This window comes from Opisthocomus hoazin, chromosome 11, assembly GCF_030867145.1.
Source record: "Opisthocomus hoazin isolate bOpiHoa1 chromosome 11, bOpiHoa1.hap1, whole genome shotgun sequence".
NCBI classification, from domain to species: Eukaryota; Metazoa; Chordata; class Aves; order Opisthocomiformes; family Opisthocomidae; genus Opisthocomus; species Opisthocomus hoazin.
The window spans coordinates 22972890-23094785 of NC_134424.1; the positions used below are offsets into that span (position 1 = coordinate 22972890).

At 48.5% G+C, this 121896-nt stretch overlaps 1 protein-coding gene across 5 annotated transcripts; it reads right to left on the reverse strand.

The window, feature by feature from the left end:
• Positions 1 to 3757: 3757 nt before the first annotated feature.
• Positions 3758 to 118842, reverse strand: FBLN2 (fibulin 2). 5 transcript variants are annotated; one of them, XM_075432779.1, is made up of 18 exons: positions 118382 to 118444; positions 87959 to 89206; positions 87739 to 87847; positions 45027 to 45138; positions 40749 to 40878; positions 34331 to 34517; positions 32700 to 32906; positions 30111 to 30227; positions 29567 to 29668; positions 22469 to 22603; positions 20180 to 20317; positions 19714 to 19857; positions 15325 to 15453; positions 14673 to 14798; positions 13911 to 14027; positions 12379 to 12507; positions 7900 to 8023; positions 3758 to 5749 (listed from the first exon to the last, which is right to left on the reverse strand). In XM_075432779.1, the coding sequence occupies exons 2-18, from the start codon at positions 89117 to 89119 to the stop codon at positions 5392 to 5394; spliced, it is 3525 nt and encodes a 1174-aa protein (XP_075288894.1). In that variant the 5' UTR covers positions 89120 to 89206; positions 118382 to 118444; the 3' UTR covers positions 3758 to 5391. The 5 variants fall into 5 exon arrangements, with proteins under 5 accessions (XP_075288894.1, XP_075288891.1, XP_075288890.1 ...); XM_075432776.1 differs by lacking the exon at positions 118382 to 118444 and adding an exon at positions 118758 to 118842 and having other exon boundaries at positions 87739 to 89206; XM_075432775.1 differs by having other exon boundaries at positions 87739 to 89206.
• Between the last annotated feature and the right edge of the window lie 3054 nt (positions 118843 to 121896).

Genomic DNA, 121896 nt, shown 5'->3' on the forward strand with positions numbered 1-121896 from the left:
CTTGCTGTTTATCAGCCCTGTATCAGCAGTTTACGCAGCGTATTCGAACTCCAGAAATGGCAGTACTCCACTTCAGACGTACCTCATCGCAGGTGATCAGTCTTTTTGCCATATTGAAAGTATTCCACGTACATTTTTCTCTCCTGGCCTTCAGTGCTGAGGAGGATCTATCCTCTTCCGCGCTGCATCTGGCTGCAACCAGTAATTCTGTAATCACAGCGAGGTAAAAAACCCTCTCTGGAGCGGAGCCCCTGTTGCCATAAGGCACCCTCCTCAACACAGAGAAACGCATCTCCACCCTCTCGTTCTCTGAAGGCATTTATGTCTCCATTTTGGAGGTATTTTCCTTAAATTGGGTCAGTTATTGTTACTGACATGTTTTGTGATTACTTTCTAGAAATGACGGCACAGTGGAGAGTTTAGCACTCTGCCCGTTTTGCTATTATTCCAAAATAAAATTACATTTTAGATCCTTCCCCCCCCCCCTTCCTTCCCTTCCCCACCCCCTGCCAAGGACAGCATTCACCACTTGTTCTGTTGGGAACAATTTGTTAAACTCCAACTCGTTCAGCTGGCCCTTTCTATACTCAGTGTTTCTCCTCAGAAACTTGATATTTCTCTGTGAGATTTGATTTAATACTTCAGTTATAGACCATCACCATCGAAACACATGTCCAGGAACCCTGGACAGAACCACTTTCCATCTGCCTTTTCACACGCTGTATGCTGACTCCCCCAGCCCTGGATCACTTGTAAGCACAAGGTATCTCCCCTGCGACCCCCGAACTCGGCGCTGCCTTCCCACTGGGCTGGTCTCGCTGCCCTTTTTGCTGCAGCCGCTCCCCCAAGCCCCGCCATCACCAGTTCAGTTCTTCCAGCCCACCATTACCATTACACCACCCCAAGCTCCAGGCAATTAAAACACCCTGCTGTGAATTTAGGCAGTTAGCACAATCCTTGGCTACCGCCCAGAAGACTCGCTAATGCACAAAGGATCTCCCGCAATCCCTCCCCTCACAGTATGTCGGGCACCACAACGGCATCCTCTTCCTCTCCAACCCCAGCTAAAAAAAGAAAATCCACAGCAGATGTTACAATTTTTAACCCCACCACAACGGGACCACAGTGCATGGCACGGGACACCAGGCAGGAACCCTGGGAAGGTGAAGCCTATCCAAAGGGCTCCAGAGCTCTGGAACAGTCCTACATGTTGACTCCTATTCGTAGAGAACATGCCAGAGAAAGAACTGTGTTTTAGAAGACAAAAGGCTCAAGTTTGTGAGTTTTATTGCACATCACTGAAGCTGGGTATAATTAAATCCTGGTTTTCAATAGCCACTTCAGAATGAATGTCTCTGTGATGCAGAGAACACTGAAAATGGGAAGATACTTTTTATTTAACCTCAAAATCTATTTTTACTCGAGAATCCTAATTCTCCCCGGCTGGAACATTGTCCTCTTCCTGGCATGGGTGGGGGCAATGGAAAGATGAAGGAAAAAAAAAAAAGAAAGAAAAAAGAATGGGGAAGAACAGCCAGGGCCTCTCACACGAGCTATGCAGAATAAGGAGGGAGACAAAGAAGATGCAGCAGATTCCCTGTATCCTGCAAACCAGATGGAAGCAACTCCTTCCCCTGTAAAGGTAGGAGGTCAAACATGCCCACCCACAAAGGACACCAATTCTAATCATATACTCGGGAGTTTACCCTAGGACCACACAAAAAAATACTTCTTCCGTGGTGCAGAAAGGAAACAATTCAAAATATTAGATAAACACATCTTTCTTGCCCACCTACTGCTATTTCAACTATATACTATGTAAAATCCAGCCAAAAGAAAACCTGATGTTTCATTCCGCAATAGAGCCATCAAATTTCCAGCAAACACTCAGATTTTCTTTTCTTCTTCCCTCCAATGACACATTTGACCTTCCTCAGTCTCTGGGATCACCGGATCTCCCGAGGCACACGACAGCCGAGTACCGAGAGGTCAGATTTCAGCGCGGCAGGAGTAAGCGACCTGCGAAGCTAAGCAGAACACACATTGTTCGGACAGGTCACAGAAAGGACATTTCCAGTTTTGGGAACCTACTAATAACCTGAATTTTTACACATACATAAAGATATGCCCCAAGCCTGCTATAATTATTTATTAGGTTTGCAGCTGTTGTCTTCCTCATGAATTTTTCAGCTTGCGTAGTGCTTGAGTAGCTGTTCTTGATTCACCTCAAACAGGCAAGGGCTAGGTGGGGGCCAAGAAGAAGCTAAGGGAATAAATAAAAGCTACTTAAGTCACTTGTTAGAAATGGAGCAAGAAAAAAAGAAAGGAAAATATGGAAAAATATGGAAAGAAAGGTATTGCTGTTTCAGGAAAGCATAAGAGGCCATAAAGGTACAGTCCAGGCCTGAACTCTTCTTGCCGAGACCTCTTTCGTGTAAGCGGGTGCACACACACTCTTCCTCCATCCAGGCTACCCAGCCAAATAAAGTGGGAGGAGCATTACTGGCCACGGGCACTGGGCCTTCCAGGAGCTAGACCAGCTGAAGGAGGCTACAATTCCAGTCCAAAGCCATTGCGACCTAGAGGAGGCACGTCCTCGTCTCAGCCAGTCTTTGGTGGACATGCCTGTTGAAGTTCAGCCGTTAGCACTGTCCTAAGAAACCTGCGCTGCAGCTCCTGCTAGCACTGACACCCCGACACTTTGGGTTGGTAAGACATGAAAGCTTCTTCTGGTTATTTTGGGAAGAGAAGAATGTCAAAGTATCATAGAATCACAGACTGGTTTGGGTCAGCAGGCACCTTATAGCTCACCCAGTTCCACCCCCCTGCCATGGGCAGGGACCCCTTCCACCAGCCCAGGGTGCTCAGAGCCCCGTCCAGCCTGGCCTTGAGCCCTGCCAGGGAGGGGGCAGTCACAGCTTCTCTGAGCAGCCTGGGCCAGGGCCTCACCACCCTCATGGGGAAGAATTTCTTCCTAATATCTAATCTCAATCTACCCTCTCTCAGTTTTCTGAAAATTTTCTGAACTCCTTTCCAGTTTAAAGCCACTACCCCTTGTCCTCTCTACTATTATTAATAATTACCTACCACAAGCCTTGCCTTTGCTTTGACCAGCTGCACCGAGCAACTATTTCTAACCTTTCTGAAAGCCTGCTGGACACCGTGCTGATGAAGACATGGTTCTTTACAACACAGCATTTTTCTTCTAATGGTATGCAAAGCCTTTCCTAAAACTTTCTTCATCAATTACCTGTCTAGAAAACAAAGCGTCGGTGCTACAAACTGCCAGGTCCTTAAGATGATTGACTACGGCTGGCTTTAGTCAGCAAAAGGTCTCCAGGTAACAAATGGCTTGTCCATTTGTTCTCTGACAAGAAAGACCGCCGAGGCCGGAACATCATTTACGCTCCATCAAACACCAACGCTGATGGAAAGCTCTAGGTTTCGGTGACGCTCGACGTGCCCCGCTGGGGCACGCAGCAACGTATGGCCACCGGACGCGCGCGCTGCGTACGGGTCTGGAGGGCCGTCCTGCTCGTCGCTGCGGCTCCTCGGCGTCTGGCCAGGCCCGCGGCTGCGAGAGACGCGTTACCCGGACTGACAGACTGCATCGACAGGCGTTCCGCAGCCGGCACCTCCCTGCGAAACGCTTCCGAAGCGGTGAACTACGGAAGACAAAAGATGGATGGAAGAAGATCACTTTTATAAAAGGATTTTTATAGAAAAAACAAAGAAAATCTTGATGTATGCAAACTCACAGATATCCCATATTTTACAGCTGGGGAACAGCATAATTTTTCCCCGGTAATGGGTCTTCATAATGGCAGACACAGAAAGATTTGCACCTTATTATCAACAAGAGAGTCCAAATTAAGTGGTAGAAATTGGCCTTGGAATATAGTGAATACAGTACATCCCCCCTCTCACCATATAGGCTGTGTTTACAAGATTTTAAGATGCAGTTCAACCAAGTATTTTACAATATAATAAAAATGTTGATTATGGCATAAAAAGCCATAAGATTTGATTTCTCCCTATTTTTTGTGTACACACTGGCCAAAATAAGATCAGCTGTAGAAAAAAACCCAGATTATTAAACTGCAGTGTAGTAAACATCAATATATTGTAGCTATGTTTTTCCTTTAAAACATTTTGCAGAATAATTATAGCTGGAACAAAGGAAGCTCAGAAAATTTCAACACTGGAGCTTTGTTGCTTTTTTGGGGGAAGGAAAAAAAAAGAAAGCAGCCATAAAGAAGTTCTGATCTTCATTTCTAAATTCTAACAAATACTTCGATTATACTATGCTTTGCCGCATGTGGCCTTCAGCTTTGGACCTCCTCCAGTTTCCTGTAGAACCAAGGGAAATCCAGCTCCAAACTTAGGTTGTGCTATTGTTTAAATGGCATAATACGAAACGTCAGTTTAACCAGCATTTTCCTCTGCGTCACCCAGTAACACGGCTGAAGGGATCTTCCTGAAGAAGAGGAGCAACTCCCCTCTTCGCTTATTTAAAATTGCAAGTGGTTCCTCAGTGGCACGCCCAAGCTTTAAAAGCAGCAGCAGTTGATTATTTCGTTACTTCCACCTCTCCTCTTTGACATTCCTTTCAGAACTACACTGTCTCATCTGCACTTAGCGTTACCTGACTAGAACGGGTCGGTACAGGGAGGAATCCCAGCACCAGTAAAGACAACGACTACGAACGGCAACGTCAGCTTTTACCCTAAAGCATCACATTCTCTTAAGGCCTTGGTCTTGCAAGTATTTAGCATACGAGTAGTCCTACTAAAGCCAGACTCATTCATAGGCTTTTTCACTGGTGGAGTTTTATTTATACATATTTTTAGGCAACATATTATGAAAGTTGGAAGGAGGAAAATAAACCAGTAACATGAGGTGAGCTAACGGTCAGCGTACACGTACGGCCTTCGACACAGCATCTCAGCACAGAGAAACCTCAGTGAAGTCAGTGGCTAAGCCAAACCGTAAGTTTGTGTAATAAAGAAAAATTGCTCAAGGTTTTTTCCCTTCGTGGCAAAAGCCAATACTCCCAAGTGAACATCCTTCCTCTCTAGTGCAACACCCTGCAGATGTGACTACACCTAAAAATAATTTCTAAGAAAAGGTTCCAGCATTTAACATAATGTATGTACTGCCTTTCTAACCCTTCCTTTGCTCATTGTCAAATGATGATGTAAAGAATTACATAAGGAAAAAAAAAAAAAAGTAAAAATTAACTTAATTTACACAACCAATAAAAAAGTTTAAAGCAATGATAGAAAAAATAATACAAAGGCTAGATACAGTAAATGCCAGTTCAACAGTATTAAGCTTTGGTAAAGCAGTTAAAGAGCATAGCACCAATAAAATCCAATGTCACTGCATGCTTCAGTACGCATGAGCTGTGATGAAAATGTAAATCTTGGCAAGAAAAGTAGTGTATGTTCCCTGACGCCACAGTTTCATCTCAACATCTAGCAAAAAGTCTTTAGGCTCTTTCACTTGCCGCTGAAGATAGACAATGCCCGTGTACGAGTTCAGCCTTCGCGTGCTGAAGTAGTTTTCTTCGTTTCCCTTGTTGATAGTAAGGATTATGTTGTCTCCAGCATAGGCAGGAGATGGTCCGATACGGAAAATATGAGCTGGGACCACGATGTTGGTTTGGAAGTTCAGCTGGTAATAGGTGATGCGCACCGGGGTATTTTGGCAGTCCAGGTAATTAAAACAACTGATTCGCTCACACCTCCTAAGAGATGAGAAATGAAGCACGTTCAGTGTCCACGTCACAGCAGGTAAAAATACATGGATTTGGGAGTATTGCAAAGGTATGAAGACAAACGGGAGTCCCAAACTTCAGCTGTGTAACTACCAGCTGCTTGTTCTGCTGTCTCAGTGCCCATAAAGCATTTGTAAATGATACAGTTGTCAGACTACGACGGTGTAAGAAAAAGATCACAGACAGAGAGCTGTGTTGGGAAGCTCCACAACGAAGCAAGCGCCAGAGCCATGCTGCAAGCAGCACAGAGCTTGAAAGCGGAGTCTGTGATTATCATAGAATCACAGAATGATAGAATGTTTGAGGTTGGAAGGGACCTCTGTGGGTCACCCAGCCCAACCCCCTGCCCAAGCAGGGTCACCCACAGCAGGCTGCACAGCACCGCGGCCAGGCGGGGCTGGAATATCTCCAGAGAAGGAGACTCCACAGCCTCCCTGGGCAGCCTGGGCCAGGGCTCCGTCACCCTCAGAGGGAAGAAGTTCTTCCTCATGTTCAGCTGGAGCTTCCTCTGCTTCAGTTTGTGCCCGTTGCCCCTTGTCCTGTCGCTGGGCACCACTGGAAAGAGTCTGGCCCCGTCCTCCTGACACCCACCCTACAGATATTTAGAGGCATTTCTAAGGTCCCCTCGCAGCCTTCTCTTCTCCAGGCTGAACAAGCCCAGCTCCCTCAGCCTCTCCTCGTAGGAGAGATGCTCCAGTCCTCGTAGCCCTCCGCTGGACTCTCTCCAGTAGCTCCTCATCTTTCTTGAAGTGGGGAGCCCAGAACTGGACACAGCACTGCAGATGGGGCCTCACCAGGGCAGAGTAGAGGGGAAGGAGAACCTCCCTCGACCTGCTGCCCACACTTTTCTTAAAGCACCCCAGGATCCCATTGGCCTTCTTGGCAGCCAGGGCACACTGCTGGCTCATGGTCACCCTGTCGTCCCCCAGCACACCCAGGTCCCTCTCCGCAGAGCTGCTCTCCAGCAGGTCAGCCCCAGCCTGTACTGGTGCCTGGGGTTGTTCCTCCCCAGGTGCAGGACCCTGCCCTTGCCCTTGCTGAACCTCATCAGGTTCCTCTCTGCCCAACTCTCCAGCCTATCCGGGTCAACTGCTGTCAGGTTCATCGCTGACAGCACAAGCCCGGGACAACGCTCCAAGAAAATCAGAACGATCACACTTAAAAAGGTAGCTATGACATGGGAATGGGAAACAACCTCCTCGGCTCGTAACAGGCTGCTCAATTCTACAAGGGAGGAAAAGCATGTTTTAAGTCATAAGCAACTAAAAACGGCTTCCCAAAGCACGGGCAGCCACTGAGGCAGGACACGGGCCGGGAGATGAGGGGGCTCCTGAGCCTCAGCTGCCGAGGAGTGGGGACCTGCCAGGACGTGCCGTTCCTAGAGCCCTGCACCCCGCCAAGCTCATTTTCCTGCTCCCCCTCAACATTTCAAGCATCTCTGAGGAACTGCAATCTGAATATTCAACAGGGAGCCCCAAAACCACTGTAAAAGCGGTGCAGCGAGCAGCCTGGCAGCCACAGCACAGATCTGAGTTTTTTAAAACTTAATCATAAACAGAACCCTTTAGAGCTGCAGGCTCTGACGACTGCTGTTACGGCAGCAGCTGGAGAGCAAACGGGGGCTTGGAAGAAGGAAGAGGCAAAAACGGCCAGAAACTCTAGATGAGGAGAGTCTGCGTGCTCCAGGTACTGCAGTATCTTAGAATCATAGAAAGTTTTGGGTCGGAAGGGACCCCCAGAGGTCATCTAGTCCAACCCCCCCGCAGCGAGCAGGGACACCGCTAACTAGATCAGGGTGCTCAGAGCCCTGTCCAACCTGGTCTTGAATGTTTCCAGGGATGGGGCCTCCACTACCTCTCTGGGCAACCCGTTCCAGTGTTTCACAACCCTCATTGTAAAGAATTTCTTCCTTATATCCAGCCTAAACCTACCCTGTTTTAGTTTAAAACCATTACCCCTCGTCCTGTCACTGCTGTCTCTGCTAAAAAGATTGTCCCCACCTTTCCTATAGGCTCTTCTTGGAGCTCTGAGCACTTACACCCGCCCTCAAACTCAAGCACCTCGTACCACCCACAGGCACCGGACGGGGCTGCGGGCCGTGCCGCGACGGCCGTACTTACATGTCAGATACTTTTCTGTAGTTGGATGGGCACTCGAAGGACAGGCAGCGGAAGCTGCCCTGGATGTTATAGCAAGTCTCCGCAGCTGAACAGTTATGGGTTCCGATGGCACATTCATCGATATCTAAGAAGAAACACAAGGAAAAAGACATGCTAAGTTCAAAAATAATAAGTAATGATCATTTATGGGCTGTAATACGCTTCTGAGACTCTGTGTGCACGAGAAGCAAGCGGAGTCTGTGTGTTCTGCTCTGCGGGCCGAGGGCTCTTGTTCTCACCCCTCGGTTGCTGAGTGGTCCCTCTTCAGTACCTGCGCCTGCCGCCCGCAGACCAGGGCTGCCAGAACCCCGCAGGGAACACACGGGGTGTGAAACGGGCGTCTGGGTGAGGTGCGTCGGGGTCATCTCTGCGCACTTGGAGCCACCGGGTAAATAACATTGATTCCAGTTCTGCTAAAATTCACAGCATCATGGAATGTTTGGGGTTGGCAGGGACCTCTATGGGTCACCCAGTCCAACCCCCTGCCCAAGCAGGGTCACCCAGAGCAGGCTGCACAGCACCGTGTCCAGGCAGGTCTGGAATATCTCCAGAGAAGGAGACTCCACAGCCTCCCTGGGCAGCCTGGGCCAGGGCTCCATCACCCTCAGAGGGAAGAAGTTCTTCCTCGTGTTCAGCTGGAGCTTCCTCTGCTTCAGTTTGTGCCCGTTGCCCCTTGTCCTGTCGCTGGGCACCGCTGAAAAGAGTCTGGCCCCGTCCTCCTGACACCCACCCTGCAGATATTTATAAGGATTTATAAAGTTCCTATGTCTTGTGTGGAAAAAAATTTCCTTCGCTGACATCATCAGCTGGTAAGAGATGACCGTCCCACCGGGCAGCGCGCGCCGTAAACAAGGCAGAACGCTCCTCCCTGCGAGCAGCTTCCGAACCCGCTCACGCTGTCTGATGGCCCTTCCCCTGCTCGGCCGGCTGCACCCCGGGCTGGCCTTCTACCACGGGGCAAGCTCCGTTCTCTACCTGTACTTTGCAAACATCGGCACGCTCCTGTGGACCTAGCCATTCTCACTCCAAGCACATCTGACGCAACACGGAGTTTAACTTCCAGTGGAGAACAAACATGAGAAAGTACAAAAGTTGTCAAAACCCAAGATCCTCCCGTTTTGCCACTTCCCACTGCAGTAAAGCCAAACCTGAACGTGTCTGGCTCAGAGCAAACATCAACATCTAGACAGAATCGCCTGTGTTGGCATATTCTTCCTTGCTCCTGACATGTCAGAGATGTGAGTAATATTATAAATTAGGCTGAAAGGAAACAGAATAAAATAACCAGATAGCGGGAGTCTGAGGCAGTGGAACCCTAAGCTTCTCAGACCAGCCAAGCTGTCCATCCCCGCAGCTGCTGTGTAAGCTTTCCGCAGCTGTTCCGACGGAAGATGACAGTTTTTAACTAGTTTACTGGAAGTGATGGGCCAATTTTTACAGCTCCACAGGTCAGTGGTACCCCCTGAACCACAGTTCCTTGCTAAGAGCCAGCCGGTGTCATGCGAGGTGTTCCTAAACGAGCATGGTGCTCCTACGCCGCTCAGCAGAGGAGCACAGTGCACGTCTGACAAGCTGAGCAGCTGGGGGAAGCATCTAACGGGGTTCACACAGCAGAGCATGTGGGTCTGACAAGCTGAGCAGCTGGGGGAGGCATCTAACGGGGTTCACACAGCAGAGCACGTGCACGGACCTGTGTGTGGTGTAGACATTGCGTGCAAGCGCTGGGGTGCGAGGGACAGTCCCTGATGAAAGGTGGCCACTGCTGTACATTGCCCATGCGCTGCTTAACATCTGTGTGACCTCGGTGGCTCCTTCTTCATGGGCAAGGCTCTAAAATGTCCGCGTATCCCGAGCAAACAAACATTCCTCCATCACCCTGTCTACAGAGGGGCCTTCCCTGCCCCAGAGCAAAGGCACGTAATGGATGGAGGGACACCCTGTGGCTGCCTACACATCAGCCATTCACCGCCTACTGTGACCAAAGCTATGCCTCAGGAATACACAAACCCCATCAGAACGTAACCAACCCTTGTCAAAAGCCAACAGGACCTTCTCACTTACTCTTTGAGAACTGAGAAAGCTGGGCTATGTCAGGAGGAGAATTTATCCCTGCATGAAGATTGCTCCGGATTAAAGCAGTGGGCAAATACAAGGCAAAGTACCCACTGCTGTACAGCTGCACCATCCAGGAGATGCGAGCTGCGCCAGACGTCGTGAGAAATACGGGAACTTCAGAACAACACTTTCGAACAAGGAACACATTTTTGAAAATTTAAGTTAAATATAAACATCTCCCCATAACGAGAAGCAATGTTGCAGAAGACAAAAAGGAACATTTAAAGCTCAAAGACACTTTATGGCCTGGAGCATACACGTGGTTACCTAAATAATCCATACGCACAAGCCCAAGCCACGGACCTAAAAATGCCAAAAGCCAGATGCCATACCAAGGATCCAGCTCGAAGCAGAAAATATTGGCAAAGATCTCGCAGTCACATCGTGTACTCCCAAACGTCTAGACAACGCACAGAGGCTTTAAAATGAAATCAATGCTAACAGATAAACCATGCAGACTGTGTGGGGCTCTGCAGCTCTGCCAGTTGTCATCGAGGAAGGAGACTCAGAGCAAAACTACAACCTCCCACTCCCCTGGGATGAGAACTGGTATCATGCACTGAACCAACTGGTTTAAAAGTCTTGCGAAGAAAAGTATACAATAGGAAGCAGGAGAGAATCAAAGTAAATTAAATCCCTTGCTGATTCTCAGAAGTGCCCCTAGGTGAAAAGAAAATGTCTTCCATATTGCAATCACTGTCATGAAAGCGCTCACTGCACCAGTTTGGCTGGGCTGCAAAATACCGTAGGCGGTTTCTCCAAAAAGATCTGTATGTGGAGACGCTACTACACGAGGTACAACTCCTCTGTGTGAAAAAACGGGTACACAGAACGTACCACCACAACCGGTCAGATGATGAGCAACTGGGGCCAGATCTTCAGCTGGTGGAAACCAACATAATCTTGAATTTAGTCCAGCTGACATCAGTTCAGATGTTTTCAGAGACGCCTCAATATATGACCCTGCCCAAACTTGTGAACTACAAACCTGCAGAGCTCAAAAAACGGGCACGCCCTCGCAGGAGGGGGCATGCACCAGGTGGCACAGGTACTTCAAACACCTTCTCCACGCACTCCCGTGCAGCTCACTCAGCAGGGCCAGCCTACACCACAGGAACCCTCTCCACACCAGGTGGATTTCACCCCACACCAATAACCCAAGTGCAATCCATGGGTCCCCGCGGCAAACCTTCTTCCTCCACCTCCAGCACCCGGAGCGCACTGGGTGCCTCTGGCTCAGGAGAGCTGTGCTGGTTGATTCACGCAGTGACTCGCACTGGTACCTCTGGAAGGTGTCCTCCACTCAAATCTCACTGCTGACAGAGGTGGCAACTAACGTGCCAGCACTCCAAGTCAGCAGGGAAAAAAAAAACTTCAAACAAAACCTGAGGAGAGTTACAGCTGCAGTTTTCTGAAGGTGACTTTTACATAAGAATTTAAATGCACATGTATTCATAATTTAAAAAACCAGCTTATAAAATCTTTTAAAAATACTTTAATTGTTGTTTAGTCTTGTTTCTCTGCTCCAAAGTCAGGATCAAGTATGCTCGTGCCGTTCATGCTTTACCCAGTGTAAATTCACGGCTGTTACCGCTGAGCAGAGAGTTTAAGCATAGGAGATACATAACCAAAAGTTATGTGGAGGGTTCCTGAAAATCTAAGCGCAGGAAATGCCTGGTAGTTAGTGTCACTGACTGCAGGAGTGCATGTGGAGTACGTCAAGGTAATCAGATCTTCCATCATCATTACACAGTCAGTGCATCCTTTGGAAATGGGGGATTTTTACTTCAAAAACAGACAGCTGTGCACCAGATGAAAAACACCAGACACCCAGAAGACATTTCTACGATTCTGAAGAAAAGGGGCGGGGGGCTGTAAGATATTTACACTAACATTTACTAATGCCAATGTAATTAAGCTTAGGTGGCAGACTTCTCTCCCAGTTTTCTGCAACGCGTTAACGAAGCCATGGATCTCTACATCTGGCACCTCTAAACAAACAGACCGCTCACCGCTGGGCCAAGGTGCGCCTACAGCTCACGCCAGAAATCAAATGCCCCAGTTTGAGTGATGAAGTGGGCTCCCTTACAAATTCATTTAAACACTTAGCTAGCATTGACAGCTGAGTTGCCACAGTACATTTTCTAACCCAGGATAAAGCTGACATTGCCAATATCAATATTTGCCAACTTTGTCAAACACTGGCTTTTTAACAGTGACTAATATAAAACATGGAGACTTGACTGAATAACCATAATGGCTTAGATCATCGCAAGGATAAAAGCTTCATGATATAATCCTCTCCATTCCTAAACCCCTCATTACCTCGGCAGGTTCTTCCATTTGCTGCCATGGTATATCCTTGCTCAGGACAAGCACACTGATAGCTACCAGGAACATTCACGCAGCGGAAAGTACAAAGAATGCCCGCACTCTGTGTGCACTCATCGATATCTGGGGAAAAAAAAACCAAAACACAATTACAAACACATGCAAAAAAGAAAAACAGAAATCTGAAAAGAGAGGCTGTAGAACAGAAAGAAACTCTTATCTGACGCATTTATAATATATTCTTAAACAAGAATGCAACCATGAAAGTTTGACGTTGCTCTAGGACTGTTGATGGTGCCTTCTGAAACGCTGAACACAAGACTGCTCCCCAAAATACTGGCTGCAAGTAGTATGGACTCATGGAAAAGAACAATAAGCCTAGGGCACATCTGAGTTTGAACAACTTTCTCTGGTACCTCTGTAATTCTTCTAGGACCACTCTGGGGGCTTCCTTGTGCTCGGAAGACCATGGGTTTCTTCACCATTTCCCATATAGAGACTCTCCAGTGTGTCAGTACTGGTAACATCAAGATAACAGGTAAAACTCTTCCTTTCTCCATTCTGACCAGTCTGCTCCTCATTCACCCACCATAAGCAGAAGCCTTCACTCAACCACGGTGGAGTGGAGGCTTTAATAGATGCAATATAGGTAAACATAACTTCCCTTCTAATTTTTTCAATCATAAGCTCTAGCCCCATGAAACAATAACCTCATCAGTTCTACAGTCATAGAATCACAGAACAGTTTGGGTTGGAAGGGACCTTGGAGATCATCTGGGTCCAACCCCCCTGCCATGAGCAGGGACCCCTCCCACCAGCCCAGGGTGCTCAGAGCCCCGTCCAACCTGGCCTTGAGCCCTGCCAGGGAGGGGGCAGCCACAGCTTCTCTGGGCAGCCGGGGCCAGGGCCTCACCACCCTCATGGGGAAGAATTTCTGCCTTACATCTAATCTAAATCTGCCCTCTCAGTCTGAAGCCATTATTTCTCATCCCATTGCTACAGGCCCTTTTCAAAAGCCCCTCTCCAGCTCTCTTGCAGGCCCCTTCAGGAACTGAAGGGCCTCAGTAAGGTCTCCCTGGAGCCTTCTCTTCTCCAGGCTGAAAGCTCCAGCTCTCTCAGCCTTTCCTCATAGCAGAGGGGTTCCAGCCCTTGGATTATTGGCCTCCTCTGGCCCTGCTCTAACAGGTCCAGGTCTTTCCTGTGCTGAGGGCTCCAGGTCACACAAGTGTATTCCAGCCCCAAGCAGGAGGCATGAAAATAAACTGCATTTTCCCATGGCTGGATTACTTTTTGCAGATTTTGCAGCAGGGTATAACTCCGAATCATCCTCAGGCATCACCTGCAGTGCTAGGTGTTGCTCAGCATTCGACAGCACTTACTGAGTTAGACAGGACTGACTGTTGAAGCAGGCATGGTCGTGTTGGGGTCACGGTTGGACTTGATGATCTTAGAGGTCTTTTCCAACCTTAATGATTCTATGATTCTATATACGTATCTAACTTGACTTGACAAAGCAGCATCCTTACCTTTACAAGAGTGGCCATCTTCTGCTAGCTGGAAACCTTGCCTGCAGTAACACTGATAGGAACCATAAACGTTGGCACATTCCTGGCTGCAGGGACTAGTATCGCATTCATTCACGTCTGTATCCAAAAACAAACCCACAGACATTGCCACAATGGTTCAGAACAGTATCTTCCACCATTTCTTGCCTCTGAGAACAGCTATGAGATCCTTCTGGTCAGAGTGAATAAGCACGGACTAATGTGTGCCAAGATGTTTCTGCTCCCCTCCCCAGGCAGAATGCCAAGAAGCATGAGGATGTCTGTCGCACCTGAATTTCATTTCTACAGATGCCAATGAAAACACATTCACAGGCAAACATGTGCTTCAGACCTTATCCGTTACGGCCAATTGAAAATATGTAACCATTGCCTTAAAGAAATCATGGAGAACTTAAAAAAATTCCGTTCAATTAGAAATCAGTTTTTTTAAGTTTAGTCACTATCAGTCTCATCTATCTTAAAATTTGAAAGAAAAATGTCCTAACTTTGTTATGTTCTCCTTTTTTCTCATCTGGAAGGACAGGAAAAAGTATGCTAGCAAAAGGAAGAAAGAGGAGAAACTTGTTGACTCTCATCTGACAGTCTGAGCATTTGATTGACTATCTGCAAACCTGAGCACACATAAATCACGGGTTTACTGTATTTATATTTCACCTCAACTCCTTCTCTAAAGTCCCTTAATTCACACTGCAATTTCTTCTTCACGGAAAAAAGGTCTGGTACCTTCACAATGCTTCCCATCGTAGGACAAGCGGAAACCAGAAGAACAAGTGCAGTGGTAGGACCCAGGGGTGTTCTCGCACGTGTGCTGACACAGGCGTCCAGGGTAATTCCAGCACTCATTTATATCTGCCAGCATAACAAGCAAATATACGATCCACTTAGAAACAAAAGCATTAAATGAGATGCGGGAGGATATTTTAAAAAACTGTCAGAGATCGATTTGCAGAGCATGAAATGCTGCAACCTCAGGTTTTACGCTGTCTGACTTTGTGCTCTAATTGGCGCACAGTAGCGATAAAATACAAAATGCTGTATCATAGTCTCTTATGAAGAAAGTTGTGAAATCTTCAGAAAGATAAATTTCCACAGCAGCAGAAGCATAACCCTCAGGAAAGTACTTTGCAGATGACTTTAATTGATAACCTGCAGCCAAACCCAATCAAGAGCACCCGGTCTGAAATCACAGCACGGAGCGGCAGAGCTCTAAATGGCCGGTCGCGGCGGACGACGGCCGCTTTGGAGGTGATTCCATTCTCTTTTGAGGCACCGCATTGCAGAACTAATAACTGCACACTACAGTGGTGCTAAATGCTGCCTTGAGGTCCAAGGCTCCATCAATCAGTCGTTTCGTCTCATCTCACGCCTTACATACCAATGCAGCTCCTGCTGAAGGCGTCGTACTGATAGCCCATCTTGCAGTCACAGCGATAAGCCCCCGGGAGGTTGTGACAAATCTGCCCTTCGCCACAACGGTGTACGCCAGTCTGGCATTCGTCCACGTCTGCAGAACCCAAGAAAGCAATTCGTTTAAATATAGTTTGCTGAAAACCAATGTTTACAAAGAGAAACAAAATAATTAAATAACAGGAATAGAAACTGTTAGGGTCGTCCCCTGGACAGAACAAAGAATATCAGCTTTTCCCACTGCGCTCCTCTCAGAGTCAGCTTTATGTACCTCTAAGTCAAACTTCTGAAAAGCAACACATTATCTTAAAAGTGGAAACGGTAACTGTAAGTGCGACGGAGCTTTCCCAGCATATTCTGCATTTCACTGTAAACACATTTTGATTCTGATCAAACCATGACATTTAAACACCCTGTTCTGCTGTTCTGCCACTGCGTGAGTCACGGCAAGCCATTTACAGGAAAACAAGAACTAGCCAGAAATTCTGCTCATCCTTCCAATTAATGCAATTGCTATTTTCATCTCCAGTTGCCCTTTCAATCTTGCTTCTGCTGTCTACCTTTTGCTCTTTCCCAATGTTGATCTTTTTTCTTTTCTCAATCAACTTACATTTTGATCTTCCTCACGGCCTCTCATCCAAAATCCAACACCAACAAATTAGTTGCTTCTCCACTCACATGCATCACTTCCAATCTCATTTTTCAAACCCTCAGATGAAGACGAGAGTTTTCAATACATGCTGATTTACAAGACTTGCAACATGACTAAATAGCTCATCAGTATCTAACAAATCCCTGTTACCATCTGTGATAAGCAGCATCGAAAAGTCTGATTAACCCTCAGAAATTTGTATTTCTTCAAGTATTCTGAGTTCTGCTGTTTCCTAAGCCATCAGATCCTGCTTCCTTCCTATTATTCACATCTTCAACTACTTTTACAGCTCAAATCCCTGGTCATGTAATATTAATTAGGATGGTAGTCTAAGGCTGGGGTTTCTCTACACTGCCCTATTTGAAGTCACAAATTCAAGCACCATTTCATTTCAGAGGGTTCCTGGGCAGTTCTCCATCAAAGAGCTGCGTCGGAGAGTGCTCTGGAAAGCAGTCACTTGCTGAGAAAATGATAGGGAAGCAAGAGCAAGTTACTTCTCACAGAAACTTGGGTTTGGAAAAGTGGAGATTAAATCAACCCTGATGAGAGGCGCTAACAAACACTTTCTTCCATATTTCGGCACAGATTCCCACCGACACAGTCCCTGCTGGCACCAGGGTTACAGATGGCAGGGAACACCACTCACCAAGTGCCGTGGCTTAACCCCGCAGCCAGCAACTCAGCACCAGACAGCCGCTCGCTCACCCCTCCCCTTCCCGCAGCGGGATGGGAAGGAGAAACGGACAAAAGGGGAAACTCGTGGGCTGACATAAAGACAGTTTAATAAAACAACAAAGGAAATACTACTACTACTACTATTAATAATGATAAGAACAAGTACACAAAACAATCCATACACTACACAGTGTTCTCACCGCCCAACGACTGATTCACAATCAGTCCCCGAGCAGGGATCGCAGAACCTGGAACTCGCAGATCTCGTGAATTTAGCGAAATTCCCCAAACAGACCAAACGCCCAGAAAAGTTCAGACTCCCTGCCAAGAGAGGATTCGAACTCATGGAAATGAGAAGGAAGAAAAATGTATTCCTGCCCCCCAGCTAAGGCCCATTCATAAGCTGAGCATGGCATCTACGGTATGGAATATGTCCGCTGGCCAGCCTGGGCTGGCTGTCTGGCCGTGCTCCCTCCCAGCTCCTGCACCCTGCTCATCAGTGAACATGGGAGACTGGGAAAAGTCCTTGATTTCTTAGCAACAACCAAAAACATCAGTGTTACCAACATTCTTCTGGTACCGAATCCTAAAGACAGCAGCTGCTGGGAGGGAAATTTGCTCTCTCCCAGCCAAAACCAGGATGCCAAGCAAGGAATTCCTGACAGGCGCACAGATTTCTGCTGAAACACTGTCTCCTCATTTTCTTTTAAGATCAGAGGTAGCATCAAAACTAGGAAGTCTCTAATGGAGATGCAAATTCGTAACGTAGCAGTTTTCTTTGCAATGAATTCTTGTGTGCCACCATTTCATTAGATTGTCCAAAATTATACACCCCATTGCATTCAGACTCTAATTAGTTCTGGGGCATTATGCCAACAGAAGTGTGCTATATTTCACGATAGTTACAGTAGTTTTCAGTTAAATGTAAGAGGCAGTTTTTAATAACATTTACTAAATCAGAAAATACAAACATTTTAGAGAGATGAATCCTCTAAACAGAGGAGATGACCATACAAGTGTAGTTCCGCTGGAGAAACACGTGCAGAGGATGTATTTACTACCGTGAACAAGTGTGAATCAGGAGTCTAATTAGCTATTGTCATGCCTTAAAAAAACTAGTCTTTATCACAGAGAGGGAAAATTAGGACCACATGCTTTTGTTTTTTCTCCTCCGTGCTCTCTGCCTACTTAAGCCATACCAAAAAAATACCAAAAGATATAGACTGCAGAGTGAACACATCAGTGACAGAGAAATCACCAATTAACATTAAACATTTGTTTTCCCAAAATCAAACTAGAGAAGCTTCCTTATACCTGCTTCTTAAAAGCATTGTCAGTCATGTAAAGCAGAGACAAAGTAGCATCAGTAATTACAATACATTGTGTTATCTCCTCACGCTTTGAAGACATAAATGCTGTACAAATAATGGCAATTTCCTCCTCCATCAGATATTTACACACAGTCGCTCTCTTTTAGCAACAATTGGGGAAGAAAAGTTGGATTCATTCTCTAAGTCATCAGTTTGAAATTAGGAACGTAATTTGCCCTAGCCATTAGCAGGGCTTGAAAACGAAGGCCGTTAGCACTACAGCCAGGACTTCCGAGCTGCTCTGTGATGACTGCTGACCTGCGGAAAAAAAACGTGGTGGTAACCCTAAAAACAATTCCAGGGTCACCACACTTCAGGTGACGCAAACGCACCTCGCCCAGTTGGCTTTGCTGAAACAGGACTGAGCGAAACCAGCTGAAGAACTGCGTCTTCGCAGCAACGGAGAGAGACAGGGCTTTTGGACCTTCCCTTTGCATCAGCCAAAATATTTCAGGCTGCTATATAGTAAGACAGCAAATGAGACTGCACTACTTCACCCCGAATCCACGAAACACAACCCTCTAGAGCTGTATTAGGAAGCTTTCTCAATTTCCTCAGTTACACACATAAACTGTCCCCATCTTCTCCTACTTCCAACTCTTCCCCACTGGCCAAGCACAGTCTGGATAGTCCTGGGGGTAAAATGACGAAGGCAGATACAGGGTAATGAAGAGCAAAAAGGAGAATGCGGAAATTTATGCGGAAACGGGTTCTTGTAGCTATACCGCTACTTTTCGCTGTAACTCGGTAGTCGTGACCAACACAGCTTCACACCCACCTGTTTGATCACAACAGCATATTTTGCTTAATTTTTTCATCCTTCCTTTTATTCAAAGGGAACATAAGTAGGAATTATTAGGATACCATCAGTAACCAAAATACTGATTTGTCATTTCTTTTTTATTTCCTGCCGCTGTTTGACAATTTTCTGCTTTGTGTGCCATCGAACACAGGGAATTCACAAATAGACAGCCAGCCTTGCCTTGGGCACCAGGGACCAAGCTTTCAGCTGCTTCGTGCCTAGTGTGCTCATTTACAGAGCAAGTGCTAATAAGCGATGAAACCTGCTGTTCTGAGTCAGGAATGCCATAAACAGATCGGAACAAACACAAACCAGCACCGAGCTACACGCCAGCCTATCTGAATAATCCAACATCCTTTTCACAAAGAAAGCAAGAATTTATCTTAAACGTACACACCACTGGATGTAACTGGGGAACGCCATTCGCAGCGCTACAAAGAACATCCACCCAGTACCACCCCCATGAGCCCACCAACTGAGTGGGTCCCATTTGCTGCGTCCCATGGCTTCGGATCACACCGCTTACGGCGAGATGCTGTAAAGAGCAGCAAAGGAACATGGTTTTGACCGACAGCATGAGGTTAAAAAGTAACCAAATCACATTCACTCCAGAATGGAAGCCAGTAAATCCTGTACGCAGTCAAAACCAATGTCACCCAGCACACCCAGACGAGCTCCGTGCAGCACCCTGCAGCGCAAACAAATCACTGAGCTGCTTGGACAGCAAACGCATACAGCAAACTCCCATTCCTCAGATAAATTTAGGAATCTAGAGGTAACTCCCAATCTCTTCCTAGAACTGTAATGTGCTTTTTCCTCGGAGAGGGCACCTGCCCAGACGCCGGAGTCTGACCTTACCAACGCATCGGGTTCCCTCCTCATTGGAGTGGTAGCCTCTGCTGCACGTCAGCGTGTTCCTTTGGCAGGTGTAAGACCCGACAGTGTTGATGCAGTTGAATCCCGGTTTACATGGCTCAGGGAGAGATGTGCACTCATTAATATCTGGTGAAGAAAATAAGTTTGAATAGTGAGAGAAGCTATTTAACCTTTCTAGTCTGTTTTCTTCCAGCTGTCATTTTTTTTCCTTCATGTCAGTTTATTGTGCTACAAAGATTAGGCTGATGAAGGTCTGCTGTGGTAACACTTTCAAATTCAATATGCAAGTCTGCATATCTTTGAAAGGAGAGCAATGTTTAAGTTAAATTCACCGCAGGATTTAAGGAATACAGTATGTAGTCAATAACCAGCCCTTGGACAGGCTAAGAGGAACAGGAGTTGCCAGCACTGCTGCACATATTACAGACATCTTGCTGGGCACGCTTACCAACACAGTTCCCCTCGGGGTCTTGTAAAAATCCATCCATGCAGCGCTGCTTTGACTCACAGTAGAACGATCCTTCTGTATTCTGACAAACGAAGTTAACTTTGCAACTATGGGTTCCTCTCTCACATTCATCGATATCTGTTAATCAGATCAAAACACCAAGCTGTGACTAATTAAGCTGTGATTTTTCAGTAGTCTTCACAGCTGCTTAACTTCTCAGAAAGGAAGTTAGAAAGCATTATTTAAACCTGACACCAAACATTGTCTGTGGGAAATCTGAGGTTTAGGCGTGTTTGCTCTTGGACACCCACTTCAGCACAGGCTTCAGAATTTCTCAGGTCATGCAGCAAATTTGGTTCGCGTCCCTACTGCCTCGTTCACAGCCTCTCCTGTAAACCACAAATACTGAAACTGCTGCAGTTTTAAAATCCTAAAGAACTAAATTAAAACAAGGAATAAGTTATATTCCTCACTTTCAAAAGCAAAATGGTCTCTCTTCTTCCTCTTACACCTCAGGAATTCTAGGTAGAAACCTACCTCCAGTGAATTTGGTACTTACAGGGCACCTCATCTGAACAGCACTGGGATTTCACTGTGTAGAGAGGCACACGTGTGTGTGTACATACATATATATATGTGCTTATGTACACAGAACAAACACTCACCCAACTCTGAAAACTATTCTGGAAAAAACCTGAATGAGAGGTAGTAATATTAGTAACAAATTTAGCTTATTTTTTTCTTACTCTGCAGACAGAGCTCAAGGCAGCTTTCTCATTTTTTATTATGTATACGAAATAGGTCTCAAACTACACTCACCAACTTCATGCTTGCTTTCTAGGTACGCTGCAAACACTTCCTGCAAGTTTCAAACTTATAAATTTACACTCAGCTGATCTGTGCTGAGTAACTGCCCGGATCAGAAGGTACAGTGGCATCGCTTCCGTTTTCCAGTTGAAGCAAGCCCATACAGGAACAGACCTCAGCTATAAATACGTTCAAAATTCAGTTCCTGTATATATTTTCAAATATATATATATTTTCAAATGCTGCTTTAACACATACTGTGATGAACGTCCTTACTAGGAGACAAAGACAAATGGCGGAAACTCCACACCCCCAGAGTCCCCACTCCGTCAGGAAGACAAGAGGAGAACTGCTGGGACTCCTCTCCCCGGCCAAACTCCTCAGTTAAATGTTAAGGTCACAAGGGAATATCGCCAGTCTCCCAGAAGGTACTGTATGGTCTTTGCACATATTTATTGACTGAGACCAGCAAAAACTGTGGATTTCCATGTTTCATAAACCTCTGCAAATTCAATAGTTACCTGTAGGCAATTTTACACAGAGTGGTTCTGGAATTCTAGTCTTTCTTCTAAGTCATTAACCTAAAGGCTACTTTGAAACCATTTGTAAATTTTATAATCTGTTATAATCTAACTTTAAGACTGGAAAGCACTTTAGCAACAAATGTTAGAAATGTTAGAGTCAGACAACACAACATGATGTTTACAAACAGCTTCTTCAAGTAAAGCAAGGTTTATTTCTGACAGCTGTATAGAAAGTGAGATTTCTGATCATTGCTATATTATAACCTGATGTTATATGTCAAGAGCTAAGATCTTTCCTCAGGCATCTCTTACTCCAGCTGTCAGGAAACTCTTTGTGTAAAAAATTTAGGAGTAAGTACTACTGACTCCTGCCCTGGAAGGCAGGGCACGTGCCTCGCGCACTCCTGGGCTGCAGAGCAACTTCTGCTGTGCTCCGACTGCTGATGTTGGCTTCTCCATCCGACCTCTCTATACACTAAGACAGGGAGATGAAGAATGACTTCTTAACCCCATGTCCGTTCAAAATGTAAGCAAATGCAGACAAACCTCCTAACGACAGGAAGGACGGGACTGAGCCAGCCCCATGACCCATTCCGGCTGTGACGCAGTGTTCAACAGCAAGCAGTGTCAGCCCCTTCAGAGAAAAGCAGAGCTACCCAGAGGAGCATAACAGGAATTCCTCCACCAGTGGCATCTCTCTCCAACCCCTTAAAACCAGGGTAAACCCCAATTCATAAAGTTTCATGCATTTTCCAAATTATTTATAGTAATCATTGGAAAGTATTTCAAATAAATGAATGTACAGAAGGGGCTTGCAAAGCCAAACATTTCCATGACGATCAGCCTTCTTTAGTTACAATCCTGATATCACAGACCAGCAACAATGAAATGCTTTGCATTCCCTTTCCCTTCCTTCCTGGTAACAGCAATTGCATCAGCTGAAAAACCCTTCTCTTACCAACGCATTCTCCATCCTTCAGTTCATAACCTGGCTGGCAGCTCAGCTCCTGGAGACACTTGAACGATCCCATCGTGTTGACGCAGTGCTCTCTCCGCTGGCAGGTGTGCGTATCCGTCACGCATTCGTTAATGTCTAGAAGAAATAGTTAAAAAAATCAGTGCCCCACCTTTATCAAGCTACCTGCCTCTTCCCGCTCCTTTGGAAGGAGTCAAAAGCTCCGGTGAAACCATTTCTTCCAAAAGACAGTCAGCATAGACTTTGCTACAGTGTTCTGAGGAAAGATGTTTTATTCTAGGATCTTTTGTTAACACAGAGTCACTCGAGACACAAACCATGGGGAGATTTCCTTCTCCTTCTCTCTTCCCAAACGTGCAGCAGATGTTGTGGGCATCGGGGACGAGGGATGGACAGAACTGATTAAATGCGGAGTGGGCAGCGGACGGACAATCAGCTTCTGTTTTATCGGATGGAAACTTCCCGGACAACCAAAGAAGAACATGATTAATGCCTACTACTCATTATCAGGTTTTCACAGCTCAGGCTCTGTATCAGCCCCACCGCTTCACGTCACATAGCCCGGAGCTGCTGGCGTGGAACTGCTGCAGGAGACTGGTACCGAAGCTGCCTGCCCCGCTGCGGGCGCAGCCAGGTAATGGGCTGCTTCCCTGGGGAATGTGTCACTACAACGGGACACACAAGAAAATGTGGAGAGGAATCCTGACACCTCAGTCAAGTTTGTAAATTTGTATTTAAATCTTTAAAGAGATCTGCTTTCCCCTGGTGGAAGTAGGTAGAAAAGTTATTTCAAAAAAAATAATCACTTAAATGGACGCAATTTGAAAAGCAATATGCCACACCTTCTGAAGCGACACATTTTGACAGGCTAGGATGAAATAATCTCAAATTCAGGTTTGGCTTATTGTAATAACGCAAGCTAGGAACGCCATGATGAGCAAATACTTACAAGCAACAAAAAGGGGCAGTTCCGTATGATGTCAAAAAAGCCAGTGGGAGGAAAGCATGTTTGTCTGAAATACCACCCAAATAACACAGGAAGTATTCCACCTGATTCACAGGTGTAAACAGGTAAAAAGAAGGTTAGGATTTCACAAAGAAAAAAAGACCTAATATAATTCCACGTTTTGTCTATATTTTTCGATTCAATTTTCGAATTTCTGAATACTTGAGAAAATAGAGCCCGCCAGAACGCATCTGAGGAAACCAAGATTACGGAATCTGGAAGATTACATGCAGAGTTTTTGCTTTCAACGAGACGCTTTGTGCACCAGTGATACACGGGCGATCTCCACAGTCTGGTGACTGTGCCCTGGGCTGAGAGGCAGGGCTCCAACTTTGAGCCACGCAGCGTGCCAGGCCCTGCTCTGTCCTACCCGACGTCAGGGCACGCACCTCCATCTCTGCTGCCAGGCCAGTCGCCAGCCCAGCAAATTTTCCTTTGCATTTGATTAAACAGACCTGCCCTTTTTTGTTCATTTTTCTAAACAAATTCCCCACCAGATGTGACCTCAGCAGACTTGCAGCACCCTTCTCAGGAGAGGGGAGTGAGAACTGCATACATTTCTATACAACAGGACAATCCCTTTCTCCTTCTTCCCTCCCCGTCGATCATCCACCAGACCAAGAGGGCCCATAACCTGTCTCTCCTCAGCACTGGAAATGAACTCCACAAGTCAGGAAGATGCTCGACTGAGCACTAGGAAAAATATGAGTTATGTTTTCAGTTGGAAACGAAGTTCATTCCCAACATGGTACCAGTGGCAGTCTTCATCCAACACAATTAAGACTGTGAGGTAGAGCAAGATTCTATTTAAAAAAAACCCAGGAATACGAGGGAAAATAATTCAGTAATACATAAAAAACAAGTCATACACTTAATTTTTGAGAACTCTACTAGCTCTATGTGTGTGGCAACAGCATTCCTCACTTTATGTCTGTAAAAACCAGAATGAAATGTTATTGTGTAATCTCTCTTTTTTTTTCTCCCCCTGGAATTGTTGCTGAGAACAGCAACATATGCACGGTCCCTCAGCGTACTGTTGCATCTGAGAAGCTGACATTTTTGCAAAGGAACATCAACATTTACCTGCTGCTATTTTTTTCAATACGTATTTCAACATAAAAAATTATTTTTTTTCACACGTCTTATAAAAATGTGAAATGCAGACGTGTTTGTCCTGCATATGTGCTTTCTCATGGGCTTCTCTTCTCTTCAGATTACTTCAGCTCAATTTGTTTTATGGAATACATCTGTTAGATTTTGAACCATGGTTATTTTGCAGCCACCCATCCCATGCTCACGCACAGTCCCTGTGGTCCAGCAACAAAACCACCACTCACTGCTCACTCTGGCAGAAGGGACAATTTGGATGGGAGTAGCAAAGTAGCAAAGCAGTCTCCCCTCAGTGTGCATGTGGGTGGTGGTAATGACTTTGCCTGAAAATCACCAGGAAAAGAAATCCACATGAAAAACACCCAACCTGGCTCTTCTCTCTGGAGAACACGGAGCTTTCAAGCCTAAAGACATTTCAATATCTCTTCAGAAAGTTACACAAAGCTGGTCCAGTTCTGGGCTCCCCAGTTCAAGAAAGATGAGGAGCTACTGGAGAGAGTCCAGCGGAGGGCTACGAGGATGAGGAGGGGACTGGAGCATCTCTCCTACGAGGAGAGGCTGAGGGAGCTGGGCTTGTTCAGCCTGGAGAAGAGAAGGCTGAGAGGGGACCTTAGAAATGCCTCTAAATATCTGCAGGGTGGGGGTCAGGAGGACGGGGCCAGACTCTTTCCAGTGGTGCCCAGCGACAGGACAAGGGGCAACGGGCACAAACTGAAGCAGAGGAAGCTCCAGCTGAACACGAGGAAGAACTTCTTCCCTCTGAGGGTGACGGAGCCCTGGCCCAGGCTGCCCAGGGAGGCTGTGGAGTCTCCTTCTCTGGAGATATTCCAGCCCCGCCTGGCCGCGGTGCTGTGCAGCCTGCTCTGGGTGACCCTGCTTGGGCAGGGGGTTGGGCTGGGTGATCCACAGGGGTCCCTGCCAACCCCCACCATTCTGTGACTCTGTGATTCTGGTGTGTACAAGCTATTTAAACAGCTGGTGACTCTTCACTGTGTGCGGCTGGCTTTCAGGAATTCCAGACAGCTGCTCTTGAATGCACCTGAATTATAATCTTCCACAGCCTGGCTAAAGGAAATTCAACAGATTAAAGGTTATCAGCTGTTTTGTTGCTGGGCAAAGACTGTTCCTCCCATCCCTAAAATATGCAAAGAGTAACATGATTAAAACAATAATTTGCGGACAAATTACCACAGCTTTCCTGTTGGTGTTCGAGCTAGCTGAAGATGGAGCCCAAAAGCAGCTAAGCTGGAAAAGTCGAACATGGCTGCGACGAGGCAGCTCAACAGAACAGCAACCACAGTGTGCTTGTGGCTTTCCCCTTTCGACTAGACAAGTAGGAAAAATGTTAAATAGAGTAAATGTTCTCCAGGCACCACACACAGAGCAGAGCTGCACACAAGTAGGGAGCACACAGGGTGTATCTACCCAAAAGGAAAGAGAAACATCAATGTTTTCGAGAGTATTTACAAGGACACCCGTAAAAACCTGACTTGCATTGGAGAAACACAAAGGTTTGTTATCACAGAATCACAGACTGGCAGGGGTTGGCAGGGCCCTCTGTGGGTCACCCAGCCCAACCCCCTGCCCAAGCAGGGTCACCCAGAGCAGGCTGCACAGCACCGCGGCCAGGCGGGGCTGGAATATCTCCAGAGAAGGAGACTCCACAGCCTCCCTGGGCAGCCTGGGCCAGGGCTCCGTCACCCTCAGAGGGAAGAAGTTCTTCCTCGTGTTCAGCTGGAGCTTCCTCTGCTTCAGTTTGTGCCCGTTGCCCCTTGTCCTGTCGCTGGGCACCACTGGAAAGAGCTTGGCCCCATCCTCCTGACACCCATTTATTATTTAGTGAGGGAGAAGAGGATCCTTTAGCTTTACAAATGCGAGATGCATCTTTCATTGTATTAGTGACACCTGAGGTTTGTCTTATAAATAGACAATAAATAAATCCACAATAAAAGTCTGTTATAATGTCATGGTAGAGGACAGGAGAGGAAGAAAGCGAATAAAAGGAAGCACTTGGCATCTTCTATAGCACCTTCTGCCTAAGTTGCTGACAAACATGCATTAATTTAATTTCAAAACGCTCCTGGGAGATGTAGAAAAATATACCCCTGCTGCATGGTCCAGGAAAAACATCAGGGGATTAAACGGCAAAATTTTCAGAACTAGAAAGCAAGGTGAGGCAGTTCCCTCAGCTGCTCGCGTACCAGACTCTACAGCCAGAAGCGTGGTACACGCAGTCTCTCTGAAAGCCATGAAAGAAACTACGCAGACTGTGGCCAACAACAAATTCCATCTTCCATCTCACAGTCTGGTATTTTCTCTGTAAGGGCATCCTTCCTTTCAGGGCTGTTCTCTCAGCCACTTCATTTAAACTAAACAATTTCATTACTTTTTCATGCTTGCCAGTATCTCTGATTTCAAAATAAATAATAACAATTTTTTAAAAAATTCCAATTTTAACAATTTAAGAGAAACCCTAGAAGACAGGAAATCACATTTCTGCTCGAAACTACGACACTCTATAAACTTTCCTGCTCATGCTCTCATGCCATATGATGTTCATTAATAAGATGAGATCACAGAGCTTTAAAAGATAGGAAGAAACCCAAAGCTGTGATGGTCAGAAAACCAACGTTATAAATGCGGGGAGCAGGACAGGGCTGGCAGAAGGCGGATGTATTCACCCACGTCCTTATGGCACAGACGCTGCCGCTGTCATGAACGACTAGAGGTCTCCCGGCGCTCCGTTCTTCCAGGTGTTACCACACAACGCTGCTGTAGCTCAGCTGCCCCCGAAACCAGCCCCAGAAAAGTACCCCAGGTAGAAGCTACTGCATAAGCTCAGGCCTTGGCTTCCTGAAGCAAGTTAAATCCTCATGAATACACTTGTGAAAATAGATTGGGTTCTTATACCAACTTAAATAGCAGGGATGATACAGCAGAATGATGATGCATCTTTGACTTTTCCACAAAGAAATTTGTGCCAGAATCAACAAAGGACTAATCTGAATTTTAAAATTCCATTGCTTTGGAATGGATCTTTTCCAGGGCTCGGACTTAGGCAGGTTTCTTCAGCTGTACTCACAAAGTTCTGTTGTTTCGTGATGTCTGGGGATCTGGCAGTATCGACACTGTCCAGAGAGATCAACTGCTATGTTTTCTCCGTCCAATTTAACAGTCATCAGTACTGCTGTGGTCATCACACCTATGAACTTTTACGACTTCTGCACAAAGTTATATGTATCCTGAGAATGCACTGCTAGGGAAAAAGCCAAACAGCGTGCAACTCATGATGTAAGTGGCTGAGCAAATGGTGCACATGTGTTTTTACTGACACATATTGAAATGTCATACGCAAAGATGGCCAGAGAGCCTTTTAGCACAAATGGTTTAAATGCGTTGCAGAGCATGAAGAATTATGATGCTGTGGTGAACGGCTTACACCTATCATCTTACCAACACATTTTCTATCCCTGTTGAGTATAAAGCCCTCTGCACAGATCACTCTGTGGTTGACACAGTAGAATGATCCCAATGTGTTCACACATAATTGTCCTCTGGAACAAGCGTGAGCACCTGGGAGGCACTCGTCCAAATCTGCATCAACACGTTGCAACCAAAAGGGAAAAACAGAATTCTATTAGAACAATTTCTGAAATGAAACAACACTCCTTTCACGCTGCAGATGCCTCAGTGAAGCGTGTTGGAACTACCACATCAGCAGCACGCTACAATACACACAGTGTTACACTGAAAATAGGGCTGGAATAAACCCTCAGAGACCTTCCAGCCCTTGCTCGCACCCCTACGCTTTTGTCATTCCGGAACGAGCTGTTCTTAAAAACAGGCAATCACACAGGGCAACGCACACTCTTCGCAGGAAACCTGGCCCAGTGCACCACCACCCTTACTATCAAACACTTGCTTTAATATAGATTACAAATGTCCCTTGCTACAATTAAAACTCCCCAATTCCACTGACATTTCTGCATTTTTTCACCTCCTGTAGGAAAACGACTGCCTTGAAATGCCCCTTTCGATTCTGACATTAATTAACCAGATTAGCTTCCACCACACTTGAGTAGGCAATGAACAGTGAATATTTTATCTGGTGATATTCAGTTCCCATTTTCTTCACAGACTGACTGGAATTTCATGAAAATGATTTGTTATTCAACAAGATCTGAGATTAAGAGGGACGTGGATCACTTGTGGGTAGTTCTGAGCATCAGAAGCTTCTACTTTCATTTCACTGCTAGCTGTTACTGCTGCCACACGCACAGATTCATAATTAAGGTATGTCACAGGGCATTGCTTCTGACCTCAAGTCTTTCTTGGGCAAATGTATCCTTTGTCACTAGCCAAACATTTACGATTTACATGATGTGAACAATCATGATGCAGCTTTGGAATTCACTGTTCTTCACTGTGCAGGCCAGAGCTTCAGTGTCAAGTGACCAGCTCACAGCAGCACATTCTTCGTAGCAGTGAAGCCTCACTGAATTCAGGTTTTCAAGGCAAGCAGCAATAAAACCAAATAACACAGGTGACGGGGCAGAGCTGTAGCTCTGAGGGGGTTCCTCAGGACAGCCAACATGCCCCCGTTCTGGTAGCTGCTCCCATTCTCAGGAAGAAAAGCTGTGCGTCCTTCGCTGTGTAGACAGACACTGGGGAGAATCAGTAGTGGGAAGAGAAGCCAAGAGGGCTGGAAAAAAGCCTGGAATGTCAGAGGAAAGAGCAAAAATCCAGGCTTGCCTTCGACTGCACTCCCCAGGAAACAAGCACACTGGATAGATGTGCTTCAGGAGTTACCTGGGAAGGAGATTTGATATTCCTTCTGCCAAATGGTCTCGGTACCGCCACTTGCAATTCACAGTACGAAAATAAGGAACCCTCAGAGAAACCCCTGGGGTAGGAGATATAAAAGTGTTTTAACCATGTCTCTGTGGTGAACCCGAACCACTTACCTTCACAAGAAACCCCATCAGCCATGATCGTATATCCCGACAAACAAGAGCACACAACATTTCCTTCCACAATATTGCAGAGGTGCTTGCAGGGGCCATTATCTATACAAAGCAAAATTGCAAAATACATTAGCATTCACAACATAGGTCAGCTGAAGTTACAAACCTCCAGGTCATCCAAATACAATCCCAGTTTAGGCAATGGGGAATGCAGTTTGTAAACACCAGGCAGCCTTAATCACTGCTTACAACCCTCTTACACAGAAACGCACCTGTGCCACTCCCACCTGTACTGTTCACATTACGCTGCACAGCTGCACTGCTTACCTTAAACTACAGAGCAGGTGTGTAATAACCCTGAAATCAGAGTACAGCCTCAAATTACTTCCTCAGGTTTCCCCCAACAATTCCTCAGCCTTATGCCAGAGGTAACAGATTAAGGATGTGCGCTGAAATCAGAAGGTGAAGGGATGTGTGGAATTCTGTTCCAGCTCTCTAAACATTCCTCACTCGTCTGCATCTGCTGTTTACATCTCCAACATACCTTTACACTTATCCTGCTCTTCTTGTAAAGACACGATGAGCAGAGGCTGAGAATGAGAGGCTGCTGGAGGGATGGTGGGCTCCGCTTCCAGCTTTGTCACCTGTCCTCTGTCAGGGTCTGCAAGGCAAGGGAGGCAGAGATGGCTCAGGGGCAGCATCGTCCCCATCAGACACCGCACGGCAAGGGTCCCGGTCCTGTTCATCCCACATTTTGGTTACGTGGACAACTGGAAGTGAGCAGCCACTCTGGGAAGGTGCCATCTGTTTGATACGAACAACTGCCCGACAGCACGCACACGCAGAGGGCTGCACGCCAGCGGAGACGCTCACAGGCGTCACCGATACAGGTCAGGGAGCTTGGCTGGAAATAACTTCTGTAGAGCAAAATATTGCAACTCCTAATGCATAAAACAGAAAGTGTTAATTTCATTTTCGAAGATGCTGCTATATTGTAAAGACAGTGGCTGTCTTTCCTCTGGTGTATTACAAAAAAAAAAAGTCAAACCCAAAACAAGTCTTTAAACTTATTCTGCACATCCTATTTCAACACAGATGAAAAGCAGACACTCACCTTTACAAGCACCAGATACTCTGGAATGAGTTTAACACAGCCAAGTGGAGAACATGACAGCTGCTATCTGTCATTCAGATTTTCAGCAGACAGTAATGTTAAAGGTATCAGAATAGTTAAAAGAAAAAAAAAAAAAAGCTCTGTTACATCAATACGACTAATCCAGTTTATCAACATCAAAACAGAAGCCTAAATCCATAAGGCTAATTCCTTCCTTAAGAGGGGTGTGTCCTGTTCCCACTGATCTGAGTTTAAATGTCACCTGGAGCAGAGCGTGAGCCACCAAACAACGCCAACATCAAATGGCTGAGTGTGACTGCTGTATAGGTTTGGGGTATGGGAAGAGCGATTTCATATAAAAAAAAAAATCAATCAATCACAGACATGCAATGGGCTATGGCACAGAGGCAGATCAAAGGCACCTGTCTGTGGCATCGCCTGAATGGATTTCCCCGGAGAGCAGAGAAGCGAGAAGCAGCTCTTGAAGCTTCACCAGTGTTCGCCTTCTCCTTGCCTCGCAGAGCCATCGCAAGAACATCACTTCTGCCAAGCCTCACGAAAAAGTGTAAAACGTTTTAAGAAACCAAAAGTTAAAGACAAAAACATCCACAATCCAGCAAAGAGCAGGAAACGCTCAGGGACAGGTACAAATACAAAAGCACTATATCTAACCACAGGAGGAAAAACTACCAACAGTATGAGATTTCAAACCATCTGGTGTGGGTCTCCCTGCACAGACAACACGACAGAGATGTCCTCATCCACAGAGAAAAAAATGAGAAATAAACAGCCACTGTGCCACCCTGCCAGGCAGAGCACACAAGGTTTAGGCAAGCGCAGCCCGTGAGGTGCCCTGCCCTGCCATCTCCCTCACCCAGCCTTTCACGGGACCCAGGACTCCAGAACGACAGCAGCAACCCCTCCTCGCCTCGCTCCTCCCTGGGCTCTCGGATGTCTCGTTTGCGTTGCCTACCCTCGTCGCAATCCTCTACCTCAGCTGGGCTCTGCGAACCCCTCCAGACTTCCTGGCACAGCCACAAGCGCCGCAGCCTCGCAGACCTGCCAAGAACGCTGACTACCCAGATACAAGATGTATTAACCCAAGTCTGCACTTCAACGGCGTTCGTAGTGGGAGAGGCAAAGCAAAGCAAAACCAAACCACGCATATGCTCCAGGTGAACGGTCAAGCCAAATCTCAGTGTGCTAAAATAAGAACCATTTTGTTTGCCTCTTTTGGATGAGGTTCCTTGCCTAGAATTTTAACATAAACACCCGAGCAGACAGCTGCCGCAGAAACGCCGTCAAACGCGTTATTGATGTAAGCGCTGTACCATCGTGTCGAGGAGAATGACTTAATGAACGCTCATTGTTTGGCTTGGGCAGAAAGTATCCGAAGTCTAGGGAATTCTGTCATTGGATGGCAACACTTCTTTTGCTCATTAAATAACTGAACGCGCTTGTAACTGATCTAAGGTTTCAGCTTTTCGGGTTATCTGATTTGAACTCTTGCCATTGGAGAACTCCAGACATCAAAACAATTACAACACAATAGACTTTCTTTCCGAGACTTCCACCACACTAAATATATTTAGATTTTGTATCACTGAAAGATGTTAGTGATTTTAGATAAAAATCAAAGTTCAGGAAGCAATGCTGTCTGTCTGAACTCAGTAAAGTTTATCTAAAAGAAACCTAACTGTGAAATACAAAATGATTCTAAGAAGAAAATGTATTTCATTAACAACTTTTACAAAACCTCTTCTGAAAAGTGAAAACAGCCTTGATTTAAACATTAAATACCACACTGATCTCATGCCACCGATACCCAAAAACATAGCATAATTAAGTTTCTTAAATGGCTGGTTTTGTTTACATTATTAACCTGACGGAAGAAGTCCACGCACCAACACCCATAAAAGCCTCACAGAAACTACAGAGAAACTAAAGCGAAGCTTGGTAGATCAATGCAGGTGGCACAAAGACACCGTCATCCATGGGGTTTCCTGCCCGTTTTCTCACCTGGAGAGCAGCTGGTCCCATCATCTTGCAAAGTGAATTCTGGAAAACACGAACACTTGTAGGACCCCACGGTGTTTATACACAAATGCTGGCAGAGTTCCCCACCATAGATAAGGCATTCATCCAGGTCATCTCCAGGCAGGTTGTTTGACAGTTCAGCTTCATTACTGATGGACAAAGCTTCATTGTGATCTTCTGTCTCTGAAACTACAACAGAACAACACTCACTGCTTCTCTAACGGGTGTTTTAGCGTTAGGACTGTACAGTGTGGAGCATTTGGTCACACAAACTCCAGATGCAGTCGAATCCACCCAAAACAGTCACTCCAACGACAAGAGCAAATGAACCCACCCTGAAGACAAGATCATCGTGCTGCAGGTCCATCACCTCCTTCCGTGAGGCTGGAGGGACAGACATTTTGCAGGAGCCACTGAGAAGCAGGGTGAGCGGGGAGGTCACAAGCTCACCCACCTTTCACACCAAGCACTAACACCATTGCTGTAGTTATTTGAACCAAGGCATTGCACTGAAGCCTCATCCGAAACCGGCCCCGCTGCAGACCATGCTGAATTTCTAACATCAGGAGAAAAACTTACCCAGTCGGTTTGGAAACTCTTTTCAACGCCACTATTAATTTCTTGGCTACTTCTGTAGCTAGCACTACGAACGTTCTGGGACAGTGACAGTTCACAGTGACAGGTCCATCCTGCCTACTGCTTTAAACACTCGCAGAAGCACCAGCCTTTGCATTTCCTGACCAAGTTTGACAAGACTTTCTGCGATAGTTAATTGTTCAGTGAGTTTCTTGGTCAGCTCTTCCTAAACAGCTACACGTAAACTTCCTCGCTCAGTGAAGTCTCAGCCAGGTTGAAATAAACCCTTTCATTTGCTGGTGAGAGAAAACGCACACTTAGTTCACGAGAATGGACAAAAACTGAACCCTAGGATATGCAGGAGGTCACCGTGCAGCTCACGCGGGACAGGTGGCTGCAGAGCGATGCTGGAAGGAGCGTGACCCAAGGGAGGAAGCGTCGCTGGCCAAGCTCCAGGTGTCACACTCCCGTTGTCCTGCCTCTCTGGCTGCATGGACTCGACTTGGCTCTTCAGCATCACTAGGTTCCTACGCTGAAAGAGCGAAAACCAACTTGCAGTGTTCTGGGGCTGCTCCAGAGCGTGCTGTGAGAAAGCTGCTGTGATGTTCAGCAGTACAATAGGAAATCTACTCCCAGGATGTTTCATTGGTATCACAATCCATGGGACTACTTTGTCTGGAAAAAAACCCTGATTTGCTTTATGCAGAATCTTTCGGGATTGCTTCTGCTAAAAGCCAATGACCAGCTCCAGCTCTGCTTCTTACCAAGGGCCAACGGCAGGTCTCTGTACTATGCGACTCAGGGTGACAAAGCAGCCAACCAACCAAGCTACCACAGAAGGTGTGTTCTAAGGATCTCAAACACCTACGTCTTTTTTTCTTTTTTCAAACTGTTTCAAGAACAAGGAAGTCTATACTTGATCTGAGGGGGAAGGCAACCGTGCTCCTGTAGCACCACTCCTTCCAGCACCTCCCCAGACGACCGTGTGAGACAGAGGCCTTAGCTGCAACGTCTTCAGATCACACATGGACACTTACCCTTCTCAGGTGTTACTGTCGGCAAAGGTTCAGGGTGCCTTTTTATTTCTGGATGGATGAAGTGATCTCCCCCTTCACAGCAGGACAGCATCACATGACTGCAGGGGTAGCCCAGGTTTATGTTGGACTCACAGGTTTTCCCCTCGCTCCGTAACCGCAGGCCCAGACTGCAGCAGTCGCAGCATTGCTGCAAAAGAAGGAGACTGTCAGTAACCAGGATTTCACACAGTCCGCTTCAGGGATGAGCCCCATACACACACCTGGAACCAATGTGCACCTTCTTTAACAGTGGAGCATCTGGAAAAGCACTTAGCATTTACACAGCTGCAAACATAGAATCCCAGAATCCCAGCATGGCAGGGGTTGGCAGGGACCTCTGTGGGTCACCCAGCCCAACCCCCTGCCCAAGCAGGGTCACCCACAGCAGGCTGCACAGCACCGCGGCCAGGCGGGGCTGGAATATCTCCAGAGAAGGAGACTCCACAGCCTCCCTGGGCAGCTTGGGCCAGGGCTCCGTCACCCTCAGAGGGAAGAAGTTCTTCCTCATCTTCAGCTGGAGCTTCCTCTGCTTCAGTTTGTGCCCATTGCCCCTTGTCCTGTCGCTGGGCACCACTGGAAAGAGTCTGGCCCCGTCCTCCTGACACCCACCCTGCAGATATTTAGAAGCATTTATAAGGTCCCCTCTCAGCCTTCTCTTCTCCAGGCTGAACAAGCCCAGCTCCCTCAGCCTCTCCTCATAGGAGAGATGCTCCAGTCCCCTCACCATCCTCATAGCCCTCCACTGGACTCTCTCCAGTAGCTCTTCACCTTTCTTGAACTGGGGAGCCCAGAACTGGACACAGCACTGCAGATGGGGCCTCACCAGGGCAGAGCAGAGAAGCAGAAGAACCTCCCTCGACCTGCTGCCCACACTTTGCCTAATGCACCCCAGGATCCCATTGGCCTTCTTGGCAGCCAGGGCACACTGCTGGCTCATGGTCAGCCTGTCGTCCACCAGCACACCCAGGTCCCTCTCTGCAGAGCTGCTCTCCAGCAGGTCCGCCCCAGGCTGTACTGATGCCTGGGGTTGTTCCTCCCCAGGTGCAGGACCCTGCACTTGCCCTTGTGGAATCTCATCAGGTTCCTCTCTGCCCAACTCTCCAGCCTGTCCAGGTCACGCTGAATGGCAGCACAGTCTGCCGGTGTATCCACCACTCCTCCCAGTTTGGTGTCATCAGCAAACTTGCTGAGGGTACATTCTAACTCTTCACCCAGGTCATTCATGAAGAAGTTAAACAAGACTGGGCCCAGTACTGACCCCTGATGGACACCACTAGTTACAGGCCTCCTACTAGACTCAGCACTGCTGACGACAACCCTCTGAGTTCTGCCATTCAGCCAGTTCTCAATCCACCTCACTGACCACTCATCCAGCCCACACTTCCTGAGCTTCCCTAGGAGGATGTTATGGGAGGCAGTGTCAAAAGCCTTGCTGAAATCAAGGTAGACAACATCCACTGCCCTCCCCTCATCTACCCAGCCGGTCATACCAACAGCAAAGCTTTACTTGTGCTTGTTTTTGCCATCCTGCACAAACAGGTAAGCTGTGAGCAGGCTAAACACAAAGTCTGGTGGCGACAATAATTTTGGCAACCTCGCATGCAGAGAAGTAGTGGTGCCACGGATCACCTCTTTCTAGCTCTTGCACGCAGCCATTGCTTTGTATAGAGTATTTTATACACAAAATGATACACATCTCTACCTCTTCACATTAGATCTCAAAAAACGGCAACTTGTTTGAAGCAACATGAAAGGAATTGTAAATATCGTGCATGAACACGAGGATCATCAGCACCATCTGAGCTCTGTCCGTGCATCAGTAAAGACTCTTTCCTCTACACACCACTGCCCTGCAAACCTACCACGACCTTTAATTACCTGACTGCTCGGACAGCATCCTGCTGAGACAGTGGCTAGAGAAAGGCCAGGATATATTTTATGAGCTATTTGCCTTCCTTTTCTTTCCTGAGTGCAGCTAAGCAGCAGGTTCACTGGCAGGCTGATGCCATGGGGCATCCCTGAAATGTAGCTTCTCTTGCAGATTCCTCTGCTGCAGGTGGCAAACAAAAACTGTGCAATGATTTTCTCGGTCACAGACACAAATCTATTGCACAGTCAGGCCACAAAAATACATCAGATCAATTACAGCAAATTCAAGAAGTCCACATCACGTATGTATAGTGGATACCTACCCAAGCAAAGAACCTGAGGAATTGTCAGGCTCTGCTACAGAGACACACAGGGGCCATATGTGAATTGCAGATGCCTGTCTGGATTTGAATGTAAGTGTCCTGACACCCCTGCAATATGTGTATTTAGATGCTCTCGCTGACAGAACAGTTACAAAACGCAGCCTCCTTCCCTCTGCACCTCCTTTGACAGTCAAGGCGTCCAGCCCAGCAGCACTCATTTCTGGGCTGCAGCCACACTGAACCAAGAGAAGCAGTTTCAGCCTATTCAAACACTCAGTCTATGAAAAGGCGTCGGACACATCAAATGAAGGTCGTAATTCAAACTGGCACCAGTTAGCTATGTCAACAGAACGTCCAAGGATGGAACAGAAGAAAATTGAGCTAAGCTCCCCCTTCCCAGGAGAGAGATCCCTGACCTGAGGAGAGCAAAGAAGAGAAGCAGTGTTGTAAGGGCTGGATGCAGCTTGGAAACGGAAAGGCATCGCGTTTCATGATTAGCAACGCTAGACGGGCATTCACGCCGAGCCAGAGCCTGTCTCCACTAGCGAGACAGGGCAACCCGTCCACTAACAGCTCCATCTGCAGAAACTCTGTCGCTGAGCCACCTCTTCCATGACTCAAACCCCGCAGCTTCAGGGTTTCTTGGGCATTTCACATAGCGTATGCACCCCTTGCACGTCCAGCCCAGCACCTGTGACTACAGCTCGTGTTTTGTGCCCCTACTTTCCAATCTGAAAAGTCCCCAACCATCATAAATAGTGGACGTTATTCACATTTGCAAACACGCACACAGCCATAACAAGTTGCCTTTACGTGCCCCAATAACTGTTGGTATAAAGTTTACAGTACAGGTCTTGAAGATGCTGAATTAATTTTGATACTAACGGGGCTAAACCATCTTTTCAAAAGAAGTATTAAAAAAAAAAATAATCTAACTGTAATGGATTGTGGTCACGCTAGAAAAGAGAAGAATCCTGTTTTTATCCTCCCAAATTCAAAATTTTATGGACCGAAAATTCTACTTTCTGTAAATATTTTTAGTTTTGGTACAATTTTTTTCAGCTTCAATATGCCAAATAAAAGAAGTTAAGAATAATACATGTTTTTACTGAAGTATCATAAAATATTGGAGTATTTGCCTTGAAGAATATGGTTTTCTTCAGTCATAGTTTTGATTCACTGTTTATCCCATGTGCAGCCATCACAGAGCATTCAATCAGTCGTACACTTTTGCGTTTGCATGTTTTCCAGACAAATACAAATGTCTCATTTTTCAACGGAAAGACTTGTTCATCAAAAAGTTCCTTCTAAAATGCAAAAACTTGAACGTCTTTATCTTCTGTTAACTGCCTTTTGAATTTCACCCGAATTCTACAACTGATTCAATAACAAGAACAACTATTTTTATAATTGCAATCAAGAAATATGCCTTGAAAATCAGTGTTTGATTCACAACTTTCTATGTTCCTCTCAAAAATATCTTTGGTGGTATCCAGCATCATTGGATTTTCCATGGTGGTGTTCCCATCCAACAGGAGAAAGTCCCTAAGCATGTGCTTTTTGAATTCAAGCCAATAAGAATTACAAGCAGCCTAAGATTAAGCTGTATTGAATGAATTTGTAAGAATGCCTGGATCTAAAGAACTGGCACTGCTGCACTCACCACGAAGCAAAAGTAAGGACTCGGCTTCTAAAATGCCTGAAGATGACCGAGACAGGTTTGATACCTGGAAGTAAAAACCCTGGTTTTTGGCAAGACAGCGCAAACATCTCGCAAAGTCTTCGGGTCAACAAATTTATGTTTCCACATTCCAGACCAGCTTCTTTGATTTATGACTCCCAGACACAGCAGTCACCGACAGCGGATCAGGGGAAACACCATCAGCATTTTCTGCGAGGTCACCTCTGAAAGAGTATTTAACTATAATAAAATTAGAAAGCCTTTTTTAAAGTCTCAATATTTAGTCATTTTTATTATTTTTTCAAGCAGTAGATACAATGACTAACGAGCCAAAGGAGCTTGTCCAAGTTTCAGCTGGGATAATTTCCCTCCCAGTAGCTGATACGTTTTGGATTTAGTTGATAGAAGAACATTGATAACACTGATGGCTTTGGTTGTTGCTATGAAATCCAGGACTTCTTCCAGTTTCTCATATTCCATAATGAGCAGATGTGAGGAGCTGGCAGGGAGCACGGTCAGACAGCCAAGCTGGCCGATGGACATATTCCATACCACAGATGCCATGCTCAGTTTATGAACGGGAGCTGGCCGGCGGGCAGGAATTCTCTTCTTTTCTTTCTCGTTCCCATGAGTTCAAATCTTCTCTTGTCCAAGAGTTTGGACTTTTTCAGGAATTTTGTGAAATTCGCAGTTTCTGGCGTTCTGCGATCGCTGCTCGGGGACTGGCTGCGAATTGATCATTGGGTGGTGAGAAAAATTGTATTGTATATAGTTTGTTTTGCACACTCAGTAGTAGTAGTAGTAGTAGTGTTTCCTTTGTTGCCTTCTTCACCTGTCCTTACCTCAACCCTCAAGTTCCCTTTTTTGTCCACTTCTCCTCCCCATCCCACACGGGGGGACGGGGAAGGGCAAGGGGCTGTCGGGTCCCAGCTGTCGGCTGCCGGGTTAAACCGCAACGGAGCTCAACGGGAGGGAACCCAATAAATGCCTCTAAATATCTGCAGGGTGGGGGTCAGGAGGACGGGGCCAGACTCTTTCCAGTGGTGCCCAGCGACAGGACAAGGGGCAACGGGCACAAACTGAAGCAGAGGAAGCTCCAGCTGAACCCGAGGAAGAACTTCTTCCCTCTGAGGGTGACGGAGCCCTGGCCCAGGCTGCCCAGGGAGGCTGTGGAGTCTCCTTCTCTGGAGATATTCCAGCCCCGCCTGGCCGCGGTGCTGTGCAGCCTGCTCTGGGTGACCCTGCTTGGGCAGGGGGTTGGGCTGGGTGACCCACAGAGGTCCCTGCCAACCCCGACCATTCTGTGACTCTGTGAGGGAAAAGCTGTTCCTTTGATAATTTTACCATTTCTCTTGAAGGAAAACATTACATTGTAACTGGCACGAGGAGCTATTCCACAGGAGTATTTGGTAACCTGTTTCAGTTCGGACAAGAATGATGAAGTTCTCGCTCTCCACTTCTTTCTGAGCAATGGGATGTGTGATAAGACTTACTCTGCAGCTTGTGCTCTGTCTGGCATGCGAAAGACCCACAGTGAAATGCTAAGCATAATAATTCTGTCACACTTCAGAAATATTAATGTCCTCTCCTAAATGCACAAAATCTCTTTTTATTCTAGACTCCAGACCCAAGTAAATAATAATTATGAAAATCATAAATTGGCAAGCTAATTAAACTTTAAACTCTGCAGTAGATGTCCACGTATTTTGCTTTTCCAGGGAACAATTATCCACAAGAATCACCACGATGTATAAGAACAGACAGAACTAATCACTTCCCTGCTGAGACAACAGAAGCTGCACTTAAACTGAGATATAGCCATGTAAATTGTTATCAGAGAGACACGAATTCTGAAATGCACCCTTCTGGTAAAAACAAGGCAAGCGAGCAAGCAAGACGCTGAATCTTCAAACTGGTTTAAATTGGTTTGGCTCCACTGATTCTCATAAAGCAGATCTCATTTCTATAGGCTGAGGCTCTGGCTCACGATTTGCGATTTGAACCATTCATTAATGGTCTGCCTTTATTTATGAACAAAAGCTTCCATCATCATCTAAAATGCTTGTTCCTCTAGTCCAGTGTTTTGTCTAACTGAGAAACGCGGTGGCAATTCAACACTGCAGCCAAGCAAACTGTTCAGTAATGGGTTTCACATTTTATCTTCAATTAAGTTTCGCCCTATCATTTTCTAAATTCTTCTACACCACAAATATAAAAATTAAAATGGTCTTTTCAGTTATTTCCAAAGCGAGGAAGCAAAAGTAATACACCAAGTTATTCTTCAAAATGGAGATGGAAATGACTCAAAACAACACTACCGTGAAGTTTTAAAGGAGGCTGCATCACCGAGACCTAAACGCAAACAGCGTCATTTCCCTGCCACACTCAGGCAACTTCATAATTTTCTGTGCTCCACAACAATGTTTGAAGAAATTACTGCTAAAGGCAGGAAAGGAGGACACCTCCTGTTCGGAACAAACCCTATAGAAGCATCAGAGCACCTTACCTTATACGACGACCCTCCACAGGGATCGCTTTCCTCCGGTCCGCACGCGTCCCCTTCCTTGGCAGCGATCATGCCAGCCAGGCAGCTGTTCTCCTTCACGGTGGAGACGCAACACTGCTTCTGAGCAATTCTGCAAAGGATCGCGCAGGTCAGGCACGCACCGACATCGAGAAGACACCAGGATGGGATGCAAAAAACCCCAGACCCACAGGCTTCACAACACATTCCACAGACCTGACCTGTGTGTCAATACTAGCACAATGCAGATGGCACCACTGACCTTGGCAGGATATTTTTTTTTTCTCATTTCTAATAAAAAATGTATGATAAATGCTCAAGTCATCTTGTGTTTCGGTCACTGTCTCTCAAAGTCTGGTCACCAACACTCCTTACAGCTCATCTGTATTTGTGCAACAGTCCCTCTTCCTAACGTTCTTCTCAGAAGCCTTCAGCAAGTTTCAGAAACAGAAACCACCCAGAAACCTTCTTCCCTTCAACGTGGGGAAGGGAAACGCACCTGCACACACTTCTTCACTGGAGCCCTTCTGGCTGAAGCTCTGGACAGGACTTAAGGAAAGTGTCACATTGCAAACCCCCTGTAAACTCTCCTTTCTAGCCCTGCAGATTGTAAACCAGAATGTGGGCTTTCCTCTAACGCTGGTTGTCAAACAGAAGGTTATGGGTGCCTCGATCACTGCATACGAAGTACTTCAGGAACGTACATTTCCTACATATGGCTCTTCAACTCAAACCTTTTCACAAGATTCACTGAAGATTGAAATGAAACAGATGAAAAATCTAAATGGCAAATTCCTAAATGCAATTAAATAGACGTTCATTGAAATAATAAAATACTCTTCCCTACAATTTTAAAGTCCATAGCAGATTTCCCCTCCACCCTCCAAAGAGGTACGGGCATCTTTCTTTCATATAGAGAAGGGCAGCCAAAAACCAGTCCCTTCGGCTTTCCTCCATGACCCTCTCCCAGTGGACGCAGCACGGAGCCGAGCAGCACCCAGGATGGGCACACGTCTGGTCCCGGGGTAGGGAATGGCCCCTGTGATGGGGCAGGGTGAGGGCAGGGAGCTGCAGGTCACAGGAATGCTCCTGAGGGGGTCACGTTGGGTACCTGACCTGCAGACTGGGCACATGCGACACAGATGAACATGTCACAACTCAGATGAAATAAAATATTCTGAGTAAGGGTAAATTTTTGTTCTGGACAGACTGGGTGGCATGAAGGAATTAAGCAAAGTTTTTCTTTTTCCAAGAATCACCTTGACACCTAACTATGTTTTGCTGATGCATTGTCACAGAGCACGCTCCTTATGAGGTACCCTGGTAACGATGAATGCCAGGCTGATGCACTGTAACAGCCAGTGCCTCACAGCAAAGCAATTCTCCTGAAGAAATATTTGCAAGCAAACAACTTTTGTCAGTCAGATACCATTATCACTGCAATAACATACAGTTGTCCTAGGAAACAAAACCTTTTCTTTTCTGGGAAGAATGCATTTCCCATTCACAGCTTTCATCCTAATGCGTCACTTAAAAAAAGGGGGGAAAAAAAAGGAAAATGAAAAAGGGAAAAAAAAGAAAAAAAAAATTTAAAAAATAGGAAAAACAAGGGGGGGAAAAAAAAAAAAGTGATGTCTCTTATTCCAGTAGAAATCAGCCAGTGACAGCCACGTGGCCACCTTCCCGATACCAACGGCCTGTTGTGTCAGCTGTGTGTTAATATTTTCATGCTGGACAGCATGACAGAGGCGTACCCAGGAAGCAGAGGTTTGACTTGGACGACAGGAAGGGGACTACCACCTCCATGTGCTTCGCTTTCAAGGAAGGTAGTTTTCTCATCCAGTACTAATTGCCAACTGGAGAAATACAATTTTTTGAGCAGTGAATGGTTATTACCCAAATCTATTCAAGTACCATTTGCTTACATAAGGCATCCAAACTTTCAGTAAAAAAATTACAAAACAAAAAACTCACTGAAAGTTGTTATCGTTTGTAGAAATGACAAAATGCTACTTGAAGCATTTTCATATGTGTAAAGTGTTTGCTGTATCAAAACACCAAAATCTCTACAGACTCCTCTTCTTCTGAAATGTGACATTTAGCCATGAGAAATTCCTTTCATGTATGAAACAGCAGAAACAGTATTGCCTGGAGCCTTGGAGTATCGCTGGCCATTTTTTATTTTAGTATTTCTTTATCTATCAGCACAGCTCAGTTTCACTTCTCTGTTACCAGAAAATGAACTGGGGCCCAACAGTGATAACCACATTCTCTTGCTTCTTCACAAACCTGCTCTTCACAGACCAGATAAATGAGTTGTTGGTTCAGATTCAGAACAAAGCTGCATTAGGGAAAGAGTTAATGAGTTAAGATCAGTGAAACGACGTCAATGTATTAAACTGATGTGAGTCTCTGACTGGGACACAGTGTCAGCAAAAAGCAGGATTCATACTTGCACAGCTGATGTAAAGGCCACCCAGATAAACATTGCTCTGTTATCATAAAACACAGATCAATTATGAGATAAAAACCACTATACTGGGTCAGATGAGATTTCACCCAGCCTAACATCCTATTTCTGATACAGCCAGTGGTGCAAGCTCTGGGAATATTCTTACATCTGGCTATCGACTGACTATCCAAGGATTTCCTGCAACTTGCTTAAGTTCGTTCATCTAGTTACTGCAGGTGACCTCTTTTAGGCAGCCCCAGTCCCCATCCTGCAGTCAGTGGTGTTGGCCACTACACAGAGACAGGCCAAGCTGCTACGTGAATGTCCAGAGACAAGAAGATATATCCACAAGTAGCTTTAACATGTACATTTTCACCACTTGAAAACCCCAGAATGGCATTTGGGGGCAACAGACACCTCAGCCTGCAACCTCTGCGCAAACGATCTTCAGCCTCCGCAGCCACCGGGCAGGCTTCGCTCATCTGCCTCGGCTGAAAAAAATCCATCCTGGAGTGCACTGACGGCCACTCGTAAAACCCAAGTGATTAGAGAAAATTATCGTGGCAGAACAGTAACTATTAAATCTTTAATAGTGAGTCGAGTTCGCGGCAGACTGCCGGGCGCTGGCCCGCTGGCACGCAGAACGGTGCGGGTCTGGGTACCCGCACACTGGCACATCTCCCAGCCGGAGCAGCAAGGTTCTGTCCATGCTTTCCAGGTTCTGAGGCCACGGATTTGAATACTTGTTTTTACATGAAGCGTTTTCTTTACATGGAATATTTACAGGTGATTTTAAATCTTTAAAACACGGTCACAACTGGAATTTTGAGAGTAGAACAACTGAACTCCTGATCTCTTTTTAAATCCCAACAGATTCACAGGGACTCAAATGTTTAGGATCTGGCTTTTTCATCTAAACCCAGCCTCAGATGTGCAGGTGCAACTCATCAATGTATTGGATTTGCACCTACTCAGGCCAAGGCTGGAATTTTTTACTCTGTCTTTACTTCACAGACGGTTGGTACGTGTCAGTTAGGGCATGCCAGATCCCAGCGGGGGGGATTTTAATCTCCCAGTAACTTCAGAAAAGTGCAATGATACCCACTTTGATAACATCTACTACGCCAAACTTTTTTAATGCCGCAAATGTTGGGATCACTCTTCGAGAAATCCATCTGGCTTACGTTGCCCTCCTCCCTCCCCAAGGCCTGTTTCAGACTGGAGGGGAGGACAGAGCGGGCTGGGATGACCTGCAGCAGCGTAACATGCTGTCCGTGTTGCTCTGCACTCACCCTTCCCCTCTTGCTGCGCAGTCTGAACCTGGCACCCTCGCTCAGACCAGACGCTCCCGCTACCAGCGGCGTTATCCAGGCGTACGGCCCCCCCTCCAGCTGAACACGGACACCAGAACCAGCAGCCATTCACACCGGACAATAAACACGCCATTTAATAATACGGATAAGCGTCGCGTTTAGCACTTGCCAAATGGAAGACAAATCCATCCCTTCTATTCATCTGCAACTCCACAGATGCGCATAAAACTGGGAAACAAAAATTTTGTGCTCTGCTCATGTGAGAGAGGAAAAGAAACCTTAAAAAGCTTTTGTTCAGACTAGATTTGGGGGGAAAGGAGGAGGAAAGCCTTCTTTCTAATTTGGCACAGCATATTGCCAGCCTACCAATAATTTATACAATGAATGAAACAGCTCCTAGTCCCCTGGACATCCCACGAATTGCACAATCATTTGATTTCTTCTAAAGAGCTGCTGTCTATGTTGATCTGAACGGCTCGGTTTCGCCTGACGTACCTGCAGATATCGCCGTCCGTTCCGCTTACGGGGATTTCTGTGCACTCCCCGTTGTCTATCGCCCACTGTTGCCCAGCTCCGCAGCAGCTCTCGATCAGTTCCTTTGTGGAACCTGTATAAAACACACACCCATAACTGTTTGTATGGAACAGATTGGGTTTAACTCCATTTTCTTAGTTGAGAAGATCTTTAAAATAACAACAGTTCAACTTTTTCTTCTTTTTTTTTTTTTTTTTTCTTTCCACAATTCATCTGGTTACATGCAAAAAAAAAGAGAGAGGCAACGGATACTTGCAGTATCTTGACATAATCAATCAGCTGGTAACGTCTTTCAGGGAGGAACAGCAGACGCAAATTACTTTTAAACACAATAAAAGACATGACTGGTATAAAGACAACTCCACCTTTGACATCTCTGAACAAATAAACCTCTGAAAAATCATGCTTGGCCACTTCACCCAAGTTGATTTAATAAGAAGTCACTATGCCGCTGCACCAGTGCCTTCACCACCACCAGCTGGGACAGCAGGCAGGTGTCCGAGGGAAGCTCACGACAGAAGAACGCAGCACACAGAGCGTACACAAGCTTGGCACGTGGCACACGCAAGCCTCTGTAGTTCTCTTACACCAGATTGTAAATATGAAGTTTCAGTGAGGAGTAACAACAAACTGAAACGCACTCCTTGTCACGGTTCCCTAAATTTCTTTGTGTTCAGTGAGGGTGCTTTTAGTCAGTTTGACACACGTAGCACTAAGAAATTGTTTCCATAAAACAGATTAAGAAACTCCACTCCTCAGAATTACCGAGGGGACCTAATAAATGCTTATAAATATCTGCAGGGTGGGGGTCAGGAGGATGGGGCCAAGCTCTTTCCAGTGGTGCCCAGCGACAGGACAAGGGGCAACGGGCACAAACTGAAGCAGAGGAAGCTCCAGCTGAACCCGAGGAAGAACTTCTTCCGTCTGAGGGTGACGGAGCCCTGGCCCAGGCTGCCCAGGGAGGCTGTGGAGTCTCCTTCTCTGGAGATATTCCAGCCCCACCTGGACAAGGTCCTGTGCAGCCTGCTGTGGGTGACCCTGCTTCAGCAGGAGGGTTGGACTGGGTGACCCACAGAGGTCCCTTCCAACCCCTACTATTCTGTGATTCTGTGATCTGCCTAGAGTGCCCTACAGCTGAACGCAAGGGTTCCACTGGTTTAAACCCGCCATGAAAAGGGTTTGAGAGACAGAGCTCTGACCCTGCTAATGAGCTCAGCTAAAACACCGGCACTGAGATGCTGTAAAAGAGATGGACGTGTAGAGTTTTTGCATTTTTCCTCCTGGATTTCCACTGAAGATGTAAATTTTCAAGGTACAGTGAAATATGACTTCAACTAGTGGATTTGCAACATATTACGTACGGTGTAGAAGGGACTCGGGTCACAACAGACTGAGCAGAAACAGTATTTTTTGGAGTCTGTACAGAAGGTTACTTCATGATGGGACATTTTCCACGCTGCTGGGGTGCCAAGACCAACCAGACACCAACACAAGCCACCTAACCTGCTGCTGGAGTGTGAGGAGCCTGCTGGGTGGCAGCAGCTCCAAGCCCTGTGCCGGGTCACGAGGAAGATCTCTCCTGCGCCTGCTCCAGCAGCGAAAGGGCTCCACCGCACAGAGCACGCGGTCTCCCCCTTACCCGCTCACGGGTGCGCAGCAGGAGGGCTCTGCGTGGGAACAGTGACACAGGCAGCAGGTAAGGAAACGATTCAGAGACGCTTTTTAGAGAGGCACGAGGTGCATGACAAATGCTTGGGGGCTCTGGTTTCACAGTATGGACACACATGTCAATACAGGTAATAAAGATGGTCTATCAGACCACAGCGCTCTGCTTTCTCCAGAAACCATCAATGGCCCTGCGCTGATGAGCTGGCTCATCAGAAGTGCTCCAGTTCCTTTTAAAGCCATTTACATGGATACAAGGAACATTTTGTGCATTTTATTCATCCCTCCAGGCCAGCCTCTGGCATGGTTTGGTGCTACCATTAAGAGCAAACAAGACAAAACGACGTCAAAGTTGAGTTGTAGGAGATGTTGGGTGCACTGGACCTTAGGTAGCTCCCCACCTGAGCACTCCCTGACCAACACCCAGCAATCCACACTAGAGAACAACGTACTCTGCCCTAGTGAGGCCCCATCTGCAGTGCTGTGTCCAGTTCTGGGCTCCCCAGTTCAAGAAAGATGAGGAGCTACTGGAGAGAGTCCAGCGGAGGGCTACGAGGATGGTGAGGGGACTGGAGCATCTCTCCTACGAGGAGAGGCTGAGGGAGCTGGGCTTGTTCAGCCTGGAGAAGAGAAGGCTGAGAGGGGACCTTAGAAATGCCTCTAAATATCTGCAGGGTGGGGGTCAGGAGGACGGGGCCAGACTCTTTCCAGTGGTGCCCAGCGACAGGACAAGGGGCAACGGGCACAAACTGCAGCAGAGGAAGCTCCAGCTGAACACGAGGAAGAACTTCTTCCCTCTGAGGGTGACGGAGCCCTGACCCAGGCTGCCCAGGGAGGCTGTGGAGTCTCCTTCTCTGGAGATATTCCAGCCCCGCCTGGCCGCGGTGCTGTGCAGCCTGCTCTGGGTGACCCTGCTTGGGCAGGGGGTTGGGCTGGGTGACCCACAGAGGGCCCTGCCAACCCCCACCATGCTGGGATTCTGTGTATTTTCAAGATCCCTCAGCCCTTTTTTAGATAAATCCCTCCTGAATCAGTTCTGCTCACAGCAGGAGTGGGGAACCTCTTTCTCTACGAGGGCTCCAGGCAAACCAGCACCGCTGCAGCACGCGCAGCGCTCTCCTGTCCAGACCGGGCAGCAAAGGCAACCATCTGGAAGCCAGGCTGTGCCAGGCCGGCCGTGCACCGCTCGGACCTGGCAGGCAGGGGCATTCCGGCTGACAGGGGGGACGCTGCAGTCGTCCCACTCGAACTGAGAACCCTCTCCTCCTGCATGAAAAAGTTCACAGAAACCTTTCTTTTTTCCTGCATTTGCTACATGGTATCACGCCAAATAATTTTTCTTTGCAGAACTGTAACGCTTCACTCTATGTGAGACATTTTTAGAAATGGCAACAATTCAAAACATGTGGGCATCCGTGCAGCAGAATGCAAAGAAACAGTGACTGCCTATCCTACCAGCGCTTCTCTGCTGTCATGCAGTCACAGCAGCTATTCTGTTTCATACAGCAGTAGAAGATCTTTATCCAGTGTCTTGTAGAGCTAAGTAGTCGTTAGATACCAAGGGTAATAAGTTTCAGTGAAGTGTAGTGCTATCTTCAGTGTTAAAAAATAGTGGCACTTCCACAAAGGATACAAACCTGCTCAGCAGCAGACTGTTCCTGTGTACTTATTACAGTTAATTCACGAGATAACGGTACATTTTGGAAAGTTCTCATCACCAGCATGGCTCGCTTTGTAAGAAGCAACTAGAAAAATTAAACACAAAGTACAGTGCTTGTGATCACGAGATGCTTGCTCATGAGAAAACAACATGAAGAAACTGTATCTAACAGGACGGAAACAGAGAGGGAGAAGGAAGGAATACACGTCCCACGACTGACCCACATCTCACGGGAGAAAAATCACCAAATTCTGCTTCCTTCTGTGTTCTCTGCGCCCGGGGAGGGTTCACTGCCCACGCCCTGCGGCAGCACCTTAGCAGCCCTGGGTCTGCTCCAGCCAGCAGCCAGGTGGAACCCAGCCTGGGGACAGTCCTGCAGCGGGATCGAGCCACGGTGCCAGGGAGCAGCACGGCTGCCTCCAGCACGGAGCCCCCCTCGCGGCCCACGGGAACGCCCAGCATCGCCAAACCACGCTTCTCGCAAAAATCTTTCGACTTTTTCATTACGTATCTCACTGAAAAGAGAAAGCGGTCTGTGGAACGAACCCTTCGTCCTCCGTAACTCGGTGGAGGGGTGAGGGGAGGGGGTCGCAGCCCCTCACGGCAGCAGCCACGTCTGCCCAAACCAGGGGCAAACCGGTGGCCCGGAGCATCCGACGCCGCACCGCCTGTCCCACTGCCCCAGCCCGGCACCGCTTTTGGTAGAACATCGGTCAACAGTAAATCCAGACTACGAGCAACAGCTTTGCCTAAATACTAAGCGGGAGAGGTGGGTTTCCAGAACAAACCCCATCCTTTCTGTGCCCCGAAACTCCAGCTGTGCAACTCCACCAGGTTACACAGAGAAGGGGAGACGCGTTAGGGCAAGCGAACGTCGCAGGAAAACTGCTGCACTGTAAGGACCGCGGACGAGATCATGGCCCAGAGAGCTTCAGCTCTACCCTACGTCCTTATTTATACGTTGAAGAAAAAAAAACAACAACAAACAAACAAAGGAGCAAGGGAGAAAACACAGTGCACTTCACACTTTTGTAAATTTAACTTTGTTATCTTGCAGGCTTCAGGGAGCCGTGACCCAGAACAGAGGTGAAGCCATGGCACCCGCACTCAGCACGGCCCAGCTGCAGGGGGTTCTGATACCGACGCCACTTCTCGCCTCCCACCACCACTTTCACAGAGTCACAGAATGGTCAGGGTTGGCAGGGACCTCTGTGGGTCACCCAGTCCAATCCCCTTGGCCTGTCGCTGGGCACCACTGCAAAGAGTCTGGCCCCGTCCTCCTGACACCCACCCTGCAGATATTTAGAGGCATTTCTAAGGTCCCCTCTCAGCCTTCTCTTCTCCAGGCTGAACAAGCCCAGATCCCTCAGCCTCTCCTCGTAGGAGAGATGCTCCAGTCCCCTCATCATCCTCGTAGCCCTGCGCCGGACTCTCTCCAGTAGCTCCTCATCTTTCTTGAACTGGGGAGCCCAGAACTGGACACAGCACTGCAGATGGGGTCTCACCAGGGCAGAGCAGAGGTGGAGGAGAACCTCCCTCGACCTGCTGGCCACACTCCTCCTAATGCACCCCAGGATCCCATTGGCCTTCTTGGCAGCCAGGGCACACTGCTGGCTCATGGTCAACCTGTCGTCCACCAGCACTCCCAGGTCCCTCTCCGCAGAGCTGCTCTCCAGCAGGTCAGCCCCAGCCTGTACTGGTGCATGGGGTTGTTCCTCCCCAGCTGCAGGACACTGCACTTGCCCTTGTTGAACCTCATCAGGTTCCTCTCTGCCCAACTCTCCAGCCTGTCCAGGTCACGCTGAATGGCAGCACAGCCTGCTGGTGTATCCACCACTCCTCCCAGTTTTGTGTCATCAGCAGACTTGCTGAGGATACACTCTAACTCTTCATCCAGGTCGTTGATGAAGAAGTTAAACAAGGCTGGGCCCAGTACTGACCCCTGAGGGACACCACATTCACGCCCCAGGGCACGCAGTGCCATGACAAACTGCAGCTGGACTCCAGTCGATGCAGTGCTTGCATTTCATGCAGCGTATTAACAATGCGAAAAATGTACTTGATTCTTGAAAGCTGGATTACATCTAAGAGTTGCTATATGACATGAGAGGGATGATACACACGGCTAAACTAGGCAGGAAACACACCTGACACCAGATAATCATGAAACATTGCTATGAAACAGTTTTTCAACATAGCTTTAACTCAGTCTCTTGGTGGAATCTCCACTCATTTTATCACATGCTAAAACGCATTTGTTGCCACAGCATTGCCAGGTTTGAAACACAAGAATACAGCGGAATTTACTAATGTATATTGGATTATAAATCGTGTAGATTGCTCCAAATACAAATTAATTACTCATTCCTCACTAAAGATTCAATATCAGAGCGCTGTAGTGAAGTGCCATACTATTACGCAGTCCTATTTACAAAATGTATTGCCTTTTGTTATGATCTTATGAATAATTAAACCTAGAATGCAGTTATAATAAAATGAACAAACTACTGCATTTTATCTCAATCAGGAATTAGAAAAGCTGATTATTTCATAATAGGACTCAGCCATTAGCACAGATTTATGATATTTTGATTATACATTAGCAAGAACAAATATATACAATCAGACATATGCACAAGACCGAAGGTCACATAGATTCTACGCTGGATGAAGACTTTAAGCTATATGCATAACAGACTTTGAAATACTTCAACATTCTAACAGCTTTGTTTATTTGGGGCTTTCATGATATTAGCAGCTTTAGAAGCAGATTTGCATCTGCTGATGGAAAACAAAGTCATTTTATTTGAGAATACCACAATCCTGAATATTTATTATACTCTGCATCTTTGATACTTCATAGTGACATTCAACAAGACACCTGTTAAGAGATAATTTGCTATTTATTAATTTCTTCACAAGGAAAAACCAAGTAATTTATTTCAGGCTGTACTATAAAACAGCATCATGTTTCCTCACTTGTTTTCAATTGAATAACTTATCTCCTGCAATTATCACTCTACACTCTGAAGATATGAACTAAAATACAGCTTGGCCTAATCTCAAAAGTTTGTGTATTGTCTGTCAGAGACATTTAGAATTTAATTCAAATATTTAGAGAAGCATTTTCCCCTCCTGAGAATTTTAACTCTTCCTTGACTGTGCTTTAGAACGTCACGTTGCCTCAGCGCCTGGTCCAAGCCTGACTAGCACTGGGATGGCCTCCCAGGAACTCGGGGCCACACCAAGCTTTTCCACCACCACATGGCCTCCACCCAGCTTCTACATCCTGCTGTCCAGGAATTTCATCTTTCAGCTCGAAAAATCTGGTACGGGGGTGGTGGGGGTGGTGTTTGTTTTAGAAAGTTTAGCTGAAGCTCAAACACCACACTGAGGAAAACACACAGTTACAGGCTGCTAAATCACTGCCCCCCACCATAACCTTGTCAGAACAACGAAGGAGACAAGACGGGTTTTCAAAAACCCTCATCCCCTTTTTCCCCATGGTGTTCACAAATGTTTCGAGAGTGACAAAACATCAGCCAGCTCTAGGACTGGTCAAGACGGGACAGAACATTTCAGTGCCTTGCCAGAGCACTTTTTGACACTCCAGTTTCACAGGTTTCAGCTTCACCTGAATTTCCCCTCGGAACATGGCGGCGGTCGAACGCCTCTGACGTCACCACTTACTTCCGTTCTCACTTTCGTTTTGCAGCTCCGCAGAACATTTGCATCGCTTGACTGACTCCTACTGCGCAAACATCCATCCTTTGGGCAAATGCGCTGCCTCGCTGGCTGAGCTATCAGGCACCCCTTACCCACCACTCTGCCATTCTGAACGTTTCTTTAGTCTCAGCAGAACACAGGCAGACAACCCTTCAGAGGTCAGCACTTCCTCGGGCGATGCGAGCAGTGACCCACCACACCAACCCACCCAGCCAAGCCTTCCACCCACCAACAGCAAGTGATGGGTTCAATCCTGGCTATCAGCTTTAACAGTATGAAAATAAACAATCATTTTCCTTTCTACTAAAATGATTATAGAAGCCATGATGCATTGAAGGGTCTTCAGCAGCAATTTTTTCCTACAGAAAGATCCACGTAGGCAGTCATAGTGCAAAGGCTTTAGAAACAAGCATTTGATCCAAGATAGAGGCAAAGTTTAAAACCGCAGTTATTCCCCACTAAGCTTACCTGCTGGCCAGGGTGCCGTGTTCTGGATGACGCACGAATCCCCAGGAAGACTGGCATTTCAGGGGCAGCGTGATGTCGTCAGCCCTGGGCAGCCACATCTCGTTACTGCTGGCTCTAATTGAAGCTGTTCATTGCTGGATGAGCACTCACATGTGAAAGAGGCAATGCTCACACCTCCATAACCGAGCTGAGCTCTTGTTCTTATGACGAAGCACGCTATTCAGTTCCTATGCCTCAGGAAAATCATTTATTTTCCCCCAAACTCTAGTATTTAGTTTTGGGGGTGGGGGAACTACAAACCAACAAACACCACAGCATCCTGCAAGGAAATGAGTTAGTGCACTAGGATTAATTTTGATGTGGAACCTGCTAGACACGAGCCACTCCATCAAGACGTTCTGAGGATTGCTCACCCACACAGAAGCTGACAGCCGTGACTCTCAAGCTATAACATAATTTCAAAAAAAGCAACGGCACAAACCAAGTCGTGAGCCAGCACAAACCAGCCACTCCCCGGAGCTCGGTGGGGCGGTCTCGCAGCCCAGTATCACCTCCACGCAGGCAGCAGCAGCCCGCAACACGTCAGGTTAACGAACCGGCCTGGGAGAGCAGCTAATGAGTCCCCCCAGCAACAGCCACAGTAGATGACGAGTTCCCAGGTAAAGAAGCAAGAAGGCTGACTCCTGAGGTTCTGGAGTACACTAGCATCTGTCCACATCTTAAAAGAAAGCTATTATTTGATATAAAAGCTGATCCAGTGAGATAGGTTGTTTTCGCCTGCTGCAACCTGCCTTCTACAACTGCTTAACCTGCTCTCTACAACTGCCTGACAGGAGGGTGTAGTGAGGGGGGGGTTGGTCTCTGCTCCCAAATAACCACCGACAGGATGAGAGGCAATGGCCTCAAGTTGTGTCAGGGGAGGTTTAGACTGGATATTAGGAAAAATGTCTTTACTGCAAGAGTGGTCAGGCATTGGAGCAGGCTGCCCAGGGCAGTGGTGGAGTCCCCATTCCTGGAGGGGTTCAAAAACCGTGTGGATGTGGCACTTGGGGACATGGTTTAGCAGGCACGGTGGGGTGGGGGTGACGGTTGGGCTTGATCTTAGAGGTCTTTTCCACCCTTAATGTTTCTGTGATTCTAACCATCCTCACCCACCAGAAATAAGTGGAGAAAGAGCAGAAGTGGTACAGAGCAGCACAAGAGCAGTTTCCACCACCTCTCCATGAGCACACATCGTCAAGGAAGGGATCAAAGCAGGGTGCTGCTTTTCCTGTCTAGTCAGTGCTCATGCCTTGTTTCCCACATTGGAATTCTTTTTATAGTTGTATATATGTCTACCTTTCCTTTCAAAGGAAGGGGTATCTACCCCTGCAGTGCACCCGGCACAATTCTGTTTCACAAGAATTGTTTGCTCTCTGGAGAAAAAGGCATTGTATTTCCTTATTAATGCCTGCCTGAGAATATAAAACCATATATTACAGTAAACAGTGAAGAAAAACTTCACAGAACACTGAATAAGTTGATGGAGTACTTCAAATACTGAAAAATACCTCTTTCCTGTGGGTCTTTTTTCTGCTCCAATCTCTTCATCATTTCAAGCTTTAATAAATTAAAAAAATGTACTGCAGCTTTACCCCTTCATAGGTTGTCCTTCCTTATCTTCTCAATAGTCTGAGAGGTTTTATTAAATTCCCCCATCGAATTCCAGCAGTTGGTTGTGCAGCGTTAACATGCTCTTAACTTGATTTATCCGAGATGGCCAGGGAGACATTTTAATGAGAAAAGGTAAAGAGGAGAAGAACATTTATCTTGGCAAAGACAGGGGAGGGGAGAGTGACAACACAGCCCCAAAGCCAGCTGCTTTCACTTGAAACTGAGCTATCACTTACGTCATCAGGACTGGGTAAGCTTCCTTCAGGACCTGTTCCCAGATAAATTAGCGAATGGTTTATTCTGCGCAGGTTACGGCAGGCTCCTCAAAGTGCCTCAGTGTTCGGGAGCATATTTGACTAAATCTTGCTGAAACGAGAGCAGCGCTCGAGCGTTTCCATGATCCAATCCTCAGTTAGCTCATTGCTGGGGAAGGGGCTTTAGCCCACGTGCACTCATTAGACGCTTGGGCTCCTCTCATTGGAAATAACGGAAAAGCAGATTGCAGGAGAAACACAGGCTGAGCTGAGAGCTGAACACACATCTCATGGCTTCGAGCCAGTACCTAATCCTTCTCTCCTCTTTTCCATCACCCTCTTCCATTCCTACTGGACTCCAGTTGCCATGCCATCACCACAGTAATATAAGCGAGGTCCATCACAGTTGCAGCAATGTGCCTTCATTTTAAACTTCATGCAGCAAAGCGTTTCTCTGCGCTCTCCTACGTCCTCTGAAGTCACCCGCGTCTCTTTAGAAATCCATCCCACCATTCATCTAAGACAAGTTCCTCTTACATTGCCTTCACTCCCTGGGAGGCATCTGCTTTCCATTTCAACCTCAAAACGCTCTGTTTCCTACATCATTCTTTTTTCATAAATTCCTTATGCTGGCTTGCTTGGCAAAATACAGAGAGTTGTGTCTGCCCAAAGGCACAATGAAAAACTGGATAAAACAAACTGAATGTTCTCATTTTACTACACTCTGTACAATAGAGACATACATCAACACAACCTCAGCCAGGATTGTTTGGCAGATATTGTTCAAAGTGTGAATGAACAGCAACCTTATATTCCCTCTGGCTTTAGTTCTGGATAATCCCCGTAAGTCAAAACTTGTATTACCTGTGCCAGAGGTCAGATAATTTAGACTATGTTTGGTCTTTAACGTTTCCATGAGAACACCCTTTATTAGCTCCAGGTTGCAAGTGGGGGACGCAGCCCAAACAAATAAATTCTTTAACCTTTTTCACCAACTAAAAACCTAAACAAATTCTCTTCCTGCCTTTTAAAAATCTGGCCCATTCGGATCTATCCTTCCGCCACCGGGTTTAAAGCGAAAGAGTTCGTACACAATCGCCCTTCTATCAGCTACAACAACTCGAAGTAGGCGGAACGTTTCTTGCCCTTCAGCGTAGTCTTGGCTGTATTTTCCTCCTCAAGTTTCCTTCCCCAGATATCACACAGAGCATATTTCTGCTGTCTATTGACTTTCAAAAGGCTTTGGAAAGCCTGGTTCCGATTACCCTTGTAATCCCTGCTTAAAGAATTTTATCCTGGGGGTGAGCACGCTCTTTGCATGCTCCTTCTTGGGGCTAGGTCGGCTCCCTTCTTCAGCACCGGCATTTCCACCAGCCCTCTTTAATCTTAAAGTTAAAATCACGAGGCATAGTGTTTGTCAGGGGATGTAGTCAGGGACCGTCTGTCAGAGCACTCGGGAAATTTAGGCAGGATCACTGAATCTGCGGCAAGTCAAGCTCTTAGCAACACAAGCACTTTCAGCATGCACTGAGCTGAGGTTGTAATGGTAATTACACTACAGAAATAATACTCCTTTTTTTTAAGAAAAGGCAAATAATAGTAAAGAGGCAAATGGATGCGTGTGCAAGGCCTTAATTTAGCTTATGTGCTCCGGCTACTTGCGTGTGTGTATCTACAGAAAAAAACTCATTAGTTTCACCACGTAACTATGCAAACCCCCACGCTGCAGTACCAGGGACGGCCATCCGTCCAGACACGTCGCCGCTTTAGGTTTTGAGAATGTAGCAGTGGCAAGGTCCTTGTTTCAGACCATGAACACTGATCAAGGACAAGCCAAGCTATGGTGCCCTTTCGGAGTTTCACTGCTTAACAACACTAGAGGCATCTCAATCATGCAACCCATGTAAATACCTCATTTGATCTGACACCAATCACAGTAGAAACTGGACTTCTGTTTCAAGTCACAAAGGAGGATTGTACCTTTGTATCGGACTCATATCTTCTTCACCGGGCACAGATTACCGGTTTAGACACCGTGCACACACTGGCAAGGCTCACCGGTGAGAGGGAGCTGGTTATGAACAGGCAGACGGAGCCCACCCCAAAGCTCACCCATCTTTCAAGCGGCAGCCGTGAACTTTTAGGTGTTTGAGTTTTGCAACTTTGGTAACTGAAACCCCCCCCCAAGCAGATGACCAGTGCTTGATCTGCTTCGACCAGTACGACCGCACGCAGCACAGACTGAAAACACGCACCCTCAGCGGCACTCTAGGAGAGCCCACCCAGGAAGCGCTCACGGAAAAACTCCGGAATGATGCTGGGGAAAAAAAGGCCAAGATCTTCTTTCTCTTCGTGACCAATTCATGCAAAGTAGAAAAACAGTAAAATTCATCAGCAAAGTTATTCACTGTGAACTGGATGCTCATCCCTATTCCGCACACTACTGAAACCAGCGGGGAAAACGTACTCGCTGACTCACCCCCAGCTGCTGGTGTCAGCTCGGTTTCTCCGCCGCATTTCTCAACGCGCCTTTCAAAGCAGCTTAACACGGGATGCTAACGACAGAAGCAGCAGCCCTGGCCAAACAGCCTCGCGCACCTTGCTAAGGTAAGAAAAGGTAAGATCACACGAGAGCAGCAGCCAGCGACCCGCAGCCCGCCCCAGGAGCCAGACCTGCTCCTGGCAGAACACAGGCCCTCCAGAATGCTTGGAGAGGGCTGAGGACTGCTGAGCACACAGCTCTGACCATCAGAGCAAGGAAACCTCTGCGTTTCACTGAGTTTCTAATTCGTGCATGGGGATGCTTAACACGAACAGAAAAGCTGTTGTAGGGCTCCAGCTTTCCTTATCCGGGTATCCTACCGTACTCCTTGCTAGTCCTTGTCAGGTCTGTAATCACAAATTACATTGTTTGGTTGTTTTATGATGTTCTGAAGAGCTCTCTCACTTCCTTTGGCTTCTCTTTATGAAGTTCTACAATCAGTGTTGGTGCAAGAATTTCAGCAATAACGCTCGCGGCCCAGAGTCTTTCCTGCGTTAACGACAGGGCTGGAAGAGCTGACGGCCCACGGTTCTGCCTCGACCCATTAACCCCAAGGAGGTTTAAATTCTCCAGGAAGCACCCAGTGCCAGGGCAGTTATTGCAAAGGAGATTCAGTGGGACACTTTGGTCAACGGCAACCAAACAAACTTCCTTTCATCCCTCACAAACGTAGGAGGCAACCTCGGGTTGAATGGGCTGATAATGATGCTCGGAGCGTTGCGGGGGAATTCGGCAGCCGCTAGCAGGAAGCGCAGCAGGAGATCTCTCTCTTGCCACGCGGTATGCATCAGAGCCAGAGCTGCTGGGAAACAAGGTTTTTCAATTCCCTAAGAAATGGATGATTTGGGATGGAAATTAGGAAAATGGAGTTTTTTAACTTCTAAATGAAGCACCTTGTTTGCTGTTACTGCGGTTTCACCCAGGAGGTACTGGGTGACTCATTTTGCTCATTTCCACTTCAGACTTTACCTCCGGCTCAAACCACCTGGCCTCCCACGGTGCAGCTCAGTGTAACCCCACCGGAGCCTCTGGCCATAATATGCCAAGAGAAGTACACTGACATTAAGTGCTTGCACTCCCTGATTCCTCCCCGTCAAAAGTCTACACCACTCAGATCATGCACAAAACTCCTATGCTTTGTTTCAACTCCCTGTTCATGATCAAAAGGAGCAAGGCATGCTCGCACACGTTCATCAGGATTAATGATACTACTGTACACTTGCAAGCACCGTTACTGAAGTCACCTTCAAATCAGGCAACCACTTGCAAATTGTTGTAAACTATGGCAGAAGCGGAAAAAAAAAAAAAAGCTACCCCTGGAAGCCTACAGGGCCTCTCTGCTCCCTTACGAAAAAATAAAGCACAAGGCCCTGGAACACACAGAATAACTATGAACATGTGTCTGTTAAAGCAAGTCCTTAGTTCAGCAGCACTGATGAAGCTTAGACACGTGCTGAAGTCCTTTGCTGACTCAAATCCTGCACGAGGCGCGGCGAGATCAAGAACAACCGTCCCTCTTGCAGGGAACATTCAACAAGTAACATCTGTCTCCTAGAAAGTATGAAATAATCATAAGGATGTTGTGAAAAGATTAGCATTTCATTAGCTGACAGCTTGTATCTGTCTCCACAGAAACTACTTCTTCAGCCATCTCAGCACTTTATACTTTTTGTGAGCTGCAGAGATAGTCACAATACTTTCCCTTCTCAGGCTCTTACGTATACACCACTCGAAACCAGTACAGACACAGCTGGAGAGACAGAGCCGTGGTCCAGCTTGGCCAGGCACTCCACAGGCAGCCAGGAAGGAGATGTCTCTCTGTGCCCCTGACCGGCCGGAAGAGAGGACTGTGTGCCACAGCAGCACTGGGGCTGGCTCCACCGTCCCGCACGCAGCGCCCGAAACGGGCACAAGTCACATCTCGGCTGGAATTCGATCTCCTGCAATGCACTCTGGCTACGCTTCCTACTTGGAAACTACAGACCCCAGCCAATCTTACGGGAATTTACAATCCTGAACATATTTTACTTTGGAACCAAAGAGAGAGAAAAGGGACTGACTTGTGAAAAGCTCCAGCTCTGTGATTTAAATGCTTTTTGGAGCATCTGGGATAAGGCGGCAAATTCTAATGCAGGGTGGAGGAGTCCCTTCATCTCTCCCACAAAGGCTCATTACACTACAGTCACTTACTGCAGGAGACATCTGAAACACAGGAAAAGAAAATATTGGAAGAGGCAGAACTTTACATACCACTTCATCACTATATTTCCAAAAAAGACGTTTTATTATTTGTATGTAAATAAGTAAAGAGTCCACCGCTCCTTTTCCTTCTGATCTTCAACCACGAGCCGGGAAAGCGATGTCCGTTTACATACAGCCCTGTTCAGGCTGAGGAACACGAGCTAGGTAAGGGAGGAGATGAAGAAGAACAGAAGCAACTGAAAAACAGAGCAAGGAAGTGTTTTTAGTGCTTCGTGGTTGAAGATCAAATTATAATTGAATGATCAAAGTATCAGGATAATTAAATTCTGAAATTTCTTATCCCAGTTTCTAGTTCAAGTCAGCCTACTAATAGCTAGTAATAGGCGTACAGTCTTAGGTCTGTACTGGAGGCTGTTCAGAATAAAAGCAGCACTTTGTGGTGATACAAACCTCTTGGGGAGAACATAAGAAAGGAACTAAGTGTCTTTATACTCAAAGCCAGAAAAGTCTGGACGTAAGCTGCAAAAAGAAAATCACCTACTGAGTCAAGGTCTGTGAAGTCGGGATCCAAGTGGCTGAAACGCCAGGCTCGCGGTGGCTGAGAGGTTTCGGCGCACCACCAAACTGTACGGGCCCCCGCCGACCAGCTCAAGGCGTAGGAAGGCCAAGGTCCCGTACATCTTGCTCTGAATTTGAGATGTTACCTCCACACCTGTGCTCTAGCAGCCGAGTTAGCCAACAGCTTCAAATGGGACAGTGCTTGTTTACAGTCTTAGGCTCCAAAATGCTGATGCAGAGTCAAGCTTTTTAACGTTTGCATGCATTTAAAATACAAGTTTTTCTCTCACCCCTCTTGAGTTCTCAGTGGCCTATTAATTTCTAAGGACAATGAGTGCAATCTTGCATCTTCACTTAGAAGGGATCTGCCCATTTCTTCCAGAGAAAGAAAAATTCACAGCCCAATAAAGCACAAATTTTATCCTCACATACGAGGTGATTACTTCATACAGAGCTTCTTACGAGCTGAAAGAGCTACAAACACACGCACAATTCTGGTAACTGCTGACACGTCGTCACGAGCGTGGTTTGCAGAGGCAGCATGCAGCCCAGAGCTGGCTTCGCAACCCGAGCTCTGCCTGCAGTGTGTGGTCACCGCCTCCGCCGCGTTTCAGCAACCCAGCTGCATTTCCACCCTAGAAATCACAGGGATCTATCTACATCTTGCTCAGTGACCAAAATCACTAGGTAGATTTTTTTTTTTTTTCAGTGCTTTTTTCTTCCTGCGTCAATACACCTCATGAAAAACAGATTCTTTAAGTAAGGACAGAGAGCACTGAGAAGACGAGTGCAAGATCAACTCAGCCCCTCTTGGTTTTTCAATAGATCCAGGCCAAGGGGAGAAATAACTTCGTGCTGAGTTGTCATACGCTATCCATCCACATTGGCTGCACTACTCATAAACACTGACATCATTCTGTAAAGAGGACTGTAACGTAGACTTTCAGTTATGAGGCTGATTTAATCTAATTTATTTTGTTATTTATGTAAACAAAGGTAAATCAGCACAAACCAGATCTTTGATAAAGTACTCCACAGAAGCAGGACTCTATACAGAATATTTGGTCTCTTCAGCACTTTTAAAATGATGACTTCTAGCTGAAATTGAATTTCTTTTTGTTTTTTGATTTGCCGACTACACCTTCCTATGCTGTATCTGCAATCTCAAACGGATGTGAAACGGATGTTTAAAAGCAAAACACACCACTAGGGAGCATCCACAGGTAACCCATCGATCTCAGTACAGTGCCAGCAGCAGCCCCTCATTTTCCTCACCAGATGCAACTTCTTCCTATTAACCTCCCAAAAAGCTTCTCCTCCTTCTGAGCAAGGCCTCTGATGAGCCATGTAGCACATCCCAGGTGGGATCTCGGAGGCAGAGAAGGAGGAAAGTTCCCATGGGAAGGACCTTCCTTACCTCTGCCAGGCTCCAGGTCACATTTAAACCCAGTACTCAGTAACCTCCATACCTGACTAACTCATGCGAGGGGAAATCCTCTCTCTTGCAGTGCTAAAACTCAAATATTTTACGATTTCAGAGATGAAACACGATGTAATGCACACATGAACTCCAGAATAATATGCTTTCCGATGACATCTAATGAGATGAGAGCTTCTGGCTTAGCACTAGCTGTCTTTGTACAAGGTCCAGAAGCTGCTAGTCTTCTTCCCACCCTCCATCGCCGATAAACTGATCTAGACCTCAGTGGGAAAGAGCACCGTGCGGGACCACGCGGAACGGTACAGCACGTTCTTGGCAGTGGCCGGGCACCCGCCAGATCCCTCCCCCAGCACGGAATGCATCTTTCTTCATCAAGGGAGAGGTTCAGCTTTGAACTTGCTGCTTCTCCCCCTGGACAAACCCTCTTTGTTAGCTGCCAGCTGTTTCCCAATCACTGCGAGACATCAGCTTCCACGTAGGACAAAGGCCACACAGGGGTGAGAGGCGAAGAACCGTTCCTTTCTACTATACAGCTGGAAATTCGGGATCAAAACTAGCGCAGCTTTGCCGCTCTGTATAAACCTGCAATGAAAAGGAAGGGGGGTGGAGGGAAGATGGGGTGTATACGACTACAGCAGAGCGTCGGCACTTCTTTTCACAGTGTCTGCAAATCAAGATGAAAGCCAGGAATTCTTATCACACTTGATAGGTGAATCCCTGCAAAAATCTGATGAAAAAATCTACCTGTTTCCAACCCAGGAGCGCTCCGGAAGGGCACCAACCCAAGCAGCCCAAGCTGCAGGTACAAGAGATGCATTTTGCTTTGAAGGATTTCCCAGTCCTTTTCGCAGACGAGACAGAAGGGCTTCCGAGGCCTAACGCTGTCGTGCGGCTCTGCCGTTCAGCGCAAGGGCACGGGAGAGGCTTTTCGGTAACGGCAGCACAGTTAACGGTTAACGCTGCCATGCCAGCGGGATCTGCAGAGCCGCCGGGAGAAGCGCCCGCTCTGAGCCGTGCTCCCTTCGGCCACGGCTGGGACCACCAGCGGAGCTTATTGGCAAGGCTGCTCTTAGGGAGGAGTTGTTTGTTTTTAAACTCAAGCTAAATGCACTGCAACCACATCAGAATGACAGCTTGGCTATCTGGCAAAAGGCAATGCAAAACCTCTTGGGATCACAAACTTTCTAGGCCATTTGTTACAAAAACTTTCACACAAAATCGGAATATTCAGCTTTCAACGGCAGAAAAGTACCATCCACACGTTCCAGGCTAGGACCACTCTCTTCAAGCTTCTTGTCTCACCCAACTCACCCCGGGCCAAAGCAGAGCTGTGCCGGCAGCCGTGCCCGCGAGCCGAGGCTGCTGCTGGTGTGGCACCGCACCATATGGAGCAGCTACAGCAGCGACGGCCCCTACAACCCTCAGCAACAGCATCTGCGTCCAGCCGGCTTCCTGCAGCTCCCACCCTGGAAGGTTTCTCTGATTCACCGCTGGTTTTCTTCTCCAAGTCCCTCAATCCTCTCCCTTCACTACCTGCACTCATTGCTTCTATTTTTCTCGACCCTTTTTCCTTACATTCCCCAAACACCACCTCTTTCCCCACATCTTTTTGGAAACTCCCTAACAGAAAAAAATAATCCCTTTCCCCATACACGAGGACACAAATCAAGTGCCCAGAGTGCCCGCAGCTACCGACGCTGCGGCTACCGGCTACCGGCCACCGTGCCGCTCCCGTGGCCTGGAAGGGACCTGGAAGGGACCTCTGTGGGTCACCCCGTGGCTCCCCAGCCCTTCATCAGCCTCCGACCTCTCTGCACACCTACTCACTGACTCAGCAGAGATCCTGATGTCAGTCAGCAATCCCAGCGCTCCGTATACTCCAAGCGCCTTTCAAAGCGCCGTTAGCCCGGCGCTCGTACGCAGCGGGTACTCCAGGTCACAGAATCACAGCATGGTCGGGGTGGGCAGGGACCTCTGTGGGTCACCCAGTCCAACCCCCTGCCGAAGCAGGGTTGCGCTGTCGCGGCAGCACCACGCGTACCGTGTCCGCGCCGCACCACCACGCTGCCGGCTCCCGCACGCAACCACCTGCAGCCAGCGGACGAAACCAAAGCAATACGCTGCTTGCGTTGGAGTCCTGCGACTGGAAAAGGTTTTATTCCTCTGCAGCGGTTCGTTGACTTTTATGTGACTTTTAATCTCCCGTGGCTGCACGCGAACCGACCAGCACTAGGAGCGAAGGAACAATATTTCAAGAACTTGAGAGAACACGGGAACCTGAGTTAACAGTTTCATGAATTCATAATGATATTAAGATAACTTACATTTACAGCATACGAAGCATAAAGCAAAACCGCCTGGCGTAGCGCAACAATTTGTTATTTAAGGATAATTACTTTTCCATACCATCCTCTGTTTAAGTAACGATCAGTGCAACTCTATGCACTTGATCTGCGGATTAAAGTTATTTAGTGAGGAAGTAATACTGGATAGTGAGAGAAGTGAAAAGAAGCCTTTTAAATAAAATTTTGCTTTCCACATTCTCTTCCTCTCTACAAATTATCCCATATTATAGTTGCTTAATTTCCTAGGAGTGAGGAAACTGTTTTGCCACTTCCAGCTTTCCAAGTCTTTATGTCAGTTTACACCTATGACACAAAAAGTTTAATGACATCAATTGTCACTGAGAATCAGTGATAAAAATAAGTTATTTTACAAACATCTGTGCAGTGGGGTTGGCACATAAAAAACAAAAGCAAATGAGGGTAATACATTGGCATTTAAACACAGAAGGTTACATTAATTCCCAAGAGTCAACATCTGGCTTCAAACAAAATCACCCCAAGAACCAGCCAGAGCCCAGATTGCCCAGTCTCTGCCAGCAGCACACAGATCCTGAACAGAACCAGGGCCAACAGGTAAGACTGGCAACCAACAGGTAAGACCATGGCATAGTTCCAAAACATTTTATATGTTTAAGAAGTCAATTAAATTTGATATGTTTGCTTGACATCCAGTGATATTTGCTAAAAAGAAAGCCTCCACATTTATAACTCTTCATGTAACATTTTCACAACCCAGTCCAGTATAAGAAAACAATTTACAAGTTGAACTTCTGAACTACGTACCCAGCCCCATCCATTACCAGCTCTGTTGGAGGAATGCAAGCGATCTGAAATCTTACAAAGATTTACCTACAATCAGCAATTAAAAAATCGATTCTTGATTATAGCTACAATCACAGCTCCACAAATGCTCAGCCTCTCAAGATTTTTCCCCATTGCAATGCATCCACATTTTTAGCAACTATTTTATTACTTTAGATTCTGAGGACGGACTGACCTGACACTAATTAGAATGACTTCAAGCTGAGGATACTTTCCCTTCAATATGGCCATAAATTAAAATCCCAGCAGTCTAACTCACAATCACCTCTCTTTATGCATATCTTGAAAATCTTCTCAATGCCTTAAGAACTGTTGTGGCTGCTAGCATGAGGCTTCCTGGGAAGAGTATAGGGAAGCTGCCCGGTTGTGTAGGGATGGGGTCAGGAAGGCCAAGGCACAGCTGGAGCTGAACTTGGCAAGGGATGCAAAAAACAACAAGAAGGGCTTCTACAGGTACGTCAGCCGGAAAAAGATGGTCAAAGAAAGCGTACCCCTGCTCATGAGCGAGACCGGCAAACTGTCAACAGCAGATGAGGAGAAAGCTGAGGTACTCAACAACTTTTTTGCCTCAGTCTTCACTGGCAACCTCTCTCCTCACCCCTCCCGAGTCGATGAATGGCATGAAGGACACCAGGAGGGTAAAATCCCTCCAGCTGTAAGTGAAGACCAGGTTCGGGACCTCCACAGAAGTCCATGGGACCTGATGAGATGCATCCCAGAGTCCTGAGGGAACTGGCTGATGCAGTTGCCAAGCCACTCTCCATGATATTTGAAAAGTCATGGCAGTCAGGGGAAGTCCCCAGTGACTCGAAAAAGAAAAACATTGTGCCCCTTTTCAAAAAGGATAGAAAGGAAGACCCTGGGAGCTACCGACCTGTCAGCCTCACCTCTGTGCCTGGGAAGATCATGGAACAGATCCTCCTAGAAGATATGCTAAGGCACATGGAGGCCAGGGAGTTGATTCGAGACAGCCAGCATGGCTTCACCAAGGGCAAGTCCTGCCTCACCAACCTAGTGGCTTTCTATGATGGTGTAACAACAAGGGTGGACAAGGGAAAACCTATGGATGTCATCTATCTGGATTTTTGTAAAGCCTTTGACACGGTCCCCCACAACATCCTTCTCTCTAAATTGGAGAGCCATGGATTTGATGGGTGGACCGTTCGGTGGATAAGGAATTGGTTGGATAGTTGCAGCCAGTACGGTCAACGGCAGGGACCTCTGTGGGTCACCCAGCCCAAGCCCCTGCCCAAGCAGGGTCACCCAGAGCAGGCTGCCCAGCACCACGTCCAGGCGGGGCTGGAATATCTCCAGAGAAGGAGACTCCACAGCCTCCCTGGGCAGCCTGGGCCAGGGCTCCGTCACCCTCAGAGGGAAGAAGTTCTTCCTCGGGTTCAGCTGGAGCTTCCTCTGCTGCAGTTTGTGCCCGTTGCCCCTTGTCCTGTCGCTGGGCACCACTGCAAAGAGTCTGGCCCCGTCCTCCTGACACTCACCCTGCAGATATTTATCAGCATTTCTAAGGTCCCCTCGCAGCCTTCTCTTCTCCAGCCTGAACAAGCCCAGCTCCCTCAGCCTTTCCTCATAGGAGAGATGCTCCAGTCCCCTCATCATCCTCGTAGCCCTCCGCTGGACTCTCTCCAGTAGCTCCTCATCTTTCTTGAACTGGGGAGCCCAGAACCGCAGATGGGGCCTCACCAAGGCAGAGTAGAGGGGGAGGAGAACCTCCCTCGACCTACTGCCCACACTCCTCTTGATGCACCCCTGGATCCCATTGGCCTTCTTGGCAATCAGTGCACGCTGCTGGCTCATGGTCACCCTGTCGTCCCCCAGCACTCCCAGTCCCTGTCCACAGAGCTGCTCTCCAGCAGGTCTGCCCCAGCCTGTACTGGTGCATGGGGTTGTTCCTCCCCAGGTACAGGACCCTGCCCTTGCCCTTGTTGAACCTCATCAGGTTCCTCTCTGCCCAACTTCTCCAGCCTGTCCAGTTCTGTTCCCTTCCTTCCTCTCAGAAAACTTCAGCTGCCCGTACAAATTGTTTCAGAAGCAGCCATTTAAATCACATCTAGTCCATTAGTTAACTGAAGCTACTTTTATTTTCCACACTGACACACCATGTTGTTCATCCTGTTTCAGTCACAGAAACCCTCATCATATAAGAAATATTTCTGTCTGCCTTGGCCCTCCCAAAACCAGGTATTGCAATGTCAAAAGACATCCTCTCCTCTCCCCTCGATGGGAGGATTTTGTATCAAACCCTTCTCAGCCTGGAAGCTGCCCAGGGCAGAGTCACCCCTGCACGTCAGCGGAGCCAGCCATGCCTAAATCCTTCTCTACCCGGGCACAGATGCAGTACAGCCACAGAACTTTCATGTCACTTAGCAAAGCAGCAGCACATTTCCCTATTTCATATTCCTCTCAACACGCCTTCAAGTGCTCTTTCTGATCGTGACAGTGACATTTCACTGGTGACACAGCAGGACCGGCGTCGGCACTGCCCTGGAGCTCTGCTCTGCAAGAGGCTTTCTTGGACCTCAGACTCTGCTGCTCAAGTCATAAGCAGAGGTTCAGTGCTGAACAAATTCAAAATCGTTACAATAAAGGTCCTTCAAAAATAAAGATATTCTTAAATTTTCTTACATGACTGTTTCCACAAATGGCAGAAACAATTGCAAAAATAACACACGGATATTTATAGAGTTGGGAATCATTTAGGGGTTCATTCGGGCTGCACCAATTCCATCAAGTATCCAATATATTATAAAAGAAATATCTCTAAAGAGAAAGCTTCTTATTCTTCTTTTAGCTAATGGGGATATTTAAAATCAAGCTCCACTAAAACCAATAGACACTACCACAGCAGTCTGCTACCTATCCAAGAGAGAACAATTTCCATTTGTAAAAACACAGCCCTGAACCGACAACCCAGAGTTTCAGAGTGTTAAACTCGCTTATCTGCTCATTAAAAGACAATTCAAAAATAAATTTCTCATTGTGTTGAACGAAATTACTAGTAAACAGATAGCTATTAAATGGTACTAAATAAATCTTCACAAGCCTCAGACTCTTCATTTCTTGATTGCATACGTAATAAATACCAAGAGCCTGAAGTAATACAATACCCAAAAGGACTGAGTCACTTTTTGGCCGTACAAAGAGGAGATAACTGCAAAACTTTACGTAATCCAGACAGACTGACAGCTGAGGTAACCACCTCCAATGACAGATCTATCTAGAGCCGTATGAAGCATGGCACGATCCCAAAACTCCTCTCTACCACCAGTCATTGGCTGAAAGCTACTGTCAGTGTGCAACTTTTAGTACTAGAACCTGTTTTCTGCAGGGAAAGAGAACTTTTACCCAGATATGGCCTACAAAGCTTAAGTAACTGCCAATGATACAAAGGGTGGAAAAGCCATTTAAAGGCAGAGCTGACCTGCTATCGTGAATCGCATGTACAGCTTCGAGTACGGGTGACAGGAGGACAACTCCAAGGAGTACAATAGGAGCGCCAATTCAGAGTGTGTAACTTTAGCAACGAGAGCTCCAGAAAAGCTTAACCAATTATTTATTCACTGCAATGCACTTTATATTAAACATCAGATTCCCTTTTGCTCATAGGAGGATGAGGATGACTTAAAAAACGGAAGCAAAAGCTTACCTGTACAGCTCAATGCCACCGACGGGTTAGAGGACAAACCCCCTGAGCCATAACCCAGACCAACACGCGGAGGAAGCAGCAAGAGGAGGAGCAAAGACTCGCTCCTGCGAGAGGCCTCCGCTTCCTCCTCGCACACATCCCCATCACCCACAGGACCCCGGGCAGAAACGTTTGGTGTTGCTTCAGGATCACAAATTTATTGTAGCCTTCAACTAACAGCAGCAGAAAGTCTTAAATGAGTATTTACAGCCAGGTAATTCTAACAGGAGTTTTACACTTGCAGATCTGCACTCTCCACTCCTGTAGCCCAAACTGCAGAGTGAGGGTCAGAAAAGGTTCCACTGCACGGCCCGCAGCGGACAAACACGACGCGCTAGCAGCACCAGCACCCCGCAGGACTGGCCCGCAGCTACGAGGGCTCTGAAATTACGTCTGCTAGCACATACTGCGTGGAGGCATGTGACACTTCAGAGCACTGCAGCCCTCTAATAATAGATTCCCAGAATGGTCGGGGTTGGCAGGGCCCTCTGTGGGTCACCCAGCCCAACCCCCTGCCCAAGCAGGGTCACCCAGAGCAGGCTGCACAGCACCGCGGCCAGGCGGGGCTGGAATATCTCCAGAGAAGGAGACTCCACAGCCTCCCTGGGCAGCCTGGGCCAGGGCTCCGTCACCCTCAGAGGGAAGAAGTTCTTCCTCATCTTCAGCTGGAGCTTCCTCTGCTTCTGTTTGTGCCCATTGCCCCTTGTCCTGTCGCTGGGCACCACTGGAAAGAGTCTGGCCCCGTCCTCCTGACCCCCACCCTGCAGATATTTAGAGGCATTTCTAAGGTCCCCTCGCAGCCTTCTCTTCTCCAGGCTGAACAAGCCCAGCTCCCTCAGCCTTTCCTCGTAGGAGAGATGCTCCAGTCCCTTCCTCATCCTCGTAGCCCTCTGCTGGACTCTCTCCAGTAGCTCCTCATCTTTCTTGAACTGGGGAGCCCAGCACTGGACACAGCACTGCAGATGGGGCCTCACCAGGGAAGAGTAGAGGGGAAGGAGAACCTCCCTCGACCTGTGGTTTTGTTGCTTAGTACATCATTCACAAATTAGCTTTCTCAAAACTTTATATGTACCTATAAACTTCAGCAACAGAATCTCAAACCTTGTTACAAAGGTGTCAGCTGACGTGCGCAGAACTCGGTATAGACCCAGGCACCACCCATGTATTTTAACCCCTCAGAGCAAGGTTTAACTGAAGTTCTAGGATGCAGAGATCACACTGGGAATTCACCACACTGGCACACCACTCGCAGCAAACCCGAGAGGAAGGAAGATTTGTTCCTATCACAGATAGAGATCAGGACTCAGGGGCACGCATTTTTGCAATCCAGGCTTCTCAGCTGCAGATTCAACACCTGAGACAACCTGAAAACATCAAATGCGACTTTTTAACCTACAACTTTCTTAAAACTTGAGTTAAATTTAAAAGTGTAGCCAGCAGTGCCAGTCATTTTTCAGCTGGAAGGAGAACAAGGTCCTTGGCGAGGCATCCATTCTCACCGCACAACAGCAAGGAGAGAAGATGCTGATAAAGAAGCTGAGTCAGATCAGGAACCGACAGCTTGAGAGCATCTGCAAAGCAGAACGGATGAGATCTCTGCTGTGATGAGTCACCAGAGCTGTGCAGGAAATCAGGATTACTCCAAACAGGAACAATTATCAGAGCAACATAATGTTTTTTAATGGGAAATTAATGTTTTATTCAAGCAATGTTTGCTGGACGTAATTCCTTGTATCCAAGCAAGTCTAGAAATCCAGCCCCACCTTTCAGCCTTGGCTCTGACTCTCTGAACTCCCACTATTGCACAAGCCTCTCCAACGACAGGCTGTGCTTCTTCACAGCCTGGGAAGCTGAATGGTAGAAATCGGATTTACCATCCATAATGTGATACAGACACGGATGAACGGGGTTTTATTCAATAGAGAAAAGCTCTCTGGGTACAAACATTTATCCCAGTATATGGTATGAAAGATAAACAAGCACTATAAAGCCTTCCATAGATTTTGAGAAAGACTGAACCACAAAGAACACTCAGCTCCAGTCTTATCCAGAAATGTAAACAGTTTAAGGGGGCTGGTTGTTGTCTACAGCCTGCAAATAATTAAGCACTAATTCTCTACCACCTACTGAGAAAGAAATTGGAGAGGAAGTACGACACAATGTCAGGCATGCACTTTTCAGGCCAGACCCAACCGATGTGTTCTGTGCACCTCCGTCATCTTCACCGGACCCGCACCGATTTGCACCCCCCCACACCCCTAAAAAACGAGCAGATGAAACTAGAAATGTCCAAAGGCACCTTTTTATCTCGCAGTGAGGGATTTCCAGCGTCAGCTGCAATCATCCCAGTACGTCCAATGCCACCCACAAAGCAGAAAGATAGGGTGAAACATTTCCAGTTCCCTTAGGTGGGGCTCATCTGCGATAACCAAATCCTTGAAAAGACCTTCATACGTTTCACTAAAACATTTTCCACTTCGTTTGCAGATTCTTTTTCACTGAAAGAAGATGAAAGGCTTAGCTGCCTTATCTGTAATTAGACACACATTTGCCACACATCCCTGGGACAAATAAAGTGAATTTACCTTAATAGGATGCTTTTATCCAGCTGAACTACTTTAAATTTGCTGCTGCTTTGTTGCACAGTAACGTTTAAAAAATAAAAATCAAGCCCATTCCCAGGAAAGCAGCATTCCACGGCATTCTTCCGAGCTCTGCAGACCTCCTGGGGGAAAGAGTGGAGGAAAACGTTTGAAGCACGAAGGATTTTTCCCCTCCCAGAGTCTCCAGGCCCATGCGAGCCCTCGCTGGAGCTGCTCAGTGACGTCAAACACATCCGCGGCTGAATCACCGACGGCGGCAAGGCAAGCTTCGGCATGACTCCTCAAACCCACTCCGGTTTCAGCACTCAGGTCCAAGTTTTGCTTTGGCGGACAGGCTAACAGCTCGGCCCAGACCTCTATTTTCAATTTAGACAAGTATCTATGGCAACCACCATACTATTTGAAACCATTCCTATTTAACCACCCCCAGGTTGAAAGTAAAATAGAAAAAATAGCAAGTCCACCCTATCACCCACTCCTCTAACAGCTCATGGTGTGTAACAAAGTAGGACATACCTGTCTGCTGATCTCCCTTCCCATGCTGAAAATTGCAGCAAGGCTCCGTTTTCCCTCTTTAGTGATTTCTGCGGGCCCGAGCAAGAGAGATGCCTTTCAGTGGTGCCCAGTGCCAGGACAAGGGGCAATGGGCACAAACTGAGGCACAGGAAGTTCCGTCTGAACATGAGGAAGAACTTCTTCCCTCTGAGGGTGACGGAGCCCTGGCCCAGGCTGCCCAGGGAGGCTGTGGAGTCTCCTTCTCTGGAGATATTCCAGCCCCGCCTGGACGCGGTGCTGTGCAGCCTGCTCTGGGTGACCCTGCTTGGGCAGGGGGGTTGGACTAGATGACCCACAGAGGTCCCTTCCAACCCCTACTATTCTGTGATTCTGTGATCTGGCTCTCGTAGGCTGAATCGGCCTGGCTCCTCTTCGGTTCCGCCTGCCGCAGGGTGCTCCATGCGCAGCCAAGGAGAGGTGCTGGGAAGGACGGCTGCCCATGGCCACCCCGCCACAGCCCTGCTGCCACCACCCACCCCATGCTGCCCGCCGAGCGCAGGGGCCAGGAAGGGCTGCGACAGCCGCTGCGTGGACACGCGCACATGCTGCAGTGCTCTTCGCTGGGTACCTGTTCGCAAGGTGGGGTGGGTTCTGTTTGTGTGGTTTTAAACACTTGAGATTCAGGGTTTCTCTTTCACAGAATCGCAGAACGTTCGGGGTTGGAAGGGACCTCTGTGGGTCACCCAGCCCAACCCCCTGCCCAAGCAGGGTCACCCACAGCAGGCTGCACAGCACCGCGGCCAGGCGGGGCTGGAACATCTCCAGAGAAGGAGACTCCACAGCCTCCCTGGGCAGCCTGGGCCAGGGCTCCGTCACCCTCAGAGGGAAGAAGTTCTTCCTCGTGTTCAGCTGGAGCTTCCTCTGCTTCAGTTTGTGCCCATTGCCCCTTGTCCTGTCGCTGGGCACCACTGGAAAGAGTCTGGCCCCATCCTCCTGACACCCACCCTGCAGATATTTAGAGGCATTTACAAGGTCCCCTCGCAGCCTTCTCTTCTCCAGGCTGAACAAGCCCAGCTCCCTCAGCCTCTCCTCGTAGGAGAGATGCTCCAGTCCCCTCCTCATCCTCATAGCCCTCCGCTGGACTCTCTCCAGTAGCTCCTCATCTTTCCTGAACTGGAGAGCCCAGAACTGGACCCAGCACTGCAGATAGGGCCTCACCAGGGCAGAGTAGAGGGGGAGGAGAACCTCCCTCGACCTCCTGGCCACACTGCTCTTGATGCACCCCAGGATCCCACTGGCCTTCTTGGCAGCCAGGGCACACTGCTGGCTCATGGTCACCCTGTCATCCCCCAGCACACCCAGGTCCCTCTCCGCAGAGCTGCTCTCCAGCAGGTCAGCCCCAGCCTGTACTGGTGCATGGGGTTGCTCCTCCCCAGGTGCAGGACCCTGCACTTGCCCGTGTTGAATTTCATCAGGTTTACGGAAGACTGTGTGGTGCTTTTACCCCCCTTTTTTTTTTTTTTTTAATTAAATCTGTTAAATGAAAGGTGATGGCTTTGGGCAGCCACGTGACTCGGGGAGACTGAACCTTAAAAATAGCATCAACTATCAGATTATTTGAAACACGTTGTAGGATTTGCCACTCCTTGCTTAATTTTCCAAGTGATGCCCAAGGCACACATTTCCACGCTGGAAAGTGTTTATTAGTCTTCTTTACCAGCCCGTGTGGCACAACACTTGCCGAGTAACTTTACCACGGACTAGATTTTCACTTCTCCTTGTTCCGAACATGACTTGCTGCAAAAGGCAGAAATTTGTCACGTTAATCAATCTGCGTAACCGGCAGCTATGGAAGAACAGGCCAGGCGAGCCTGAGCTGCGAGAAACGCTGCTGTTGTGGATGCGAAACCAGGTGAAGTCTGTTCACACCTCCTCGTTCTCCAGCTGCAGCTGGAAATGCGTTCGCTGTTCTGCAAACCAGGGCCTGCCTTGCGTTCCTCACGGGTTTTCTGAGCCCTGGGGCCCGGGTCAGAGCCCCAAGCACCGGCTCCCCGTTTCGCCAGGGATACCCTGCAGAATGGCCTGGCCTCCAGCTGCCAAACCCACGGCGCTCTCTGCAGCACCGCACTCTTCAGGGACGTGAATGAAGTTTCCATCTGTCTATATGCTAAGACTTTACCCTGAGCTAGCAAGCATTCCTACAGCACCACGCAAAGATGTGGAGTGATTTTGCCACTTCTAAATTCCTGCTTACAAAACTTCGCTTTTCAATTATTTGATAAATTGTGGCAATGGCCATCACTCCTGCAGAATGGAACTCCCCCTGCTTGACAGGCTGATTGGGAGAACACGTTAGGAAGTATTTTAGTGTCAAAATGACACTTTTTAAGTATACACAAGTTGCTCAGCAGTTTGAAAGTTAGTGACCAAGTCATAGTACCAGGGAATAAGAAAAGCAGAGGGCAAACAAGATAAAGGCAATTTCCAGTCTCATCACACAGCTCCCCAGCACACAGCTGGAAGTTACTCTGCACCTTTTTTCAGGCACTCGATACCCAGGCGAGTCAGGCACAATCCGTACCTCAGTGTTGGCTGTATTTATGCATTCGTCCTGCACGCTCTCTGTGTATTACGCCTCTAACAAACACCAACTTTATATTCTATCCTATAGCTCAGCCTGCACTTCTGTGCCTGTGGGTACAGCCGTCTCCGTCCTCTCGCCCAGCTGCACGCACAGACAAGCCCTGAAACTGGTCCGCTGGAGCCCGCTTGTTAGCACCTTCTCCTAATTAGATGGAGACAGGGAATCGATAGAGCCCGAACCTTACCTCTTCGGTCCCACGAGAGGAACTGCTGAACAAACTGGCACTACCACTACCAGAGCAGCAGAGAGGAGACGGGGTATGGAAGCAGACAGCCTGTTTTCCGTTCCTGGGAGAACGCACAGATAGGTCAACACATACCCACGGGCCACGACGCCAGAAATATCAGTCCTCCGAACCCCTGCTGCTAACGGGGATGCTCCTGGCACAGCACCGACACTTGCTCCTTCTGATTTGTCGTCAGCTTTGGCAGTTTTCAGGTTCTGAAGAGTCTGGAGCAGATTCAAGCAGCACAAGAAACATCTCAGCAAGGTGGCAGCAGCCAGCCAGCCAGAACAAACACCTCGGGTTTAGAAAACCTCTCTACTTGGTCTTTGAGAATAGACTCAATCACCATTTCAGCAGTGGGATCCTCTGGCCTTCCAGGAAATGGACTAATTCCTTAATCTTGCAATATATATGTTTTTGTTTCTTGCCATTAAAGAATAAAAAATATCAAAGTGCTGCGATTTCTTCACTAGTACCAGGGCCTACCTGTGTTGCCACTGCACCGAATTAAGCCAAGATTTGCTCCAAGAACAGTACTATTCTGACCTAGTATGAAGGCAGTACACAACAATTCTCACGCTAACATATTTAGGAGATAGTGCATTTACTCTCAGTTTATGGAGTAGCAAAATAATTAATTGACCTCTCTCTAATATCAGAAAGACAGAGGTATATTCAACTATAAAACCGACCATAATTCAGCTCCTTCTGGTCAGGTGCATGATGAACTCCCTGGGGAAGCCAGGGCTTTTCTCTGTGTCACCTCTGAAACCCAGCAGTGTGAATCTCGGTTCTCTTGTACAGGCATGGATGGGGGGAAGCATATTGAGCGATCAACCCCAGCTCTTCTTTTCTAGAGGAATGTGGTTTGTGGTGCCCGAGCAGCAGGCATCAAGCCCCGTGCTACCTGCCATGGGATGAGGGGCTTGGCTGTGACCCTTTGCACCGTGTCGTGCCGCGGGCTCAGCCAGTGCTATCGACTGCATCTCCATAAGCATCCATCACCCAGACATTCAGTTTGTGGAATTTACAACCAAAAACACAAATGGGTATAATAATGTATTTGTATAATGATTGTACATTTTATGAGGTATTCGTTTGCTATAAATTAACTGTAAGATCTGGGAGAGGGAATTGAGTCTGACTGAAAAATCTTACAAAGAATTTTTTGTGACTGCAAAGACACAAATGTGAAGTGAGACCAACTGATGTATGTTCATGCAAGATCTAAGGAGTTCTTACTTAAGAATAGCATTTAATTTTTAGAATTTCTAATGTTTAATGGTTGCCCTTTACCATTTTGAAGTAATTTAGGAGGAAGTAACACGGCTAAAATGAGCGTACACCTTACTGAAACTAATGGGGTTAGTATGGCATACACACGGCAAGATCTGACCTTTGAAGTCTTTCAAGAAACGTTACTGACTCCATTTAAAAGCTGAGTAACAGCGAGTGATCACTCCAAAATATCAGGGTCAGATTTCCAGACCGTGTAAAGCTGTTCACCACACCAAGACAGGACTTTAACACTGCCTAACACAGGTCAGACCCCACAGTTTAAGGGAGCGCAGGCAAACAGCAGTGCTGCTGAAGGGTTCCACCTCCCAAGTCACCGGCGTCACCCTACACACCAGCTCCTTGCTCTGCCCGGCTGCGCTGGCTCTCTGCGAGGTCGGCACCCACCGAAGGGAGGATGAGGACTTGGGACCGAGGGTTAAAGCACGCTTAGCTTCAGCCTCCAAGTGTTGAACTCACTTCGCCTTAGCACAGGAGTGAGAGCATAAATGCTAAACCTAAGCTGGCCTCTCGGCCACATGCCGGAACTTTTCAGGGTACCAAATTACTCACACTCAAGCAAAGCTTGAGGTTGACTCCAACAGATCCTACTCATTTTAACTGGCTGGTTAAATTCGTCAAGAATAAGAAAACCAGCAGCGTAACTCTTTTTTCATCTAAATTGGTTAGCTTCACCTAAGACCAAGGCAGTGAGTGTCCCTGCCTGTCCCACAACGGATTCGTGGTCATGCCACAGCACAAACCTGCTCCTCTTCTCCCCGGGGCCAAGTAGGAAGGATAAGGAGTGCAGACACCTCCCAGGGCCACAGCCCAAGCACGGGACAAGTCCATGTTTCAAGAACACGTGCAAAGCACAGTCCTTAGTCTAATGCAACAAGCAAAACCTCTGAGACTAGTGCACAAGGTTTTGGAAAGCCTCCGTATTTATCTTCCACCTCACTTAAAGACACAAGCAAAAACACAAATTGCTTGTGACCACACACAATCCAAGCCGACTGAAATTAAACATTTATGTAACCTTCTAACATAAAACCTAGTCATTGTTGATGTTTACTATACTTTTATTTGATTTCAAGGCCATGAGTTAAGACAACACTTATCAACTTTGATCCAGAACCAGTAAAAGTATGAATTTTATCATTATTACACGAGACATTACTTAAGTCCACGTTATCTTCAATGAAAACAGTTCCTAGGAGTACATCTCTTACCAAATCTTTTGGCTAGAATACTGCAGTGTTGAATCTGGAAATGAAAACTGCTAGTAGTTTCATGCAAGGCAATTCCAGCGCACGGAAAATGAATGCACGTTGCAGAGGAAGAATTCTTGGATCAGAGGGAGAACTACACTGATCTTCGGCTACTTATAGGCCATAAAGAAGATGGTTTACAGAGGTAGCTGAAGAATTACAACTGAGTCTAGTCGAGCTTTAGAGAGAAATAGCCATCAACTGAAAGCTTGGTAGCCAAATACTGACAGCATTTGGCAGAGCTCTTGGGTGGGTGTGAGGCTTTCCATGCCACCAAGCAGATAATGGATTGACTTCATACTCTTATCTAAAAGTTCTCCTCCTACTGATTTCTCAGAATCTTTGTTAAAAAAAAAAAAAAGACTCTTTAAACACCATTAAACTAGCTGAAAGTTTTGCATTCTGCTTGTTCAGTGTAAAAGAGCTCTTTAACCTTATGGAAAGAGTCATAAGAAATAAGCTCCGTTTTCATTAAAAAGATATGTTTTCAGTAACGAACTCTATTAACCACAAACTAGGCAAGTTTGAACATGAATCTTACACAAAACCCATCCTCCCAAAACACAACGCCTGTATCAGGCACGCGAGGCTACCCGCTCTGGCCGCTAAGCCAGCTGGGGAAGACGACAGGCTTTGCATTTCAGTGTTTGCTTTTCAGGAAATTCTGTTCCCCTCTGAAGCAAGGGTTGTGTTTCTGGAATTTCTTCTGCGTGTGCCATGTGCTATCGGCACACAGTAGGTTTGGTATTCAGTATAATAAATTCTATCTTGCAACCCACTGACAGCGAAATAGAACTGTTTCCTAAGTCTCTGTCGGATGTCTCAATCATGATACGAATACTTTGATGCTTCACTTCACACAAGATGCATAACTCTACAATATTAATCAATTTAACTTGCGCTCAGAAAATGATTCCAGCTAAGTAGCACATACAATGTCTTTCAAAACTCAGACAGAAACTAACATATAAATAGTGAGAGGTGAGAAGAAAAGGAAACTGAAGCACAGCCAGATGTTCTTGCTGCAAGAGCTTATTCATTTTCTTCTCAGTTCTGCTCCCTGCGTATGAGCCAGCTCCAGTCAAACTCCAGCTCCCCTGCTCCAAACACAGCTGATGTTGCTGCTCACAATGAATACAAGGAGGAGGTGAGTGCTATTGCAGCTCAGTGCCAGACTGCAGCTCTCACACCGTGCTATGGGGCTTATTACTCCAAAAAAACAGACCAAAAGCATCTCGGTGACATACTAAAACCAGACCAGAATATACTGCGTAAAACTGGCTTACAACTTCTTGGACCATGTATGATGCCCATGGCAAACGCCATTTTTCCCCCATCTGATGCTCTTCTGTCCCCTTTCGACAGTGCTCACTGATGATCCTGTACTGAGCACTCACTTGTTTTTTCAGTGTATGCAGTTTTTGGTAACCTGTTGGCTTCCTTCACACCACTGCAGGCACGTCTTCCTCCGTTTCTTTCCTGCAGCTCTCCTGGAAGAGGTCCAGTACTGGTGGCCAACACCAGACTGCAAAGACCCCCGTGCCGGGACGCACAGACCCCCGTGCCGGGACGCACAGACCCCCGTGCCGGGACGCACAGACCCCCGTGCCGGGACGCAGCCACCCACAGCCCTTGCGGCAGGCAGGGGCTGCCACCCCACCTCCAACCCGCAGCTCTCAGCCTGCCCCAGAGCGCTGGCGTGGGGTGAAAGGAAACCTGTCCTGCACTGCAAAACCACAAAAGCTGTTTCCTCGAGGGCTAGGCGAAGGGGAGGAGGAGACACGCAGCAAAAGAGGAGGGGGGAAAATCCACAGTGAGGGCAAGCGACGGCCAAAACAAGCCCGGCAGGTAAAGGTGCAGCACAGATGGCTAACACAGGAGAGAAGATGCAAATTCTGCTTCTCGAAACAAAATTTCTACATAGTGACCTCCTACAAAATAAAGCTTATCCTAAGCGCTTACCATACCCATCCTTCAGACACGCTCACGTGCCCAGTCCCAACGACCTTCGTGGAAAGGCGTACAGCACTGTATGCAAACCCACCACTGGTGCACGACCGGTCACTGGGGACACAAGCAATAACTTGCCCATGCATGGTAACACGGAGACTACGAGGTTTCGTGTGATGATTTTCGTGATTTTTAAGCTGTATATTTTACACTGAGCAACGGTTCACAAGAGCATCAACTTTCATGACGTCTTTAAAAAGTTACTGATGCAAATCGTCCCTTGTCATGCAACTGTTTGTACTGTTAAAAGGTTTTAAACCCAGAGCTGCTGGAGCCATAAACATCTATTTTAGTACTTGGTAATTCAAAACTACGGTCAGACAACTCCGAGCCCTTCTGAACGCGGTCAGCATCCCTACGGCTCGCAACAGCCCCACACGATCAGCCAGCACGCACAGCCACAGGGGAGAAGGAATGATCAGCCTGTGTGTTTTTCTGAATGGCTCCTTTTTTGGCCTCTGCAGGGGTTGAATAAGTTGCAGCCAGAACTGCACACCCCCCACACACCCCACCGGCCCGAGCCCCCCGTGCTCTCCCAGCTGGCTGCGGGGCACGGCCACCTCCCCGCAGCACCCCAGAGCACCGGCTCGGCGGCTGCTACCACCCAGTCGGGCACCCCGGCCCCACCAGTGCGTCCCAGTGATGGAGCAGAGCCTGGCCACACCACTGGGAGACCCGGAGGCTCTGCCACACAAATCCGCTCGCTGGCGGGCGCGTGGCCGCAGCCGCTCCGCAGGCATCCACAGCCGGCTCAGCTCCGGGGGCTCGCAGCTCCCTGGCCCCCGGGCAAAGGCAGCGAAGGGGAAACCTGCGGTGGGGGTTTGCTGGTCCTAAAGACAGCACCGTTATTTTTTTCCCCCTGTGCCTCTTCAGCTTCGCGCCATCGCCACCGGGATGGCGGTTTAGGACTTTTAGGTAGCTCTAGAAGAGAACTGGTCGCCTCGGCACAGCACAGACAGGCTGGGAATAGGCAATAAAACATTAAAACTGCTCACACGTACGGGGATCTTTATAAAATTCCAATTACTGCTGGCTTGTTACCTTAGAATCCCTAAGAGGTAAGAGATATTGCTCGCTGGGAGGCCTGGGGTAATGAAATTACAAATCCTTCCATGAGTAAGCATGTGGCTAGAAAGCTACGTTTATTTGGCCCACACGTTTCAAACTGTTCAAAAGGTTATTGTCTCACAAAATTTGGATCAGAAATTACCACTTCTATTTGCCTTTCTCTAACAAGCAGCTATATTCAGGGTCGTTTTTAATTCCTCAGTGATCGATTAGAACACTGCAAAGGCTCCTGCAAAGAAGTCTCATTTAAATTCTGTTTTCTGAAGAAGTATCAAACATGCATACAAGAAAAATACTCTCAGACAGATGCTATAAATAACCAGCAAATGCAGTCCCCTTGAGAAACCTGGGGAGCCCAACAACCTTGTCTTTTCAAGTGGTTAATTAATTTGTACAAGAAAACTCCCACCTCATTTCCATAGTTTGTCTCCAGCATGTCTAATTCCAGAATCCAGATCAAACGTTCTCGTTGCAAACCATGGATGGAGCTAACTTTTCACAAATGATGATGTTCACCTCTACAAAACAGGTACACGGGATGGGTGTCCAAAAATATTTTGATGCCCTCGTAGGTTAGGTGCTCAGTCCCAGTTGAATTTATTATTTCAACATACAAGATTTAAACCACCTTGGTAAGTAAGTCCTATGAGGTTAAAGACATCTGAAAACCCGAGTCTGTATTCAGCGTCCCCGTGGAAAACCTGTCCCCCGCAGACAGTGCCTCTGGGGCTGGCAGTGCCGGCTCCTCCGGGGCAGGACACCACGCCGCGACGGCCAACACGCATTCCCCAGCCAGGTGTGAACGTTCCATCCTGCTTCACTTGCTCTTCAGACATTCCCTGCACCTCCCCTCGGCGCCAACACTTCACGCAATTAATTTCCTTATAAAAAACTGCTCCAGCCAACCGCACGAGTAACGGTCCTTGTGCTGCAGCGAGAAGACCTCCGCGTTATAAAACGCACTATCAGCCGACGGGAAACCTGACCACACCACGGCACCCCACCAGATGCCGGGGAGAAGACCTTGCTCTTCAGAGGGTATTTAATGAAGGCAAGACTTGCAAGACCGGGCGGAACATACGTGTTTCTCCCACCTTGTGCTGCACATTGTACCTGCTTGCCCTGGTCCCCAGCGATTCACGGCCTTATCCATCAGAAAACACCAAAGTGAGGAGCTGTTGTCTTCACTTTACGGGTAACTCGGGAAGGCAGAGAGCCGCCTCCTCAAATAGCTCAAACTACTGGACTGGCAGGTGCCGGGGTTTAAAAAGGAAAGACTGCTCGAGACCTGAGCATTTCTGTAAGTTGCTTTGGCTCTTACAAATCTGCATCCATCTGACTACAACAGGTCATGCAGACCGCTTTTAGTAAAGGATGAAACTTGGCATTCTGCGTACCAGGCTTGTGCTTGCACCACTTCACAGATCTTCACATCTTCTTAATAAGAAGAGAACCTCTAAACTATTTTCCCTAACTAAAGGCCATGAGCTCCTGGTTCAATATACAGCTACCACTTATAATACCACTTCTAATACACCACTTCTAATACTTTCTAAGAGTTCAGGACCAAAACAGCACCATAAAAGCCTGACACAAAAGCACTGCTAACCAGGAGCTCATGACTTTTGGTTACTATCTCCATTTTAGCAAGGAGATGCACATGATGACTGGAAGAAGGTCTGCGGTGAGGAGGACTTGGATTCGTACAGAGAAAGAATAATGCTCCACATTGGGAGCCCACAGCTCCGAGAGGCACACGGAAGCCCAGCCAGCTGGAAAACCAGCAGCAGCAGTCTGACCTACAGCAGTTCCCAAAACACAAACAGGCAAGCAGCGGTCATGCACCAACTTGTCCACAACGATCATCTGGACGCCTTGGGTGGGCCAAGTCTGGACACTCCCAATTCAGCTGCTGCCTACGTGCCTAGACTGGCAGGCTACAGCAGCCCTCCCGAGCCGTGCTCAAATTCCTCAAGTGGAACTACTCAAAGCACTTGCTACAGGGCTAACGTTGCATCCACGGAGAGCAAGAGTTTTGGAAACAGAAAGCCAGGCCACATCTGGCAGGCCAGTGCCTGGAGATTTGATGCTTTGGGCTACTGCTCATTTCAGAGTCGGCAAACAGCTCGTCTGAATACACTCCTCCACGTCGCTGGAGCAGGCTTTGGTCTTCCTTGCACCCTTTGCTCACCAATTCATGCTACAAGCAGTGTTTAGCATGCACATACTTGAAACTACTGGCCTTGCCCGTGTTCTACACGAAGCGCCAAGGGGGCCCATCCCATGGGGCAGCAGAGCTGAGCGAGGAGCGGCTGGCAGCCCCGGCCGTGGGTGCGGGGGTCACGGCACCGGCACGAGCAAGGAAAGGGGTTGCACATCAGAAGCCATGAGAGGATCAGCCCTCCACATACCATACAATGTATTTTTTTAATTAGGAAATGGTTGTGGGGGTTTTTTTCCTCCTAAACTAGCATCTGGCTACCTAGTGAGGTACGAATGCCATTTTTGGCAGAGCAAATAGATCTATTTTGTGGTTCCTTCTTAAAACACTTCTTAATTTTATAGTATTTTAGTCATCCTTTTTCTGTAAGTCTCCTTCTCTGGAGATATTCAAGACCTGCCTGGACAAGGTCCTGTGCAGCTTGCTGTAGGTGACCCTGCTTCGGCAGGAGGGTTGGACTAGATGACCCACAGAGGTCCCTTCCAACCCCTACTATTCTGTGATTCTGTAAGCATCTCAGCCTGCCTTATCACCATTCATGCTGTCTTCCTCTATAATCTTACTGTCTCAGAACTTTAACTACCAGAGAGACAACTGCACGCTGTCACCTGGGGCTGTAATTCATGCTGATTCACACTCTCTGTCCCAGAGGCTTTTTCTCCCCACACCTCACTCTCCCGAGGTTTATTTTTATTCCTCTGTTTGAGGGCTCAAAGCAGATTTCTTCCTGTTGCAGAGACAAATTCAACAACACAGGATTAAGCCTGAGGTAATTCAAGAAAACGTGAAAGAACACTTCACTGGATACCAAAAAATACAAAGCAATTGCAAACAGAGTTTGTGTTTCTGAAGCCCCTTCCACAGTACTCCCCCACCTCCAGCACGGCAGTAGGAGGGAGGCAGGGTCAGTGTGCTCAGGGAACGCCTCGGAAACCCTCGCTGCAGGTCTGCCTGACGGATCTTGTTCCCTGTCGGTCCTCAGTTCGGAAATTCAAGGTCATCTTTCTTCACGAGGCTCAGTATCAGCAAACCTGCAGTAGATGGGTTGGTTGAAATCTCAACTGCATCCTTAGAAGTTACACGAGAGCCTCCCAGTACCTACCACCTGATCAGGATTCACGTGAGATAAACGCCGTCCTCACATCCACTGATCTTGGCTTGCAAATATTTACTTGGTGCAATTTGCTTCGGTTGGACAGCAATTATCCTTATCTCTACAAACAGCCACGATAAAAAAATCACCAGTGGTGGATGAGTTTACGGGGAAAGACACCTCCCTTCTGAAACACAGCGGTTCCAGCTAGCCACAAATTACTACTCAGCCTGCCAAAACCAGAACGCGAATCGTAAACCATTCACAACCGGGCTGTTCGCTACCTGAGCGACACCTCCCCAAGAAACAGCACTTCTGGCAGAGCACGGGGAGATGGGAAAAAAAGGGGGAAAATCATAACAAAACTTGACAGGAAGATCTTTAAAGATATATTATTCAACTCTCCCCTGTTCAGGGCGTGTTTAGGATGAGGAGATAGGAAATACAGAAATGAAAACTCCCTCTGCTTGCTGCTCCTGCAGTAAGTGACGGCATGAGCTCAATGTTTGGAAAGAGACTATACAAAGCGAATAGTCCCCACCAATCTCATCCCTTCCCTTGGTGAAAGTAACTAATTTACACTTCCTCGACTGAGTAATTACCTCTACTTTACACTTACAGTTCCTTTAGGAATGGCGTAATTCGCATTTGCCACAGAAACGTGAACAGGCCGGTAGGTTGCTGAAGTCCTTCTGTAGTACATACTCAGGATCTACAACAACTCCACTCACATGGGTGTAAAAGACAAATGTTTCCACGCAGGGAGTGCCAGGGGCTGGCGCAGAGCAGTGGAGACCCCGAGCAGCAGCAACCACAGCCGGCCCCGTCGGAGGCAGGAGAGCAGCCCCGGGGCTCAGGCAGCCCTGCCGAGCTGCGCCCCGGTCCTACCGGCGGGTTGGCAGCAGGGCCCACGGCTGCGACGGCAGCAGCACCCACATCGCCCCGGGGAGCCGTCAGCGCTGCCGCCCCGAGAGCCACCAGCGAGGGCCTGGCCTCACGCAGCGCCCGGATCATCAGCGAAACCGCCGGCCCAGGACAGACTCAGAGCAGCCAAAAAAGGAGAGGGGGAAAAAAAAATTCCCCCAAAAATGGCAATTTGCTGGAGTCCATGAGTGAGGACTCCAATAAATAGATCCTCGCAGCTGGCGGATGCGAAATGCAGTGCAGTATTACATCTCGTTGTATACGCTTGTGTCGCACAACAGCAGCTTTTCCGACGCCAAGCTGTCCCCGTCCCGGTCCGGGCAGAGCCCAGCACGCAGCCCAGGGCAGCCGCGCCGGGGACCGACCCGCGCCGGGGACCGACCCGCGCCGGAGGCAAGCGGCGTGTGCCAGCCTCACGGCTGTGCCGACACACGGACGGAAAATGAGGCGCGAACGGAGGCCGAGAATCAAAACACAAAATTAACCTTTCCTGAGCACCAAAGGGTGGGGGTCAGGAGGACGGGGCCAGACTCTTTTCAGTGGTGCCCAGCGACAGGACAAGGGGCAATGGGCACAAACTGGAGCAGAGGAAGTTCCAGCTGAACACGAGGAAGAACTTCTTCCCTCTGAGGGTGATGGAGCCCTGGCCCAGGCTGCCCAGGGAGGCTGTGGAGTCTCCTTCTCTGGAGATATTCAAGACCCGCCTGGACAAGGTCCTGTGCAGCCTGCTGTAGGTGACCCTGCTTCGGCAGAAGGGTTGGACTAGATGACCCACAGAGGTCCCTTCCAACCCCTACTATTCTGTGATTCTGTGATTAGATTACATATGAGCCTTCAGGGGTTTGGGAGATGAAAACTCAGCTACGCACAAAACCAAAGTGAGATACATAAAATATAAGTAATGAAGCCAAGGTTTTAACCAAAGGCATCAGGGATCCAGCCACAGCCGAGTTCTGGTGCCAGGACACAGCTAATAGCAAGAACAAATGCAACAGCCATCTAACCCGGGCTGAAATTTTAGTGGCAGCAAATGTTTCTGTGAAGCCTCCCATACTTTTCTAAACTCTGGAGAAAAAGACAGACTAAAAAAACATAATAAAATATTTAGAACGTCCCTACAGTCACAAAAATGCATCTCTCAGTGACTCGGGAACTTAAATAAATGTATGTTTCCAAGAAAAAAGCAATTAAGACGAAAAGTTAATAACCACATTGATGATTTCAAGGAAGGAAAAACCCAAAATAGGGAAAATCCATCCCCATGCACAGACTGATGAGAAAAACAGGAAAATTCAATTAAGTGCCACCGGGCAGGGCAGGGTGCGGCCGTTCCAGGACCCGGGCAGCCCGGTGCCGGCGCGAGGGCTGGCTCCCATCTCGCCCCGAGGAGCCGGGCAGGACCCAGCGCTGCCTCGGGACCGTCCACGCGCAGCGTCCGAGGACAGCCCGGCGGCACCCAGGGGTGCGGCAGCCTCGGCAGGGAGCAGCCACACGGCCTCGCAGGTCGGGAAAATCGGGGGGTTGGTGCGGCGGACGTCACGCTGCTGGTTCGTGAGCGGAGAAAGGAAGTTATCTGGCAGCTCTGGTAGGTTATGTCACTTTATAGTTAGAAGTACACACGTAAAATTTATGTTTTCATTCTATATCTGATGGCAAAATTAATTTTTCTTTCAAGTCTGACTGATATCTTCACTCACCCTCTATCACCAGCCGAGGAGTCACCAGAGAGGCAGAAGATGTGTTTTCTTACCCGAAACAGACGGACCTACTCCCACGACTCAACCCCATCAATTAAACCAACAAAACTAGTGAAGATACAAGCAGTCCCTTGCCACGAGCACTGGCACCAGCCCTGCCGAGGGAGATTCCTGATTTTTGGAGAAGGTTCTGTGGTTCCTCTACAGCCTGCACTGATCTGCTTCCACCAGCTGCTCGCAGCGGGGTCGGTGGAGCGGCCGGGGGCAAGGGCTGCCTGGCCAGGTCCCCTTGTCGCCGGCGGCGGGGGGATGCCCGTGGTGCAATGACACTGGCGCTTGCTGCCAGGATGTGCAGCAGCTCCCCAGGCCAAACAGAACCAGCAGCCTCCCAGCTGCACACCCTATACCTGAACAGAGAGTGCCGTGCTCCCAGGGGCTGTTTATTTTCATTTCTACTTCTACAATCTGTAAAGGAAATTTTATATCTCTCAGCTACAGCAAAAATGGCATCCAGTGATCTCCAAGCCTGCTTCTGTGGGCTAGACAGTTCATGCCCAACATGACATCCATCACATTTTGCTCCTATCCAACAGGCATCCCGACGTAATCCAGACCCCAGCCAGACCCGTCTCAGCCAAGCAGTTTCCAGGAATCACAGACTGGAAATCACCCAAGGAGACTCTAACACATAGTAGTTAGCTCTGCTGCTAAACACTTTCACCCTAAGAGGCTTTCTTAACCCCCACCACTGAAAATTTCAGGATGGTCCCCACTTCCTAACGGCATCCCTCGGGATGGTATGTGTGCTCAGCTCCTGTTTTCTGCTCGCAAGGCGTCGTGTTCAAACGCTGCTGCCTGGTGCGCTCCTACAACCCAGCGAGGTTCTTCAGGTAAGGCTGGTTTCTAGAGCATTTGTTTTGGTGAAATCAAGAAGACAAGGTCTGCCTCAGGTTCTAGCTGCTACTGCTAATTGCGAGGTCAACATTTACAATAAAAACATAAGTGGGAGTGAAAGAGAAAGGAGAAGGCTACCATCTCCATTCATGGACTTCATACGTCTTTTGTTCGGTTAATGGTTGGTGTCGGGACCTAGAGTCTCGGCTCCAAATCTGCTCTCCTCCTATCTCCCTTAAACGTCTTGAGTAGGTGGACTAGGCAGCTCAAGATGTTTAAGGGCTACCTAGACGACCCAGGAAGAAATACCACTGTCTAGGGAGTAATCAGCATTCTCCCCTCAGACTGCAAGTGTTACACATCTGAGTCTAATGAGAACATTTTGTACCACATCTTGAAAAAGGAGATATTACTCTTGATTTGATGAAAAAGGAATTGGAAATATGAGCTGTATATGTGCTAATTTATAGCGATGAAGTCTGCATTCATTACAGTAATGAGCATTGCATAAAGCATGTAATCAGCGTTCACTGCAGACGTCAAGAGGAATCCAGAGGCAGAGAGGAAATGCGTACGCTTGCCACAGTTGATCATAAACATCATAAACTTCCAGCCCCCAAAAAACACAAAGCGAGAGGCACTCCTTTTTCTCCCTACTGGTCCTCAGGGGTATTTGAGCGTATCTATCAAGTTCTTGTACTAACGAGCTCAGACAGCCTTTCAACCATAGGATAAATATTACAACAAGCGCTGTAAATATTTTCGTAGTAGAAGCACAACTGTTTCACTTCCTCCCCAGCAAAAGACAAAAGCAACCAACGTGATTACGTTCAGTTGGCAACTGGAGGATCCAAGCAGACAGCTAATGAAATCCTTTCGTGTAGAGTAAGATGTTTCTCTAACATCACGTTAGAAATTAAAAGCAAGTAATGGAAGGAAAAGGTCGGAGTTTAACAAATCATCATCTGAAATAAAGTCAAAATACCAGCAAACACCATCCACAGTCTGCAAAATCAAAGCAAGGTAGGCAACAGGGAAATGGTGTCTACTACACCAAATGAAACACAAACCATCTTCTGGAAGAGATGAAAGAAGGTAACTGGAGGTTTGCTTCGTTTCACGCCCACATGGAGCAGTAAGAAGAAAAGAACAGCGGATACACACCAACGTGATTATGAGTAAATGTTCTCTAGACATCTACACTGGAAGTAGTTCTTACCTTCTGGTAACCTGGGGTTAGCGTGAATAGAGTTGGGGTCCCCATCTTCCTCGGGGTGGTAACGATAAAGTGTCTGTGACTGCTTTTGGGATGACTGACTACGGTCTTCCTTTAGAGCAACAGGAGGAGAGGTCGTTGCACTGAACTTTACCTTGGGGAAAGCATTTCCCTCGTGCGTTTCGTGGGAGGATTTCGACCAACTCGGCTCTGTTAAATTCACCTCTTTCGGTCCTAGATACATGCTGTTCCCTGGGTCTTCTTTTCTGGCGTGCTTTTTCATTTTAGAGTGGGGAGCTCTTTCCTGCTCCTGCCTCTCTTTGTCCCCTTGCTTGCCCTTTGGTCTCCTCTCCAGTTCCTCCGGGTGCTTGGGTGTCTCAGTGGTTGCCCTCGTGTGCTCCGGAGGAGCACTGGTCGTTACTGGCGCTTCCTTACGCGTCGCTTGCTGGAGGGACGCTGCAGTGGTGCGGGGCACCCTCTTCCGCTCGCTTCTTTCCGTGGCACTGCGAAGTTCAGAGGGGACGTGAGGCACCGGTGTGGTGAGCGGCGCAGCCATTTCCTCGGTGTACGGACCGGCCGGAGCCAAAGCCGAAGGAGCGACGCTGGCTGGGAGGTAGTCGTAATCCTCGCTTTGCTCTTGGCTGATGCTCTCTTGCTCTAGGTGGGACGAATAACTCCTGTATTTTTTTGGAGACTCCACCTGGGTGTTGTCTCCTTCTGGTGCCTCCTGGTCGTAGCTGTACGGGTCATCGTAGTGCCTCTCTGGTTCGCCGTCTTCAGCATCGATTGGACTGGCAGTGTTCAAGGCAAAGGCGTTGCAGTCTGGAAGCTGGTAGCACATCAGCTCACCACCAGCGTTCGGGCAGTGGCAAACCTTGCAGGGGGGCATGTGGAAGGTGTGCCCCGCCACATACTTCTGGCCCTCGTGGAGGCAACCTATCCTGCCACACTGGGGACACCCGTCCGCCGGCACCACCGCATCGATGCAGTTGGGGGGCAGCTCTGGGCACAGCATGAACTGGCAGCTGATCTTGCCTCCTCCCTTGGGGCACGAGCACTCCGTGCTCCCAAAGTCCACAAAGTAAGACTGCCCTTCGGGCACCTTGCCGTTGATAAAGCCCACGTTGACGCAGTCGTAGTACTGGTAGCCTTCGCACGTGCAGCCGTGCTGCAGACACGTGGCGCAGCACTCGCCGGGCTCCAGCACGTCCTCGATGCAGTTGTCCAGGGGCTGGCACTCCGCGCCCGTGCAGTCCCTCTGCGCACGGGAGATGCCGGTCCACAGCAGCGCAAGGAGGATGGCATTCAAACAGCCCTGCTGCCAGCTCTGGTACCTATCCATAGTCTTCCCAAACAAAGATAGCTCCACTCCAAACTTGCACATTTAATGTTGGTTTTTTTTTTTCCTAGAAGGCTGTAGATTCAGCTCCGGATCTGCCGTGTTTTCCCAAGTTACCTTTTCTCATAGATCCTAGAGTTATGAAAGAAAACTCTGTTAAAGACTATACTCAGCATATATCCTGTTAAACATTAGAGGTCTTTAAAAGTTGGGAAAAAATCCAACATCTGGAAACCTAAGTACAAAATTAATCATAATGTCTTCCAAGCATTGTAGGCACTGAGTCTGGAGTCGCATGCTTCCCCCCCGCCCCCACTTCGAAAAAGAAAGAAAGAAAAAGAACGGAAAAAAACCTTGCGACTGTTCTCTTTCGGATCTGTTCACAAAATGTATACGTGTTTCAATAAAAAGAAGGCCTTTACGCTTCAATGCCTTTTTGTTAATCTTTCTAGCTGAAAAGAGAAAGATTTTTTGGCAGAAAATAAGTAAACACACGGTTCTTCCTCTGCAGATGTAAGTTGAAGATAATCATTCCTTATGTTTCAAGTACAAAGACCCAAATCTTCAGGATCTTTCTTAGACAAAACTTAGCCTTGAGACGTGAGAATTTGTCTGTACACACGTTAATTCCAATTAAGAGGAGTTTTTTTCTGCCTCCTTCCCCCACTTTGCAGTCTTTTGCACTTCTCTCTTTGGCATTAACAGCTATTTTTTTGCCCCAGCAGTGCTAAAATAGAACTTCTTTGTATACTGCGGTTACTGTGCGGTTCCACATCACGTTAGCTATCCTGTAATACATATTAGCGGCCGGATCCTCAGCTCGCAGGAGCTGGCACAGCTCCACAGCAGGCTGCAGCGCTCGGAGGGATCGACTCCAAGGCACTGGAGTTCCCACAGCGGACCTTTACGCCAGCTGAGGACAGGCCACCACCAGCAACCACTCCTTTTGGTTTTGACAACACCAGTAATACTTCATAGTGATCACTATGAACAGAATATATATATATATATATATATATATATATATATATATATATATATATATATATAAAATATATAAATGAATTGGCATAATAACACTTTGTTAAAATGCACTGAGGAAAAGTTGTTTGCTTTTTAATCACTAAACTCTCTGACCGTAGAAAAGCTTAAGAGTTAAAGTTCTCCTTTACATCAGAAGCACGCTCAAAAAGCTACACAATTAACACGGAAAAGTCATTAAAACAGAAAAAAAAGCGCCTATAGAATTTTATAGAATTAGCGACCTGATTATTTTTCCAGAACCCCTCCCGTCATCAAAACAATAAAGCCCCTAAAACATTTATCTAGGGGTAAAATGCAGTCACATCACCAAGAACAATAAACCACACACGCAACAGGAATCCTGCCAGCGAACCCATTCAGAAAGATTACTTCTGCCATTCATACTGGGCTTCCAACAAGTCTGCTCCGGCGCTGCTGGAAAGCGGCCAGGCCGTGGGAAAAGCGTGCCTGCGCTGATAAGATACGGACAAACTGTGCTAAGAATTTCCACAGTTCTGCCCTGGAACGTGAATGACTCCAGTACATCGTGCAGAGAAGTAGTTACTACACATGTAGGTTTTCCACGACTAATTGGAGTCTATTAGTTGAGTGTGCTAAAGGACACTGATTGAAGGAAAAATAAAATTGTCAGAAAATATAGTAATGGCTTGGAAGAATCTCACTTTTCTCAGAACTGCTCTGGATATTTTGTATGAACGAGAACTTTCAATACGTGGTGATGAAATTAATTCTTCAAATCCAGCCTGGGAATTAATAATTTATCCTACTTTCAGCAGCTTCTCCAGGTAATCCACATTTGTAATTATTACATAGCTTTCACTGGGAAATAATGAACGGAAGGACAATTAAAGATCAGCTGCTTCTGCACGGGTCCCACAGCAGGCTTTTGCCACCACCCCCTCCCAGCAGTACCTCCTGGCTTCAACGCTTCAGCCCCGCGACCCCGACGCGGGTAAACTCCCAGCAAGAAGCCCCCAAATTACCCCGTATCCTGAAGCAAGAAGCAGAAAGCCGGTCGTAATGTGTATGTGGCACGCCTGGACGTGCAAGCGCAGCTGAGGGTTTCTCGTGGGACAGTCCTGTCCTCACCAACGGAGCCGCTCAGCTGCCCTCCTCTGCGCCGTACCTCCTCCCCTCCTCACCTCCACCCCCCTGCTGCCCAAGGGCTGGTTTGCTCGTCCGGGTGCCCTCCATTGAATCACAGAATCATTACGGTTGGGAAAGACCTCTGAGATCACCAAGTCCAACCGTCAACCCAACCCCACCATGCCTGCTAAACCATGTCCCCAAGTGCCACATCTACACAGTTTTTGGACCCCTCCAGGGATGGGGACTCCACCACTGCCCTGGGCAGCCTGGTCCAATGCCTGACCACTCTTGCAGTAAAGAAATTTTCCTTAATATCCAATCTAAACCTCTCCTGATGCAACTTGAGGCCACTTTTCCCTCCGTTCCTCTCTTTGCTGCCTTGCCTCTCATCCACGGCGAGGCCCGGAGAGCTCGCAGCAAGCCCCGTCCCTGCTCCCCACCTCCCACACTTTCCACCCAAGCCCTTCTTCAGTCCCTCCATACCCCTTCGCTTTTGATCATTTCCACATCCCACAGCATTTGGTTTCTCAAGCTGCCAACCTCAAACTGATTAAGCTGAAATCCTCACAAACCCTTTTTTCTGTCAAGAACACCACAATCTTCCCCATCCTCAGGCTCACTTTCCCTCACCAGAGGCTCCTTGTTTCTAGTGTAATGAGTCCAACAAAAGTATCTCTTTTTATTCCTTTAAACCACTGCATTTTCCCTGTGCTTTCTCCGTCTGTTCCCCAGAGGAAGGGCTACAGCGGAGGGCTACAAGGATGATGAGGGGACTGGAACATCTCTGCTACGAGGAGAGGCTGAGGGAGCTGGGCTTGGTCAGCCTGGAGAAGAGAAGGCTGAGAGGGGACCTAATAAATGCTTCTAAATATCTGCAGGGTGGGGGTCAGGAGGATGGGGCCAGACTCTTTCCAGTGGTGCCCAGTGACAGGACAAGGGGCAATGGGCACAAACTGAAGCAGAGGAAGCTCCAGCTGAACACGAGGAAGAACTTCTTCCCTCTGAGGGTGACGGAGCCCTGGCCCAGGCTGCCCAGGGAGGCTGTGGAGTCTCCTTCTCTGGAGATATTCCAGCCCCGCCTGGCCGCGGTGCTGTGCAGCCTGCTGTGGGTGACCCTGCTTGGGCAGGGGGTTGGGCTGGGTGACCCACACAGGTCCATTTGAACCCCTACTATTCTGTGATTCTGTGAAACCCACTGCTCCCACCCCCCCAAACTCACGTATCAAAGACACAGTCTCTGCTTCAGGCACAGAGAAAAACGGCTTGGAGAGAAGCACCCAGACACGGCCGCCGAGCCCCGCTGAGAAAACGCACCCCTCCAAAGGGAGCGTGTGTGCTGCTGCCAGCCCACGCAGCTGATGTGCAACCGCCTCTGGATCTACGCCCTTCCCCGGCACCGAAACGATGCTCTGGAGACGGCAGCTAATTACTTGGTAATGGCATCAAAAGCTACAGCCGTGAAATAAAGGCGGCTGTACCAAGAAGGAAAAAATGCCCCATCTCTGGGGGCTAGGGAAGTCTAACACCAGTAGATGTTATTGTAATAATTTGTTTCCATTAACTATTTGAATGCTTTCTTTAATGTCCTTTTACACAACTGGGACAACACTCACAGGCTTTACTTAAACGAGGGTCATGTCTTCTCACTCTCAGCTCTGTCCTTCACCCTCTCAGCTCTATCCTTCACCCTCTCAGCTCTGTCCTTCACCCTCTCTTAGCAATGGCACTGACTTTTGCTGCTCAGTTGGGTGGGATGTCACAACAAATTAAGCCCTGCACACCTAAAACAAAGGTCTCTCAAAGTTTCGGTGGAAAGCTTTACAGAGCTCTGCAGCAAGACAACCCAGGCGTCACCCCAGTCCTCAGGCACTGCTTCATGACCCAGAAGGCTTCAATGTGTCCTTCGCGGAGTCTCCTGACCTGCTGTGCTGCGTATCCTGCTATCCTTTGGTTCGAGTGCTAACCCTGTTGGCTTTACTGGGGTCGTACCGGACCACTATTAAAGTAGTTGCTGCCAGTCACAGAATTCCAGCATGGCAGGGGTTGGCAGGGACCTCTGTGGGTCACCCAGCCCAACCCCCTGCCCAAGCAGGGTCACCCACAGCAGGCTGCACAGCACCGTGTCCAGGCGGGGCTGGAATATCTCCAGAGAAGGAGACTCCACAGCCTCCCTGGGCAGCCTGGGCCAGGGCTCCGTCACCCTCAGAGGGAAGAAGTTCTTCCTCGGGTTCAGCTGGAACTTCCTGTGCCTCAGTTTGTGCCCATTGCCCCTTGTCCTGTCGCTGGGCACCACTGGAAAGAGTCTGGCCCCGTCCTCCTGACACCCACCCTGCAGATATTTAGAGGCATTTCTAAGGTCCCCTCTCAGCCTTCTCTTCTCCAGGCTGAACAAGCCCAGCTCCCTCAGCCTCTCCTCGTAGCAGAGATGCTCCAGTCCCCTCCTCATCCTCGTAGCCCTCCGCTGGACTCTCTCCAGTAGCTCCTCATCTTTCTTGAACTGGGGAGCCCACACAGCACGTCCTGACAAAGCATGAGCACCCATGCAAGGGAGGGCCAGGGCTCTGCATTGGGCCTAAGTCCTTCAAAGTCAACAGAAGTAAACCTGGGAGGTAAATCAGCAGTAAGTAGAGGATGGTCAGACCACAAAGGAATTCCTTATTCCTCAATTCCTTCTTTAAAAAAGATTCCTAGGACAGGCAAAGCAAAGACACCTTATGGAAAACCAGCTTAAAAAAATAAGAGTCCAAATGAACACAAAACACAGGCAGGAGAACGCTTCACGCTGCAGATGAAACCAGTGTCTGTGTGACACGGCATCCAAGGCTAACAGCAGCAACCGTGAAAACTCTAACTAGCGCTGGCTGAAAAACCTCATATTCCTGTCTCCTGGCAGGGGAAGTGGGTAGAACAAAGCAAGATTTCAAAATGCTTACTTCAATTCAATTTGGGGCCAAAAAGTTATAAATCCTGACATTTTTGCAAAACAATATACTCCGAGTGATTTACTTCAATCAAAGCCATAACATGAAGTCAAAAGGAAGAATGTTGACTTGATTAAAACAGTTCAGCTCTATTACTTGAAAATGTTGATGAAACCAGTGTGTTCCCACAGAAGTTCTAGACATTTCAAATGTGCAACTTCTTTAAATTAAGAGGAGTTTTTTATTGGGAGATTCTTTCTCCAGATGGTTTCATTTCAGTGCTGAACCAGAAAGCTTATTCTAGGTAAGCCGAGGTGACAGGAGGCACTTTCCTTCAAAGACTTCACACGAACACCATCTTTCTGCGTGAAGGTTGGCCCAGAGACAGCCGAGCAACTGCACAAGGTGTGCAGCTGTGGAAGAGACGCTGCAGGATCAAGAGCATTCTTTCAAATGTTCACCGAATAAAAGGAGGCAGCCATGTATAAACAAAAAGCAACAGGCAGAATAAATTCAGCCCACTGCAGTGGACAATACCTGCAGGAGAACCCCCCGACTTCCAGCTCTGAAGTCGCACCTGCGATTTAACCAGCTGCAGATCCCTGCAAACATGTTTAGATAGAACAATTCTTTCCTCTAGCCTACCCCTCAATTCCTCACCAAGCTGCTATTTTCGAGGATGGTAAAAATGGAAACGCTGTTTTGATATACATCTCCTCCTTTCAAGCAGGGTGAAGGGCCAGATGTGAGCCTGATGTGGAAGCGGAAGGCGGTGGACGTGGGCGAGACCCCTCCTGTGCCACGTGCTGGGAGCACAGGCCCTGCTGGGTGCAGCTGTGGGGGTCAGCCGCTTCACCTGTCCCTTGATCTACACCCAGGTTTCACGCATACCAAGAAAGAAATCCGCAGAGGCACTAAGCTGTGGGAAAGCAAGCGCAGCAGCGGCACTCCCTACCTGTGCAAGCAAGCTCACCAACCCACAGAGATGCTACGAATGGTTCTCCTGGGCTCCCAGTGCTCCAGTCCAAGCTGGCTCTCCAGGCTCAGGCTGGACGTGACCAGGGACCAAACACAGCCCCGGCCCGTGATGCTGAATCTCTATAGCACTGGCGAAAGCGTTGCAAAACCCACGCTGAACAACAGGGCTCACGTATTTCGCCCCTCTGTGTGTCTCAGCACCTCTCCCCAGCCAGAAGCCTCGGGTCCGCTGCAGCCGCCAGCAGCTCTTCAACGGCTGCGGTCACAGTGTAGACTCAGGGAGCGAGAAGGGAGGGGACGGAAGGAAACATCAATTTCAAAACAATCCCTTTTAAAAGCAAGAGAAAATGGAAATTTGTGACAGATCTTTCTCGTATGAAAACCAGAAAGAGCCCTGAGCCCGGTAAGTCCCGGCTGGGCCGTGCCAGCCGGCGGATTAGCTCTTCCTTTCACACCCTCTCAATCCGGAAATTTGTGATCTCACCAAGCGCTGGAGCGGGCTGCTGCCGGCTGCTCCCAGCCCATCCCGCTCGCAGAGGGAACTGCAGTGCTATTCAGCAGGCAGATGAATGAAAAGTGGAGAAGGGTTTCCTTCGCTGCTCTTATGCAACACGGAGCGCGCAGAGCCCGGCATTTCTGCCTGCCAGTTCATGAAACTGGGGTCGAGCTGAAGCCAGCTTTCTCATTCGCGACACCCGGGTTGGGGAGAAAGAGGAGGGGCAGAACCAACCCCAGTGTAAATCCAGATTCAGTGAGCTGCTTTTTCTTATCAAAAGCAAAGCACGAGATGCTTAGTCACTTCAGTGTTGTCAGCACTCCAGTGCTTGGCAAAATCAGCCTGTTTTCAGAAGTCATAGCTTTTGCAGGCGGTTTTCCTCAGCTTTATTTTCAATAAGAAATCAGTTACCGTTAACCCCGTTTTCACGGAAAAGCTAAGCAAATGGACATTTGGGAGTGTGGAGGACCATTACTTAATTCAAGAGAGAACTCCAGAGTGGGACAAACAGGGAGCAAGCAGCATGGGGTCAAAACTCACGCCGTTTCCCCAAAGCGGCTCCGGTAAGGCCTCCCTTCCCAGCAGAAGCTCCCCTGGGCAGCGATGCTCCCGACGCTCCCCAGGACATTCCCCACGCTCAAACCCGACCAGGAACCTGACACGCTGCAGTAACGGAACAGCACCACCCACGGTATTTCAGCTGAAGTAGCCAAGCATTAGCAACAGTGACCACGCAGCTCTGGGACGTACTCTTCTGGAACGCGCAGCTTCTGAAGCCATTTTTGAAGTCCTGGAGAGCGAAGGCAGCCTTTTTCCAAGGGAATGACAGGGCAGAGGCGAGGAGGGCAGAGTCATGTCACGATGCAGGGAGGCTCAGCAGGTACCTGCGGCCGGGTCACGCTGCGGAAGGAGCCTAACTCTTCCTTTTTGGTGAAAATAAATGCGTTTGTTATTAATACACATTTTTTTTTACATTACCGAGTTTCAGGTGACTGCATATGCACCTCAAAAACACAATTAAATAACGCGGCTATTTCCAAGACAGCCAAAAAAAATCTGGGAAAAGATTAAAGCAAACTCAGCAACAGCCATTCAAAAACGTTTCCCAAGGCACAGCCAACAAAAACTTGTCAAAGCTCACAAGTTATGAACTAATTTGCACAGAGAGAGCCCTTTTGGCAGGAGGCAGGCCGAGCACGTCCCTCAGTCGCAGAGCACCTCGAGCAGCCGCACACGCGTGGAGACAGCCCGGGGAGACGGGGCAGCACGGCTCCAGCGCCAGCCCTGCCCCAGGTGCCAGCACCAGTTCAACGCTCCTCGCTCAGGTGAATGCTGTAAATACCAGCAGCTGCTCTGATAAGTGAAGGAATGATTTTTTTCTCATTTACTTGAGAAAAAAAGAAAAAAGAGCTGCACTCCTCCCTTCTGTCTCAGGAAGAAACAAATCCCTAGTTTCCACAGTGCTCTCCCTTCTTTAGATACGTTTTGCAAGAAGCCGTAATGATGAAGTTCAACAAGGGCAAGTACAGGGTCCTGCACCTGGGGAGGAACAACCCCAGGCACCAGTACAGGCTTGGGGTGGACCTGCTGGAGAGCAGCTCTGCGGAGAGGGACCTGGGTGTGCTGGTGGATGACAGGTTGACCATGAGCCAGCAGTGTGCCCTGGCTGCCAAGAAGGCCAATGGGATCCTGGGGTGCATCAAGAGGAGTGTGGCCAGAAGATCGAGGGAGGGTCTCCTCCACCTCTGCTCTGCCCTGGGGAGGCCTCATCTGCAGTGCTGTGTCCAGTTCTGGGCTCCCCAGTTCAAGAAAGATGAGGAGCTACTGGAGAGAGTCCAGTGGAGGGCTACGAGGATGGTGAGGGGACTGGAGCATCTCTCCTACGAGGAGAGGCTGAGGGAGCTGGGCTTGTTCAGCCTGGAGAAGAGAAGGCTGAGAGGGGACCTTAGAAATGCCTACAAATATCTGCAGGGTGGGGGTCAGGAGGACGGGGCCAGACTCTTTCCAGTGGTGCCCAGCAACAGGACAAGGGGCAACGGGCACAAACTGAAGCAGAGGAAGTTCCAGCTGAACACGAGGAAGAACTTCTTCCCTCTGAGGGTGACGGAGCCCTGGCCCAAGCTGCCCAGGGAGGCTGTGGAGTCTCCTTCTCTGGAGATATTCCAGCCCCGCCTGGACGCGGTGCTGTGCAGCCTGCTGTGGGTGACCCTGCTTGGGCAGGGTGTTGGGCTGGGTGATCCACAGAGGTCCCTGCCAACCCCTGCCATGCTGGGATTCTGTAACTCGTGCAGAACATACCCCTGTACAGTCTCCTAACCATGCTCCTCAGAAAGCATTCTCTCAAGGCCCTGGATTACATTTCTCTTTCTCCTCCTTGCTTTCCCTAATCTTCCTCCAGGATACTCCCATCCTCCAGCCCTTCCCAGTGTTTCACACAGCTCACAGGGCTGCTGCCAACTCTCACTAAGAAAAAACCAGCTGCAACCTCAGGGACAGAGGCATGCAGCATGCGAGCGTCTCATCTCCACTCCCTCTGCGATCCCCTCTCCGTATTTCTGCTCTCCTCAATAAAATGACTACAGTGCTACTTAGAACTTTCTGTAAGCAACAGTTTCGAGCTCTGGGTGTGTTTTCTTAACCCAGTCTTCTATCACGCCCCAGTCCAGCCAGCGCTCTGAACCTCCCCACCCTAAGCAGCGACCACCAGTAACACAGATCCTCGCCCTTTGCTGGGAAACACGTTGGCTGGGGCACCTCGGCACTGAAGAGCAGCACACCTGGGTACTGCCCACCTGCTTCGGGCAGCCCTTTTGGGACAGCTGAAAATGAAAATTCCCCCACCCCAAAATACAAATTAGGCAAAAGAAAGCCTACTATTTATCTGACAGCTTAGCAAGCAGCCTTTCCTGCCCTGTGCTAATATGGAAATAATTAACAGCTGTTTTCACTGAGGGAACGGCAACAGTTCTCCACAGCGTACCTGCGAGGCACAACTGCTCACCAGCCAGCGTGGTGGGTCCGCCATCGCCTGGACTTCAACCTCAGAACCGCAGGATTTGATCCGAGACTCTCCAGAGCAACTCCGAGGGGTGTGCTTCAGTCTGCCAACCAATTCCAAATGAGCGTCGAAACAAAATGTCAAAACAGTAAGTTTGTAGTAAACAATTTTTCAGTAAATGTGTCCTGGCCTTGTCATTGTCATGATTAATAGTGACATTCTGTCTGCTGATGAGGTGAAAATAACACGTATCGTACAGTCAACATTCTACAGTCTCTTACTAATTTGGTTCACATTTTTTCCACGGCTTTCGTACAGAGCTCTGTCAACACACCTCTATTCATCCACAACACATGCAGTTGCTGCCTACCATCAGGATCTCCCTAGGAGCACGCTGTGAATTTTGACACGTTCCTCTCAAAAGGCACAAAGATTTTTCACAACGGAGTGAAATCCCCAGAAGGCCCCCAAGATCAAACTCTCCTCTTTTGTGACTCAACAGGATCCAAATCTCTCCCTCATGAGAGTCAACGTACTCTTAGTGACCAACTGTAGCAACAAACCAACTCCTTTCATTAGCTGCACCCTGCTCTGCAGCTGAGAAAATCCATCTTCCGCTCTGAGGAACGCACCTAGCCGAGGGTCGCACGACAGCAGGTGAACGTCTGCACGCCCACCGTCCCGCCCGGGCTCTGGCTCTGAAAGAAGTAACACTCCGAGAGAGCACACCAGGCCACCGCTGTCACTGTCCCACACAGAGAAGGCATCCTCTGCCCTGTTCCTCTGGATAAAGTCTGGGGGGGAAAAACTGGAGAAGAAGGACTCCGTAGCGTATTGTATCTGGTGGCTAAAATGCTAGCTGAAATTTACCCATCACCCATCACCTCATGCCTCCTTGAGCACATCATTACTGCTGGAACCACCCTAGGTTTTCTAGCTCTGCCCCTGGCAGTCACCCCAACAGCCTGCTGTGCTCTCCTCTGAGCAGAGAGGCTTCCCCTCAGAAGGAAGGGACAAGAATAAGCCACGCAAGAAGAAACGCCTGTCCTGACCACTACTTCTACCCAGGAAGCTTATCTGGAGAAAGCCTGGCCTGAGCCAAAAAGCTCGGGCTTCACCACGGGACAGGTTGCACGGGACCTCTACTGCCAGCGACAGTACCTGTGCCTGAACCCGCACCCAAGAACCAAGCACACATGGTGAAACGGAGGGGGGAAAAACACAAAGGTGGATGCATCTCCCAACAGAAACTGGTACCAGTATCACTAAGCAGTCATCCATTTCTTGACTTCCCAGCCCTGTGGTTTTCTACGAGCCACGAAGGAGGAGATCGGGTTTGGAAATCAACTCCAAAGACAGGCTGGGTTAAGGATCCAGCCCTGCAACTTTGCTTTGAAAAATGTTCAGCTAATTAATCTGGCTGAGTATCTGGCCAGGTATTCTTTGGTATGAAGAAAAGGAACGCGGATTTGTTTCTCCAGTCACACACAGGCCCTCTCCCCACCCGCGCCATGAGACAACGGACCGCAGACAGAGCATTAGCTGCAGGAAGTGGACTGGATGTACCGTGAGGCATATTGCCAATTATAAATTAACAAAGTCCAGAAAAAGCAACAATGATCATTCCTCAGGAATAGTTTCCTCCGACACGGTGACAAAAGAAATCCCCTATCAAGGTTATTATATATATCAATTAAATTCTTTAGCGAAAGCAAAAAATTATTATTTTAATGGAGGAAAAACTAGAACATTTGGTTAAAATGTTCTCACAGAAATGTTAATTACCACAGGCACTAAACAAATGGAAATCAAAGCCTACCATTTGTCGAGCACTGTGAAAAGTTTTAATTCAAAAAATGTGCTGGAAAGAAACCTTCAATTTTTCCTCATGAATGAAAGCAAATCCCTGTAAATGAAGCTACATCTATCATGCTGCTCATCAGTCAGCAGCCGCAGATGCAATCCATCAATCAAAACTGCTCCTGCACAAACTTTCCACAAAAGATAATGGAATTAATTTGGTTTGTTGGATACCAAAATGTGAGAAGACGCCTGCTCTGCTATTTCATCCCGGAGCCTATCGTTCAGAGACGACAATATGCCAGATGTAACTAACAGAAGCTACCCTTGCAACACCTCCCGTCCTCCACCCTGTGTTTATCCTTCACTGATCCTCAAAGCGTGTGAAGAGTTGCGCAAGAGAAGTCGAGAGTTGCTGTGCGACTCCCACTTTCGGAAAGTCAACTGTCCTGCACCTCACTGGCTGGGCATGAGGCTGAGGAAGGTTCTGCTCCTCGGCGGCCAGCAAGTCCTCAAGGTGATGGGACAAGCAGGTCGGGGTCCCACGCACCCAACGCACACCCACTGCTGGCGACCTGTTACTGTATCTGCTGTAGCACACAATTATATGAACTGAACTTGATGCTGACCGGAAAGATGTCTAGCTCCGACAGACAGACAGACAGACTCCGCACTCTGCCAGCGAGGGTCTGGACGGATAGTGCTTTGAGCCCTATCTGTCCTTCAAGAGATGCCAAGGCCAGTCACGCTACCTCATTTACTCCAGCTTAAAATCTAGAGCAGTGCTTCAGAGGAGGCATTGTACTAGGTGTTGGAGAAAGCCTGGTTCGCCTCTTCAGTGGTGAGACCTGTTCTCTCCCTGCAGCAAAGCTACTTCTAACCAACCTGAAACAGATTTAAAGCTATTTAGAGGCTGTCATCAAACAAAAGCACGAAAGCACTGACTGGTACTTTGAAACTCATGAAAGCAAAATATTAATTATTACTGAAAGGTTTCAACATAAACAGATACAGAAACATATAAATACACATATTTTTTGTACTCCTCTGGGAGGCTTTTGCTCTCTAAGGAAGGTGAAAGTAATGCACAGCCCTTTCGTCTGCTGCACATATGGAACCCCAGATCCTCAACTCCTTCCGTTGATTTCTGTAGCTTTGGACCAGATCCAAATTGTCCAAGGTGTAACCTTAATTTCGAGGCCAATTTCCTGAGGAAATTTCCAGAAGCACTGTTTTTTTTTCTGTGTACTGTACAGAATCTCAAACTGACACGCCCCGTGATCACAGACAGCTTGCTGCAGACAACTTCTGCCCTCGGATGCACGCACGCAGTTCTTGTGTTCACAATGATTTGTGGTTCTGCACCATATTCACCCGACAAACCAGAACGATATTGGAAGAGCAAGTCTTGTTTACTTTGGAAGTTATACATGGCATTTTCAGTTACCACAGGAAGATAGTACGGTCTGCTATGTAAATATGCAACCCATACTCTTCAATATTTTAAGTTATTGATCATCAACAAATACAAGTAAATCCATAACAACTTGCAACTAAAAGCAGAGCAATCAAAATTAGAAATCTCGGCAATCCAGAAACGGTAACACTGCAAAATTTGGCTTTGTTGTGATGGGGAACATACTATGTTTTTAAAGATAAAAATGGCAAAAAATGGCAACTTTAACCACTGCCCAGAAGAGAACAGGTCTTATTACTGAAGAAACCAACCAGATTTTCTCCAAAATTTATGAGAAAAAGGCAGTCCCTATCAAATTTGCTGAAAAGTAAGCCAGGCCTGTCTTCTTGCATAAAATGTTGGGAAACTTATAATACTGGTGTAAACTTTATTTTTCCTGTTGGGCCACACCCAGACATTCCTCCTACGCCGGAGAGAGAATCCAGAGCAATCAACTGCTCTATTTTCGCATTATGTTCTGCACATGCAAGGACACTCGCTAACATAAAATGCTGATCGAATATTTTTTTATATGTTACCTTACAGAGATACCCATAATTTAAATAACAAGAACACGTCGTTTCCTTTGACACCTTGTAGTTGTTGAACACACTAACCACACAGTAAATTGAGCCTGATTTTCATTACAACGAACAGTATCCCAAGAAGGTGGTATTGACTAGGCAAGCACAATTTGGTTTGGTCTTGGTACGTTAAAATACATGTATCTGTTTTGGTCGATTTTCTCCTGGAAGAGGAGGAAGTTATTTTACTTTCCAGCTGAAATCCAACAACTGTAAAGATGATTTATGCAACAGGAAATAAATCATTAATACACCAGAAGAAGAATGAGCTGATGCTGTCTCCCTCCCCGCTCGTTATGCACAGTCCAGCACACAACTGGCAAGAAAGATTAATATCACCAAGTCACTAATATGAAAAAGACAAAGTAAAGTCTCTCAAAATCACTGAACATTTGGTATTAAAAAACCCACAAACCAACCAGCAAGGAAAGTAACCCCAAACGATCAGGACTACAACATCTCCTCCCCAGCGAAAGGAGAGGTACCGCCGCTTCCCACTCCGCTCTCCGACTCCTCTGTCGGCGCACTCCCGAACGCAGCCCCCGAGGCCCGGCAGAAAGGGGCACCTGCAGAGAGCCTTCCCGTGACACGACCTTGCCGCACCCCAGAATGACTTCAAACTCTCCGGCAGCCCAGTCAGACGGTCGCACCCAGCTGACGGATGCTGGAGGCTGGGAGAGGGAAGATTCTCACCAGATTTCCAAAAATGTAAAGGTACTGCAGCTTTGCAGAATCCCTTCTAACAGCAAGTTGCTGATACAGGGATCTTGGGTATTCAAAGCACAAAGACCAAGAGCAGAACAGAGAGGACCACGAACCTAAATTCTCTAAAGCTCACAGGTTCAGTTTAACTTCTGTTTTCTAGAAGTTACCTCACTGCTGGAGCTTCCCCTAGAGTCAGCGGAGAGGTGGGTAAAACTTCAGGGGGCAACTGCTATCACTGATAATCTGTTTTAGGGTGGATGGATGGACAGATTGCCCCCTAGATGTGAGCTTGTCTTTATGCACCGTATGGGGACCTTACATGATTAATTACCTTATTTTCGGATAGATAATGATGAAGAGCCTGTGACTGTTCAATTTGCAAAGGAGAACTCTACAGAGAGTACGAACAAAATTTATAGAGTTGTAAGAATGACAGATAAACTGAAGGGGCTATTCATTCGCCAAATGCGGACCACCAAAATACCGAGGCCAACGAGGAGAAAACAATCCTTCCCCAAGAGGCCGACTGGAAGAATCGCAGCAGAGCTCTCAAAAATGATGGATTCCATCATCCTAGCACGGTCATTTTGAAGAATGGAGGAGGAAAGCGGTGCAACTTTGCACAGTTCTGCCAATCCTCTGACTCGTAAGGCTAACTGTTACGGAGGGTGCGAGCTGTGCATCGTGATGGAGATGAACGTTCCACTCCATTCTGTACGCTTTGCTACATTCTATACTGACATGATAAGGGCTGTCAGGATCAGGGTCTTCATTGCTCCCACACCATTCTCAGAGAGCCAAAGCTCTACAAATCAAATAAGACAGAACTTTATTGCATGGAGACAAGATGAAGACCTAACCAATCTATCTGATTGTAAACGTAACATACTCCTGTTATACACAGACTACTGCCAGTATATACTGACCATGTTATACACTGACCACTGCCTTCTAAGTCCTGATACAGAAGATCTCCCATTTGGGATGTTTAACCAAAATAAATGTCCACCTTTAAAGTAATGCTGAGAGACAGCTTTCCACATTCCACCTTCCAATGAGTACTACCAGCTCAGCCCAGAGGCACTCTTTTTCCTTCAGTGGAGGATTTCAAGTTGTTTGACTCTACCCTGTTTATTTTACGCAAACGCTATTCCCTTCTTACAGATGGATATGATCTGTTGAAGACCTGGAACATTTTATCCCATAGCAAAACTCATTCAAAAGTACCATCTGTTCTTCCTGCAGGGGCACAGTAACGCCAGAAACTGTTCAACATTGCATAAATTAAGACCATATAATGGATAGCTCATTGTTAAAGTGAAGCAAGGAATTGTTTGGAACCTGATGACAGACATTTTGCCAGGATTTTGCCTTAAAAATAGTATCCAATGTATTATTTTTGGTTTGCTTCTTTAAAAACTTCACATTCAACATTAAACAGCAAAGGCATGTCACTATCCAGACCATCTTCATGCCTGGCTTCATCCCCACTTCCACCAGTGCCAGCAAGGTCCTTTCTAATAACCTAGCGGGAGGCTTGGACTGGGCCAACGGGTTAGAACAGACTCACCGAAAAAACAGATTCTGTTCTCATTTACCCTGGTCTGTGCCTGCTGTATCTGCATTATATACTTCCTAAGGGAGCAGAATTCAACCTTCAAGCTTACGAGACAGTAAAACATGTCTTATTTTATAGGTGTTACACTAACATGTTACACACTCACATACACACAGCGCGTGCCCCCCCGCACCTTTCACTCCTCGGTAAGAAACCCCAGCCAGAAATGAACTTCCATTTGCTATTCCCTTCTACATCCAAACACTAAGATATGCAAATGTTTAATCAATAAAAAGGCTAGACATAAAATCCTGCTATGAGTACGCATCGTTCGAGTCAACACTAAAACATCCTTCATTTGCCATCTATACAGAGAAACCGCAGATTTAAAAGGTCTACAATAACATTAATAAAAAACATGCACAAAAGAAATCAATAGTGCTTAATTAGAAAAAAATGGCACTATAAAATCCTCGAGCCCAGAGTGGGGCTCGCAGCGGCACCCTGCCCGGGGCTCCGGGCGTCCCAGGGACAAGCAGTCCTCCCCAACACGCAACTCGTCACACGCGCCGGGAGCCGCGCGGAGCTGGGTGCCGGCGGCTCAAGGCGAAAGCTACGCTTCTGAACCCAGAAACCTGCGAGGGATCGCCGCCTCTCCAAACCTGCCAGCGAGACAGAGAAGCAGATGACACTTACACACTCTAAGAATTATGAGAAAAATAAAAAAAAGAGTTATTTATGTCTGAAACGTCATTGTTTCAGACTCTGTGTGTGAGCGTATAGCATTATTACCACCCCTTTGCGAAGCACTCGCGTCGCTATAATAAAACTCGCAGAGGCAAAGCACTTTTAGCCCAACCATTACTATTCCCAGGGACAATCCATATATTTTTCCATCCCATCAGATCCCGCATGGTGGGGGAAGGGCAGGAGTGGCTGGGAGGGGGGAAACGCAACTTGAGAAGTGGTAAGTGTGTCAAAATCTAAATTACTCGGAGCTCTTTTGCAGCACAATCATCCTTTATGCTCGTGCAGCTCGGCTCATATGGCTCACATTCAGCCTGTCACCCCGAATCACTGCTACTTCTTGACTTACATTAACAAAAACAAACCGGACTTTCGCTTCAGTACGTGAGGTAAAACGCTCTCTGAATTCCCAGTCAAAAGGCCAGAGGCGGCATTAAAAATAATTGGTTTGTAAGAAGCCCACTTCAGAGAAGATAAAACAAACAAAAAAAAAAAGGTCCGCGAAGATCTGGCTAATAGCACAACGCATGTGGTGCTTACGGAGTATTTCGCAAATAAAATCCGTACTGCAGCGAGCTTTGTCCGCCGGCGGAGCAGACCCAGCTCTCGCAGTCCGAACTCACAAAGCAAATCCACCCCCTTCCCCGTAAGCCTTTAAACGGTACCAAACAGAAGATATTTAACGAGTCTGGTGAGCGGTTAGAAAGCGAAGCTAGAAACCAAAGTACGGAATCAAAGAGAAACACAGCCAGCGCAACGCCAGGCACAAAGCAAAGCCCGCACTCCCACAAAGTTCCTTCCCGCTTCTCCCGGCAAATCCACAACCACCGCCCGGCTAGGAAGGCTTTCTGCTGACCCGGGGATGCGCGGCAACGCAGACGCGGGGAGCTTTCCCGTCACCTTTTGTTCCCAGCCATGTCAGCCGCGCTCCGCTCCAAGTGCCGCTCGCAGTCCCAAACCCCCTTTCCCAGCTCCGTCTTAGGAACTGCCCAGATTTCGCGGTGTAATCTGAGCAGGGAAGTACCATGTGCCTACGATATGGTTAATTCGCTTTTCCCCCCCCGCCGCGACGCCCAGGGGAGCTGCTTCGCGTTTCAAAGCCGTGGCTGCGGCCAGGGCAGCGCTGGGGCTGCCTCCTCCGCCCGAGCGGGGCCCGGGACCGCTCGCTCCCACCTACCAAACCCCGGGACGGGCGATGCGCCGGGCTGCCCAGGGCCTTGTCTCACTCTCCCCGGGGTGCCCAGCGCAGAGGGGTCCGCAGCCCCGGACCGCAGACAGCCACGGCCACCACCACAGCACTGGGGCCACGGACATCCCCAATGGCCGTCACAGGGAGCTCTGGTGAGGCTCACTGAGGCCCCGCGAGACCCAGTGAAGCCTGGGGATCTGGTCCGGGATCTCCGGCAAGGAAAACGTTCATGGGGTGTGCTGCAAGACACCCATCCATTCCTCTCCAGTGCTGCCAACAGCTAACAGAGTCCAGCGGAGGGCTACAAGGATGATGAGGGGACTGGAGCATCTCTCCTACGAGGAGAGGCTGAGGGAGCTGGGCTTCTTCAGCCTGGAGAAGAGAAGGCTGAGAGGGGACCTTAGAAATGCCTCTAAATATCTGCAGGGTGGGGGTCAGGAGGACGGGGCCAGACTCTTTCCAGTGGTGCCCAGTGACAGGACAAGGGGCAACGGGCACAAACTGAAGCAGAGGAAGCTCCAGCTGAACCCGAGGAAGAACTTCTTCCCTCTGAGGGTGACGGAGCCCTGGCCCAGCCTGCCCAGAGAGGCTGTGGAGTCTCCTTCTCTGGAGATATTCCAGCCCTGCCTGGCCGCGGTGCTGTGCAGCCTGCTGTGGGTGACCCTGCTTGGGCAGGGGGTTGGGCTGGGTGACCCACAGAGGGCCCTGCCAACCCCCACCATTCTGTGACTCTGTAAGCAAAAAACAATCTGTCTCTTCTGCTAAACAGAAGAAACCTTTCTACTACACACACATAATAAAAGCAGCCTGTAAAAAAAAAGAAAGCCTTCTATTAATTCTCCTGTTAATGTTCTTCTATTAATTCTATTAATTATTAATATTCTTCTATTAATTCTCCTGTTAATATTCTTCTATTGTTATTGACCTGTTCCTGGCTTGTGTTTGCAATCATCATCATGCTCAATGACGACGAGACTACGCTTCAGAGAAGAATAAAATACCTCTTCTCCCCAAACTCAGCACGGCACAGAGTTAGACCAGTTGTGAAGCTGCCAGACGCACCAGGACCAGCGCAGGCGCGGAGGACAAGGGGCAGAGCGGTCCTCAAGTCCTGTCACTGCTGCTTGCCCAGCCCCAGCCACGCCATCGGGTCCTAAGCATTGCACACCAAAGCCCAGGTGACGAACGGCGAGCGCTGATCCGGCGTTGCTTTTTCCTGAATGTTTAGGCCTTGAAAAGGGTAAAGTGCCAACCACCAATGGTTGTGCTATTCTCCAACTTTCCTGAAAGCAAATTCCATGTAATCCCAACGTCAACATTGGCAGTGCCTGAAACACCGCTAAATCACATTACAGAGGAGGCTGAAGGAGACCGGCTTGGCAAAGCAGCGGGAGGTTTCTGTGGCTCCCTCTGCCACCCCCAGACAGATGGGGAGCAGCCACAGCTGCTTTGAAACAGCTGAGCAAGGGCCCCTAACAGAGGTTAAAGGGGAGCAAAGTCAGGGACCTCGGAAAAGGAAGGATGGAAGACACAGCCATGGCAGAAAATAGAAAACCTTTGGGGGAGCTTCAACTCTTGGCCAGAAGGCGGCAAAGCACTTTCTTGTAAGGAACCTGCTTTTTGCGTTCTTGGCCTTGTGAGCAAGGCCTGCAAACACCTTGTGCGGGATTTCTAACGACTGCATAATACCCCCGTGCAGTTCTCCTTTCTCCAAACTCTAGACCCTTGGATAAACCATTCTGTTCTAAAGCAAAGGTGCTAGTTGCAGCTTCCCTGTTGCGTAACTGAAACCAGTTAGGTTTGAAATCAGCATGTGTGTAAGGTAAAACTTGAAATAAGGTACTACATAGGACTATTTCAGAGAAAAATATACATCCTTCAATGATGAATTCGAGATCCCAGCTCAGAAATTTGCTCTTGATCAGTTAAAATGATGATTGCTTACAGAAAAGTAACAAAAAGGAGGTGAAGTCATCTCAGAGGTTAGGAATCATGGCCACCAGCCACCCCGCTTGCTGTCTGCCTGCGTTTATGTCCACAGCTCGGACCTCTGCCAGGCAGAGGCATCACCTCCAGCGCGCCCTGGGCACTGCTCCGTGGCCCTCGCTCCGTTAACGCGGGACTTGACGGCTGGACCCGATGACCTCAAAGGGCTTCCCCAACCTAAGCGATCCTACAACCCGACAGTCCCCCATCCCCGACTGCCACAGGAGAGCCCTCTGGTTTCTGGGCGCCTCGAGCCCTCAGGGCCGGGGCCAGGCGGCGCGGGCTGCACAGCCAGGGCAGGTCACGGCCGACGGCAGGAAGCCAGCTCTCCGCTGCTTCGTTTCCTCCGCCGGAGGAACAGGCTATAATTTGCTGAAATGATGATTAATCAAATCTTATTTTTCACAAAGGCAGTTAACGAACAGCCAATTAAGCGTCTCAGTAATTCAGAAATAACAAAGGAATACTCTCCGAGTGACAACTAGCAGCGCAAGCTAGCATCACAGTAAAAGCCAGCCTGGCTGAAAGGGCAAGAAGATACTCGACTAGAAGTTCATTTCACCAACATCATTCCAAAGCCACCTATTTTTTTATGCTTCAGACAGTCCCTTAGAGCTCGGAGGCCCTGTCCTGGGCACTGTGCGGGCGCTGAGCGTGCCATGCATGGCTGCACCACCACCATCCCTGCTTTGCTCCCAGAGCTTTGCTCTTTCTTGCTGCGCCCGGGCTGCAGCCACCCCCTTCCCAGCCACAGCTCTGCGGAGAGAACCGACCGCTGCCTCCAGCCCATCCCTGGTGCCCATCGCTGCTCCTCAGGCCTGCGAACGGCGAGGAGGGCCGGGGAGCACTGGGCAGGTAACTCCGGCGGGGCCGCCCGGGAGAGAGGGCAGCCCACCCCTGCGGCAGCCCGCGTCCGGCTGGAAGAGCCCGGGCACCCAGCGCCCGCCAGCTCAGCGGGACAGCCACGCTCTGGCCCACGGCTTGGTTCGTATCTTTTCCAGACTCCAGACAAATCCATGAAAGCTTCGTTTTGCTCATATAAATCAGGCTAAGATTAAGATATATAAACAGAACTTAGTACAGTACCCAAAAAGCATGGAATGACATTTTTGAAAGAATCCATAGTCTGGTTTTTTTTGAAGTATTTCTTCAGTGGGAATTGTGCTGGAGCAAAGAATGCAAAACTTTGCAGCTTCCAAGAGGGGGTCATGTGAAATTACTGTGTTTCGAGATTTTTCCAAATCGCTAACCTTTCGATTCTGAATGCATTGGTAAGAACCTGCCAACAAACAAATTCTCACCATCAAAAGAGGCATTTTTTTGCAGTTTGTAACTGTCCTCCTTTCAGTTTTTAAAAAAACATTTTGCACAGAATTTACGCCATTTCTGTAGAAGCTTCTGCACTCCACAGTGACACTGCAGATTTTTTTCAAATAAAAAAAAAACCCTAAAAAAGAACAAAACACACCCTTTGTTTCAGACAAAGAATTTCAGGAGAAACCACAAAATGTTCAAGCAAAACATTAAACATTTGATTTTCCACCCATTTTGCCAGCAGTCTCAGCTTCCCCCTAGCTGTAGTATCAGCGTCACTACGCAGAGGAGGGGAGGTCGGGCAGCCAGGCTACACGCACGCCGCAACTCCACATCGGGGCGAACCGAACGAGGAGCAAAGCAGCACGTGATCTGCAGAAAGCATTTTTCTTCTTTAACGTAGCTTTTCTTCTAATGAGGAAACGAGACCTACTTCATTATCAGGGAAAAACACCATTGAAAACCAACATGAAGTTGTTGCCAGCGCGTGCTGCGCGCTCTCGGGGCGAGGGCCCGAACGTAAGGACCTTCCTGATGGCAGATGTTACCCAGCCTCTTTAAACGAGTTTTTGAAAAGCAGGCTTAAAGAGAAATGGAAGCATTTCATTTCAAACCGACTAGAGATTACGTTATTTAACACACACGTGCTTGCCTGACCCACTTCGCTGCCTATTTTGGTGTTTTTTTCCAGTGCAAAGCTGTACCACAACTGTGGCAGCACCTGGAACTTTACCTGCACGTTGGAGTACCCCAGTGCCCAGCGCTGTGCTGTTTCCAGCCCCAGAGACAAGCAACCACCAGCTAGAAATGTAACCAAGGATTCAAACTAAATATGTGAAAGTGTTCAGTCTAGAGGTATGCTTCATCTTCATGATAAAGACCATAAAGTCCTCTTTTCAGTGGTGCCCAGCGACAGGACAAGGGGCAATGGGCACAAACTGAGGCACAGGAAGTTCTGTCTGAACAGGAGGAAGAACTTCTTCCCTCTGAGGGTGACGGAGCACTGGAACAGGCTGCCCAGGGAGGTTGTGGAGTCTCCTTCTCTGGAGATATTCCAGACCCGCCTGGACAAGATCCTGTGCAGCCTACTGTAGGTGACCCTGCTTCAGCAGGGGGGTTGGACTAGATGACCCACAGAGGTCCCTTCCAACCCCTACTATTCTGTGATTCTGTGAAGTGCTAATTTATTTGTTCACTCTTCACAGAAGGAGAGATTTTAGTAAACATAAGTATATACCAGTGAGTTTCCTTTGTTGTTACTAGCACCATAGTTCATTTTATTTAAATGTTGGAATAGAAGTGATGCACTTGAGGTAACCTGTTTGCCCAGACTGAAGAGACACTATTACATGTCCACATTCTTTTACGCGTCCTATATAGTCACAGAATCCCAGCATGGTCAGGGTCGGCAGGGACCTCTGTGGGTCACCCAGCCCAACCCCCTGCCCAAGCAGGGTCACCCACAGCAGGCTGCACAGCACCGCGGCCAGGCAGGGCTTGAATATCTCCAGAGAAGGAGACTCCACAACCTCCCTGGGCAGCCTGGGCCAGGGCTCCGTCAGCATCCCAGGGTACAGAGTACTATGTCAGCACTCTGAGAATAATGCAGAAATCTTAATAAACACGAAGAGAGATTGCTTATCACGCGCTCTCGCTATTGATGTCCGCATTTTCGAAAAATCCACAAATTACTGCAAACACTTCCCACAGGACACATCCTTCTGGATATGCGAGCAGCCATGCCAGGACCAGCAAGTAGACTGCATTTTGGTTTTGCTCTAGAGGCAAACTAATGTTTCCACGGGTACTGCAGTTCCTCTTCCTGAGCAGATCCACTTACGCCATTTACCAGTTTGGAACCAAGCGGTAATCCCCGAATCAATCAGCTCTGTACAGTATCAGATTATATCCTTGCCAAGCGGCTGTCCAAGCTTCATACATTAATCACACCCAGTCTTTCAAGCTCATCAGAAGGTATTTTATATTGATTGTATGACAGAGCTCCACGCGTGGGGCAGATCAGTTTAGAACAGGAGAACATGACACGCTAGCGAATGTAAGCGTTCTGGCTATGAAAATAGAGTAAGTGAAAAATAAGCCTCAACAGACCCGGTAGAGGCACTGGGCAAGCCTCAGCAGCTCAGTAAGAAAGACCTTCTCCTCGAATAACGACTTCATTCGGCTGTCAGAAAGGCCTGGGGGACGATCCCTGCTCCCGACTGCAGCCGCCCGTCCTTCCGCCCCGCCACAGCCCAGCTCCCTCCAGATGTGGCTGGCCCAGCAGCCTCTCGCCGTCCTCCCTAATTCACTTCAGGAAGGAAAGAGACAACCCCAAAAGCCAGTGGGATTATCTTCGATAGTCTAATTAGCGGCTGGAGATAATCCACTTGATTTTGCCTAGAGCAGATCAGGAAGCGCCCAGGCGAACCTGGCAGCTGCGGGCAGACAGCAGGCCTGGTGCCTCCGGCCGGGAGGCAGCGACAGCAGCGGGAGGCAGGGACCGGGCACAGCCGATACCGGGGGAAACAGCTGGCAGCGGTCAGAGGGCACCGACACCCACCCTCGACACCAGCCTCAAGGGATGTCAGAAGGTGCAAGCCAGGTCCAGTAACTCTGCCCAAGACAGCTGCTAGCATCTTCTCTGCCAACTCCATTAAAAGCCAGTAATTCATTCTGCAAGGCAAAACTATAATAAAAACAAAAACAAAATTGGGCTTTGGTATCAAAAGTAAAATCTGGCAGCCTGCTCCCATGCAAAATCCATCACGAGTGATACATTTGTGGCGGACAGCTGGAACAAATCCATGACGTTTAATGACATGGTAAAAGCAAACCTTGAGCAAACAACTTTAAATCATTTGAAATACTACTGTGAATAGATGAAACTTTATAGTGCTCACATGTTACAATAATCAATCACTTCTAAACAGTTGGTTTTAATTCTTAAAAGAATCATCATTTGCAGAAGTGATTTTTTTTTTTTCCCCTCCATAAAATACCATTCTCCTGTGAAAAAGTTTCAGGCTACACAACACTTCAGAGTTTTAAATGTAATCTGTGTCTCTCCCAACTAAAAATTCATGACACCAGCAAAACATTACTTATCCAGCCTCCATCTTCTTTTTCTTTTTCTGTAAGTAACCTGGTCTCCAAAGCCCAGTGCGCAGTACAGAAAAGCCCTAGAAGTTGTTTCTGTAGAACACCTCAGGTGGGATTGACACAGAAACAGAGACAACAAATTGCCTTTTAATCTAAACAGGAATGCAAATCTCGCAGCCATCCTCTCAGTCTCTGTCCATGCGTGCACACCCAGGATCACCCTAGCCGGTTCACAAATCCGCAGGTAAAATCACAGCATCACAGAACAGGTCTGTCCCTCCGTGGGTGAAACGGCTGTTCAGTCGGAACCACACCGACACCCTGCAGGAGTTCAGCTGGTCCCTTTCCTGCTGGCTGCCTCAGAGCACCAGTGACCTGTGAAATTTCCCAGGAAGGACAGTTAACAGGACCCGAGCGAAGAACCAGCGGGTTGGTGCCAAGCTGAAACGACCTAGGACAGCGCGAACACGAGCGTAAGGTGCACATCTTCAGCTGATTCTGTCTGACAAAAGCGGTTGATACTGGACAAATGGCTCAGCTCTCGTTTAAGTAAAGCCTGGGGGACATGCAGACGGTCTCCCGTGGATGTGGCTACAGCAGGAGTTGGCCCAGGACCAGCAGCTGGCTGGTAGTCCCCCACCGCACATCTGGCAGGAGGGACAGAGAGAACATTCACTGCGCTAGCGCAGACTCAGCTAATTTCAGTCAAAAACCAAGGTGGTTTGAACTAACCTGGCTGACTCTGCAGCGAGGTGGATTAAGAACACCCGTAAGACCCCTTCTGCCAGCTCTGGTGGGGATATGATCTTTGCTGCGTATATTTTCTACTTCCAAAAAGTCATGTATCCATGCCCCAGGTGTTGCTTTCTCTCCCTCCATCACAAGTCTAGACAAAACCACGTTAACAGCCTTCCTTGACCATACATGTCCAGGTGTCAGGGGTTAGCAGTTACTAAACTGTGCATACAGGAAAAAAATGAGCTCTCTGTCTCGGAGGTGTGTGCACTGAATAGAGTCAAGAAGCTTCACGCTGAGGACCAAAAAAAGAAGAAGGCAATCCCTACCAAAACAGGCAGGAAAGAGCCTGGGAGGTGAGAAGAGGCACTTTCTAAACCTTCACGTCACAAAAAGGCGCACGTGACATACTCGTCCACGACTCTTCCCCCCAAGGCACCCTGAGCACCTCCAGACCCAGCAGCGGCGCGGCCGTCCACGCGCCTGGGGCCGTCCACGCAGCTCTACCACGCAGCAGCCGCCGGCGCAGCCGCGCTTCCCACGCTCCCATCTCCACACCACCGGATTCCTGGCACCGGTCTGGACAGCTCGGCAGTCGTTGCCGGCCTTCATTCATAAAAACGAGACCACGCTGCTGAAAGCCACAGGCTGTAGGCGCAGCCGGCAGTCGATGCCAGTGACATCTCCCGGTCACATCAGCCGCTCCCCTGCGGGTCACATCTGGACGACGCAGCCAGGGCGAGTCACATACGGAGCGGCAACAGCGCTTCTACTTCTCCCTGATCTTGGAGTCAATCCACAGGGTTCATTAGCAAATGAGACAGGAATGTTTCTTAAAGCAGACCAGGAGATGTAATTAACAGAGCTTAATTTTCACACATTGTATATTAGGTTTGTAACATACAAGAACAAAAAGGTAACTCGAAGGGTCTGGTCTTGCTCCGATCATGTTCAGCGGAAGGAGGAGTGGATCCAGGCCACAAGCGAGGAGTAATTGCTTCATATCTAAGGGGGATATATCTTCATTTCAACAGCTTCATTTCTTACAAAGAGACCACAATCATGTAAGCAGGAGAAAATAAACCACTTTTTGGAAAGCCCCTTTCAGAAGTCTCTTTCTTCTAGCTCCTAATGTATGTGAACATGGAATCGGAGAAGGATCCCTTGGGATATTAAATCCAGGCCCCTGTTACTAAAGGCAACATGTCACTTCCAGCAAAAAGAAATGTTAATATTACGCCAATGAGCTGGAAGGAAATCCAAATTTCTAATGCAAGAGAATGAGGGGAAAAGCTAAACAAAAGTGAATGCAGGAGACCATATCGCTATATCAGAGCCTTATTCTAAACACATGGGCTGTTGGTACATCTAAGAGGAGATAAGAGGCAGAATAATTAAGAGGCAAGGTTCTTTCTGCCACGAGGGATCTGCACACAACTGAGAGAAGAACCACATCGGTACAGCTCAGCCCCGGGACGGAGGGGGAAGGGGAGCTCCCGGCAGGCGCAGCCCTCTCCCGGGGCAGTGCGAGGCCACCTGAGATCATGGTTGCCCCACGGCTGAAGGCTCACGTGAGCAGCCCCCAGCACGGCTGGGCCAGCTAGCAGCAGCCTGGTTTCTTCAGGGTGTGATGCTGAAAAGCCAGAAGGCAGCTGTAGGAAGGGCATGTGCCCATTTTAAGTCTTTCAGCAACCACAAAAATCTCTGGATAATTTAAGGGACACTTCTGGTTTTGCCGGAAGCCGCTAAATCCCACCTGTTACCCACAAACTAGGGGAAGAAGCTCCCAGGCATGGAAAAAATCCCAAAGAACGGTTTGGAAGAGAAGACCAACATTGTAAGCGTTTGTCTTCTCCCAGAATAAAGGAAAGAAGGCAGCTGTGAAAGCCACGGCTGGCAGTAGGCCTGGTTTGGTTTACACGGGATGCAAAACCTAAGGGCACAAGGATGACGAGGACAGACATCCAAGGTATCCTCTTTACTCAGCAGTCTCCATGGAGGCTTGGAGAATCAAGAGCAGATACCAGACACAACAGCAATGAAAGCCTCAGGAGACCTTAGAGGTTCCAATACACACAGAAACAGGCACAAAAAGCGTAATCTTTAACGGGGAGTGAAAGCCGGTCACAACCTGGAGATGGGCTGTAACTACCTTCCGCTCCTGCAAACCCAGAGGAATGGCTCATCCACAGGGCCAGAGCGCTTCTGGCAGCGTGGAAATGCCCCAGCGCCGTCCCTCCCGTTGCTGAGGAACTGTCCAGCAAAACAAAGTATTTCCAAAAAAGTGTAATAACAGGGTTGAATACCAACCAGAGAGACAGCAGCTGAGAAGATGCCGTCTCCTCACTGCGCTGCTGCTCTATAGTGATCTACCACCAGAGCCAAAAGCCAGCCTGGGACGTCTGCTGGGCTTCATCTTGCGCACACGCGGGAGCAAAGCGACACGCGTGAGCAGTCTGGTGCAGACCCCAGCGTGCTCACGTGCCTCTTCCAGTGGGCCAGCAGGCCCTCAGCTATGCTCACCCAACCAGCCCTCAGCGTGGCTTGCTGTTGCTCTCCCGTGCTGCACGTCCGAGCGGGACAGAAGGTGCTGATGGCACTGGAATGTCACCTCCAATGCCACCAAGCACCGTGGGGCTCGCTGCCCACCATTGCCCCTGAAAGGCTACCTACCACTCGGTGCACAAAACTGCATAAAGACGGCTTCTTCCAGCTTCAAGTGGATCAGAGAAGCTTAGAAGTACGTAACGCCACGCTATCACCCAATGCAACTGAAAAGGTGCTAAAGTGGGTGGGTGGATGGACGGACGGACGGGAGAGAGATCTCTCCAATCACGGAAACTGATGTGAATTAAAAGTATTTTTCCCAGCATTTAAATAAACTGCAAGGGTAGCATTTAGCTATTCTTTACCACAATACAGCTTGCAAAGCAGCTTCCTGCAGTATGCCCAGACCAGCAGGCCCACAAAAGCAGAATCCCCGAGGAGTTACCAGGACTGAAGGCCTCGGCTGCTTTGCCATCAGTTTCTTGTCTTTACTGGAGAAGGTCAAGCTCCAGCCACCGCACTGAATTCAAGAAATCCTGCTCAGAGCCTTGCCCGAGAGACAGAATGCATGGATACAATTAAAATAAAGTGGCTGCTGAAGAATAAGGCAGCACTGGAAAAGGTTTGCCAACACAGTAATGCCAATTAAGGGTGTGATTTTTGGATGATATTTTTACACCAACACCAGCCCTATTAATGCTGGTGTAACTGTCTTCAAAGCGATTTCGAAGGTCCAGCTGACTCCATTTGGGAAAAGCAGCAGTTAAAAAGACCCTTTTTTGGCCTCTGTAGGCCCCATTCTGCCATTAGGGGAAAATCTTTCATATTAAAAAGTTTCATCCATTCCACTAATAAGGGTTTTTTATGCCTAGAGAGCTGTATCTTTCTCAGATAATTTTGCACCCATGAACCGCATGCCATAAGCTGTAGTTTTGTTGTTAAATACCAGTCTAACCAAGTTATAAGCAACGCCACGGTTATGGGATGTGCCCATCGCCTTCCTCCACAGACGAAAGGACAAGGATGCCCAAACCAGAGACATCCCACGAGGAAGAGTGGGAAAGGAGAGGATTCAGGCGCTGATGGTCCGTCAGAAAACCGCAGGAACAGCTACACTCTCCAGCACCACCCCTCCACTCATCGCCCGCGGGCGCAAAGAAACAAAACTCAGTATTAACATAACTCAGCAATAACACCACCTTTTCCTTCAGCCCCAAAGGCTCAGAGAAACAACTCAACGCCAGTGTGGCGGCAGCGAGCTCCAAGGCGGCCGGGGCCACGCACCCAACACGCTCCTCCAGCCTGGCTGCCTGCGGGCTGCTCGGCTCCGGGCGGACGGGCAAGCTCCAGCACAAGCCTTGGAGCTACGTGAGCCAAGAGATAAGGCGAGGGGGCAGAGGCCAGGCTGCCAGGGCTCAAGCCCTGGACACGCTGCGAGCAACTCTGCTTCCAGGGAGATTTCTCCATGGATTCCACCAGCCCGGTCCCCCGAATCTCCCCGACACAGCCCCCTGCTCCAGGAACCCCAGCACACCAGCAAAAGCGGGCAGAAAGCACTTCTCTTGGTTACCCCACGGATTTTCTCCTCTTCCCTTCAAACCTGCCAGCGGTGTTGGCTCCGCTCGCCGCACATCTCGGCGCGGGCGTCCGGGGAGCAGCGTGGCCAGCTCTCCCCCCAGCTCCAAGCGACATCGGATTCGGGAGCGCTCCCACCGAACCCAGCCGGCTCTCGGGCAGTTGCCTGCCTAAAGCAACAGCTCCCAAAACATCTACGGCAACTTTGTTTTTTTTCTTTTTTCCTCCTTCGACAATTTGCCACTTTCAGAACAAACCAAAAAAAAAAAAAGGAAAAAAGGAAAGAAAAGGAGGCAGAGAAGAGAAACTCCGCATTCGGCTGTTTGTCCCGGGGAGGGGAAGGGGCTCGGGGTCGCGTCCCCCGCGGCGAGGGGCTGCGGCCGGCTCCGCTCCGCCCGGCGCCGGGACCGGGACGGGGCCGGCAGCGGGACCGGCAGCGGGAGGGGGGGGTCCGGCGGGAGCCCCGGCCGCTCCCCGCGCACTTACCGCCCGGCTCCGCGCTGCTCGGCTCCGCTCGGCGGGGAAAGGGGCGCGGGGACCCCGGCGCCGGAGGGAGGGGCCGGAAAGCCGCGGCGGGGCCGAGCGCCTCAGCCGGCACCGGGGGGGGCCGCCGCCCCCGGCCCCGGCCCCACGGGGGGGGGACAACGCCGGCGGCGTAACGCGTGCGCAGGGCCCGGGGGCTGCCGACGGAAAAATGAAATAAAAACTAGACAGCAAAAGGCGGGGGGGGGGGGGGTGAAGGCCGGGTCTGGCTTCGCCCAGGTGGAGCCCGCCGGTGGCTTCCGAACGGCGCCGAGAAGCGCTCTGGATTTTCTTCGCGTCCCGCCGCTGCCTGCCGAGAGCCCCGTGGCCCCGCACTCACCTCGCCGTGACCCGCCGCGGGAGCGTGCGGCGATGGCGATCCCGAGCTTTGCATCGGGAGGGTCTGGTTGTCGTGTTTGTATCAGAGTCACAGAATGGTGGGGTTGGCAGGGCTCTCTGTGGGTCCCCCAGCCCAACCCCCTGCCCAAGCAGGGTCACCCACAGCAGGCTGCACAGCACCGCGGCCAGGCGGGGCTGGAATATCTCCAGAGAAGGAGACTCCACAGCCTCCCTGGGCAGCCTGGGCCAGGGCTCCGTCACCCTCAGAGGGAAGAAGTTCTTCCTCGGGTTCAGCTGGAGCTTCCTCTGCTTCAGTTTGTGCCCGTTGCCCCTTGTCCTGTCGCTGGGCACCACTGGAAAGAGTCTGGCCCCATCCTCCTGACACCCACCCTGCAGATATTTAGAGGCATTTCTAAGGTCCCCTCTCAGCCTTCTCTTCTCCAGGCTGAACAAGCCCAGCTCCCTCAGCCTCTTCTCGTAGGAAAGATATGGCAATAGAGACTGTTCATTCAGACTCATCCTGGTATCAATTAGAGACGAGTCCTTGCGAAAACAAAGTCTCTGCAGCACCATGTCACGGAGAAAACCCCCGTTGGAGGGTCTGAGGAACACCCCGGGGTGCCATCCCCCTGCCCAGCCTACGAGCGCGGGGGCTGGCCCCCAGGCCCTGGCTCTCCCTGGTCAGGGACCTCAAGGACCCCTCTTCAGGGCTGCAGGCTCAGCTGCCCCCTGCCTTTCTGCCCCTTCGGCACAAGCTGTGCCGAGGCCTCAGCCCGGCGGTGGGACCAGCCCGGAATCACAGAATCACAGAATAGTAGGGGTTGGAAGGGACCTCTGTGGGTCATCTAGTCCAACCCCCCTGCCCAAGCAGGGTCACCTACAGCAGGCTGCACAGGACCTTGTCCAGGCGGGTCTTGAATATCTCTGGAGAAGGAGACTCCACAACCTCCCTGGGCAGCCTGTTCCAGTGCTCCGTCACCCTCAGAGGGAAGAAGTTCTTCCTCATGTTCAGACGGAACTTCCTGTGCCCCAGTTTGTGCCCAAAGCTCGGCAGCAAGCCCCCGAGGCAGGCAGCGCAGGGAGACCCACCCGGGCTGCCTTCACACCACACAGCTCCTGGGCTCCAAGGGCCTTTGGTCACGGGAGGAGGGCACCGACCCAGCACCCGGCTGTCGGGTGCAGGGGAGCACCCACGGCCCGGCCGCCAGCTTTGCCTTTCCCAGCAACCGAGGGATGGAGCAGGCGTGGCTGCCCGCAGCGCTCGGTCACCTCCTCCCATCGCTGGGGAGAGGGTCCTTCACCATGCCCTCCTCCTCCTCCTGCGCTCTCCTCTCCCCCTGGTAGCAAACTCAGCTCGAGCCCAGTCCGCGACAGTAAAAATACAACATTATCGAAGAAGCTTTTAAGCTGCCCCTGGCTCTCAGCAGCTCCCGTTCAAGTCCAAAATCTGCACAGACAAAATGTGCGTACAATTAGGGAAAAGCAGCAGTGTAAGAATTTCCACTTCTGAATGATGTGGTATCCTGCCTCCGACACAGCCAAAGCCTGCGAAAGTGGGACTGTCTTGCTGTGTGGTGTTGCAGCGTCTGTAGGGAGGGGGTTCGCTGCCGATCGCTGCTGGACACCCTCAGGGCTAGACCAACTACACAAAAATCATTGTGTAACTTTGGCCAGAGAGAAAAACGCTATTTAGTTTGTGAGGAAACAATCAACCCGCCAAAAATGATCCTACACGGTCTTGAATTTCATCCGAAGGCAAAAAGAAAGCATAGAACGAGCCGAGGACTGTGATGTCTCTCTGGCTCTGCGAAGATGTGACGTGAGCACCGCTGCTCTGAAGGTAGTGCTTATGGTGGAGAAAGCCTTCACTCATCTGGGGACAGCCCACGAGTGCCACTCGCTGTCACCCAGCTGCGCCAGGACCGGACGGGAAGCAGCAGAGCCAGCGGTGACGCTTCGTCTGGGCTTTGCGCATGAGGCCTGTGGCTGAGCTGGGGGCGAGTCCACCTCTGGCAGCTCCACACCCCGTGGTCCCAGTCACACGTGTTTGAGGAAGACCGGGAGAGACCACCAGAGCCAACCTCCAGACTGTGACAAAACTAAAGCAGGAGTTACAGGAGACTCCTGACATCACTCTAGCAGCTTTTGCTGTTTCATCCACAATGGCCTCAGCAAGGAAAAGTCTGTTGGTAGGGCTAAAACCTCTCATCAGACCAGCTGATGCACATGGACAATACTTAGGAAGCTTTAAGGCACACAGATCCTTCCTCAGATCTAAGAGGGGGACGCAAGCTGCTCCCCTGACTCTGTCAGATCTTCCACGGGAGGTTTCCTCTCCCCGAAACACCCGTTGTCTGTTATCACCCTTTCTGCTCCACCAACACAACCAACGCAGGCAGGGGCAGCCGGAGATGCCACCAACCAGACCTGTTCCAGACAGAAGCTAACAATCCTGCTCACCACTTGTACACAGCATTTCCAACGCCCCTGCTACGCCCAGCGCTGAAGGTGTAGCTTGGGGGGACTTCAGGAGGAAACACGACCGCAGACTCGGCGTCTGTCGGAGCGCCTTTAGGAGGGGAGAGCTGTGGGAGGCCAGGCGCAGGGTCTCCACCGTGTGTCCAGCGGCTGAGGACTGAGCAGTGCCACTGCCAGGGTGGGTCCCCGCGACACGGGGAGCAGAATCACAGAATAGTAGGGGTTGGAAGGGACCTCTGTGGGTCATCTAGTCCAACCCCCCTGCCCAAGCAGGGTCACCCACAGCAGGCTGCACAGGACCTTGTCCAGGCGGGTCTTGAATATCTCCAAAGAAGGAGACTCCACAACCTCCCTGGGCAGCCTGTTCCAGTGCTCCGTCACCCTCAGAGGGAAGAAGTTCTTCCTCATGTTCAGCTGGAACTTCCTGTGCCTCAGTTTGTGCCCATTGCCCCTTGTCCTGTCACTGGGCACTGCCCTGCTCTGCCAGTGGGTTCCCGATACACCACCGGGACATCTCAATTCATCCCTCTACACGCCAGTGTAAGACAGCAAGAACGGATGCAGCGCAGCCCCAGAGGGCCTGACTGCGGAGGACAGAAGCTCCTCAGCACAGCGGAGCAAACAGCCATGAAGAAGCTGCCAGCTCAGCTCTGCTGCAGCTC

What these genes read in the sequence shown, in the direction of transcription:
- FBLN2 (XM_075432776.1), bottom strand. Translation starts at nt 89,119, where the DNA reads ATGTGCAAGTTTGGAGTGGAGCTATCTTTGTTTGGGAAGACTATGGAT. An exon ending in GACAGTAACACCTGAGAAGG is followed by an intron (nt 32,907 to 34,330) that starts GTAAGTGTCCAT and finishes GTTCTGTTGTAG; the next exon opens with TTTCAGAGACAGAAGATCAC. An exon ending in TACAGAAAAGTATCTGACAT is followed by an intron (nt 5,750 to 7,899) that starts GTAAGTACGGCC and finishes CTCATCTCTTAG; the next exon opens with GAGGTGTGAGCGAATCAGTT.